This window comes from Lichenostomus cassidix, chromosome 3 (genome assembly GCF_008360975.1).
Source record: "Lichenostomus cassidix isolate B80296 chromosome 3, HeHo_3.0, whole genome shotgun sequence".
Classification (NCBI taxonomy): Eukaryota; Metazoa; Chordata; class Aves; order Passeriformes; family Meliphagidae; genus Lichenostomus; species Lichenostomus cassidix.
The window spans coordinates 17541966-17685110 of NC_139483.1; the positions used below are offsets into that span (position 1 = coordinate 17541966).

General features: G+C 45.1%; 1 protein-coding gene across 2 annotated transcripts; it reads left to right on the plus strand.

The window, feature by feature from the left end:
• The first annotated feature begins 13434 nt into the window (after positions 1-13434).
• Positions 13435-104447, plus strand: DUSP10 (dual specificity phosphatase 10). Of its 2 annotated transcripts, none has more exons than XM_085054744.1 (4): positions 13435-13575; positions 81099-81944; positions 99094-99471; positions 102190-104447. In XM_085054744.1, the coding sequence occupies exons 2-4, from the start codon at positions 81143-81145 to the stop codon at positions 102453-102455; spliced, it is 1446 nt and encodes a 481-aa protein (XP_084910870.1). In that variant the 5' UTR covers positions 13435-13575; positions 81099-81142; the 3' UTR covers positions 102456-104447. The 2 variants fall into 2 exon arrangements, with proteins under 2 accessions (XP_084910870.1, XP_084910869.1); XM_085054743.1 differs by lacking the exon at positions 13435-13575 and adding an exon at positions 79359-79518.
• The last annotated feature ends 38698 nt before the right edge of the window (positions 104448-143145 follow it).

Here is a 143145-nt window from a genome sequence, read left to right on the forward strand (position 1 = left end):
TGGTGAGGGAGCCAGCAGATGAAGTCCTGAGGGATCAGTTACTGTGTGTGTAACCCTTCTGCCAAGGCATGACTGGCAGCAACAGCAGCCACAGTCAAGTTTCACCCCATTTGAAGACCCTAAGCTCAGTGGTCTGTTTTTCCTGGCAGAAACAATTGCCTGAAGAAGCAGAATTTTGTCAGGGCGAGGGAAACAGGAGAGTGTCCAAATAAATCACACCTTTCTCCTTTCCCCTAAAGAATGTCTAAAGTGAAAAACTTAAAGTTTCCTTAAAAGTCTAAATAAAGATTTTTCCTAAAAATCTTAAAAATCTGAAACAAGGCCCCCCTCATTCTCCTTCCCCTGCCTCCTGCAGGCTGTCTGTCACTCCTTACCCTTGATCCGGAGGTGGTTGGGACACCTATTCCCCACCATGTGGCACCTGGGGCCATGGTTTAATGGTGGGCCTGACAGTGTTTGGTTAACAGTAATTCAGTCGTCTTAAGGATCCTTTCCAATCTAAACTATTCTATGATTCCATGGTGAGGCTGTCTTTGCTCTGCAGTGAAAGTAGTTGCAAACTTTCTGTAGCAGGAGGCAGATGCAGAGGCCCATGAGCAGAAAGACGCCCAGAACGATGCCAGAAACAAACCCAATAACATTGCCTTTCAGGAAGAAGGCTTTGTTGGTCTGGGGTGTGCTGGAAGAAGTGAGAGAAGTAAGAGTAAGAACAGAAACATGAGGAAAAGAAGGAGAAAGAGCTATGAAATACTGATGCCAAAAAACAAAGAAAACCCCTGAAAGCTTTTGGCAGCAGATTCCTTCTGGTGCATAGGGAAACAAGGCACTGCATGTTGTCCCCAAGTCCTTCAAAGGTTTTACTCCTTTCAGTTTCTCTTCATATGTGGGATGACTTGAGTGTTCTTCTGGTGTTCAAAACAGTCCCAAAGGGACTGGAGTAAGAAGGGAGTGAGATGTTGGGAGTCAGAGGGAGGCTGTTGCACCTCAGCTGAGCTTAGTCTGAAGGGCAAGGATAGTAAGGTATGGAGGGAAGAAAGGCACAGGGGCTGGGGAAAAGCCAGGAAGATGGAAGACTGTGAGTAGGTGTGGGGCTGGCTTCTGGGGGCTTGTCCCATCCCGGGGACAAGCACAACTGGTTCTGCCAGCTCCACTGGTGGGGCAAGGCAGGCGCAGCATCCGCAGCAGGCATGGAGTCAGGCCCTGGTTTCTGATCTATTTGGAGCACTGCTCCTTTGGGGCTTTTAGAGGCAAGCAGTTCTTGAATCCACGCATTCTATTGCTGTCCCTTTTCATCCTTCAGAATTTAGGAGAAACATAGTTTGGGAAGAAAGCACCCCTAAAATCAGCCCTGTGCGTGACTGTGCTGCATGAGCTGCCCACATCAGGTGCTCACTCGGTGATACCTCCTGCTTGCATGAGATAAAGTTTGGTGGCAGTGCTGTGGCTGGGTCAGGGATGTAACCCTGCAGGCATTTAACATCCTGGAAGCTTGATTAATGCTGAAGGGAACACTGAGGTGCTTTAGCTCACTGCCATTTTCACTTCTCATGCATCAAATGTGTGGAAGCATGCCGTGAATGCACAAAGAGGAATATTTAATAGCGATGATGTAATACCATGGCTCTCTGGCATTATTCAACACATCTTTCTCAGTAGAATGATGGTAGTGAAATGAGATTTTATTAAAAGAGAGCAGCTCAGTGTATCGTTAAACATTCAGAGCAACGTCTCCATTTCCTTTCTAATGCTGTGGTGATGAAAACACTTCCCATCTCAAAAGCGAATGTTTAACTACAAATGTAATTTGTGAGAAAATAATTCTCCTTTCTTTTTTTTTTTTTTTTTGTCTTTGAAATCTGCTGAAAGCATGCATATTAGCAGAGCAGCCTTTCTTTCAGGGTTTTAATTTTCTTTTTCTTTCAAGGGAGCTGCATAAGAAAGTTGTTCAAGTGATTTCTCCCCAGCTATTCTGCTGAGCGATTCTTAATTACCCTCAGCGTTTGAAAGGTGAATGGTACTCTTATATAATCAACATTAATAATTCAGCTTAGTCTAAGAAAGCTTATTGCAGCTAGTTCTTTGATGCCAGAAAACCTCTACTAAAACATTCATTCTCAATTTAATTCATAAGCTCCTAATAAAGTCAGTCCAGCTAAAGTATTTAAACTTGACTCCTACAGTTAAAAATGTAGCTGGAATTATTTCAGGTGGGCTGTGGTAAATAGGTATTGTACATTTCACTAGAAATGTACTTTTTCACTCTGTTTCTGATTCTCAGGATTGTCTTCCTTGGGAGAACAGAAATTACATGTATGCAAACACACTTTTCCTTCCACTCATTCTGTACGCCTTTCTTTTTTCCTATCTGTCCTCTCTGGTGGAAATGCTGCCATATGACATGATCAGCATAAACAGAGGTGAATAGGGAGGGTGTTCTTTATACCAGGAGCGTGAAAGGTCATGCAAGATTTCCAGAGTAACTTCCCATCACACTGAGCCATCACAGCCCACTAATACAGAGTCAGCACAGTTACTGGGAGATAATGATCTCGTGTTCTTTTATTAAGGTAGTAACAGAAAGAATGCGTTGACTGGCTGGTCCTATCAAAATTGCAATATAGAGAAACTCCAGGGAAACAGAAATATTTTTCTAGCCTCCACTATTCTGTGATAGAGAAGACTCTCCATAGGAATGAGTTTTATCAGGTCTGATGGTGCCATGCCATCAGAAATGCTGTTTACCCCAGCAGAACCCATGCAACCTAGTATGAAAAGAGAACCTCAAAATCAGTTATTTCTTTGACACCACTGAGCTTCCTAAGAGCAGCTCCTGGAGGGGGATGAATGGATTACTGCCAATCAGATGCCAAAATTTCATGTGTTAATTTACTTCTTTCCACACTAGCTAATTTCAGAGGGATGAAGGAGGGTATTTCTCTTCTGGTGATGTGGCAGGAAGAAGCTGGAGGTACAAAAGGAGGTTGGCAAGCTGGAGTCTTTAAAGGTCCAACTGCCCATTTCCTGCAGGGACCATATGCTGTGGATACCTGTCAAGATTCTCACTGGCTAGAGAAAGAAAAATAGTTTCCTTTTCCCATTCAATCCTATATAATTATTATTGAGATTTTCAAAAGTTGGGAGAATCAAGGGAGATATTTGCTGTTTGCGCACCTGCAAAAATAGTCACTCCAACATATACAACAAAACAAAAAAAAACCACAACAACAAAAAAATTTGGAACCTTTCTGAAAGGAAAATAAGAGTTGCTTCTGCCTGTAATGCCTAATCCTGCAAATGTGTTCTGTGGGAGTACCTTCATTTCTTAGAGGTATCGTAAAGCTCAGCTGTTGGAAGCATTTTTACCTTATCTGTGGAAAATTATAGTTGTGGTGAACATTTCTTCACCCTTTCCATTTCAAGACTCTAAATAACATATTCACTCATGGTGGTTGAGAGGAGTAATTTCTATAGGCAGAAGCACCCTCTTTGCATTTCTCAGCTTTTCCATCTCTCAGACTGACACAGTATTTGCAAACCCAGTAGATGCATCAGAAAGATCACTGAGTTGTAAAGTTCTGTGATACATCAGGATGTGAGATGCTGCAGGAGAAGAAAATACTTTGATTTTTCTTTTTCACTCCTGTAATATGCCTATGGGTGTTCTTGCTTCAGTGTTATCGTGATTCTGGGAGTCTGTCACTACTTAAAAAAGGGTAGTATTTTTTCAGGCTTGATCATTTGCCTGCCTTCAAAAATTTGTGATTGCAAGTCTTGGGTTTGATAAACATTTGACTGGCATTGAGGAAATGGTAGTTTTGTCCCAAATGGGAGAATAATCCATGAAAATTTTCATTGTAGGTAACACAGAGGCAGAAGTATCAATTCAGTATCCTAGTGAGAACAGTAGACAGTTGGCACTTGGGTTTCCAGCTAAAGTAAACCCACATGGCTTGGCACAGACCAGGTGCTCCTAGAATCCGTGGTGGCCCAACTTCCACAGCCCAGTTAACACCATGTGTTCAGAGTTCTGGTCTCCTCCATGTGCTGTGTTCTCTACTGCTGTGTTTAACTCTTTGCAGTGGATCATTTGCCAGCTGAGCCATTTACTTCAGCCACTTGGAAGAGGCTGTTTGTGTTGTTCTCAGGGAGGTGGAAACCACCTGAGAGAAGGCTGGAGCTCACTGGTGGCTGGCACTGCCCTCCCTGCCCCAGGAGGGAATTTCTGACATAGCCAGGGTAGGATGGTTTTGTACAGCTTTTCATAGTGGATGACCAAACTACATTTTTTTTCTTTTCACTGCAACATTTGTTATGAAGTTTTTGAGAGTTCATTAGCTGTGTTGTAGCAGTCTAGGTATTAAATATTACTGTGATTTTTTTGGCTTTTAAAAGAGTCTAGAAAAATGTTTATTATAGGCTATTTAATGGTGTTCATGTTCATCTATTCAGCATTATGCTTCATTAGCTGCGGGCTTGTCGTATGACGACATGTAATCAATCAGTCATGTACCATTTGTGGTTATTCTGCTCATAAAGTCAGATTTATTTGTTTTGGTATCCAGACTGGAATGCATTTTTCTTGTGCTTTTCCAGTGCTGAACCATAGATAAGACCAGTTGTTAGTCTCTGAGAGATCTGTCTGCTCAGGAAACTGTGCAAAGAAAACAAACTGCCTCCTTAATTAGAAGGCTGTGGCTGCTCCTGATTTGAATGACTACATGTCCTCTTTCTCTCAAATTAATACATTATTACTCACATGAGAACTCTGATTATTTTTGGTGGGAATTCCTAGTTAGTGCTGTGTGGGAGGACCCAGCAGAAAGCCCTGTGGTTGTTACTGGTTATCTTTGCAAAGTAGTCTTGGCTGAAGCTCTGTGGCCTTCAGGAAAGGATGAAGTGCCATTTGGAGCTCTGGCAATGGTACTGGGGAAGCCTTGGGAGCCCCACATCCAGTGTGCATTTGGAAGGATGGCATTGTAAGCCCTTTTTTAATGATAAAACATTAGTCTTTCCTTATGGCTACGTCTTGTGAATGATTTATAAATGTTATGGCTGTTGGGAAAAAAAAGTGTGGCCTAGAGTTCAGGAGAAAAGGAGGAATGGAAAGGTCACATATAGAAAAGATGCAAGTTAGGGAAATTGCCATTATTCCGAGAAATCCCTCTGACCCATGAAATATGTGAGTTTTTTACCTACTCCTTCCCACTGTGAATTTATTTCTCTGGGCACATGACGTTTTTGAGGGTTGGAAAATCTGAGCATGGATCAGGAAGGAAGCTCTTGGAGTTCCCTGCAACAGGCAAAACCAAAGGTAATTGTTAGCTCTGCATGAGCATGAGCTAATCCAGAGCCCGTGCTTCATTCCAGTTCTTACAGGCCAAGAGCAGCTGTGAATAGACAGAAAATGATACAGTGCTGCAGCCAGGGCTCAGGCTATGTGGGCACTTCATCATCAGCTCACAGAGAGCTGCTCTTCTTCCATGGAGCTGCATTCTTAGCTCTGCTCTTTGCAATCTTATGACTTTCTCTTTGTGCTGAATAACAGTTAATTATTTTGTTAAATCCACGTGGAGATGCATAGAGTCCTCACTGCTCGAGAGTCATATGATGTTGAGCAAAAAGCCAGCAATTTTGCTGCTAGAAAATGGGGCTGTGAAATAAAGCATTATCATCTGAAGCAAATAGCCCCACTGGTTTTCTATTTGTGTACATGTACACATGACCTCTTTTGACTTTGAAGTGTAGTTGAAAAGAGAAATCCATTTGCTATTATTTGAATTTCAATCATGCCTACAGAGAGAGAGAGAGAAGAGTCCCTTTGGGATGAACCTGGTAGCAGTCACTGCCTAAAAAGTAAAATTAAAGTAATGGCCAAGTTGAGTGGGGACAAGTGGGGAGATAGAGTTGCTCAAGGTCATAGGAAAGAGGTAAGATAAGCAAGGTCTCCTGAGTTATGCCTGGTTGGAGAGCAGCTCGGCCATCCTGCCCCCTTAAGATGGGGTTCACCTTTTCTGCAGCCAGTTCATGGGATCTCTTAGACTGTGAAGGTCAGCTTCTGCTCCAAAGCAGGTGGCAAGGACTCGAGCCGGGGTCTCACACATCAGGGCAGCATTCCGTGCAGCAGTCTTGGGACACGCTGGGTATTATCCAGTTCAGCTGTGCTTCAGCCATGTGGTGCGTTCGTACCACACTGGTCAGCATGACACAGGAATATCTCCAATATGTGGGGGAGAAAGGGGAACAACACATGGGGATGTGACACAGGATGTTGCTTTCCACTTTGATTCAGCATTCCTGATTTGTTTAATTTTAACTCCGATATGGTATTTAGACCTCTGGGTGGGTGGAAATGGCAGCTTCATATCTTAATCAGCAGCTTAAACCTGCCAGTTTTGAAAAGTCATTGGTGCCCACAGTGGCAGACAAGTGTAGAGTCATCCTAGCAGTTATCCATTGTCTGTCTGTCTGGAGAAGAGAAATGCTCCATTTTATCCTTATTTATGTTAGCTTACAGAGAAACTCTGTGGTTCAAAGAGCAACCATTGCTCTATCTGAACAAAAACCTGGCAAATGTCTCCAGCAGCAGCATGGGCATTGTCAAGAGACTAGAAGATGAGAGGTTTAGGATGAAAGGGTACCTGTGTGTCACATAGATACACACTGACCCACCATTTCCCCCAATATTTGACCAACACTTGTGATGGGAGCTGACCACAAGTGAATGGGGCAAAATTTTTGGCTCTCCCTGTGTGTGTTTTGCTCAGCTCCACTGGAAAAGCTTCTAAGAGCTATTTGCTGCTAATCATTCTCAAGCAACGAATGAATGGAAAAGAACCTTACTAGAATGATTTAGTGTTCGTCACGCATAATAAATGAATAGAGTTATTCATTGGCAGTCACACATTTCTGGCTAATCCTCTTGAAGGTCACTCGTACCAGTCACCAGCCTTTCGTCACAGCTACTGCAGTAGAGAGCAATGTGTTGAGAACTGGGAGCTGTTTAAAAAAGTGGGATCAGGTCCGTCCACCAGTTTGGGTTTGTTCTTCAACCTGATTCCTACACCTCACATCATCAAGGACTAGCAAAGGGAAGACCAGAAACAGATGAAAATGCAGTAACACTCTGAATTATTAAATCCTCTCAGGCCAAAAGGAAAGAGCTGTCAGTGTTAATCGTTCTCTAGGGAAGTCAAAGCAGAACAGTTTGTTCTGGGATGTCCTCTCATGCCCAGATATTACACCAACCAGGTTGCAGGGCATCTGCCATAGCTTCCTCTTGATGCAAAACTAACTGACTGGAGGAGAACTGGATTGCAACATATTATTAGCATTTTTATTATGTGCTGCTTCAAGTTCTTCAAAAAATCCCCTGATTTGAATTTTGTGTTGTAATTTCCTTCTTCAGTTCCCGAGTCAGACAGCACCAGAGGATAACAGCAATGTGACCTCACCAACAAGAAACACCCAAGGAAATGAGGTTATTGTAACAATCTGGAAGGTGTATTTGGGCACTGCTGACTCCCTGGGACTAAAAGAGACTTAAACTATGTTACCACCCACCTCTCAGAGCTACGGCAAAGTCTGCTGGTGACTGTTCCCTGCCTGAGTGGGTTGGAGCACCACAGGAAGTGGTAAACTTATGTGGATCATTTGCAACATACTAAAATTATACCTTGTGTTTCAGCCTAAGGGAACCCAGACTGTATCACCCACCCAAGGGCATATTGCCTGCCAAGGAGTGGCTGAGATCTTCAGGCACAGGGATGAGAGCTGTGGATAGTGACACGAGTAACACATTGTCCCAGCTTGACAAGAATTTTCCCTGCCAAAGGGTCTGTGAGTCATCTGATGTAGAAAGGTACAGAGCTGCCAGAAAAAGCTACATTTCTTTCCCATTTCCCATAGGTGTGAGGTGACCAGACCACCTGAAAGGCAGAAAGTGATTAGAGACAAACTGAGAAATTGCTGTTCCCTTCCCTTCCCTTCCCTTCCCTTCCCTTCCCTTCCCTTCCCTTCCCTTCCCTTCCCTTCCCTTCCCTTCCCTTCCCTTCCCTTCCCTTCCCTTCCCTTCCCTTCCCTTCCCTTCCCTTCCCTTCCCTTCCCTTCCCTTCCCTTCCCTTCCCTTCCCTTCCCTTCCCTTCCCTCTCTCTGCCTCCCTGAAGTGAATAACTTCGGATAATCATTAATTTTTGGTTCACTGCTCCTGGGTGGTGTCTTTGGTGTCCCTGCAAAGCCAGTCTCGAGTGAGTGGCTTGCTGCCATGGTTAGGGTTTGGTCTTTTGCCTTCTCCCAACAGCTGGGCCAAGTATCGATCCTGTTACTCTAAAAAGATGCAGACTTTAATTAAAGATACAGAATATTCCCGTTTGACAGCAGGCCACTGTTTAGATATATGGACAAGGAGAACTGAGTAAATGGTGCCTATTCACATCACACAGGGGGCCTTAGTTTTCACTGACAGCACTCCTGTTGTCTGTGGGGCCAAAGCCTGTTCACAGGGGTGGCTCTAAGACCCTGGGACTCCATCAGTCACTGTGGTTATGCACTTCTTTTCACTCTGGATTCACTCTGGAGCAAATCCAGATGAGTGCAAACTGCTGTTACCTATTCCACGAACCTTGATATACTTCCATTCTATGCTTTAAAAGTAAATATGGGGGTATTGGCTCATGTATCTTTTTAAGGACTGAGTGAGTCCTTATTCCTTGAGAGGAATAAAAAAATGTGCAGGCAAGAAATGCCATTCTTGCAGAGGCTGTGCTTAATCCACTAAATGACTCTCTCCTGTGGGTTAAAGTCAGCCCCCACGTATCTCCTCTCCTGGAAAACTTTCCCAGATATCCTGTAGAGATTTCAAGCATGGGCCTCACCATGGGGGTTACTGATTTGGCTTCTTCCTGTCCTGTCTCTGGGAGTGTGTTTGTGTCATGAGTGCTGTACTGGTGAGTCCAAAATGCCGGCAAATTTCAAAGGGCCCATGTTGCTGCTCTGCAAGATTTATTTTTGGCAGGCTGTTAATAAATAAAAGGACAGTGAAAATACAGGTCACAGAATACAGCAGCATCCACTCCTGTTCTCCGTTGGGCTCAGTGGAGTGATGCTAATCTGGCCTCCTTCTCCTTCCTCTGCAGCCTTCCATCTCAAAACCAGTTTTGCTTACATTCAGGTTGTAGGGATGTGGGAGTTCAGTTTGCTCACTTGGCACCTCTGAAACCTGACAGCCCCTTCAGAACCAGAACCGAAACCTTCTCTGTTTCCTCCCACAGATTCCTGTTTTCAGCTGTGGGGAACAAACCTCTGTGCATTTGAAATTTTTTTTTCTCACCAAAAAGACACCTTCCCTGCTGTGAAAGTCCTAATGATATTAAAAGCGGGCAAGGAGCTCAATGCCATGAGTCCCACTGTACACACAGACCTTGACTGTGATGTCAGCCAAGCTGATCCCTGCAGCTGTGCTTTGGAGGCTTAGCTTGGTTATCAGGGTCCAGCAGGAAAACGGCACTCTGAACTTGGCAGCTGCTCAGCTCCATCTCTAAAATCCTCTTTCTCACCTACCTCCAAGTTAAAACAATCCCACCTCCATGCTATTAGGAGTGCAGGTGGAGGAGATGAGAAGTTTGGAAGTAGGCTAGACTCTTTCTTCTTACAGTGTTTAACTGCCCTCTGGAAGTGCCCTCATTGTGTTAAGTCACATCACTGTTGTTCAGCTTTCCCATGGCACCTGGCTGATCCTTCTGCTTCAGTGGCACTGTCCTTCCTTCCTCCCTCCTTGCCTCACCATGCCATTGCTACTTCATTTGCCATCAGATATTCTGGCTGTTGCCTCTCCCTCTTGAAATCCCTCATCACGTGGTGTTTTATTACATGGTACATTAAGAGAGGAGATAAGGTGAAGGAAGAAGTGAATTTTGCCAGCATTTTGCCAGCCTTTGGTAGGAAGGGGTGGTGGCAGAAGCCCAGGTGGAAGGAAAACTTAGGGCAAGGGGAGAGAGAGAAGGAAAAGGGGAAGTAATTGTAACCTGCCACAGAAGTGACAGATAGCAAAATCAAGTAGAGTCAGGCTTACAGTGCAGCCAATTATTCTGCCGGTAAAGATATGAGAGCAACTAATAGAATCTTTTGCCCCAGGGTTTATTTCTCCTTATTTATATCACCATTACCAAAAGAGACACGACATTGCAGAACAGTTGCTTCCTTCATTTCAGGAGCATGGAATGGTGAGTTGCTCTGAGGAGGAGGAAGCATCCTGAAGTGGGTTATGAAAAATTGGTTTTTTTCAGCCTGAGTGAAGGAAAAATGTGATTGAAAGAGTCTTAAGTGGACACAATAACTAATTCAAGATAATGATGTTGAAAGAAGCACTGTTTTTCCGAGTGATTTTCGTAATGAAGGAGACGAATCCATGCCCAGCCCTGGCATCTCTTACTTAGAAACCTTCTAAATCATCTCTTACTGACAATAATCTTGGTTTTGCTTATTTTAATGAGGCATCTTCTGGTGAATGGCTGGGTTTTTTTTTTTATTTCCTTCTTTGTTTTCATGGCAGAGTGGTCTAGATTTTCCATACATTGAATTCTCCATCAGAAAATTATTATTTACTTACACTTATTAAAGAAATTCCTCTGCAGATTTCAGGGTGGTAATTGAGAGCCTCTGATTTCTATTTTGAACAGGGAGGAGTCAAGAATATTTCAGCTATTCTTTAGCCTCCAGGCAGGATAAAACATCAGATTAACAATGTACTGGGGATGTTAATGGAGAAGCTGCAGAGTGCAGACAAGCCCTGCACTCATTTCTAACACTGTTTGGGTATTTATAAAACACTTTGTGCAGAATTGGATTCCTCTAGGATGTTGTAGCTGGTGTTGTTCTTCCTAAAGACTGGATCTGTTGACCACATGAGGCCATGGGACAGCTGGACCACCCAGGACTCTGTGTCCTTTTCAATCATTTTTTTATTTACCAGAGAGTAAATTTTACCATACTAGCGTGTGGGAAGTTCATTCTTCTCCAGACAATTTTACAACTGTCCCCTTATAGAAATGATACCAGCTTTAAAGTAATTTGTTCAGATTTGAAGTAATGTGATAAAAAAAGGAAGTTTTATCAGCTCAACTGCAGTGGCTGATAAACCACTCTAAGTCAGGACAGAACCAGTTGTAAGTTAGTATGGGTTGTGTAAGAAAAGTAAGAGCAATACTGAATTGCCAGAAAGCAAATTCAATCAGATGTCTCCTGTGCTTTGGAAAGGATTTACAAGTGCATGTCCACTTTGGGGCTTTGCTTAGGAATCCAGGCTGAAACTTGATTTTTGTAAATGCTGAGTCTCATGGACTCCTGGTGCATTTACAGTTCAGGCAGAACATGTTGAGAAATGAGGTTCTCTTTTTCTCACACTTTCCAAAGTTATGTCATCTGGTTTTAACACTCAAGCATTTAAGTACTTTTCACTGAAGAGTGCAAGAGACCACCCAGAATATCCACCAGCCCAGTGGTTAGGAAACTTGTCTGGCTCTTCTGGTGTGACTCTTTTTCTCTATTTCTGGTTTGGAGGAGAAATTCATCTTGAAGCTGGAAGCTGGAAGAATATAATCAGTCAATGTGACACAACAGCATCCAAACATTGACATGAAGAAAGGACATCTCAAGTTCTGATGATGGCAACTAAATCAAAAGTTGCTTTTCTGCAGGGATTGCTCAAGTCTTACCATCAGTAGTTGAAATATGGTAACTCTGCTGCAAGAGACAGTATGTAAATGTTCTTGCAGCAATATTATGAATCAATAAATTTGCTGCCCACTGTTAGTGGTCTGGCTTCTGGAAACAGTTAATTCTGGAAATCAAGACACCTGAAGGTGACCAGATTGGTATGAGGAATCAGTGCAAAGCGGGAAAATTAGTCTCTGTGGTCTGTGATGTGGCAATTGGGCCAAGATTCACAGAATCACAGGATTAACTAGGTTAGAAAAGACCTTTGGGATCATCATGTCCAACCTATAACCTAACACCACCTTGTCAATAATCCATGGCACTGTGTGCCACATCAAGTCTTTTCTTAAACACCTCCAAGGATGGTGACTCCACCACCTCCCTGGGCAGCCCATTCCAATGCCCAGTCACTGCTTCTGTGAATAACTTCTTCCTAATGTCCAGCATAAACCTCCCCTGGCTCAGCTTGAGACTGTGTCCTCCTGTCCTGTCTTGGGTTGCCTGGGAGAAGAGACCAACCCCTCTGTGCACATGAGGCTCCTTGATGGAAGAACAGGAAGATGAATTAATGTTGTTGTGATGAAGTGCAGCTTTGCCATCTGCAGTCCTCTACAAGTGGGAGAAACCAACTGGCATGGACCATTACCAGGATCTGTAAGGAGCAGTCATGTGTTGTGTTGCAGATGAGCTGGGCTGGTCCCTGCACTGTTCTTCCCTTTCTCCAGCTCTCCTTCCTGTAAATTCCTCCCGCGCACATTTCACACCTACCCAACATATATGGAAATAATTAAAGCTTTGGAGAGGAAGTGTTTCCTGCGATAAATTGGTACTTGAGCGCTGTGGAAAATTGACAACAAATTGACTCTGACAGGATTAGGGATCCCCAGTGAGGGATTGTGTGGAATCTTGAGAGACACCTGCTGCCCCTGCTGTGCTCCCCCGTGCCCCTGCTTCTCGCAGCACTGCGGCTCAGCTGGGCTGCCCCACCGCCTGCTTCCTCCTGTGGAGCAGCATGAAAGCAGCTTAGCAAAACAGAATAAATGCTGTGTGAGGCTGGAGGGACTTGCTGAGCACCAGCCAGTGTCAGAGCAGGGTCATTACTGGCTGTGCCAGTGCAGGTCGAGGTGCTGGCCAGGGCTGTTGGACAGGAATATTGCGTTTGCAGTCTAAGTAAAAAAATGCCATTGAGTTATGCTTTCTACACCAATAGCAGTAGCAAGCCTTCCTTTTTTTTTTTACTTTCTATGTCAGAGTGTTGTGAACCTGAAGGAAACTGTACATGAAATCCAGTATGACTATATGTGGGGAGAACAGCTAATTTCATCACAGTACCAGCCTCCAGGACCTGCTTTATGTACTTGTGCTCAGCCTTCTCTAACCAGCAGTGCTGGATTTTGATTTTTAAGCCCTTTTTCCCCTTCTCTCCTCAAACACTGAGCTCTTCTAGAACAGAATCCCACTGTTTGTGTTGGATGCATCTCCTTTGTGAAGTGAGACAGGCTGTAGCAAAATTTATTAGACCACAACAGAGAGGGGGTTATTCGCTTGCTAGATTTGAGTTCATATAACTAAGCAAGAGCTGGAAGGCAGTGGCACTATCTGCAGCTTAATAGCAGCCACCTGAACCCAGGAATCTTAACAGTAGCCACCTGAACCCAGGAATCACTAGCCACATGGGGCTGGCAGGGAAATAAAGGCTCGTTGCCCATCCCTGTTACAGCTGTGACAAGCCAAGGTGTTTTAGGCCAGCAGAGCAGGAAAACACTGAGTTGCTCAGTCCTGACTATTTGCAGCATCTCAGTGTTGCAGCTTGTGACCAAGGGCAGTGAGGAGTCTGATCTGACTGAAACTTACTGCTGACACCAAGTAAGATTTTTTTTTTTGGTTTTTTTTTTCATTATGGGCTTGTTATGATCCTGATGTTTTCAAACCTGCTGATGCATCCATGCCCTTTTATCCCAGGAGAAAAAACCTGGTGAAATGTCTCTGTCTTCTGCAGTGGTTATCTCAAACCAAACTCTGGGTCAGGTTTTACCCCTGCAGCTGGAGAGGTCCTTGAATGCTGGCCTAGCTTAGGAGGGCAGTAAATGTTTTTGAGGGGATTGCAGGGGATTGATTCCTGCAGTCCATTTGGGCCTGGAGAGAGAAGCTGGGACTGGCAGTGTGATGTGGAAACAGTTACTGTGTGTGATGGCTTTGTGATACCAGGCCCTATTACAAGCCATTTTCTCCTTGCACTATGGTTTTAAAAGGCTTAAAGCTTTAAAGGCTTAAGGTTTGCTGCTATTATGTTTAACTGGATACATGGCTAATATCTTAGAAAGCTGGTGGACAAAATTACATCTGCAGAGGCTTCACCTGCTGAGCCTCTGTTTTAGATGTTTAGTGTAAACTCCTGAGGCATATGCAGATAAATCTGGAGCTTTGTTTTCTTTCAACAGTGCTAAACTAATCCATTTGAGTGGGTTATGTGTGAATTGTGGTCATTTACTTCTGCTGAACAGATTTTGCTTCACTTTCCTTGCTCTGTAATGTTTCTGTCTTGTTTTATTAGCAGACCAAAGTCACCTTGGGTGTAGTGTAGGCTACCCTACATTGCTGTGTAGTATTGGAGTTGACAAATCTGTCAAGTTTTCCTGGGATTAGCAATTGCTTGGTTTTAAAGTTTGTTAGAGAGAGATACTACTAATAATTTTAAAAAAGCTGTCTTAAAAAAGCAACCCGAGTTTTTGCTGCCGCTTGTGAGAACTCCCTGTGGCAATGGAGGCTGCTCTGTGGCAATGGAGGCTGCTCTGAGGGTCCCAAGTTTGTGTTTCTTCTGTGATCCAACCCTTATCTAACTAATAATTAATATTAATTAAAAAAAAAATCTCCTGAAAGCTATCAGTGTGGTGGACTAAATCTGCTGTCTGGGCCTTGTGGCTTTCTTCTCTGGTATCTGTCTGGACATGGATGCCAAATGTAGTGTTTCCTGGACTGGGACTGTATCCTGTCACTGGTGGATTTTTATGGTATCTGATGAAAGCTGAGCTTGCTCTTGCCTTTGGTTCAATGAAGGCTAAGTATTCCTTTTGCCCTTCCCTCCCCCCCTCCAATACAGTTTTGTTTTTGTTTTTTTTGTTTGTTTTTTTTTAAATGGAAGTTGCTGGGGCTTAGTATTTCTGGTAGCATTTCGCTTGTTTATAAATATTTGATGGGTTAAGGCTGACTGTTGGCAACATGAAATGGGTTCAAAACTGACTCAGTGGAGATACGCAGGAGTTGAAAATGTGGGAAGTAACAAAAATCAAAAATTATATTGAGATGCTGTTGAGTACCAGTGAGAGGTGATACCTGAGGGTCTTTTGTATCTTTGCGTTGCAGAATTCCTGGCAGAAATACATCAGCCTCTGTAGTGAGGAGCTGGGCCTGCTGGTGTCAGCCCCTGTGATGTGTGTGTGACAAGGAGGAAGATGCTGCAGATAAATCTGCTCTAAGTTAATTTTTGTTAGGGTCCCCCGGAGCTATTGTCAGGTCTCAGATCCTGTTAGTCCTTGTTGAGCAGTGGCCATGGACAGACAATGGATATGTGTGCAGTTTAACCACAACACAGGAAATAAGCTTGTAACATTTCAGAAGAGGGCCACAAACCCAAGGCTTCAGTTAGAGAGGATGCCTTCTTGTGGTGAAATCCAGGAACCCAGCCCTGACAAAGGGATCAGAAGTGGAGAGGATTTCTGAGGACAGTGATGGATGATAACTGGGGGGCAGGAGGGAGTAAAAGAAAAGGTAGAATAGGGGTCAGTACCTGGCAGCCAAATTCAGCAGGCAGAGTGGACATTGGGCACAAAGAGATAGGAAAGCAGTTGGCCACTGGGATAAGCTGCCATGGAAATTGTGGGTGTTTTATCTTGCTCTCAAATCATGAATACCTGCCTAACCGGAGGATGAATTTTAGCTTAATCTGTCTTTGGAGATCGAAATCAGCGTATCTGTCGGTAAAGTCTAGAATTTGTTATAGGCTTGAGGTGAATGCCACGAGCTGATAGCACAGCTGGGTTATGACAGGCAGTTATTCCATAACAACATGCCTCCTCCATTCTTCTGTTTGCATAGGATGGCTGCAGTTACTGCAGAGTCTGGTTCATGGCAGCAGAATGTTCATGGCCCATGGAGTGGGATGTCTTCCACAGGAGAAAATGCTGCTGTGTTTTTAAGTCTGACTGTTTTTGCAGGATAATACCTTTTGTACTGACACCAAATGAAGATTAAGCTAGTCAATAGAGTCTGCCAAAAATCTGTATTTATGAATTACAAGCTTGTAGCCTTACGATCAAATTTTCAATTAGAACAACACAGATTTTTGAGTGTTTTGCATCTGAAAGCCCTATGTCTGGAGGAGGAAGATGTGGACCAGAAAAGCACAAGCACTCGGGTCAATTCATCATGTAGTTCTTGTTTCTCTTCCCAAAAGAGAAATGGGAAAATTGAAAACATGTTAACATTTGCAAAGGGTTTCTGGTTTTGTTTTTCTTGCTTTGAAATTACATGTTCACTGCAATTTAAAAGAATTAACTTGTCTTCAGTAAAACTTTCCTTTTGGTGTTTTTGTAAACCTTTCATTTCATCTGGAGATTAGGATTTCTGTTTTAATAGCTTTATCTGAGAAAAGGTTTAAACTATTGTTTGGGGGGAGTGTATCTGGATCTTGAAAATGGAGAAATCAGATTTTTGAACTGCTTTATGTCCAGTTGTCATTTTAATTGCTGGCAATTTCTTAGAACAATTTCTTAAGGCTTTTTTTTCTTTTCCAAAAATAAAACTATTACTGGGGAAAGGATCTGATAAGAAGGATATTTGTCTTGGCATAGACTACTTTTGATCCCAAAGCGCAAAAAAGTTATTTTGCAGGGCTTTGTTGCATTTTCATAAAACTGAGATGAAATATGGTCCAAGTGTGGGTATGTTGTGCTCTCAGATGGCTTTACTTTAATTGTAACATCTTTTTTCCCCTGGTTTAACCAGAAAAGAGGTGATAAAGAACAACCTGAGGTAGATCAAAGTCTGTCACACTGCACAGTCTGGAAGAAACATGAAGAAGGCAATTAAGGTCTGTTAGCCCTTTTCAAGAGTTGTTTGGCAGAAAAGCTGTTTTACGTGGAGAATAGGGTTTGTGGTGTTGGACGCAAATGGCTTTGGTGCCACCTCTGATGATTCAGTCTCAGTAGGCTGCTCTTTTTAAGAGTCATAGAGGTTGGTGTCCCTTGGTCATGGCAGTGGCAGAGCTGATCAAGACTGTATGAAACCCTGGGTGCATTTGAGCAGGGAGCATCCTGTGGGCCTCTAGGAATGCTGGCTGCCCTTCACATAGGACTGAGAAAAGGCAGGGCCTGTAGGTGAACAGTGGCCATGGGGAAAAGTTCCTATGTGCATCAAGCTCTGGCTCCACACAAAATATTCTCCTCCTGTTGTTGAAGTTCCTTGCTCAGTGTGGGCTTCATCAGCAAGGAAAATGTCCACAATAAACCTCATTCAATCCCAATTTCAGATGGTGGCAGCTGGCGAAATAAAAGATGGTGCCAGTGGAGACTGTGGTTATAAACAGCCGTGCTGGCAAGCTGTGGCTGGCAGGAGGGACTTAGCCCTTGGTCAAGAGGAATCAAACTGGGTTGTAAAATATTGAAGCAAATAAACTGAGTGTACAGAGACTTTCCCCAAAATGATCTGTCCTTTGCTGTTCAGTGTTGTTGCCCTCTGGACCTCACTCTCATCTGCCTGCTGAGGTGCTGCTCTCTGTTGGGACCTGGCATCAGGGCTGTTGAGTGATTAACCTGGGAGTCTGTCAGTTGTCCATTGCTCCTCCACAGGCCATTAGCTGCCCAGAAATTCCTGGCCTCAGGTTGTCCTTCCTGGTATGGTGAAGAACAGCTGTAAGCACAACCTGACCTTAAATCAAAATGACAAGCTTCACAATTTAAGGGCAAAGGGCTGGGTGATGGATCCATTCTATGTTATCAAGTTAGTGCCAGGGCTCTGTCCTTTGTGTTTCAGTCAGTGCCTTGGTGTGTTGTGCAACGAGGCACTAATGCACTGCCAGAAATTACGAGAGGGTGGTAGTTCTGCTGGGTGGAAAAACATGTCATTAAAAGGTGACAGCAGCCAGGGACAAACCACATCAGGCAGTGTATTAAGCAACCTAGGCTCTCTGCTGTGTGAAGGGGTTAGGAGGAAGGAGAGATCATTCATAAAAGAGCAAGAAGGTCTTGCTTGCTGGTAAGTCATTTCTGTCACACTGGTTTCACACAGAGCATGCTAGAGAGCAAAGCCAAACCACAGTGGAAACAATAGATGAGTGTGGGGAGACTGTGCAGGTAGTTATTATTCTCTCTTCCTCTCCCCACTTAGCTGTGTCTCTGAGGAATGTGCTCATCTACTAAAACAGTGAAATTGATAACTTTTTAGTAGTTAACTGTAGTAAGTGCCAGTGATGTACACTGAGTGTTTTCTGTTGTTACATTTATTTGAGCAGGGTTTGAAGGTTTTTTTGCATCAAAGACATAGTTATCAACTATATTTAAAATCACAGCATAAAGCTGGAGGAAAACTTCTTCAGTATCATTGCTGTACCCATGTTTTCTCTTGCCTGACAGGTTTATCTCCTAAGTCAGGATCTTAATCTCCATTCTGAAAGCTATCCATTTGTGGTTACACTCATCCCTACCCTGTGCTTTTTGTAAAATGGGTGCTCTGGGTGACAAGTGGCTTGGAGGTGACAAACACCTGAAGCAGCTTTGTCAGTGGCTAAAGTATTTTGAGGTTCACATCCATAGCTGTAATGGCTAGAGCTCAGCTCTGGGATTTGCTGTGCAGTGGGAAGAGACAGAAGTGTCCCTTTCAGGATGTGCATTATGATTTTTGTCTTGAACCACCTGGTGAATGGTGCTCTGGGGATGAGTCAGAGTGAGTTCCCCATGTGGGTTCCCTGTGTGGGTCCCTGTGTGGCGTGGGGTGAATGAAGCAGGATATTATGGGGCAAAAAGCCCCTACAACACCCACTAAAAGGTTCTTGAAAATACTTCAAAGGGCCAGCTAGGAAGTGGCAAGTTGCATAGCAAAAAGCTGAAGGTGTAGTAGGATGTTTCTGTTCAGGGGAGTAAGAAGTGGAAGTTGTAAAGGAAGAGGCTTGTGTTGAACACTTGCAGTTCTGCCCTCTGCACGTGTGCAGGTTGGTTAAAGTCCCTCCACAAGGCTCATGGGAAACTTTGGAGAGGCAGCATCAAGCCCTGATAGTGGCGTCCCTCCACAGTATGGATGGATTTGTGGTTGAGGCTTCTTTTGTGTTATCCCATTTCTCAGTTTTCATGCCATCTTTTTTTCTGCTTCCAGTCCTTTGTGTTTTCGTTTTTTTCTCTACTCACACTCCCTTTGGTCCTGCTCTGAGTTCACCTCCCTTGAAGTGGAGATTTGTCCTTGGCTATTGCTTGACCTGCTTTGCCAAGGTGTTTATCTTCTGCAATGCAGATAGCAAACTTCAGTTTAATGCTTCCCCAGGCAGTTTGTTGGCTGAGGCAATGCATGGGGAGGTTCCTTGGGTTAGAGCATTTGCCTTCCCTGACCCCTCCAGAAATTCAGAGAGAAAGCTGAGGGGTGAAGCAAGTCAGACCAGGAGGTGTGTGGAAAGGGGAGAAACAAGGAACTTTGCACTAGCAACAGGCACTGTGACTGCCTGCTGCTTTGTGAAGCTTGGTATGAATTCAAGTGGATATCTATTACTGATGAACAGAATGCCAAAAATTGCTCTTTACAAAAAAAAAAAAAATTTTTTTTTTTGCTCTCAGGCTGCGAAATTTCATGATGACTTAGAAGAAATTGAAACACTTGCATCCAGTGGTGGCTTTGAACTGGAAGAGGAACCTCGTATTTCATGGGGTGTGGTTGTAAAAACATCCTGTAGCCAAGCAGTCAAATCCCTGCAGGAGCTTTTAGCTGTACGGCAAAGATAGAGCCCCCTGCTCCATGATGCTGTTTCTCCTCATGGAGAAAGGTTACAGGGAAATGACAGTAAATGATATGGCATGTCTGCAAATCATTGGTTTGAGGGGGAGTTTTTCCCATTCCAGTCACTATTCCATCACTCAGCCCTTCACGTTGCATAATTCCTGTTTCATTTACTGCTGCTTATGATAGGGAAGCTCAGCCCAGCAGTCAAGGACAGTGCCAAGAGTACCTAATCAAATCTGGTCATGCAGATCCCTGTCCGCAGGCTGGGCAGAGCGCAGAGCATTCCAGGGCTGCAGCAAAACTGGACTCGCTGTCCTCTTCCTGGCTTCAACAGCAGCTGGAAGAAATGGATGCCCAGATGCACTGCCTCTGCTGGTACACCACACCTCCACTCCCACCCCCTTCTGACAGGCCATCAGTAGAGGTGGCCCAAGTACTGCATGTCTGCTGTGGGGCTGTTTTTCCCAAGTGTTCCCCCACAATAGTGTGTGCAGTTAGCAAGGTGCTGCTAGGACCTGATGTCTGGGCAGCCTGCTGCAGGCGAGACTTCCATGGAGAATCCGAGTGGCCAGAGAAAGAAAGAAAGAAACTGAGTGCTCTTTGCTTCTGGAGTTTGGCATGGCTTTGTGACTGTCCCTTCCCAGTGAACAGGATGCCAGCAGGAGCTAAAGCCTGGGTGACCTGTATCTCATTGTTCAAACTCCTGGAGAAGGAGCTGAGCCACTGCCATGCCATGAGTATCTGAATTATTCTTTTATTGGCCTTCTATACTATGTCAGAGGGAGTGAACACATTTTTTAGCTGGTCATTCTGCATTTCTCTTGGGAATGTGCCAGGAAGAGGGTCTGTGTGTGTCTGAACCACGGAAGTGCAGCAGTGTACAAGCTAAAGAGAGCAGAAGCCAAACAAAGCCCTGATCTCCCATTATATGCTTGCTCACCAGGAGAAAGCCAGGCCCTTGGAGCTTTATAGCATCCCTGAGTTCTCTTCATGGCTCTAGACTGCAGCCTTGGAGGTTGGGTGCTTCTCCAAATTTGACCTTGTTTCAGTCTCCCACAAGGAAGCTGCTCTGTAGGAAGTGCTGGGTGCTGTGAGCAGAGCAGTGCATGCAGCAGGCAGGAGATGAAAAGGAATGCACCCAGCTCTGGGCTGTGCTTGTGACGCACACTTTGCCTAACCGCAGCTGCTTTGTTCTCAAGGCCACTGCTGCAAATTTAACCCAGTCTGTTCACAGCTTCTTCTGCTGTTGTGTCCTTCCAAATGCTGTTGTCTGTGCTCTGCCCCAGCCTCAGCTGCTCTGCATCCTCCTGCCTCTCTCCAAGAGCTGGCAAGAGAATGTGGTGCTCAGAAGGGCACCAAGGGTAGAGTTAGGAGCTGCAGAGTTGTGTGTGACAAGACCGTGTGTGTTGGCTGTCCTAAGTGTTTTCCTGAGGCAAGTGCCAAACAGAGGATAAATCCTTGTTGGCTGGTGCCACTCCCTGGGAATATCAGGGCTTTGGCCTGTCTTGGTAAGCTGGCAGTGAATTGGAAATGGGTGTCTATACTGCAAAAGTATGATACCCCAGCCGTGAGCCATCATGTGCACCAGCCTCTTCTGCTCCAGACTGTTTCTCTGGCTGCAGAAATACAGAAATATTGCCCCTCTGCCATCATCTTCCCAGATCTTGTGAAGCCTCTGCAATGAGGGAATGAGGGCTTCTTGAGCAAACTTTTCTCTTTTTTTTTTTTTTTGTGGCCTGTCACACCCTTCCAGCAGTGCAGCTCCACAGCACTGGGAGCACCTGGGAGTGATAATCTAGTGCTGTGTGAGGCTGGCCAGGAAGAGAATGATGCCTTTTGGGGAGGAGAAATAATAAAGGTTTCGAAAGAAAAGGCTGAGGTGGGAGAGTTTTTCAGGGCTTAAGAACGGAAATCAAATCCACCTTTTGCACAGGGAATCTCTTATCCTCAAAGTTATTCTGGCTTGCAGTGGTTTTTTGTTTTTTTTAACATGAATGAAGGATGCTTTGACTTCACAAATTAATTTTTACTTCTGTAGAAGCAGCAGAACCTCTGAGACCTTGGGTCGTGTGCTTACAACTGAACGTACAGCAGTGGTTTTGCTTGTGTTTGAGGATCACAGCTCCAGGGTGCCAGGCACTGCAGGATAAACACCACCAGCAAAACACTGCAGGAAAAACCAACTGGCTTAGCTGGCAGCTGCTGGGGAGCTACCTACAGGCTACGTGTGAAGGAGAAGCAGCCAAGCCATCAGGCTCATTTTGTATCACAGCTTACACCAGATGTTGGAGCTGTGATGTGCAATATGGTATCTCACCTCCAACACAAACCACACCTGCTGCCTGGAGCAAGGTGGAGAAGGTGTAGTTGCCAGACTTGCTATTCATAGAAAGTATGGTAATCCCTTATATGATGATGCTCAAAAATACTTCTACACAAAAAAAAAAGCTTCTTGACCTTGTGCCTGCAGGTGCAGTTTTAGGCTTTAAGGCATATTTTAGTTTAAAGATATGCACTTGTAGAGAAGGAACTTGGCATGCATTTTAAAGGCATAAACATATGAGCTCTCAGACAAAGTACATGAACCTGTCTGCCTCAGCATTCATATCTCCTTCATCTGTTTCGTGTTGCCAAATTAATTTGCTGTCTTTTGCTGTCAGTAGAGATAAACCAGTGCTAATTTAGTCCACAATATTGTTTTTGTTCAGTCCTGTACTATGGAGCCAAATGCTTTGATGAGATAAATCAGCACCCACCTTGGTTGTTGGCCTGGGAAGAAATGGCAAAAGCCGCTACTGCCATGCTAGGAATTACGGTTGTCCTGCACCCATGCCATGTTTGGCCTGTGGAAGTAGAAAGGGAGGCAGGAAATGAGCAGCTGCTGGGCTTGTTGGTCATTCTGCTGACGAGAGTGTTGTATGAATTAGTATAGGTATTTCCTGCAGCCCAGTGTGAGAACCTGAAGGTCCTTTTCCAGTTTAACTGAGGGCTGGGATTACACAGAACTGAAGAAGCAGCACAGCAAAGTGTGACCTTTGCTTTTGTGAGTGGACTCCTGCACAGCCTCAAAGATAATTAAGGTGTTTTTAGAAAGAATCCAAGAAAAAATTAAAGAATAAACCCCAAATCAACAAAAACAATCCATGCTCCTGTGCACAGATACAAAGAAGGCATCTGCAAGGCACAGGTTGGCTTAATTGCCAAATCCAACTGGAAATAGTAACCTTTTAGTATGAAATTTCTTTGCTATAGAACAAGATTTCAGTCCAAACATTTTTTTCTTCAGCTGAGCATGTGTTATGAAGGAAGACCCCTAAGAGATGGAGAATAATTTCAATCCCACTAGGGAGATGGAGAGGCTGGAGCATGGAGGAGAGGGAGCTGGCATTCTCCTTGGTCACCCAGCAGCCAAGGCTACTGTTGGAAAGTAGACAAGACCTCTTGATTCTGTTTTCTTGCCCTTTCTGTTTTGATCTTTTCTGTCACTTCCTGATAATTACCATCCAGTCCTGCCATTTTAATAGAGCTAATGTTTTAAAAGCTGCAATAAAAAGTAGATGGAGAAGGAGTTAAAGATGCCAGGTGGAGTCATCCATGTTCTCCTTTCAGATGCAGTTCATAGAACTGTGGTGAGGTTCCTGACAGTAGAGTTTCCCCTGGTATGGAAATGTGTATAGTGACCATACACTTAGCCTGCTGCCATCCCAGGGATGGGGACCAAAATATGGCTGGGATGGCATTTTTGTATAACCACGTATGTATAAAAAAAAAAAAAAAACCAAACAAAAAACCCCAAACACTAAATTAAAACAAGGGGGGAAAATCCAACACAAGAACCCAAGGACAAGAAATAACCTAACCCAAACAAACTAAGGATAGTGGAAAGCGACTTCAGATCTGCCAGATGACTTTGTTTCTCAGTGGATTTTGTTCAGGAGTTCAGCTAGTTGCAGTTACAAATTTCAAGGAAATTTTATAAAAAAGGAAAAAGTAGAAATGCGTCATGGGGATGGAGATAAATGAAAGCAAATACTGAACTTGAGGACAAGTGAATGTGAGAGGTAGGGGGGATTGATGACAGCAATTATATTTTAGGTCAGGAGTCATGGAAGTTGGGGCCTTTCCTAAACTTGTTGTTGTTGGTTTTGTTTTCTGGATCCTCCACCAAACTGAAAAATGTCTTGTTTTGCATGACTGTAACACTCTTGGTTTGGAGGTGATTTGTACAAGTAAGTGTTTGACAGAGGAAAATGAGAATCTGTAACATTCCTGACTTAGGCTAGGGCTTCACCTGACTTCCAGCATGGAAGATGATGGATGTTTCTTCCTGTACTTTTTGGGGGATGAATTTTCCACCACCTGCTTCTGCTATCTGAAGACTCTGATGTGATATAAGCACACGACTTTTTCAGGCTCTTAGTTAAATGTTCAGGCTGGACAAGTATTGATGTTGATGATCAGCTAATTTTAGTGATGCGTGTGTATACATATATATGTATGTGTATATATGTGTGTGTGTGTGTATACACAAATCATTATATTGAAATACAACTATTATTAATTTATGGTTTATTTCATTAATTCAGTAATTAAGTCTGTATTTTTAAAACATAAAAAGTTACCCTCCCAGGCTTTAGAAACTACTGCTTTTGCCTTCGGTTAATTTTGAATGTATTGCAGAGAATTTCAAAAGTTACTGAGGTGGTTACTCCTCAGATCAATAAACAGATAAATTGATCTTGCCCTCTTTGCTCTTGAATTTTTGGAATTGATTTGCAAAATTCCACTTTCTAATCTGCCCCCTTAATCCAAGCTCATCACTCTGTTTCAGACTGGTTCCTGATTCTTTGAATGATCAAGTAGGCTTCCTCACTTTGTTCCCCAGCTAAGAATACAAACTGTTCAACAAAGCTGCAATTAAGTTTTTCCAGTCATCACGTCTTTTTCTTTATCAAGGCTTCAGGTGAAATGTGGTTATTCAGATGTGAAGAAGATATTTCATGATTTTACCCTTTTGGTTTGGTGGCAGTTGGCTAGAAAAAAAACGATATCCAAAAGGGGAAAACTCAATAGTGACATAATGTTAGCAAGTCTTTTAATTAGATGATGTGGTTTTTGGGCTTTTAAAAATCAGAAATATGAACTTCTGGAGGCTTTTATTTTTAAGGATGATGAAAATTAGCCCTCTGGGAAGCGATTCCTCCTCAGTGTAGCTTTCTAATTTGCCTGTCTGAACCCTTTAATAATGTTACTGCATCCTAATTGGAAGTCACTTGAAGGCAGACTAGGTTTTGATTGTGATTGATTTAATAGATCCTCATTGTAGCTGGTCTTGAGAAGCCATCTTGCCTTAGTATGAAGCTATTAATATGCTCTGCTGTACACTGCTGGTCCTTGGCAGGGTGTAGGTACAGTCCTCAAGATTTAATTTGGCCCTCTTGTATTCTGGTGGTTTATTCTCAAGCTGGGTGCTGTCCTGGAGTAGAGGGAAAAGGGTTGTTGTGAGGGAAATCCCTGTGGGGCCAAGATCCAGATCCTGGGATCCCAGCAGCTCCTGCTCCATGACCTGCCACTGCAGTGGGATCCCAGGATCTGGGGTGCCTCAGAGCTGCAGCTCTCATTGCCCCACCTGTCACTAGGGCAAGATTTGCTTATCTGGGGTGAACCTAATGGCTTTCATGCTGACATGTAGTGCAGCCAGGACCCTCTGGAGGCACCTTTCCAGAGGTGCTTAGCTGACATTTCCCCTGCTCCAGGCCTTTTTGTACTTCTTAGTGCATCTGTAGATTTCCCTTGGGCACTTTCCACCAACAGCAATGAAGTTGGCTTTAAAATGTAGAAAGGGTCAGAATTTGGCCTACTCTCTATGTATAGAAAGAAAGTAGGAGTTACTCATCTTCCCTTTCTTCACACCCTACTAGAGCACAGAACATTCCTGCTCACTGGCTCAGTTAAGCTGCAGCCTAACGCTGAACTGCGTTAATTTTAGTTTATAACAGGAATCTGAATATTGGTCAGAGCCACAATGTGATCTCTGATGGACTCACCTTTTCAAGCTTAAGACCAAGACATCTTTTCAGAAACTCTATTACTGATTCAACAGCAACGGATATTAAAATGCCAATCAGTTTCTTTTAATTATGCCTGTAGCAACCTGGGACAGCTACTGATTTAGTTTTGAGAATGCTGACACTTTGACAGGTTAGAAAGAAGCCTAGGCTGGCAGGATGCCTGACCTGTAGAAGCACCAAGGTGAGGGCAGGCTTGCTGGGATAAACTGGCCCTTGCCCACTTTACCCATTGCTTCTTGCCCAGACCTGGAGTGGATCTCACCTGAACCAGCACAGTCTAATGGTAAAGATGTGTTAGCTTTTGCACAGTGTGGGGACAGGGATGACCCAAGTCCCCCTCTGCTTGCAGTGACCAAATGTGGCTGACTTCAGGGGATGCCACTGTGGAGCAGCTCTGACCCTGGCTGTGCGACTCAGAGACCTGCACTTGCCCCCGTGTGACATGGGACATGCTGTTCCAGTGATGTAAAATTCTGCCTTACAGCTTGCTAAAGCTCATTCTGTCTTATTTTCCAAGCAAGGGAGTTTGGTTTCTCATGACGTCAGAGAGCAAACAAGCTGTGTGAGGATCCTGGTGCTTACCTATGGATTAAGGAGCACGTCCTGGTCCTCAGGAGCCTCACCACTTACTTCAGTGGACGCGAGATTCATCTCTGTGTCTGAGCTCTGACGCACTTTGTGCTGGCAGATGCAGAGAGATTTCCCTTGCACACAGGATGGATTTACGCTGCTTGGCTACACATCACTTGTAGTCGTTCCTCTTCCAGCTGTCACAGGGCTCTTGTGCTGTGCCAGCAGTACCAGCTCCTTGGCATACTTCTCCAACATCCCTTTGGAAAGACTTGCATCTGTCTGCCCTGTTTTTTGCGCTGGCTTTTTTGTAATGGCACTAAATGAGAAGTGCAGACTGCTGAGTCACGGGATAATGGTAACAAAAATGTTATTTGTGCTGGACAAATTGATCCTGTGTTGCCTGTAGCATGATGACTGACCTCCTGCTTGAAGGTCTGTCAAAGGCAGACTGTTCTGCATTCTGACATGGCCTCCTTGCCCCAAAGCAGGCCCTGTAGCATCACACTGCTGCCTGTGTGCCCGAGGTGTTTGTAACCAGCCTGACCAGCTGGCTCAGGAGCTGAGGCTGCTCCCTGGGGCTTGCTGCTGTGGCACTTGCTCAGCCCCTGTGGAAGGGTCCTGGCCACCTCTGCCACGTCTGTGCCTCCCCTCTCTGCCTCTGTCCTGGGAGTCATCTCTGCAGCCCTGGAGTTCAGTTTCAGGGTGAATCACAGGACTTTGTGCTCATCCTTCTGGCTGGATACAGAGTGGAGAGATGCTGCAAGTTCATCCGCAGCATTATGGTTTGTTTTCTGTGGAAACAGTGACTGGCTTCAGATGCTCACCAGCAGCTTGGTGCAGATGCAGTGTCTCAAAACACTGATCTCTGTGTCCTTGGGGGTGGTGTCACCTCTTGTCCAGCTCGTTCCCTGGTACTAGATAATCAGATGACTCATGATTGAGAGCTGATTTTTGCAGCTAGAAAGGGCTGGGATTCTCAGCCATGGACCATCCTGTCCTTGCATAGCATTGCTCCAGATGTTTTCTTGGAGCCGCAGTGACTCAGTTGAGTGTGTCTGATGATGCAGGAGAGCCAGCAGCCCCATCGCCACTGTGTGACCCCACAGATGTGGCTGTCTGTGGGGAACCTTGGGATGTGAGAGTGTGGGGATGTAGAGGGCAAGGGCAGGGGATCTAGGAAAGTTGAGATGCGAGCAGTCAGGGAGTGGTGGGGGTGGGAGGAGGTCAGGACAAGGATGATGCTGTGCACTCCTATTGAGAGAAACACAGCCTCAGATAAGGTGCAGGGGGCTGGAGCTGGCAGACCTTTTCCAGCCACAGGAAATGCAGGTCAGGCAAAATGATTAGACCTGGTGAAAGAGGGGGGTGTGGGAAAAACTAATGCCTCTAAGGACAGGAGTTGGCAAAAAGGTGCTGCTGTGATGTGTGACACAAGGGCCAGGTCCTGCCCCACCTTGCATGGCCCTGGTGCACCAGCCTGGGCACAGGTATCCTGAGCCTGCAGCAGGGTAGGGCAGGAAGCCAGGTGGGCTCTGTGGCTGCCCTAGCACTGTTGTGGCAGGTGGGATATGGAGAGCTCTTGGGGACACATTGCAGCAGGGCTGGGAGTGAAGCACAGCATGTGCTGCCGATCCTGATGGCTCCTTCGCCCTTTCTGTGCGTCTCTGTTGGGCTTGTTTAGCTGATGTATTCGGAAGGCTTCCTCCAGGACTGGTGAAGGAGACATTGCTGAGGTCAATCACCATAGCCAGGAGCAGGCAGTGACAACTTGGACACATCCTTTGGACCAAAGGTGCCAGGGAGCACTTGTTGGATTTGCTGTCTCCACCTGTGCTATTAGAACAGGCTGGCGTTCCAAGGTCAAGCAAAAAAAGTGAATGTGGAAGTGCCCCATGTAGGTATTCATGCATAGGAAATAGCATTAGAAAGAAGCTTCTGCAAATAATCTGAGTGACAGGATGGTCATGAGGACCAGCAGAGGTTTGAGATGGACTGAAATGAAGAGCTTGTGCCTCTCATGCTTGAAACAACTCTCTAAATGTGATGGGAGTGCCTGTATGCTGTATGTCTGTCAGCAACCAAACCAAAATCTCCACCTTCTAGTTAAACAAGGAGTCAAAATCTTTCTGCTTTTCAAACTTTAACCTCCTTTGCAAGAGACACATTTGGTCACTACCATCACATTCTGTGCAAGCATATGAGCTTCAGGAGCATCTTCTGTTCCTGGAGCCTTTGAGAATATAAAATCCCTGAAGGTCTTTAGTTTTTATTCTTTTCTTGTGTTTAGTTCTGTGGGGGTTTTTTTGTGTACAGGCTTACTTTGCAGTTATGGGCTGTGACTTTCAGCGTGGCTGTGCCCTGGATTGCCCAGTGCTGGGGGGAGGTTTTCTACATGAATTGCTCTGTATAAATAAACCCATGACAACAATGATGAAAAATGCAGGCTTTTGCTGTAAAAGTGCATCAGCTGCTACTTAATCTTAAAGAATCCTTCCACCAAATCATCCCAAATCACAGCAAAGAGGAAGCAATGATGTAGTCTGACAATAGTATTTTTTTTAGACAGACAAAAAGATGTTGTATAGAGTGAAGCAGTAGCTATACAGGATTCTAAAAGTCTGTTGAGCAATTGCCCCCTGGAAAGAATAGCTTTACAGCATATGCACAGAAGTTTTAACTCTTGGCTGCCCTTTAAACTAAGATGGGTATTTGATATCACTCTGCCTTCTTTTGCCTTTTCCTAGGATGCTGAAGATCTGTTTTTATCCTCCCATGATTTACATTGGCACAGGTTGCTTCATTGCACCAAGATGCCCTAAAGCCAGAGGGGAAAACTGAGGATAGGAGGGTGTTAGACTGAGGCTAGAAATGAAGGTTATGTTGGTAGCTTGGGGTGTTAGGTCTGGAGCAGGATCCTGGTGCAAAGTAAAGCACCCAGCATGCAAAAAGTGTCTCCATGACTGCAGGTTGGGCAAAGGGGAAAGGGCCTCAGCCACGGTCCCCTTGTCCAAAGGTCTGGAAACCTGGGAAGCAGCTGGGTAAGTGCTTGGTGTTATCTGTGGCTGGCTGTGCATGTAGCACACAGTTATCTTTCACTGCTGAGGGGCTGAGACTACTTTAAGGGCACTTGGCGAGAGGTGTTTTTGCGTTGCCTGGATCCAGCATCCTTCATCAGCCCTGTTTCCACACCTGAAAGATGCTGGCATGCTGCACGGCTCCCCTGTTCAAGTGCTGCAAGATTTACTGCCTCTCCAGCTGCTGCTAATAACAATGCATTTGTCATGTGCTGTTTAATTAGCACAGAGCATGAATCACAATGAAGAGAACCAAGGTACGTGTCAGTTGATTATACCAACAAGGTGGCTGTGAACATAAAATAGCTCCATGTTCCAGCCATGCAACACCACAGTCGCTGCTACTTCAGCCTATGGCTCAATAAACACAGAGAGAGCAAGGCTGTCTTTTCCCTGCAGGCACAAGGATCAATGAATTACCTGACCGTGCAGGGATGGCTTTCTTTTTTCTCCTCTAGACTTGACACCTGCCTGACATTTGATACCTGTTATCGCAGGAGGACAAACAAAAAACCCGTTGCCTGTCTTGCAGAAGCAAAGCCAAGGGCAAAACCTGCCGTCATCTTCTCTGATGTGTGTTGGCAGTGCTTGACGCTGGCTGGATTAGCTTGTTTAATTTGCTCCCTGCGTGGCTTTCAAAGCAATAACTGCATGAAAATGACTGGGGTTTGGTTAATTCCAAAGAGCTCCTTATTCTGACGTGTTGATTTGGCATACAGCTGCTCTGAGGTGTGCACATCAAGCTCCTATTAGCTGTTTGGCTTGCTGCTGGTCTCAGAGGTGGTCCCTGCCCAGTGCTCTTCAGGCAAAGATGAGCAAGCATTACATCCCTGTGCTTCAGAGATGATGGGATGAGCCAAGTCCCCTGATGTCACATGGCAGATCTGTGGCAGCTGTCTCCTGAATCCCAGATGGACCCATGGTTATTTTCTGTCCAGGCATCTGGCATGCCAAGTGATATGGATGTCTTGTGGCTTGACTTTGACTTGTCACTGTGCACAGAGCCTTGCAGCCTTCCTTCTCACTGCTTATAGCGCCCAGGTCAGGCCTCCTGCCTGTGCCTCGTCCCTTTCCGAAGTGCCAGGTCAGCCATGAGAGAAAAGCTCCTTGGCTCAACAGCTGAGCAGCCAAATGCCTGATGATCTTTGTGCTGGGATATGTCAATTCAATACTAAGAAAAAAGACATTTATCCCCAAAATATTCAGATGAGAGTTGTGTTGATGAGCTTTGCAGTGCTGATGACTGGTGTGTTAGCTGGTGCCTGCAGTTTTACCTGCACCTGAAAAACCTTGGGTTTTGCACAGAGGCTGAGTTTGCATAAGAAAAATAACAAGGCTGCTGCTAACCTTTGTGTTTCAAATGGGTTTAGGAAATTTAGCCTCTTAAAATGACAGACAAATACTGTGAGCAAGCTGGCAAAATTTCAGAAAGGCGTCTGTCTGAGGGACCTCAATGCTTTTCAAAGTTTTCAAAGTTGTGCTATCTTCTGTTATAATGAATCCACTGTAGTACTTAAGACACAGTGCTAAACTGGTGGACACTAAATATTGTCTTTTCAAGGAGTCAGTAGCTCTGGTGAGGCTGCATTTTAAATACTATACTCAGTTTTGGAGGAAAGACATTGAAGTGCTGGAGTGTGTCCAGAAAAGGGCAATGGAGTTGAGAAGGGGGCTGGAGCTGCTGAGGGAGCTCAGGGTGTTTATCCTGGAGAAGAGGAGGCTCGTGTGGACCTTACTGCTGTTTACAGCCACCTGAAAGGAGGCTGTAGCCAGGTGGGGTTTAGTTTCTTTTCCCACGTAACAAGCAATAGGACAAGAGGAAACAGACTCAAGCTGTGTCAGGGGAGGTTTAGATTGAAGAAAAAATTCTTCATGGAAAGGGTTGTCAAGCACTGGAACAGGCTTCCCTAGGAAGTGGTTGAGTCACCATCCCTGGAAGCATTCAAAAGACAGGTAGATGTGGCACCTGGGGACATGGTTTAGTGGTGGGCTTGGAAGTGCTGGGTTAATGGTTGGACTTGATCTTAGAAGTCTTTCCAAGCTAAATGATTCTATTATTCTCATTCAAATCCTGCCCTCTGTCATAGCCCTGATACTGTAGCCTCTTATCTCAGTACAATTAATCCCTGATTTAGCTTTGTGCTGCATGGTTGGAGACTTCTGTGATGTGTCACCTCCTTGGAGAGGAGTTAGGAGTGACTTCACTGGATGCCCACCATGGTGCTCTGTGTGCTACCTTCTTTGTTGGGCTGTCATGTATAAAGCAGATCAGTTCTCACTTTGTCTCTCAGGAAAAGGGTGGTGTGCAGGAGTTATTTTTCTCATCATCTAGCTTTACTGAAGACCTTTTAAGCTTATGCTGGTATAAATTTGGTTACACAAAAAATATCAGAAAGCCTTTGTTAACTGATTGCTCACTGCAGCTTTTCCCTCTGAGGGGATATCTCTTGGGTCTTGCTTGTCCCAGCCTTGGATCAGGTTTCAGCAGTGCTGCTGTGTCCTGGACACAGGTAGAGCCCTGGCCCAGGGTCCTGCAAATCAGAAACCTTCCTAGCCATGGGGCTTTGCTTGTGGGCCACCCAGGGAGGCTGAGCTGCCCATCCTCTGGTGGAGGTGCATGGACAAAGTCATAGGTTATCTCCTTATTTTGGGACTTGATGTCCTGCCAGCTGCAATTAGGGATCTCAGCAGGTAGTGCTGGGATGGGATGTTTGGCCTTTTTGCTGTGGTGCTGACAGCAGGGATGCCTGATGCTTTGAGACAATGTTCTCTGCACATTGCGGTGCTGGTAAACCCTGAACCCAGCCTGAATAGTCCAAACACCACAGCACACTGCAGAGCACTTGAAAAATGACATCACATGCATAACAGTGGCCAAACTGGGAAGTTAGACTTTGCTTTTGGCAGGCAAAGAGGGCAAGGAGACAAAGCATAGAAATGAGTTTTTAAGAATTTTCTAAGCAAGACTGGCTTGGGTAACCAGTTTTGCCAGGGAGGATCCTTTTATATGTTTCCACTTGGAATATTAAATAAACTGATTTTAGGATGAAATTGCTTGCTTCTCTGCATCATGTTCTGTTCTGGTTCTTCTAATGCCGTCAGGAGTGGGAGAAGGAAAAAGCTTCATCATAAGTTCTTTATTTAGACTGTCTGGTCTCCTCTGCAGGGGTGGGCTGGCACTACCCTGACTGCTGGTCTGTGCCCATGTAATGACTTGCTGAAGGATGTCACAGACAAGCCCTGTTCATAGCTCCCTTGGGGCTGCTAAATCCCACCCCTGAGGACTGCACAAATGGACAGAATTACCAGTGAGAGTAGGTGGCTTACAGCCTCCTCTTGCTTCTAATTCTCTAGTCAGTGCTCAACAGTGAGCCAGAGGAACATGCAACCTGTCCCTCTCTTCTGAGAGGAAGAGGGTTTTATTTATGTGGCACTTTTTGTGTTTTGTCTCTCATGTGGAAGAAGTTTGGATATATTCTTTCAAAAAGCTTTCTTTCTAGGCCTCAGTCAGGCACAAAGCAAAGTTTCTGGAGAGAAGTAGTGGATGGGAGGGTGGGAGGGGATGTGCACTTCGGATTGACAGAAATTCCTGGACCCTGATGCTGGCTGGCTGGATAATCATGTTTGGTGATGGCACATTTCTTTCTTGGCAGTTGTGATTTTTGTGTGCTTGCTTTTCCAGCATACTTCCAGTTAATTATCATTGTTCATAGGTAGCACATGCAAACTATGTAACAGATTTTGTTTAACAATACCAAGCATGTGGCTAAATGCTTGTGTTTTGTCATTGCCATAAGCCATTGCCCTCCAGTTTTTTCACAGCTATTTTTTTTTCTACTGTATGAGAGATTTGGAGCAGGGGCCTACTATTTTTCACTGGTTGTAGAGGAACTTAATGAATTTTCATATCTGATATAAATAAAACCGTGCTCATGCAAAGCATGGCTAAACCCAGTCATGCAGAAGAAGAGGGGGTGAAAATCCCCCCACTTCTCTAATAGAGAACTTGCAGTCCCCATAAGTAAACTCCAGTGAAAAGAAAACCGAGCTGTGTGAAAAGCCATGAGTGGGCTGGGGCATAAACCACTCAGTCTGTTATAATCCTAGTGCTTTACTAGAGCTGATTGCCAGATCAAACCTGCTCAAGAACAGGCCTGGTTAAAACAAACAAAATGAAAGCAAAAAAAAAGAGAAAAATGTCTATTGTACATGAAGGCTGTCAGCATCCACCTGCCACACAGCTCTTAGTTGCAGCTGTAAAACCTGCTAAAACATACCCAAAGAGACCATATAGCACCTTCCAGTACCTAGAGAAAGCTGGAGAGGGACTTTTTTCAAGGGCAGGTAGGGATAGGACAAGAGGGAATGGCTTTAAACTAAAAGACAGTGGGTTTAGATTAGATACTGGGAAGAAATTCTTGACTGTGAGGGTGGTAAGGCACTGGAACAGATTGCCCAGAGGAGCTGTGGATGCTCCACCCCTGGAAGTGTGCAAGGCCAGGCTGGATGGGGTTTTGAGTGATGTGGTCTAGTGCAAGGTGTCCCTAGACTTGGGCACCTTTCCTGGAACCCTCAGAACTAGACAGTCTTTAGGTCCTTTCCAACCCAAACCATTCTGTGATTCTGTGTTTATGCTGGGGATTCTACCTGGAATCTGTTGCTGTTAAAAATGAAACAACCCTATACAACACTGGAAAAATAACAAAACTAACCAAAAACTTTTTTTTGAAATCAGAATTGTGTTCCTTCCTTTCATTGCTGTCATTTGCATGGCCAGGCCAAGAACTGCTCCGTGACTCATGCCTGCCCCATCAGAAACAGCAAAAGGAACACGTGATGTCTGTCAAAGGCACTGTGGGAAGGCATGGAAGGGTGGTGTTGTGATAAGTGATGTGGTGACCTCTGATCCCTTACGTTGGTCCCAGTTTGTCATGCAGCATTAGAAGCTAGCTTCGAATTGTCATCCCTTCATGGGAATCCTGGCCTGGCTGTAAATCCTCCTGGGGCAGTTAAGTGTCTGTGGATGGATTAAAGGAAGAGTCTGACAGGGATATATGTTACTGTGGGGAAAAGTTATGAGCCAAAATTAGCGCTAGAGTTAGGCATCCTACGAGAGTTTCACAAATTCAAATGACCATCTTCCCACTCTGCAGGTTCTCTTTAGCTCGTGATCACAGGCGTGGTAGATGAGAGCTGCTGTATTTATAGCATGAAAGTCAATTACTTGGTGATGTGTCTCACAAATGGCACATCTGCTAAAAAATTCGTGTTCTAAAGCTGAAAATGTAAATACTTTAATAAAAGGGACATTAAAAAGTGCGTAGATGTTGACAGGGGTGTGCACCCACCCTGTCTGAGTGTAACTTATGTTTTCACTCATTTGCTGGGGCTTTGCATCAAGCAAGCAGTCTTGAGCTTGAAGACTGCTGAAGTCACTGATGTGTTACCCATACTGCCTCTCTGCCAGACTTGCTCTTCAAGCCTGCTCTTTCATCTCAAAGGAAAAATAAAGTAGATACTCAGAGGCAGAAGAAGGTGATTAAAAACTTCAACAATCAACAGGGTTATAGCTGCAGCAGGCAGCTTCAAAGGGAGGCTTTGCGCCACTCATCCAGGATGTGACGCCAACCCTGCGCAGCCAGGCAGGAGAGGGATCATGGAGCCACCTCTCTGCTTCTGGGCTCAGGACAGCAGTTGGTGTCCTTGTAAAATGCAGTAAAATGTCTGAGATCTCTGTGTGGGTAGCATTGTTGGGACTGGTGGTGAATTTGCTGCCAAGACCTTGAGTCTCTTTTTGGCACAGTGTTTTCTTCACCCTGCCGTAGCCAGCCCTCTGGTCTCCATGGCCATCACTGCCATGCTCCCAGCAGGGCTGCCAGGATGGCTCACCCAGGGGCATGGCTGGCAGGGCATGGTGGTGAGGAAAACCCATGGCCTTCCTCCTCCTACAGAGCTCTTCTTTTATGTGTCACTCTGTCACTTTCCCAGCAGCATTGCCTTTTCTAAAAACAGTATAAATCAGTTTATAGTCTGTATTAAAAAAAAAGGAAAATACAGTGAATTCAGGGTCTGTAATCTTACACATTTCTTTGGGTTTGTGAGCATATCTGTGAAAGCACCCATCCTACAGTGAGTCAAACACTGCCCTCTCCTCCTGGGCAGTTCCTTACTGGGTAACAGGTTTCACTGGGAGGTGTTTCCTGGGGGCAGATGTGCCTCCTGCCTGAAGTAGATGTGCCTCCTGAAGTAGGTTCCTCTCATAAGGTCTTCGCAGGCAACTCTCCTCCCGAAACAAATGAACAAATTAAAAAAACCTCCATCCTTTCTGTTCATATTACAGGCAAGAAAGGGGAAAGGATACCTCCCCAGCAGATATTGAGGATTCTGGAACCTCATATGATAGGGCACCACTCATGCTTCCTTGGCTGTTGCTCCTGTGGTAGCCTTATGCAAGTGTGACTGCTCTTGAAGACAGAAGATCACATATTTATGGCAGTGCCATCATATTTAAGAATAATGGTCTAAAATTGTGTACTGAACTTGAGAGCTCAGGCTTACTCTCTTTTTAGATAGCTTTTTGCTTTTTATGATTTCATGGATCATATAGCAAATTTAGTTTGACTCCCTAGTAAATATAAGTAGGCCTGTAGGAATTGCACTATTTGTGTTGAGTATATTTCAGAGAGATTTTGGAAAATAATGGGCCTTGGCCTAATGTGGTTTTTGCTGACGTCAACAGCAGAAGCCCTCTCTAGATTTCAGCAGTGGAGGGGAAGGGATGCTTTTACTTTTGCAAATTGATAGAGAGTAAATATCCATAAATATTCTTAAACTAATGCTTTCCCCATGTTTGTGCCATGGCCAGTGTTGCCCATTTTTAAGAACTTGCAGCAAAGTGCATCTTTTCTCCAGACTTTTGTTGTGGATCTCTCTTTTCCTTTCTTTTTCCCCCTACCTTAACTCGTATCTCATTCTTTAAGTCACACACAGGTTTTTTCTCACAACACAGCTGCCATACTGGTCAAGTGACTTTTTGTTTTTCATATTTGCTCCGATGATTTCACTGAGGGGTTGAGTAGCTGACACCTCATATGTGGCACTCCTTTGCCAGGTATTGCACAATAAATGCAAATATGGCTCAGAGGTCAAAGTGAAGTGAGGTTCTCATACTTTAAATCAACAGAACCTAGAAGGTATGTGGCATGTGTCATAACTCTTCAGGGTCCTTTATTTCTACTTCATGAATTTCTGAGCAATAATGCTAGCAATACATTTAGGGATTTCCTCTCTCTTCCCAAGTTAAGCTGATACCACTTAAGACACAACATTGTAGATCTGGGCCTCAGGTTTTTAAAGGGAGTGGGTGTAGATCTGGATATTTCTGAGTTAATACTAAGGTGTTTTTTTTATTTTATCCTGCAGACACGTCTGTGCTGGCCATCTAGCACAACATTTGGTTTCTGGAAACAGCACTAGGAGATGCTGTTTAGGGAGAGCAAGAGTTTGGCTGCTGCTCATGTTCCCAGCCCTTGTTCCCTCCCAGGGGTCACAACTACTGGGCTAGAGCTGTTGCACCTATGAATCCCTTTAGGACCTAATACTTGGTTCTGTGAAACAAGCCTTGGGTACCTGGGCACTACAGACATCATTTTGCACAGTCATGCATTGAGGGGCTGGTTTTAAGCTCTCTGATGTAGAAGCCAGAGCCACGTATTTACATTCAAAGCTCACATGTGAAGCGTAGCTGTGCAGCAAGTGCTTGTGGTGTTAACAATCTACTTCTTTCTCACACGATGAGTTGCTGACAAGTCCTCCTGCTGGTCTTTCAAGGGAAATGGAAGAGATTAAAGTTTAAGTATTTAAAAAGCCCCACAGACTTGGAATATAAGAGAGGTGGCAGAGTTATTGCAGAGCATGGATTCAGCTGATGTGAAGGAGGGATGAGCTAATGCTCTTACTTTCTGGTCTGGGAGGTGACAAGGAGTGAGACAAGTGCTACTTGAAAACACTTGTGAAGAGGGACCTAGCATAGCTCCTGTTTCATTGCTCCTGCTGTTTCATATCTCCTGGGTGATAAATGAAACTGCTTACAAATATTTGTCTCCCTTCTGCCACGTTCCCTCCTTCTGCACATTTTTCTGGGGCTCTTCCCTGCTCTACTAAAAAGGTCCATAAACCATCCCAGTGGGCAGCTCTGGGAGCAACACTGCTTAAAATACTGGTTTAGGTACTTAGGGGTGCAGAGGGCTGCAGTTTGGCATCCAGAACAAAGTTTTTTGTGAACAAACAACATGGATGAAGAAGCATTTGCTCAAGACTTGAGTCCTGGCTGCTTCTCATAGTCCCTGGGCTTGAGCACTGGCTCACTATTCCCAGGTGAGCAGTTGAGGTGTGTGACTAAAGTTTAAAGCAGAGTAGAGACTTACATACATCTTAGGCTGTGTTAAAAAACTCTTGGAATTCAAAGAGGAGGTTAAGATAGGTGCACAAATACAGCCACTATATGTATTTTTCTTGACAGATCAAAAGGGATTAGAAATGGTAATGTGTCCTTTTTGTCATTCTTAGATATTTATTTCTTAATCTTCTTGATCCAGGCCTGGTTAGAAGGACCCTTTTAGGGTCTTTTTTACTTCACCTGGTTTTGGATTCTCTTTGTAATGCTCTTTCAGTGCAATGGGAACTGGAGTGTCCATGAGATCCATGAATGTGGTGATGGCCCCACTGTGCACTTGTACATGAACTGTAGTAAAAGGCCACCAGAAGCTCCAAAAGCCACTATTTGAAACAGGTTACCCTGGAAATTCTGCTACCCTTTGCTGTCTGAGAGCAAGCAGTTATACCTGCATACATGGGTCTGTGACAAAGCTGTGGCTTAGCCATAGTTATCCTGAGCCTCATTTTCATTTGGAGAAGGATTATTTTGCAAATTGGCAGCCTTACTGCTTGTGCCAACCAACTCCATGGGGTCTGTTTGGGTTCTCACGTCATGCAGAACCCCCATCCAGTGAGTCCTGCTCATGTTAGTCTGTCTAAGTGGAGTAGAGGAGGGTTTCTCATCACTACTCATTAGCAAATTAAGTTTGCTACTCCAGATTGATCAGGTGATAAAAGAAATATGCTAATAGGGAATAGAGAAAGGGAGAGGAAAAAGAGTTCCAAAGCACCTCTTAAAAACATACTCCAAAATCAGTTTTTCTGCCCCACAGAATACACTTTTGCTGGAAGCAATGATGAGGGATTAGTGATTTATGGCTTGGTCTGATCCTTATGTCATCCCCTAGGTGATACAGTTATGTGTGTCAAAACACATGCCCGATTAGCATCTTGCTTCAAACTAGGAGAATTTGGAATGACTCTGAATAGGATTTTATTTGAAAAGAAACAGTTAGCTGCTGTTTTCTTCCCTGAATTTTGAGATACTGGTAAGGCTGACACTGAGCATCATTTAACAATAGACTGATTTACAATCCTAAGTATTATCATACTGGCTCCACTGAAACACAAGACTGACACCACTTTTAGGAATCTTAATGAGTAGGCACCACCAGAAGGGTAAACAGAAACAAATAGTGTAGGAAACTCTGGAAACAAGCATCATCACTTGCTGATGGTCCACAGAGTTGGCTGAGCTTCTTGAGCTGGCTCAGCTCCTTGTCACCAGCTGCTAAACTACATTCAAAACAGATTAAAAAGATGTTGGAGATACTCCTTATGTTAGTTTCCATATAAATAATGGCTTTTCCAGTTTGCTGGGAGGAAGCTGCAGATGACACAAAGATTGGTAGAGGGGCAAGTGATGGAGCTCTGGAGAAAAGTGATCCTCTTTTGCAGAGGACCAGGATTTCAAAATTCATTGTAAATTCTTACAGCAAGAACACTCTGAATTGAAATGAAATTCAAAACTTTTTATATTTCCCATGCAGGAAAGCAGGGGTGAAGACCCCTCAAAGACCTGTGGTTCCCATTTCCACAATATTGTACCTGGTTTCTGTTACAACTTCGTTGAAATCAAATTGTCTGAAAACATTTCAGTTTCGGAAACTCCACGGGAAATTCCAGTTCAACACTCTTTTCCTGAGTAACTTACGCTAAAGATTTTTCAGCTACATGGGGCAGTGTGAATTACCTTCTTAGTGTGCCCCAATGAAACAAAGGATGTTTTTGCAGCCATTTGCAAAGTAATGAACACAGAGAAATGCAGACAAACCTTGCAGAATGACTAATAATGTTGTGGAAAGTAGCAACCCTTAAAAGGATTTAAGGGGTAAGTGAACACAAGCTCCAATCTGATAATGTGGCAGAAAGTCAAATGAGGCTCTTAAGCATATAGACAGGGAAATTAAAGAGTGGACAGCCATGATTTATGATCATAGAATGGTTCGAGATGGAAAGGACCTTAAAGATCATCTAGTTCCTACCCTCTGTCATTGGCAAGAATATCTCCCACTAGAAGAGGTTTCACAAAGCCCCATCCAACCTGGTCTTGAATACTTACAGGGATGGGGCATCCACAACCTCTCTGGACAACCTGTGCCAGTGCTTCACACTTTCACAGTCAAAAGTTTCTTCCTAATATCTCCCCTGAATCTGCCCTCTTTCAATTTGAAGCTGTTTCCCCTTGTCCTATCACTACCTGCCCTTGTAAAAAGTCCCTCTCCAGCTTTCTTGTAGGTACTTTCCAGCTTCCTTTAGGTACTGGAAGGTGCTGTAAGGTCTCCCTGAAGCCTTTTCTCCTCCAGGCTGGGTAGCCCCAACTCTCAGCCTGTCTTCACAGAAGAGGTGCTCCAGACCTCTGAGCCTCTTTGTCACCCTTCTCTGGACTCATTCCAACAGCTCTACATCTTTCTTATGCTGATGGCCTCAGAGGTGGATGCAGCATTCCAGGTGGGTCTCACAAGAGCAGATTAGAGGGGAAGAATCCCATCCCTTGACCTGCTGGTCACACCTCCTTTGCTGCAGCCCAGGACATGTTTGGCCTTCTGGGCTGTGAACACACAGTGCCAGGTCATGCTGAGCTTCTCATCAAGCAACACACCTGAGCTGTCCTCCTCAGGGCTGCTCTCCATCCATTCCACCCTGCCTGTATTTGTGCTTGGGATCACCCCAACCCAGGTGCAGGACCTTACCACATAGCCTGGTGTCATTAACCCACTGAGGTGCCCCCGATCCCACTGTCCATGTCACCAGAGAGGTTAAACAATGCCGGTTCCAATTCCGACCCTCAAGGAACACAGCTTGTCACTGGTCTCCACTTGGATATCAAGCTGTTGATCACAACTCTGAGTCTGATCATCCAGACAATTCCTTTTCCACTGAATGGTTCATCCATCACATCCATGTCTCACAAGTCAAGGTAGATGACATCAGTTTCTCTTCCCTTATCCACCAGTGCTGTAGCCCCATAATACAAAGCCACCAAACTTCTCAGGCCCAATTTGCCCTTAGTGAAGCAACGTTGGCTGTCACTAATCACCTCCTTATTTTCAATGTGCCTTAGCAGTTTCCAGGATGATCTGCTCCATGATCTTGCTGGCACTGAGGTGAGACTGACTGTCTACAATTCCCTGGGCTTTCCTTTTTTCCCCATTTAAAAAATCAGAGTTATGTTTCCTCTTTTCTAGTCAGTGGGAGCTTCAGTGGACTATCGTGACTTCTCAACTATGATTGACAGTGGCTTAGCCATTTCATTTGCCAGCTCCTGCAGGATCCACAGATGCATCTCCTCAGACCCCATGGACTTGTGCTCCTTCAGGTCTCTGAAATGTTCTTGAACCTGATCTTCTCCTCCAGTGGCTTTTTGTTCTTGCAGTCCCCACATTTGCCTTCTGTAACTTGGCTGGTGTGGCTGGAGCACTTGCTGGTGAATACTGAGACAAAAAAGTTGTGATCTCAGCCTTCTCTGTGTCCTGGATAACCTTGTCTCCTGTTTTCTTCTGGAGATGGCTTTCATTTTCCTTAGGCTTCCTTTTATCACAGACATACCTACAGAAGTTTTTCTTGTTGCCTTTAACATCCCTGGCCAGACTGGATTCTATTAGGGCTTTAGCTTTCCAAACCTAATTGCTCGGACAATTTCTCTGTATTCCTCCCAAGCTGCCTGTTTTTACTTTCACCCTCTGTAGGCTTCCTTTTTGCATTTGTGTTTGTCCAGGAGCTCCTTGTTCATCCACCCAGGCCTCCTGCTGGTTTTCTCTGATTTTCTTTTTTTTGGGATCCTCCTGAGCTTGGAGGAAGTGGTCCTTTTATCAACCTACTTTCCATGCAACCCTTATTCCATTCTAGGGTTTACCCCATGGTAGTCTGCCAAGAGGATCCCTAGTGAGGCCAAAGTCTTCTCTCCTGAAGTTCAGGGTCCAGCTTGCTGTGCACCCTTCTTGGTGCCCCAAGGTTCTTGAACTCCACCATTTCATGGACACTGCAGCCAAATCTGCCTTTAAGCCTCACATTCCCCACCAGTCCCTCTGGTTGGTGAGAACAAGGTCCAGCATAACACCTCTCCTTGTTGACTCCTCTATCTCTTGGAGAAGGAAGATGTCATTATTGCATTGTGGGAACCTTCTGGTTGCTTAGGCTCTGCTGTGTTGTCCCTCCAACAGATGTGAGGATCGTTCAAGTCTCCCATGAGGATCAGAACCTGTGAACATGAGACTGTTCCTATCTGTCTATAGAGGGCTTCATCCATGTGGTCTTCCTGGTTGGGTGGCTGTAGCAGACCCTCACCTGTCCCTGCCCTTCCTCTAATCCTGACCCACAGGCTCTCAGTAGGCTGCTCATTTATCCCCACATGGAACACAGCAGTGAAACAGTTAGTCTGGTTCTGTTGATCTTCTTTAAAGGAAAAGTGGGAGAAGATTCCTGTGTTTGGAGAAAAATTTGTCCAGAGTTTGAGGAACTCATCATGCTTCACTTGTCAAAAAATAAGATCAGGAGGTGCCTTGGTTATGACGTATAAGCCAAATAAAAATGGAGTAGAGCAGGTATTGAATCTAAACAGATGCTGAATTTAGTAGGGAAGAAACCCTATAATACAAACCAATGGATGAGAGCTGAGCTCAACCAAAAGTTGAGAAAATGTTTTTACTGGTCTGTGTTGATCAGTCACTGGGAATGATGTTGATCATCACTGATGGCAGCAATGGATCCTCATCTCTGGGTGTCCTCATGACAAGACAGGTTGTCTTTAGGAAACAAATATATACCAATTGTTCACATGGATTAGTGGATTCAGCAGAAGAATAAATATCTGAAGGAGCTGCAATAGTTTACAAACTGGTTTAAATGATCAATGGTTTCAATTATCTTCAGATCTGACAATGAGGAGATGAGACCATGAAGAGTAGAGGAAGTGTCCAAGGCACCACTGCAGCTTGTCATGAGATTACTTGTCATTACAATATCCAGTGGCCAGAACACTGGAAAATAGAGCAGTAGAAAAATATACTAAATCTTTGCCTAAGACCAAAGATCAGGGAACAGCCCCCTGACTTTGGAGTCTTTTTTCCTTTGGAGGCTGATAGAAGATGGAACCCAAGCTCTCAGGTGGGAATGGGATGCCAGCACCCGAGGGGTTGCAGTGCTGTCCCTGTGATGCAGAGCCTGATGTTGCCTGGTGCTGAGCAGCCTCATGTCAGTGTCACAGCAGGAAGGGCCACTTCCAAAGCACTGGGATCATACCTTGTGTTTGTGTGGCCTCAGTACTAGCTGGACATGCTTTTGCTGGTGAGCCTCCACAGTGTGATCACCTGCTTCCCTGACTGCTGTTTAAACAGCAGGCAGAGAGACAGTCAAGGATAGAGAGCAATGGGTGATGGAGATTTACCCACCGTGACCTTGAGATTTGCAAATGAGCTGTTGTAAAGAGTCAGGGAAAGTGCTTCTGCCTCTTGGGGAAAGGACAGAGATAGCATTGTTTTATGCCTCTTGATAACTTGCCAGTGAGTTTTATTAACACCAGTCTCACAACGAGGTCAATCAATCAATCAGTTTCCATATTTGCAGCATATTTGCCAGAAATGCCTTGAAGCACTTTCCAAAAATACAGATGTCCCTGTGAAATCTTTACATAAACAAGAGGGCTGGATCAATGCAATTTTTATATGTGTATTGATATTTCATACTATACATTATCTGTAAATTGGTAGACAGATTTTATATAATACATATGACCTTACAAAAAGCATGCAGCTGTGATGCAGCCTTCTGCTTGCCCTTTCTTTTTCACCTGCTGGAAGGTCATTGTGTAAATGCTGAACTGCACAAATCACACTTCCTCCTGGCTGGAGAAAACAGTGGAGTTCTTACCTCTCAAATGTCCTAATAATGATGCACTAAAACAACTATTAAGTCTTTAAAAATGCTAGTCAAATGGGCAGACTGAGGCCTCAGATAATATGCCAAAGAAAGCCTTATATGCAAATTATCTTTAGAGTGGTACCTTCATGGGTCTTTAACTGAGGAAACAGTATTTAGGGAAATAAGCCACCTGGGACTTGAAATAATTCAGATTTGTAAAAAAATTGTGGACTCTCATACAGGAGTGAAACAAGAAACTAAAGGAAGAGCATTGGATTCAGGCACAGGATGATTCTGTTTCTTGTGAGGTTTCAATATCAATCATTGTGCATATCCAGATGTCTGAAAGAGGCAGGAGATGATAATTGAGCCATATATAATCGTAACAGGGAGTTGAATAATAAATTCTATGCTCAGTCAAGCATGGCTTAGTTTCTGTCTGAGTTTCATTTTCAGCAATTGCTAGACAGTCAAGATTGAACTCCAGACAAGCAGAGGTAGGACCTGGATTGCATCAAGAATTATGTGTTAGTCATGAGAATTACAGTGTGATCTATTATTAGAGCAACAGAAAATAGCCCTGTGAAGTAAAGGAGCGGCTGAGAAGCAGAGAAACATGACCTGAGAGAGATCTCACTGTGTCAAAATTAAAGGAAAATAGCAACCTTCCCTTGTGGCAAAAATATTTTTAGGGACATGGCTTAGTGGTGAACTTGGCAGTGCTAGGTTTATGGTTGGACTTGGTGATCTTAGAGGTCTTTTCCAGCCTAAATGATTCCATGAATTTATTCTGTGACATGCTGCCTCTCAAATAGGAAGGCTCTGCTATATCCACATGTCTGGATTTCCTGCCACCTCCTGGGGGTGGATGGTCCTGACCTTCCCCCTCTCCAGGTGGGTGAGCATGGGTTTGTTCTTCATCCTTAGAGGCATCAACTCCCTTTGCTTGGGGGTGCCTCTGTAGCCTGCTGTTGCACCTTGCTGGGTGCCCTGTTGATTTGGGGTCAAATCCTCACCCCTGGACTCGATTTTCCAGCTTGACCTCAGAACTGCCTTGTCACTCTGGACTGACTTGGTGGGCTGGACTCTCTGCAGACCCTGTTTACAACTCATGAGTAGTTGCTCTCAGGGCAGAAGTCCCAGGCATGCTGTCCTGTTGGCCTCAGAGGATGCATGGCTCACTGCGTGTGCGGAATCCTCCGGCTCTGTGCAGCGTACAAGAGGAACAGTGCATCAGGATATGCTGGACTCAGTGTGAAATCACCAGCCCTGCCAACATTTGTGCTTGCACAGCTCAGCACAGGCTGCTCCCAGAGCTCCTTCCCGATGTATCTGTACCTCTCCAAAGCTCCTCCCACTTCTAAAGTGAAATGTTTTGGTGGGATGTAGTTCAGGCCTGCAGCATCACTGTTAAGTTTGTTTTCATCAGAGGCCAGATGGAAAACCTTGAGTTATGCAGTCTTTGAGGGTGTAGTCACATATTTGAGTGTTGCCAGGCATGACATTACAAAACTGAAGGCTGATCTGTCACAATGAACTTCTCCAGTGTACCTTTGTAATGGGAAAAAGTGCACTCAGTTGTGGAGTTGCGCTTTTTTGGTTTTTGGGGCATTGAGTTCTTTTTTAAAGTAGAAATTACTACAAAAATACTGTTATTTCTTACTTATAGGGACTTGTAAATAGATTTTTGACAATTTTTGCCTTGGAACGGGCCAGGAGTTGGCAGTCTGATATGGGTGCTGTTGTAATGGGTATCTGCTATGGGCCTCCTAGTTAGGAAGAAGTAATAGATGAAGCCTTCAAACAAATTAAAGAAGCCTCATGTTCATAGGCCCTCATCCTCATGGGGGACCCACCCAATAGCTGGTGGAAGGATAATACAGCAGGGCACAAGCAATCCAGGAAACTTCTGGAGTGCCCTGATGACCACTTTTCTAACACCAGTAGTCAAAGGGCCAAGAGGGAAAGGTGATTTCCTGGACCTGATACAGACAAGGAAGAACTGGACTGTGGCATAAGTCAAAGACAGCCTTGGCTGCAGAACTATGAGAACTATCCAGGACTCTGAGAGGACAGAGCAGAGCAACAACTAGCCCTGGATTTCTGGACAGCAGACTTTAGCCTAAGAGACATGCTTGGAAGAATCCCATAGGACATGGCCCTGGAGAGACAAGGGGTCCAGGAGAGCTGGGTCATGTTCAAGGATCACCTCCTCCAAGCTCAAGAAACAACCATCCTGAAAAGTAGGAAAATGAGCAAAGGGAAGCAGGTGTTGTCTTTGCTTCAGACTTGACCAGTAAAATTAGCCTTTGGGAATCTAAGGCCCCTGAGGCTAGAGGAAAAGTTTGGGACAAGGAGGACTTACCCTCAGTGAAGATGGTTCAGACTAGGGAGCACTTAACCACACTGCATATACACCCCTGAGAGCTGAGGGACCCAGCTGATATCATTGCAAAGCCATTGATTATTTTTGATGATGTCAAATGGTTATTATGACTGGGAGAGGTTCCTGAAGATCCTCTGGAGCTTCTGTGTCAAGAAAGGCAGGAAGGACATCTGAGGAACTGCAGGCAGATCATCCTCATCTTAATGCCTGGGAAGGTGAAGGAGAAAAACTTCCTGGAAGGTATTTCCTAACACATGAAGGACAGGAAGACCATTTGGAGTTGTCAGCATGGATTGATTTATAAAGATGAAATCACCCTTGAGCAATCATGTTGCCTTCTACAAGGTTATCACTACTTTGGGGGTCAAGGGGAAAGCAGTAAATGCTTGGTTTGTTTGGTTTTTTTTTTCAACTGTGAGGGTACTTAAACACTGGAACAGGTTGCCCAGAAGGATTATGGAGTCTCCATCCTTCAAGATATTCCAAACCCAACTGGAAATGGTCTCAGGCAACCTGCTTTAGCTGGCCCTTGTTGAGCTGGGGACTACATAATCTCATGAGGTCTCTTTCAACTTAACTAATTCTGTGTGAATTAATTCACCCTGTGTAGGTTTTGCAACTGAAAAATGCCTCAATCTATATTGTGGCAGTCAGCAGCAACAATGAATTAAATAAAACAGGTTATTTTCTATAAGTATGATACAAATTGCATTGAAGTCATTAAAAAATCCCATTGATTTCAAAGGGTTTTGGCTTAGTTCCAATACTCTTTATTTAAATATCTAAATGGCCTGATTTTCACAAATATAGGGAATGCAGCTGCTCCAGAGGGCTTCACTTGGCTTTGATCAGACTCTAATTAGTTGTACTTGTTTAAAATATTTTTAAAAAGTTTGAATATTTGGGGTTTGTTTCTCCTCACAGTCAACAAACTCAGTAATTCCTGGAGGGGTATAGCTTAAACTTTCCCCAGAGCTCAACCTTTTATATAAAATAACCTTATACAAAATATTGCTACAAAATACAACTGTGAGTGTGAAAAGTCAGCAGCATGGTAGAGAGAGACTGTTCTGTAATCACAGAAAACAGGCCAAGGATTTTGGTGTGTCAGGCTTGTAAGGGCAAAACTCTGGGGCAGAGAGTGTTGGAGGTGGTCATCTTATGTGTTCCATGTCAGGTATCAAGAGATAGGAATGACTGGAGATTGGGAAAGAAGCATTGGATCCCTGTTTCTTTCAAGTGACAGCTGTGTGGGAGACTAATTCCAGTGACGGATGGTTTTGCCTTCTACTTAGTCAGTAGGTGCAGGATGTGTGAATGATGGTGTTTTTGGAAAAGATTGGTAATATAATATTCTAGACTGAATAGAGATCTGAGATTTGTTATTGAAAAACTCAGATGGGAATGCTGAAACTGTTTTCTGAACACTGGGAAGCTGAGGTGCCAGAGGGAAAGTGATAGCAGTGACATTCTGGTGCAATGTTCATCACCTATTGTCATGCTTTATTAAAACCAATGAGTTAAATACCCTTAACAATTATACCAGTTATTAACAGCTTAGAAATGTGAAAATCTCATCCTTAAAGAAGGTCACCTGGGCAGTGTTTCCTGTTCTGCTACTAAAATGGGTGTAATTTCGGTATAAATTATTTAGTCTTTCCTACATCTGAAATTATTCATTGGTTAAGTGATTATAATTAAAAAAAGGCCTTTAGCTCATAGGGATATATTATTATTAGCCAGACTGTAATTCCTACTAAGAGGTCAACATTTTTCTTTCATAAGTACAAGATGTTATTACTTGGGGTTTTTTTAAAATACTTTATACACCTATATTCTATTTCAAATTATTACTACATCTTAAGTTTAATACAACCAGAACCTCTTGTGTGGTGTTGATTTCTTCTTTGGAAGCATTGGTAAGCATGGCCCCATCTATATTTCTTCCCTATCTGCTGCAAAAAGAATAAAAAAGGCCCTGATTGATGCATATGACTATGGGGAAAGACAAAGGGGGAATATCCAGCCTGGTTAAGTGCAAACTAGAAATATCAAACCAGACAGCTAGCTAAGCGGACAGGCAGATAAAAAAGTTATGGATGACCACAGAAATACACTGAGAATTACACTTAGCTCAGCTGAGGAAAGACACTAAAGAAGTAATGTCCCTCTTGAGATACCTGAGTGTCTAGGCATGAGATAAAGGACAGAAAATACATCTGCCCACTGCCAGCCTTTTTTATTCTCCTAGTGAAAATTCAGGGTATAAAGATAGCCTTAAAATAAATACTTGTGGGTTTCTGCTGTAATAACAAGAAGTGGAAGTAATTAAAAATGCCAGGAGAGGAAAAGGTTTGTTCTTTAAATGGTTAAACCAGCCTGTGGTGTGACTGGAAGGTTTGTTCTTTAAGTGGTTAAACCAGACTGGTGTGACTGGAAGGGACAAGCCAGAAGGGTTGTGAGCAACAGTGAGGGTTTCCTTTTCCCCAGCCGCCCCTGTCAATGCAGAGCCATGCTGTTATCCCACCCTGAATCCATGTGCAGCAGCACATTGAAAGTCCACGTGGTTTGTTGGTGTAGCTTGAGAAATAACTTCTGAGCCATCTCAAGAGAAAGCATATTATTCTGTGAAACAATTTGTTCTCCTTGAATGAAAAAACCCCCAAAATTCCAGCATTCATAATTTTTACCATTGTAAACTCCAATGAAGCTATACATGTTTCAAATTTACATGAATGTCAAAGAGGGAAAGATACATTTTTGGCTCACAGACTTTAAACTTGTTAAGAAGGCGCAGATGCAATGACTGATAAAACTGAAGCCTACACTTTTCTTGCTTTGCTGTGGAAGAGAGGAAGTGGTTTTTCATCTAAAATGCGATACCACAAAGAACTAACTTTTTCCATGCCTGAGTTGTACAGTGTTCTTTGCAGTTAGATTCTTGGCACCTATGAAAATATGACTAATAAGAAGACTGCAGTTGAAGATATGTACAGGATCCAGGTACTAAAATAAAGTGACCTTCATCTCTGTCTGGGCATTCCTCATCAGAGTGCTTCTAGGTTTCTAAAGATGAAGTGCTGTTCCTCCTCTGTACCTGGTTTAGCTGCTGATGAGGTGCAGCTGCAGGATATGACTACATGAGGTAGTTCTCAGCACCTTTAGCTGCAATGAAGACCTGAATCCATGGGCTACCTGTCTGCTGCTGTAAATTTCCATACTTCTGTTTCACCTGCTCACCCCAATGGAAGAGTTGATTGTAACTGCTTCCCTCTCTTCTCGGGAGCAGCTGGGATGTTTTGGAGGGTGAAGTTCTTGGATTTAAGAGAAAGAGGATGCTGTGCCAGATGTTTTTGCTATGTTCCTGTACCTGAAGACTGTAGCTTACAGAGGAAAAATTTCCAGGAAGGATGGACTCTCAGATATGGCCTTCTTCCTGCCCTTTGGCATTGGGAAAGGGTGGTGATGTGTGTTATTTAGGGAGGGAACCACAGAGCAGGGATTGCCTGGGGGGGGTCTCTCTTAGCTCCCACAACCAACAGGATTCACCTTGATTGTTTATAGCAATCCCCACCTGCTGTGTGTTCTTCCAATCCTCCTTGAGTGATGCCTTCCTGCCACATATTGTGATGGACTGGAAAAGCTGAGCTTTTCTCTGGCACAACCATTCTGAGGGCCTTGGCTGAAGAGGGGGCAGAAATGCTCTGCAGGTGCCCTGTGAGCCTGTCTGGAGCATGCTGAAGTTGCCTTTGGCCTCTGGGATTGGTCTTCTTTCACATAAAAACTGCACTGTTGAGAGGGGGAATGAGAGAAAATCCTGCATACCTGGGCCACTTCTAGCGTGGGAGTGGATCATATAGCAAAGCTCTGTAGTTAAATGAGACCAAAGGGTAGGTAATATTGAAGTATTTCATTTAGTTATTGAAAACGTATTAGGTCTAATTTTAATTGTAGTAAGGCTTAATTGCACTAACCTGAAGGGGTAAAAAGATACCTCTTAGTGACATAAATTAGTCAGTTTCAATTTAAAAGCACTACTTTGATTCATTCTTCAGTGTTGAACAGTGAAGAATAATTGCACTGGCTTCTTGTTATCACTGCTTGATATATTCAGCCCATCTATGTGCATGTTATCATAACTGGGCAATGGCTGGGGAGCATTAGTGCCTGTAGCAGAGCTGTGGAGCTGACTTAAGGTTTGCAGAAGGTACCAGGATTAGGATTTTGTCTCTCAACATCATTTAAATTGTCTTTTCGTTGATGTTTTTGAAAGAGAAAGTTTTGAAAGATGCAAATGGAAACTTTCTAGAAGCAAAAATCCCCTGAAGCCCTGTACACCATTTCTCAGGTTACCTGTGTGGTTTCTTGTTCTTACAGCAGCCTGCTGAAATAAGGCTTTGTAAGAGCTCTGTCCCAGTTTCCCTTCACTACCCCAGCCCTTACAGGGGTCTGGTGATGTTTGGTATTTCAAAGTGCTTTAAGATGCCCAATGAAAGGTGCTGCTAGAACTCTGTGTATATTTATATAGAGATCTTATTCCCATGCCCCAGCTGCCCATCTAGAATGTCACAAAAAATTATTTTCACTCTGTGCCACTGGGTAGGGCTGGGAGAGCAGGTAGAGTAACATTGCCACAACTTTCTGTATGATTCAAGGAGCAATAAACCTCTTTACAAACAGCATAAAAGTTTGTAAACTGCAGGGTTTGTGTGTGTAGGTGACTTGCTGTGCTAGACCCAGGGGGGAATGAAGGGCTGCTGGTGGCTTGATTGCAGCAGCCAGGTTCCTGATCTGTTCCTTAGGGACATGCTACAGTCTGCTTCAGCTTTGTCTCAATGCTGAGGTGACCCCCACCTCGTGGGGTTGCATCTCTGGGTATCACTAGCTGGCTCTGTAGCTGGCCTGCTGAATCATCAGGGGGTTCTTCCAGATGGCCAAAAAAACCATCTGGAAATGGCACATATCCAAGATGTACCGAGCTAGCTGAAAATAACCACTGTGGCCGCAGCCTGAGTGTGTGTGTCAGACCTTCATGTGCCAGAGAATGATCCTGAGGTGATGGGGAAAGGAAAAGCAGTGGGGGACAGCTTAATTGTCTGGGTGCCTTTATCCACCCTTTGTCTCCATAATCAGGAGACCCAAGGGTTCCTAGGTATCAGCTGGTGTTTGGCTTCGAGTAAGTTGGGGTAGTGGGATGCATAAACTGAGGACTAGGCTTCTTTCTATCAAGCAGCCATGGAAAATGCATGCTCTAAGAGCATCAAGGGTATAAAATACAGTGATTTGCATGGAAGAGTTTTCTCATCAGACTCCTGTCTGTCTCCCAGATTTCAGCTGACTGTGTAATAGATAAGAGTGTAGGAAAGAAGTCATCAGGCCTGGATTATCTTCTTGCAGGGAAAGCATGAGCACAGATTCAGGAGATGGACTACACCCTGCACTATGGTTAACCACATCAATGAGCAAAAATTCCCCTTGCTTATATTAACAGCAAGATCATGCTTAGCATCCTACTTGATAAAAGCGTGTTTTGCTAAGCCTGTTTTCTGCTTCAGTTTCTACAAAGGATGTGGAACCTTGCATATGTTGCCGGAGAAGTCCTGTACTGCTGCTCCTTCTGCAGTCCTTGGCCCTTCAATCTAGGGTGAAAAGCACAGTGTGAATCCAAATGTGCTGGGGGTGGGCCAGCTGCTGGATCCTGGTTTCTGCAAAGTGGGTGGCTTTGGGTGCTCTGATCATTTTGCTGTTTGCTGATTTTTGTGTCCTTGATCCCAAACCTAATGGTCATTATAACATCTGGCATGTGTAATGTGCTGTACATGGAATGCAGGAATCATTTGCTTTTCTGCACTGGCAAGCAGCCTTCCCTTAGGATGGACGGGCTGTTATTTAACAACCCATAGAAATACATATGGAAGCTGGAAAAGAAGTAAATATGAAACAGGAAGCAACGCTTTTTCAAGAACTGGAGAAGGAGAACTATTATTCAACACTTAGGGATGCTCTCTATCCCTCATGATGTTCCCGTGGGGTCTTCTGAATCTGGGCTAGCCTTTCTCTTTGCTTTAACAAAGGCTGGACGGGTTCTGGTGCAGTGAGTCCCCAGGAGAGTTGACAAAGGCTGCACAGGAGTGTCCAGGGGAAGATCACAAAGCAGCACCTTCAGTCTTGGTGCCTGATTTCATTCAAGCTGGCACCACACCTGTACAAGGGAAAGAAAATCAGCCAGGCAGCTAAACTTGTACTTCCTTCTGATATAGCAATACATTTTGTTAGAAACAATCAGTCGCTTATAATCCTTATACAACAGCTGCAGTTTCTCCTCTCAGCCTCACACGCTGTGCCATTATAAATAGATTGTCATATTCCTTGCAGCACTAAATTGCTTTCTACATTCCCAGTCCCTGGGAGAACTGATTGACTTGGGAAACCTGCCATTTTGGTAGCCCTCCAGAAAAAGTGATTACTTATTTTTGCATCTGTTGCCAAACCCCTATAAGTATGTTACCATTAAAAAGTCGGTATTTAACCACAATTACCATAAGGGGGTATTTGATATGACAGTTGTTTCCTGCTGTATTATGTTTCTCTGTACACAAAAAGCAAATGGGTGGTTTTAATTAGAGGAGGGGGCCTTCCTCGCTATATCTACACTGCTTTGAGCACACAATACATTCTTGCTTCTTTAGTCAATGAAGTGATTAAGGATTTAGATGCTTAGCCCACAAAAAAAAGCCAAACAAAAACCCAAACAGAAATAGACTTGTTGTAGGGAGCACACAAGCAAATAAATATTAAGTGCCTAAGGGTGGTGCTGGAAGTGGAGTGGTCGTGTGGCTGTGGGATACCAGAAGAATAAGAATCCCAGCATTTGCCTGTCCTGTGGCCCAGTGCAGAAATGTATGTATGGCAGTGTGCTGGGCACTCCAGAATCAGGGATGTGTCTCTGTGTTTAGCAAGATCTATTGCCATAACGACCTGATCCTGCTTTGGTGAGTCAGTGAAAACCTTCCCACTGAGGTGAATATGATACCATAACCCTTTAAAAACCTTCCAAGGCAAGACAGCGTCTCATGCTTAGCTTTGCAAAATAGGACATTTTGTGCTGCGTGGTTCTTAATGAGGCAATGTCTGTTGCATTTTAATAGCATTCTCTTAGGCATTGGCCCAGATTGGAGCTCCTTCAGTGGCTGTTTATACACTTAGCGTTGAGTGCTTATTGATTAAAACCCAAACACAGTCTCAGAAGCAGGGACTAGTCCAGCCTGACCAGGCTCCAGACTGATGCCCCCTCCATGCTTGTTCTCTCCCTCTTTCTGTCTAGTCCCATGAATGGTGGATTTTTTACTGTGTGGTGACAGAGCTCCAAGGGGAAAGGTGCACAGCTGTTCTTGTCTCGGTTTTGTTCTTCATCAATTCTCTTTCTAATCTGACTGCATCTGACAATTAAATGCCCCATGAAGAAGGCATGAGGTGGGCTGAAAAGAAAGATTCAGCTCCTTTCTAGGCCAGCTGCTATAAAAATATAGTTAATACTCAAAGGCTAGGGGAGGAGGTGACATCCCTAAAGTGTCATTTTTGAGAGCTGATGACCATAGGAGAGAGCCTGCTGGACTCATCTCTCAAGAGAAGCGGAAGATGGAGGAGACATCTAGTTTATAGCTGAGGCTTAGGGTGGATATTAGCAGGTTCCTCTAGGGTAGCTGTCATCATGCAGAGACTTTCTGGTGAACCTGATGAGCTCATGATCTGACAGGGATCTCATGAACTTGTGCTCCTCCAGGGATTGGTGGCAGGTACAGCCTCTGGTTTGGGTCACGGCTTTACACTTAGATGCTTCTCCTCTTCTGAAACGCTTTATTAAAGTGAAACCTAAACCCAGAGACCTCATAGTGCTTTTTGGAATAGGTAAATATAGCAATTTCATAGTTTTGGGTGAGGGCAGGATTTCTAAAGATAGCCATATGTCTGCCATCATCTGCTGTCTGTTCTGTGAAGGGTCCTGTTTGACACGTATTTTATTATTGGATTATAGACAACACTATTTTATGAGTGAAGGTAGAGAAATACGGGGCAGAAATACTTTGTAATAGACACTGACAAAAAGGTACAGATATACAAAAGTCTATTGCTTTGAATTGAGTAAGAATTTAAAGTTACTTACTAGGCTGTCTGAATACCATTTTACATCTGGTCTGTGGAGTGTTTTAGCAGGCTCAGCCTATTTAGACTGAGCACATACTTACTGCATACTAATCAGAATACCTACTGATTTAGCACATCTAATGTTTTTCATCCGATAGTTGTTTTTTTCCTCTATAAATCCTTCTAATGTCCAGTGCTCTTTTTTAGTATGCAAGTCCTTTCTCCTGAATGTGAAGAGCAAGATTAAATAGGATGCTTACAATATCACTTATAAATAAGTAGCTCTATTACTATTGAAAGCAGCTGGTTAGTAAGTACTGTAAGATCAGCATCCTTTTGTACTTTCAACCAGAGCATTAGTGAGCTCCATGCCTTGGTGCACCATCAAACCCGGGTCTGGGATAATAGAAATGCAATGATTCTAGAGTTTTTTCCCAAAGCCAGGAAAGGAAGAGATCACAAACCATAACATATCTACTGTGTTTTCCCTCTACTACGTTTTTGCTGAGCTGCAGTGCCTTATCAACACTTCCTTCTGTCATTCCCTGTTGCCAGACTTCTACAAAATGCCTGCAAAGCCTTCAACGTGAAGTAGGAAAGATGATGCCTGTCTCCAAGTTATGAAGATTGTTTACAATCCAAATATTTGAAGATGTTGCTAGTTATATGGTAACCAGAACCCGTGTAACTCAATGCTTTAATTAAAGGTTTCTGTTGACTGAAGCACAGATGATAACTGATTTAAAAGCTGTTGCTGCATCTAGGTTTTATCTACCTCTAAAGCTGACACCAGAAAACATGTAATTCAGAGCAAATATGAGTTAAAAAAAAAAAAGTTGCTGGCTGGTTGCTGTGTAAATGAGTAGTCAATCATAAACAATCAGCTATGAGTAGTCTGGTATTACAGGAAAAATATCTCTGATGGGGAAAACTGCACCCTCTGAGAAAGAAGAAAATACAAGCTGGAGGCTATTTTGTGACTCTCTATGGTTTTAATCTCTCCCAGGACTCTCTGCCCACAGGAAAATACCATATTCACAGCTCTTCACAGCTTCTTACTTCTTCTGTGGTTTGGTCAACACTGATGCTGTTGGTGTTAGAATTGGAGACTCAGTTATTTGTGTAGTAGCAGGTTGTGAAGGACTCTGTTTGGCAGTGCAAAGGCATGAGCTCAAATCTTACCACAGTCCTTGTTCCTAATAAATGTGAGGAGAAATCTTCCCTGAGGGGGATTTTAGGAAGGCATCAGCTGCTCTGGAGATGTATCCAAACCTCTGGACCTTTTTAGGTTCGCCCATCACTTCTTACAATTGGGAAAGAAATGCATGACTCTTTGAGGAAGGTATTTTAAACTTATTTTCTTTAATCTTCTGGGTTCTGTGGTTGTGACTCCCCTGAGGTCATACAGATATTTTTAAATGAATTCTCACTGCTTGAATAACAAGAAAATAGCATCTTGGTTTTCAACTTCTGTATTCTCCAACTTCATAACTCTGGGCACTCCTCAAGTGAAGCTGAAGTCGTTGGTCCATTTCAAGAGACCTTTCATATTTACACTAATAACAAACCTTCTCCCTCAAAGAACATTTGCCATACTTCAAATGTTTATTGTTCAGCTGGGCCAGCGAACAGCTGTATTGAGCAAAGCCCCATGTGACACCCCTTGCATTCCTGGGTGATTATAGAGTACTGCCAGGGACTGTTTAATGTGTATGTTGCGGTAGAATCTGCACGGCCCGGAGCACAGCTAAGGGGGGAAAACAAGCCCTTGCAATCTGAGTATGAAATCGTTACACAGGGATATGAAAAGCAAGGAACAGGTCGTTGCACCCCTGGTAAAATGTCTTTTGTCCATCCTTGTGCTGAATTTGTTTTTTGACAGGAGAGCACTCATCCTTTGTGTTTCTGTGCCTCAGCATGGAGCCGTTGGAGCCGTTTTCCCCAGAGATGGCTCAGGGCTTTTCTCCAAACCACATTTGCATTGGAAAATGGAGTCTGTCAAAATGGAAACGTGTTGTGGGCTCACACCAGCATTCAGGGGGTTGCAGGAGGGGACACATGATTGTTTTGGGCATCTTCAGTGTATTCTGACTGGTGCCAGACTGGATTGATGTGACAAGAGGAAGGCATTTTGCTTCAACCAGCAATGCTCCTATTGCTTTTGGTCAATTTAAGTTGAAGGGAATGTTAACATTAAACCCTAACAAAGGCAACAGTACTTCATATTGTGGTATTGTAGAAGTAAGGTGTTTCTGCACATTTGAATTGATTAATTTTAAAATAATTTCTTGCCAACAGAAAAACTTAAAAATTGGACTTTTTAGGTTTATCATGACATAGAGTTGGAAATGCTGGAGTTCAGTGTGTCCTGGAGACTACATTGCTTCTTGCTCTGATCTGTGTCAGATACCAGTGTCTGAAAAATTAAATTTCCAGACTAAAAAGCTTAGGAGAATTTTAGTCACTGATTCACTTATAAGTCTTTTTAAAATTTTTGCTGTAAGTAGCACACTTACTCAGCTTTCCTAATAGGAGAGAATTTTTAAATCATCCATGGTGCTTAGATGACTGCCCTGCCATGAGCTACTGCCTTGTTAATGTCATCCAACAGGCACAAAGGAAGAATGAACTTGTTAACTTGTTAATAAAAATAGTTTTAGAGCTTGGAATAGTTTCCAACATGTTCTGCTTGGATGGATTTTTGTGCTAAGAGCAATGTTTTTCCTTGCCCTCAAATCTTCTAAAATAAAAGAATGGGCCATGTAGCTATTGATTGTCTTTCAGCAGGTCCCAAGTAAAGAAGGAAATTATATTCAGGCAGGCCTTTCAAATTAATTTGGAAGTCTCATCTGGACTTGTCTTGCACAAGAGCCCTCCACTTCACTAGGCCTCTGCTTGTGTGCAAGCTGGCTCTGCTCCTCAGCTTGGCAATTAATAATCTCAAACGTGGGTTAAACTGACAAGCGTCTCCTTAAAAAAAGCCTTTTTTAAATGGCTCCATGAGAATTTCCAGCAAGTCCGCAAAATGTTTCAGGAACGTTGAATCCGAAATTAGCTCCCTCTGATTAACTTCCATGCAGCAGGCTATTGCGGGGCCACCTCGATCCTTCCTGTTAATAAGGCTTATTTAGGGGGCAGAATAATGATAGTCTTGCAAAACGCCTGCTTTTGCAGGATTTTCGCTACAGTTTTGATGACTCAGAATTATCAGATGTGATTCTTTTGAATTACACGTGGCCAGTAACTGTTAACACTTTTGCAGGGTATTAAAATTTTGAAATGTTTCATGGTAGCATTTTTCTTAGGAAATAGGAAATGAGGCTTTGAAGGCTGGGTAGAAATTTGGTGAAGGTTTGGTTTCCTTTTTTTCTGATGCTATTTTCTACAAAATTAGATGCTCCTTAAAATAATGTTTCAGTTCATTTAACATTAAAAAAAGTTTTCATTTGGAGGGAATAATTTCTCCAAACCCTTGTTTAGGCTGTACCTAATGAGCTTATAGAATTCATTTTGCTTGGAAGCCAGTACCTCAAATCAGATTCTGTGGGTCTTGCTTTCATGAGACAAAGAAAGGGGGAATAGAACTGCTAACTGTGGTGCAGCCCACCTCCCTGAACCCAAGTGGAATAAAAAGATCACTTTTTGTGTACAGCTTGGTCTCTGTCTGCTACTACCTTGCTAAGAAGTTCTCTCAACGTTTACTTGCTATCCTGATTTAAGTGGAGGTCTGTTCAATGCCTCTCCCCCTTTTTTTTTTTTTTTTTAAACAAGAAATGCTGACTTTGGAAGACTTTTTTTCTGGAATAGTGGGGAAGGAGATACAATTTTCCCCTGAATTGCTTTCTTTTCGTGTTCCTATCTAGCCTTAATTAGCCCAGCAGGATCAAAGGGATGGCCATTTGTGTTTCCCAGTTGGGCAGGACACAGCCCGGAACAGCAGGGAGGTTGTTGCCTGTGTAACTGGTGTTTCTGATGCAGAGCAGGGACACAAAAGATGGAAAGGGCTGTGAGCTGAAAATTAAACTATGAGCCCATTGAAAGTTTGCAAGAAAGATTTCAAGCCTCTTGCTGACTCTGAGATGGTTTAGATATAAAGGAATCCATCAGACCTTTGTCTCAGTGAGGAAAATGCTGTTTTTTGGAGAAAATGCTCCATTGCCATGGAGCCAAAGGAGCAGGGATGTTTCTGCAAATCCACTGGTATGCCCTGGCACATCCTCCCCAAGGCTGTTGCAGTGGAGTCTCCACTCTGCACTGGACCTTGCCCCATGGATATTACAGCCTGCACTTATTTTCTGTCTGTAACACTTAGGGGGAAGTGTGGTGCACTGATGGGAAGCAGCTAAAAATGAGCAGGCTAAATCTGTTTGGACCTGCAATGTATTTCAACTTTGACCTTTGATATCTCTTCCTGCCACAGTCTCGCGTCTGCTTTTATCAGAGACTTCCAGTCTCGTCAGTTTTAAGATGTGGGCTGAGGGCCTTGGGCAAATATTCACTGGAGATTAGAAGGAGACTTTAATGAACGCAGCGCAGCAGAAGCACAACAGTGGCTTTTGAAAAACCTTTCTCAGGGCAGTTGCAGCAAATCTGGAACACGCCCTGATTTTGTTCACTTGAGATGCCAGCTGCAAGGCATGTTGTTCCATGTGAATTTTCCTTTGCGTTTCACCCGCTAAAAATGTCCGCTCTGCGGCTGCTGGGGGCTTGGAATGAATTTGGGAACGCATCCAAAAAATGGTGGGTGGGCGTGTTGTGTGGGTGAAGGGTGGTGGATGGAAATCCTCGTCAGATGAGGGGATACAAAGAAGAGATGATGCCAGCACACACCCTGGCCAGAGCCAGGACAGAGGGAGAGAGGGAGGGAGGGAACATTTGTTTCCACGGGGTGCCTCAAGATGCTGACCCAGATTTGCAGTGCCGCGGTGGTGGGGTTTTCGCAGCGCTGACTGCGCTGGCAGCAACTCAGCAGGAAATGGCTGGTGCAGCATGACTGTTCCATCACACCCCTTCCAGGGTGCTGAGCTGACTACCTGGAAGTCTCTGAAGCTTGGTGGCTGGATTGGGAATTGCTTCCCGCTTCTTCCCCTCTTCCCTTCTGTAATTGCTGAAACTCTGTAGAAAAGCTGACCAGTGGGATCTAGCTGCAAAGTCAGCTGCATCTTTGAGGCAAGCCCTGCTGTGAGCAGGTGATTGCACCAGGTAACCCCCACCTGGATCACCAAAATCAGTGTTTTTTTAGTGGTATGGGTGTGGTGTCAGGTCCCTCGGGATATACGCACCAGTGCAGAGCTGGCTGCAGGTACATCCACCTGCATGCAAACTGCTTCAGTAAGAGTTATCCCTTTCACCTGCATCCTAATTAGTTGCTCTGTGACCAACAATCACTGCTTACTCTTAGTGTTTCCCCACCATCAGTCAGGTAAAACTATCAGTATTATTTATATCTAGTACAGTTCTGTTGAAGGAAATGGTGTTATTCAAAGACATACAAGATGTTGAATTTGGTCTGATCTAGAGCTTATTTAATAAAACTTTGTTGACTTTATTGACTTCTTCTTTCTTTTGGAGTTATAGAACCACATCCTCATTTCATTTTCACCTACCTTCAGAGTTCCAAGTTCAGACCTGTAAAAAGTACCAGGGAAAAGAGGAAGGCTGGACTTGCTGGTAAGGCAAGTCTAAGGTCTAACTCAGTCCTTCCGATTTGTGTCCCCTTTACTCCCTCTAGAAAGTGGCAATGATTCCACTGGCCTGTCATCGAAGTATTAAACAGCTAAAGAAGCTGAGGCTTAGAAAGAACTTAGAAAGTGGCAGACACAGCACAAACTGTGGCGGCATCATCCAGTCCTCAAGGAGATTGTATTTGCTTTGTCACACAGCAAGGCCACTGGGAAGGTCACAGCAGTTTGGCTTCTTGCTCAACCTCCCTCCGGAGGATTTGGAGGGCGACTCAGCCTGGCTTCAGCTGTGTGGGAGCCCTTGGGTCTCTGGATGTGACTGTAAGGCAGCAGTTATAGGGATATTTCAGGTTTTTTCAGTTTCCATTTCTGATGAGGTAGCAAGAGAAGGGCTGGTGGTCTGCTCCTTGTACTGAACCCCAGAAACATCACTGCTCCTCCAGTTTTGGCAAATGAGTCATGACTGATGTTGTCCTAAGTGAAAATTGCATGTCCTTATGTCCCATGAGGAGCTGTGATGGATATCTTCCTGTAGGCCCACTTCTGTAGCGACTTGGCCAGGCAGGATTTGGGCCGCTTTTGTGGGACAGCTTCAGGCTGGCAGCAGGGACCTGAGTTGTGGCACTGTGCACCTGAGTTGCGGCACCATGCTGGGCTCCCCTCCATGCATGAGCTGACATAATTTTAACCCTTTGTGAAGGGAGCTGGTAGATCCCCTTGCTGCTGAGGACCAATGCTTTAGTGCTGTATGATGCCAGCTCTGTGTCTGCCCTCAGACACTCTCCTCGTGCCTGCCAGCATTGATTTCATTGAAGGGAAGCTCTCATTTATTGTGTCAAGTTCTTTTTTATTTTTTTTGTGCCAAGACCTCCTTGGAACAGGAGAGATGGGTATTTGTCAGGAACTGCAGCTACCCCTGAGGTTTGCTGGTAGTTGTTAAAGCTGCTACAGGCCGTGAATGACCATGGCACTCACTTGGTGGCTGCAGCTTCCAGGTTACCAGAAGGGACTGAGTCACCCCAGACCATGGAATTCTGCTGGGCTGCTCCTTGCAGCCTGCCCATTGGAATGAGGGAACAATCCTGCCAGCACTGTCCTACTCTCTGTAGCAGAACACTTAGCGTGGTCCCTGTGGTCAGGATATGTCCCCTTTGCCTGGTTTGGGCTGCAGAAGGGCTGGGAGCATGGGGAAGAGCTGGGTCCAATCCGTGTGATTCCCCCATTTGCTGCCTCTTCAGCCTGAACTTCCCGCTGCCCCTGGTAAGACAATAAATGCCAATGGAGGAATGTCTAATTCTTCTCTCTCTTCCTCAGCCTGAACTTCTTTCCTTATCGGAGCGGCCAAAAATAACCTCCACCTCCTGTCCAAATGTTGTTCATGCAAGATTGGCCTTCCAGTACCCACACAGGAGAGTAAAGTGCACAGCTGGGGTTTTGTCCATAGGCAAAAAAGGACTGAAGTGCGGTGAGCAGGGGATTTCCAGAGGCGAGGCTTGTCTGCAGCTACTGGGGATTTTCCAAGAAGGAGGATCCAAAGCGGAAGCCTTGAGTAGTCCTCACTGCATCTGTTTGGGTAGGTTGCATTTTAGGGCCTATGAAAGGCAAGACATTGCGGGAAAATATTAGTGTTTTGGATTCAGAGGGTTTTTCTTTCTTCTCTTCTGCCATAGATTTCTTCCTTTAATTGCCCTCTCATTTTGATGTGCTTCCTCGTGGTTACTAGGTAAGAGTGACTGAAGCACTGGTGTAGAAATACCCTGTATGGAAACAGAGACTTTGATATGGGTGGATAGAAAGGAGGCAGATCTTCAGCAGAAGGTAGATGGGTGCAGGGACACCTGATAGGCTCAGAAGTTGTTCCCCTACACAAGTCAATCTTTATGGAGGCGACAGTTCAGGCCAGGGCAGCTCAGGCACAGGGTGTCCCATGACCATGAGCACATCAGGGAGATGTGTGGGAGTGGTAGAGATTTTACTGCAGCTGGGGCTCTGAGCAGAAGGGGGATGATGTGGTAAGAGCCTGCATGATGCAAGTGCCGCACGTCTCTTGCATGTCTGGTGCCTGAGGTATGAGGAAGCACGGGGAAAATCCTTGAGCTTTGTAGACAATTTTGTTCATATCATGAGATATTTTAGAAAGCTGTTCAGCCATCTCCAATCCTCCATCTCTCATTCATTCAGCAGGGCACTGCTTCTCCTGGCGTACCAGAATGGGGGAGAATGGTAGCACAGGCCACATCCTAGGGCTTTTGACATAGTGATATCCCAGCACTGACACTTAGTAAAATTTTCTTTTTGCCTTGCTCTTGCATGATGTTCAGCTCTTCCATTCAGCTGGAGACTGCTGCCAAATCATCAGTAGGGCCAGGATGTCAATTTCACCGCCAGACCTGGAATAGAGATTCCTGAATGCTGGGCACCACTAATGCACCACTGAAAACCCTTGCAATTCTTTCCCAGGGCTTTTCTTCTCTGAATTCATGCAACCTGAGCATCTGTTAACTTTTCATATAAGCTGGAGGCAATGGCTCTGTCATCAGCTTCAGCAGACAAGCCTGGACATACCAGTGCTAATGTTATGCCCATCACTGCTGGCTGCAGATCTGCTCCATCCATGGCAGTGGAAATAGCTGGGGTAGGGAAAACCCTTCCCTGGGCTCAGGGTCAACTAGCATGTATCAGGATGTTGGAGCAATATCAGAGTTCACCACTTGCTTCTCTGAGGCAACAAAATGTTAACCATGTGGTCCATCAGAATGGCTCAAGGGATGTGCTTATATGGAGTGAAGCCTTCAATCAGTAGGTTGTTATTAAGGCATCTGGTAGCAATGGCAAAATATCTGCTCTTCTTTGGGATTATTAAAGGGATTCCTTGGTAGCTTCCACTATCCCTTTGTAAATAAGGGCATGAGCCTCAAGTGGCATAGAAAGGAAAAACTGCCTTGGTGTCATTGCAGCCCTTCTGCTCACTGTGACAGGGGACATTGGCCTCGTTACTACTGTTGGCCTTCGTTACTAATTTTTTCTGATTTCTACTCAGAATTACTCACACCACTTTTTCAGATGGGATCTTTGTGGTGACTAAACAGGGCTGGATGAGTCTAGCATAGTTCATGATATCTTATGCTAACATGTTATTTTTAATGTACTGATTTATGAAAAGTATTGTATACTGGGGGAGGATGGGTATTATATATGAGTATACTATATATGGGATCTCTCCTTGTAGTATCAACTTTCAGGCAGTGGATGGTGCTTCCTATTTTGTATGCAACCATATAGAACTGGATTTAATGCTCTATGGAGCTATGTAAAATGATGCACGAAGGGAGCTGGGAGGTAAAAAGGCATTTAAATGCACTGTAATATTTAGCTCCTCATGTCTGTTCAGAAAGGAGCGGCCTGAGACATTTGCCAACACTTGCCCACAGCTGTCCCAAGAAATACTGTCCCTGGTCTTCCTGCTGTATCTGGGTGTGCAGTACTGGTGGGTTATTGTGCTCCTCTGACACTGGAATATCAGCTTTACACCCTTGGTGGAAACAGCTCTCTGGTATCCATTTGCCTCTGCAGGCCTGGGAGAAAGTCCATCAGCAAAGAAAAAGCCTGCGAATCCTTTGTTATTCTGCTAAAAAAAAGGTATCTTCAGAGGAAAACAAAACCAAACTGGCTGATTTTGTCAAGTAGATCTGAGCTGAAAAATTGAGAGTCCCATATCCTGCCTGTGAATTTATATTTATGCATTGCGTGTGCTCAGGGGGTTATAGAGCTGCAGTATTGTACAGCAGAAAAGTGTTCTGCAGCCCAAGGAGTCTTGTTTTTGAAATCTCTCAAATCTCAGGGGGGAATGCAGTGTCCATAGGGAATGATTATGTTTCATAGCACATCCACCCGACTGCCAATAAACTGTGGCACCACGAAACCCTTGGGTAGATGTTATACCCTCCATTGGAGGTGGCATTTCAGCAAAACCTCTCTTCTCACGCCCAGCAAGGATTACAGATAATTCTCTTGGAAAAGAAAATCTCTCTGCAAGGAGGTGGTGACCTGGCAGGGTGTGAGCTGCATGCAGGTTGGAGGGTGGTCACTGAAAGTATTCAGCACCTTCCTGATGTAATTGCTACCTCTGTGACAGTTTTGATTTCTAAATGGTTAAAGCTTGTGAGTCACCTTCTGTTTCCCTTTTCCATAGCTTGATAATGAATGTTTTTCCCTTAAAGTCTAGCAGTGACTGATCAACTCCAGTCATCACTGCTGTGAATGATTGCAAATTGTGCAATATTGTCCCCTGATGAAGATTTGTCCCTTGATGAAAAGGGGTGACTTCATTGTTCAAGCCCCAGTGTGATTCTTCTCCTAGGCATTTTCTTCATTAGCAGGGGTCAAAGTCACAGAGGAGAAGGAAGGCTCCTGTAATGGGAAAGATCAAACTTAAAGATTAGGGAATAGCTCACTGAAACAGCCTGAGATTGTCACAGCCCTTTTCACTCAGTAACTAGCATGTGAAGTTAGCGCACCAAATTTTTATGTGCTTCTCGCAGTGTGGGAGTATCCCAGAAAAATTAAGAGGCAGTGAATGTGTGGTGGAGTAATAACACTTTGTTTTACACAAGGCATAATTAACACGTGGAAATTCCTTTCAAAGAGAGTCTTGAGGTCAAGAGGCAGGAGAGAGGGATTAAGAGAGTGAACGAAACACTTAGAAGGCTAATGAGACTGCTGCTAACAGCTCTGTTAGAAGGAATCAGAAGCACTGAGGAGTCTCGCATTCAGGAGCATTTGCCAAGGCTTGGATATTGTAGCTGTTCCTTGGTTGTCCACTGAGGGGTTCATTCAACCTTTTGCTGGATCTCTTTGCTCTCAGAGGCTTATAACGGAGTAGTCGGTCACTGGGGTTGCCCATAATGCTAAATTGTTTGTGTAGCATGGAGGGAATCAGACAAAAGCATTTTTTGTGTGTGTAAATGTGCCTATGCACACAACGTAAATTGGAACTGTTTAATATTCAGAGTTCAGACCTTGCTAAGTTTCACGGCTGAAAAGTCTGAAGCTGTGACATTGTCAAGGAGAAATGTTGCATTTATCACCTTTTTGCTTGCAGGCTCCATTTTATATACTGACCTCAGCAAATGTAGCAATGAAGACAGCAATATCAAGGGAAAAAATCAAAACAAAGCCTCCTGGCTGCTTACACATGCATGTTCCCAAATCCTATGCTGTGCTAGGTTTGAGTTTTGCAAAATCTTTTTTTTATAATGGGCTGAACAAGCAATCATGCCAAAACAACCTCCTTCCACCCTCCGCTCCCCAATCCCATCCCAAACGTGCACTAAGATCCTCAAATCAAATTTTGCTGTTTAAACTAAAATTTCCAATTTCTTCCTTATATCTTTGTTTATTTGGAATATCTTGGTGAAATGTGCATGTCCTAATCCTCTGAGCAGTGGCTCAAGGTCCCTGCTGTTCCCCAGCAGGCCAGGCTGCAGGATGCTGAGCCAGCCAGGATGACAGAATGCTTGGAAGCCCCCATCACTCTCCAGAGCCCAAGATGAAGTTTTATTTACACAGTTTGCCAGAAAAATGTTAGTCATTAATGAAATATCCATAAGATCACTGTCCTCCTAAGCTTTTATTTCATCTATTTTGAAAGGATGTATAATCCTATAATACAATGCAGTCTTTTAAGAAATGCTGTGGATGAGAGATGACTTGTATTTGCAGTGACAAATGGAACAGATGAAGAGACATGTTGTTTATGGCCCGTGGTGGCAGTTACATACATCCTTTGCCCAATGAAGCAATTCCTTATTTGTGTATTGAGCACTAATTGTTTGTGTTTGCTCCATGTTTAACGCAGAGGACATTGCTCACTCCCCTGGCATCTACAATGAGTGCTACTCATGAGCAGTGAGGTCAGACTACCACAGTGAGTAGTACACAAAGGGGCACTGATTTTGTTAAACCTATAGATGGGAATATCACTGCTACTTTCCTCAGGAGCAGACTTTATCCCTGCCGGGCGCCCTCTGGTATCCGAGGCCCTCCTGGGATGTAAGTGTGATTCAAGAGTTGGAAGAAGGCCAGCCAAAGAACAGTACAAAAACTGGGATTCCTGGGAACTGCAGGACCCCTCTTCTCTTCTGGTCTTGATGCCTTGATGAGAGAGCGGTGAGAGGATGAGGGTAAAGGAGAAGCACTGCTCTGGCTGTGCTTGGGATTAGAAATGTGTTCGCTGGCAGGGAAAGCTTTGGTGATTCATTATCAGAGCCTCCATGGGTCTGAAACAATTTTGCTGCACATTTCTCAATCCCTGTTCTGCTCACCCTGCAGATAACTAGGCGACAGGCAAAGACTTTTGAGAAAAAAAAGCCAGAAGTCAGAAGCAGCATCAGAGCAGCAGCTGGCAGAGCTGCTGCAGATAAGGGCTTGGGATGATTTCCATTACCCTATTGCTTGAGTGCTTACAGTTCGACCATTAAAATTAGTTCAGAACTAAAAACTGGCATTGAGCTGCTCATCTCTAAAACTAGAGCAAACACAAGGACTGGTTTTTATAGGGAAGAGCTCTCAGTCTTGGCAAATTTTATAGTAAATAGATTTGTCCCCCTCTGTTAGAAGCAGGCACAGACTTGTATATAGTTTGCAGGTATGGGGCACCTTCATGGAAAAATTATCCTGGTGTGGACTCAGGGCTTTGTCCTCAAAATGTGCAGACAGCTATATGGCTGAGTGTGTAATACACCCCAGAGCTTCTCTATGTATGCCAGTGAGAGCAGCACACAAGCACACAGTGGTGGGCCCAGCTGGGCTGGGTTGTGACATTTGCTGGCCCCTGTTTGGTCATGAAAGAATATTTTTGATTTGAAGATAATGCAAACCCTGTTTTATTCCTTTACATTTTCATTTTTGGAACCCGTTTAGGTGATGAGCTGTGCCCTTAAAAGGGTAGTGAAAGTCCAGTTCCCATCCCTTTCTGTTCTCCCAATAGCCCCTGAGCAGTGCTGCTACTGCTAATAGCTGTGTTGTGAGGTTTACCATGTGGCCAGGGAAGGATGGTATGCAAGGGGAAAAGTCCCTTTGGAGTGATTACTTCTGAAGAGGTCATTCTGCACTGTAGGAAGTAAAGAAATAGAAAAGATAAATCTTGAGCATGCGTCGTGCCTGTACAGACACACAGGGAACTGGTAGCTGCTGTTGTCCATGCTTGTGTCTACTGCAATGCCTCTGGAAATACCTCTTGGAACAATTGTTTTTCCTTAGTGATTTTCAGTGGTGTTTCTGAAACACCAGGTGTGCCTGATCACTGCCTATGGGATGGATTTTCTCTGGCCAAGAAGTGAAGAAGAATGGGAATGGGATGTGGAGGGCCACCAGGATATTCAGGCTGAGAAAGTTGGGGCTGTTCAGCCTGGAGAAGAGAAGCTTGCATGGAGATCTCATAGCAACCTTCCAGTATCTGAAGAAGGGACTACAGGGAAACTGGAGAGGGACTCTTTGTCAGGAACTGTAGTGATTGGACAAGTGAGAATGGCTTCAAACTGACAGAGGGCAGGTTTAGATGAGATATTGGGAAGAAATTCTTTACCCTGAGGGTGGTGAGGCCCTGGCACATGTTGCCCAGGGAGGTTATGGATGCTCCATCCCTGGAAGTGTCCAAGACCAGGTTGGATGGTGCTCTGGTCTGGTGGAAGATGACCCTGCCCATGGCAGGGGTGTTGGAACCAGATGATCTTTAATGTCCCTTCCAATCCAGACCATTCTATGATACCTTACACCAGATGAAGGGTGTAATCCCCTTGGTGAGGGTGGCTGTGCTAACTGCCCATCAGGGAACATTAATCTCATAATGGCCACAGGCTCAGCAGACCAGGGTAGGTCTGTTGTCCCACCTTAAGACCATAATCTACTCACAGCTCCCACAAGGCCTGTGTGACTATGACTTAATTAACACTCATCAAGAAAGAATCACTTCATTATATCATCACTTTTTATTTTTACACTCCTTCGATTAAACCTTGAGTAATTACACACACTGTTGACTTTGGCATCTCCTCTTAGATCTCCAGGGATAAGCAGTGGACAGGGGGATGACTCAGAGCACTGGAGTGATGCGGGGGTGGTGTCTAATTTAGGCAGGGACAGTTGGGTGCCTCATCTGGGTGGATTGGCTGCCTCATCTGGATGGCATGGCAGCCTAGAAAGGAAGAGGACTAGAATCCTGAATGAAAATCCCGTGACAGGATTAGGAGCAGGCCCGTATGATATCTGGAATGAGTGTTCACCATGGTATTGCTGCATCTGACAGGGGAAAAAAAAAATCTGTTCTTTACTTTCTTGCTGGCCAGATAGGATTAGTCTGGAAATTAGGAAAACTACTTTAATCAGACTGTTCATAAAAGTTCTCCCTCAGCTAGAGAAAATCCTTTTCATTTTTGAGGAAATCTGCTTGATTTTCCTGATACAGTACAAATGACTGGCACAGCTCAGAAATACTTGCACACTGCTCTCTCCTAGTGTACAGGTGATTGTTTTACATGCTTTTGCTATCAGAACCTTTCTCTTCTGCTAGGTTACAGCTAGGTTACAGCTACTTACACTGGCATCCACAGCAATCTAAGACTGAGTCACCATCTCATAAATAAGATACAAAGTCCTGCAAGTTTTCTGCACCTTTATTATTATATCTCTGTAACTAATGGCCTTATTTTGGAGGAGAAGGAGGGGAAGCAGTGTTCTTTGAGCATGTTTACAAAAGCAAAGTTGATCAGTGCTTTTGGAGGAAGAGCAGAATTGAAACACAATGGTGAAAAGCACCAGGCATCGTTTAAGCCATCACCCCATCTTAGTGTGTTGTTGTTGATTCCCATAGAACCGAAATTCTGATGGGTGTCTTGCCATGCTCTTAATGCTTTGGTTTTGGGGCTGAGAGACATCTGCCCTGGATTCTTCTTTCTGGGACTACTTCTCACCCTTTTATGTCCTAAACAGTCTGGTTTAAAGTCACCTGGAATCTCTGAGCTACCAATAACCACCCCCTCTTTGGACAGGGTCTTACCTCTCAGATGGTCACTTTGGAGGCTGCAGGGTAACTTCTGGAGTATGGCACCCTTTGACTGGATTGCAGAGTGCCAGATCCTCTTTCCCTTGTCTCAGACAGATGGCACAGAGGACTGGTCAATGTGCTGACAATGCTCTCAGGATGGAGAAGATCTATTGCTACGACTTCACAAAAAACTGCCCTTCAGTAAAGAGGAAGGAGGCAGTCCTGGGGGTTGGTGTGGTTGTTGTTGTGTGGGTGGAATGGGCATCACTGCCTCAGCCATGGAAGGCTGGCACCACCGCTGTTTTCATCTGTAGTGACTCATTCCAACCAGATACCAAAGCATGAGCCATGAGTTAGAGATTACCTGCAAAAGGCCTCTGTGGTGAAGTGATGGAGCAATAGGGTATTGCAGGGCGATGATCCTTAGAGCAATGACAGCCTTTCCCACAGCTGCCTGAATACTGCACACGCTGCTGGAGGTGCTGCTTTGAGGTAGGGAAGGGGCTGTGCTTAAAGCTTGCTCATCCAACTCCTAATAGCTGCAATGTGCTGCTGAACACAGGAACAAGGGCTGATCTGACCAACCCCACCAGCAGACACTGGAGCTGAGAGACTCCCCATAGGCAGAGCAGAGCTGTGTAACCCAAAGCTGGGGCATGAACATCTCACAGGGAGATGTCCTTCCAACACATTGCACCTGCTGCAGGGCAAAGTGATTCTGGGATCTGGAGCCAGGGCCACTGGTGCTGGCAAGGATTTTACAGCCAACTCAGGAGCAGCCATGTGGCTGCCTAGTGAGAACAAGATACTTCCAAAGACCGAAGGAGCTCCTCAGAGGTCAGGAGAACTATGAGAATTGGCCTGGACTAAGAAAAAGGACTGGTCAAGTGGTGGTTGCATGCCAGATTGCTTTCAGCAAGTAACAGGGGGAAAAATGATTATTGGTCCAACCAACACATTAATCTCTCAAGGAGGTATCTAAGTACATGGTAGGTGTGGTGCTAATCCTCAGTGGGCTGGAGAAGCAAGCCTGTAGTGTGTAATATCCACTGCTGACATCTCATGTGTGAGTCTCTGCACCGTGGTTTCACAATCCATCAGCTGCAAGATCGTCAGCGTGGGAAAACAGAAGTCATGAGAAATGCCTGGGACATTAATATTAAACCTAAAGAAACTTGGGTTTATATTTAGTACCTTGCTATATAAGAAAAGGGCACTGTGATTTCCTTTTAGGAAGAGTCAGCCTAACCCGAGCTGGGTAATCTCCCTGCTAAGTGAGAAGAAGCATTTTGCACAAGATCTGGATTTATGGCCAAATACTTCTTGCTGTGCTCTCAGAAGGGGGTACAAGGAAGCCAGCTTCCTCTTCTGCTTCAATTACATCATATTGTTTTCCTTCTACTGAGAGGGGTAGAAGTCCCTTAGGAAGTCCCTCAATCTCATGAGTCACACAAGCAGGATTTGCCATAAAATGTTTAACAATTGCAAGCATTGATTATACTGTCCCACTGCTGCCACTAATTTTTGTGGTAGGAGTGTAGTCTGCCAGCTTAAGGTTTGGTTGCAAGCATGAATCATGGAGAGGAACTCTTCTGGCAAGAGCCAAACTGATCTGTAATCTTCTCCTACCCTCTTTAACCATCGGTGTCCTTCTCTCATCTCCTGGTGCCTTTGGTAAATATTCACCTCTCAGAGGAATAGGGGACACCTAAACCATGGTGAAGAGAGCATGCTGTTCCCCTTGGAACAACAACATTTTTAGAGGCTCAGCAAGGCCAGAGCATCGTGCTAAGATAAAAGTGGTGGTGACTTACCAGGGAAAGAACTTGGCAGCAGCAACGTGTGAGCTGGTGTCCTGCATTGCATCACCTCACCTGCAGGGATTAGCAGGGGCTTGGCAGCCCCCAGCACCACAATGGATGGGCCAAAATTAAGGGGGATCCCAGGCATGCTGTGGGACTCAGCTGGCAGCTGTAAGAGTAGAAGGAAGTGACAAGTGGTTTTCTGGTGGGAGGGACGCTCTTTGGAAGCAGGACATGGTTTTAATTAAAATCTCATCCCTTTCAAAGGGAAAATTTCTTTAATGAAAGCTGTGTAAACTCAAGTGGGGCTCACTAGCCTTTAGTACAATTGACTGGCAAGGCAAGAACCCTCTGCAGTTAAACTGGTTTGTTGTATCAGCATGAGGAAAATGGTGAGTGTAATTATTGCTCACTGCCTCAGGGAAGTGGAGGAGGAGGAGGGAGTAAAGCTCATCCTGTGACCAAGAGCACTTTGCTCATTCACTAATGAGTTGAAATTCTGGAGCCCGTTAACACGAACTCCACTTTCTCTGCTGCCTGGCTTTGGCTGCACGGCAGTGACTGCTGGTCACTTGACCGGACTGGGAGGGATGGGATTTGTGAGACAGGCAGAGGGTGCCCAGGACTCTCCGCTGTACCTGCTCGCCCCATGCTGGTGATAAAGCAAGCTGTGGCTTGCACTGAGGTACTCATAAGTAGAACAAGGTCAACTGCCTAGTTCAGTCAACATGACAGAAATAGAGTTGATCTCAATAAGATCCCAGCTCTTTCTTCCTGTTAGCTTCTCAGTTCCAATTTTAGGATCGCTGTAATCAAGCTGAGGAAGAGGCTGTTTTTCCCATGGAGGGGAAGTTGCTTGAGGCTCAGGCCAGAGGAGAAGAGATACTTGAAAATATACTTTAAGAAATGTTTCTCTAGCCTGTGAGGAGATTCTGTGTGGTTCAGGAGTTGTTATCACTGTTGCCATGCAGAAGGTATGCTGGTCAGAAGAGGACCTGTTCTCCTTCCCTGCGGGCAGCAGCTGCACTGAAGGAGGGAGGTGGTTGGGCTAAGCCATCTATCTTAGTTGGCCAAGAACAAGCTTGCAGGTTTGCAAGTCTACACATCTGTTAAACAGTTAAAACTCTGGCTTTGCATAGAGCCTCCCCTGCCTGCTGCCAAGGAATATTGATATTCTTTCACTGAAGGTGAGATGCTGACAGCCCTGTCTGATACAGACAGAAATGGGGTGGGGTGGAAAGTGGCACTGAATGCTAATCTAAATGCAGCAACTCACAGTACAAAGCGTCCACCACAAACAAATGAGCGAGGATGGTCTCTTAGGACAAACGTTGGAGTGGTTTCATGAGAGTTTAATTAGTTTCCTCTGAAACACCTGCAAATGCCAAAGTGCAGCGCTGCTGACGGCTGACTAAAGTGCTTTTCCTTTGAAGCCTGCCCGGGTGGTCCTTCATCCCCTCATGTCCCCCAGGCTGGTGGGAGGGCTGGGTGCCTGGTGTCCTTCCATCTGCTTAATTAGGGAACTGAGCTGTGTCATTCATGTGCTGAGAGAGGCTGCAGAGGCCCAGGTGGTCTTTGAGCAAAAGAGTGGAGCTGATGATTTGGTGTTTGCCCATGGAGCTCTTCTGCTCTGTGCCCCTTTGCTGTTTTGGCACAGAGCCTGGTGCAAATTCAAGAACAGACCTGGTGCAAGAAGAGGTAGAGGTAGAAGTAGAGGAATCTGTGCCTCGTCTGCTGGCTCCTGTCTCAGTGGGCCAGTGCAGAGCAGGCAGCGAGGCAGGAGCAGCAGGCACAAAATGCTGGGTTTTAAAGTTGCCTGTAAATCAGTACAGCTAATGCCAGTTATCTGGGCTGTGATATGACCCCCGAAAGTCAGGTCACTTATGTCAGTGAGTGAGGCTGGTAAGAGCTCAGCTCTGCTATTGACACAAATCAGCTGTCTAGAAGGGCTTCATTTGCATTGCACTTTTTCACACCCCTGACCTTCAGAGCCTGGCTAGTGTTTGCAGGCAAGCAGGACCAAAACTGTGGTTCAGGTGGAAGGTCTGATGTGCAAGCTTGTTCTGGAGGATGAGAACTTTCTCTTGTATGACAGGAGCTGCCCATCCCAAAGGAGGGCTGTACAGGGCTACTGTTCAAGCAGCTACAGCAGCAGTTGAAACCAGCATCTCTGATGATCTGTTCTCATTCACTTCTAAGTGCAGATAAACCATAAAGATTATATTCCTGTCCTGCTTCCCCTTTTGTTTATGAGGGTAGAGGCAGAAATATGCAAGACAGAGTGTTCTCACTGTTGTGGCTCAGGAGAGAGGAGCCACATTGGTCCACGAAAGAAGAAGCAGGAAGGAGGGCTCCCAAAAGATAAGAACTGTCTCTCTTAGCAGGCAGGGAACCATCCTCCCTGGCACGAGAAGCAAGTGCTTTGGCCCTACCTGGCTTTGCAGAGGGGCAGGAAGGCTTAGGTCTGCCCAGGATGACACCGACACCATCTCTCATCTGGGGTCCTTTCAGGACCCCAAAAGTGCCCTGTCCCAGTGTGTCAGCTGCAGTGTGCCCTCCTCTGCCCCATGCACGTCTGCCTGCAGCTGCCAGGCTGCCGGGACAGGACAATCGGATATTTGCCTCTGGGAAGGAGACCTTGTGCGCGGCAGGCAGTGTTTGCTCTCACGGCATCGATCGGGTGGGTTGGGTGTGACAGGGAGTGGAATTTGGCCCAGCTGGCCATCAATAGCTCTGCAGCACTCCCAGCTCACAGCGATTATCAGGGCAGTGACTGTCCATGCACTTATTTTCCAACAGAGCCAATCTGAATAATTCACCTTCCCTGATCTCTTTTTGAAGCCAGGAGGGACCAGCCTTTATGACCCCAAACTGCTGAACAGAGTTGTAGGAGGGACTCCAACTGGACTTTTTCCAGCCCTCTTGCTCTGCTTCTCATCACCAGTCTTCCCCTTTGGCTCTCCTAAGGAGAGACAGAGTGAGGGATCTCACCCAAGCTCTAAGAAAAGGAAATAAGACCATGTCTGGCCTGGAGACAATTTATAAATAAAGACCTTCAGAAAGCAGTTCTTTTTTTCTTTTCATGCCCTTTTACTCCTTTCCTCCCAGGCCCTTGTCCCCTCCTTGTCAGCACAGATGTGCCTGTCCTGTCCTGCTGACATGCGCCTGGCTTTGTGTCATGCTGGTGATGTGGTGGGTGCAGGAACACACCTGAAGACTTGTGACCAGAGAGAGTCTCTTCTGCTCTCTGTGGTACAAGTACCCTGGGGAGACCAGAAACTGCCTGTTCACCCAAACAGCCGCAGCTTAAATGGGAAAATCATAATGATGAAAGGACTGTTAAAAAAATAATAATCTCTGTCTGCCCTGCTGAGATTCCTGGCCAGGCTGCAGCCAGAGATGATTAGAGAAGCTTAAATAAAAATGAGCAAGTTGGACACAGGCAGGTTTGAAAAACTATCTGACTTTGCTGAAGCAAACTCCTATTTAATCATTCCTCTGTTGCTTTAAAGGTGGCATATACAGCCAGGTAAGTGGAAATATGTTTGTTTTGAAGCCCTGGGTAAATGTCATATAGAAGAATTAAAATGTCAATTTGTAGCTGCATTTATTTAATGAAATTGTCTAAATAAGGCTGCGAGCACAGATCATCTCACTCCAGCATCTTAAATGTGTTGAACCACTTCCCACTCCTTCCAATGTGCAGCCATCTCCACACACCACTGGCAGAAGGATCATGGAGCTGCTGATGGGGCTGCTGGAGGCAAATTCCCCCAGGTTAGTTTGTCCCCTACTTCATCCAAATAACCCATCTCATCTGCAGCAGATCAAGGTGCGTACAGGGTGGTCTTGAGTGTCATCTGCCACCAGAACATGAGGAAGGCAGGGATGTCTGCAAGGGCTGTGGGGTGAGGATCTGACCACAGTCCCACGGCAGTGACCCAAAGTTAAACTGGAGCAGGCATGGTCAGGAGATGTGGGTTAATTCACCTGTCTGACCGCCTGCCTTGCTGCTTTGTTTAAAGGATGCTGCTCACCACCATGACCTCCTTGCCCTAATTGTCCTGTGGTGTGCCCCAGGGAAGGGACACCTGGCGTCACCTGTGCCTTACCAAACCCACACAGGCTGCTAACTGTGCAGCAAAAGCATCCACGTGGAGTTACAGTGCCAGAGCTGTTGCATTTCAGTTTCTCACTTAGGTCATTTTATAGCAGCTTTCCCACTGGGGATAAGCCATAAAAAGCAAGCAGGAGTACAAGGATGCATCTTTATGTTTACTACTGGTTCTCATTTTGCTTATAAATTCATTTTGTGCACAGTTTTAAACTCACACCCTTGCTTAGCGAAGAACTGTTTGTCTAAAACAGGTTGTTTCCTCTCGTACCAGATGATCATTTAAGAGAGAAGCTTGTATTTTACTGAGGAAGGTGCCTTTAAAACAGGCTTCCAAAAAAAAAAAAAAAGGAAAAAGGGGACATCCTTTTCTTGCAAAAGGCTAACTGAAACTAAATCCAGTGGTTTCTCAGCTTCACCTGTATAGTGAACTGACATTCCTAATGAGGACAGACAGAGGCACCATGCGATGTAGTAAAACTTAACAAGAATCAGAGTGCTTAAAAAAAACAAATGGGCAAACCTAAGTAGTGAACCCATAGAAGTTCAGTCTGTTCACCAAGGATGTTTTCTTTTAGCCAGTTCATGTGATACCTGATGGAGTGCAAGCTATATGTTTGCTGTTGAAATACTGTGCTGGTTAGCACCTTTGTTTTCCCCATGTTTCCCAATTTTCTGCTCCACAGTGTAAGCTGTTGTGTCACTTTAGAGAAGTCACTCAGCCTCTTGCTTCCCATTTCTGCCGGTAAAATTGGGAACTTGCATTTTTCTGTTCAAATGACAGTCTCAGGAGGCACTCAGGTGTCTGTCCTTAGTTGTCTTTACATGCAGCCTGTTACCACGAACTCCTGGCTTTGGTTGGTACTGTGTTCTTAAAATCAGAATAAAGCCACCACAGAGAGCAGCAAGCACTGGAGTGCCCTGTTCTGCAGTCACAGGTACAACAGGTGAAATCCTTTCTTCATGCATGACTTCAGAGCCTTGAATGCTCAGGAGACAGGACAGCAGACCTTCTCTGCTTAGGTGCAGAGCAGGGGTTGTACATGGCTGTGTTGATGAAAGTAATTATGTTTTGTTTTTTTATCTAATCCTAAACAAGATAAAAGGTTCCTGATTGCACAGTGGAAGAATGGTTGATGTGGAAGAAATCTTTCAGTAAGAAGGGACTGTTTCGTTTGACAGCACTTAAGGGGTGTCTGTGTTGTTGGCAAGAATTTTGATCGCTTCTTTTTCACATCTGTTAAATATTCAGTGTGTGTTTTTAGCAATCTTTACCCTTTTTGTGAGGTTGAACATGTTTGATTGGATTTTATGCAATTAGTATATTGTGAAAGTTTGTGAGGATTTGCTTCAACCCTGAGATGATTTCTCTTTGTCTGCTTGTGGTTTTCTTCAAATGTCTGAGCAAGTGCACCATGGTGGTGAAAGCATTTGAGGAAAATAAATGTCAGAATCCCATGTGCTGCTACTGCTGGAAGTGGGAATTTAACTAAGATCTGCCAGCTTTCATAGCAAGAATTCTTGTGTGCTTTTCAGAAAATAAAAGTTTAGTTTTTTAGGGAATAGATAAGTCTTGTCTGTTTTGGGTGTTGAATTACAGAGAGCAAAAACATTTAGAAAGCTGTTCATTGAATATACTCAGAAAAAAAAATCACAGTGGGCTGTGGTTTCTGAGAGCAGGAAAAAGGCCAATCTTATGTCATAGGCTAATAAAATGTATTAAGCATGAGGACAGTAAAAGTTGTGTAGGAAATCCTCTGAAATTGGGAAGGAATAGCAACTTAAAGTCAACGTTCTTAGAAAAATAAAAAGTTTAGTAAAATATGAGACAAAATTACATTTGGCCTCTGTATTGTAAGAAAACTTGGCAAAGGCTGAGTATCCTTCAGAAGGGAGCATTGTTGCTATGAGTAAGCTTTGCACTGCTCTCCTGTGAGGAGAACTCCTCCATAAGCAAGTCACAAAACTTTTGTGACATTGTTAGTGCTGTACTGAGAAGTTACATCAGAAAGTAAAAGATTGCTAAATCAACGATTCCAAGTGTGATCTAGCAAATAGTTGCCTCAGGAGCTGTCTAGCTTTGGGAGATGCACAAACAGGAACACGATTTCCAGCTTGCCTGGTTGGAAGGACCACTTCAGGTGGTGAATTGAACACAAACCCATGGAGAGCTCCTTTCCCAAGTCCAAGCGTGGCCTGGAAAGGAGGTTTTGAGGGAAGCACGAGCTACCCCTCCTCTGCAGTGAGCCCAGTGCCAACCTCAGCAAGCCATGGACAAAGAGGAATAGAGAGCATGGAAATGCTGCAGTGGTGTCTCACAGTGGTACCTCTGGGGAACTGACCAATGTTTGTGGAGTCTGAGACCAGGGCATTTCTCCATCGATCTGTTTGCTCTCTCGCTGGGGAGGGCAGCTGTTCATGCAGCAGTTGCTCACCACTGTGTTAAAGCCTGGTTTGCATTTGTGCTAGGCAGCATGGGGACTTATATTTTGTAAGGCTTCAGAAGGTAATACCTCCAGACTGTGGTCTTTGCTGGGTGAAGTCACTCTGTGGCTTAATTGCTCAAAGTCTTTCCCCACATTTGCTCTCAGTGGGAGTGATTGCTGGAGGTGAAGCTGTTGCAAGTCAGAGCCTTCCCCCACTTCCCTTTCCTTCCCAGTGTGCAGGGGAACTGGTGCCCTGGTGTGGTATCCCAGCACTGGAAACCAAAAGCCTGAGTTTGTGCTGGATGAGTTGCTGTCCTACAAGGAACATGTAGGGGAAACCAGCTGATTGTTTAAGGACTGGATGTGGGGAAAGGATTCGACTTGCTGTTTACCTCAGAACTGTTAATCAGAAAAATCAATCAGATTTCAGTGCTCCTGAAATCTTACTCTCTGTTTTCATAAGATCTTTTTTACTCTGAGTTGCTGAATGATGATGTTACTGTGTTTTAAACTTTTTTTTCTTTTTTTTGCAATAGACCCAGTTGGATTGCTAGTTACAGCTTGAAAATCCCAGTTGAAAAATTAATTATCCGCATACATCCCAGAACCAAAATCTTTGGGGGCTAATTTAGATTCAGTGTTATTATGCTGACAACCTTTTACCAGCTCTAACTTCATCTTTCCTCCTCTAGCTCAAAGGGTTTTCATTCCCAGTTGTAGGTGAAACACTCTGGCCCTCCCATGGTCAGGAAGGACATGGGAGGATGCATAATTCTGGAGATACCAATCCACCAGGTCAGATACAGGGAAAATGGTATGTGTTGGACTGGTACATGATGAGATGTGGTTGCTGAACCAGGAAATGTGAAAATAGATTGCACAGCGAGGAAGGAAGGGGTGCAGAAATCCCTTGCTGCTGCCAGGTACCCTCCTAGTGTGTGATGAGCTGATCCATACAGCTTGAAAATCAATTCTCACCTTGTAGTGCTCATGTAGCAAGGGTGAGAGCTCATTATTTCACCCTTGTCAGCCTCTGACAGACAGGATCAAAGGGATTTGTGCTTGTCCTTATAACAGATCCCTAAAATCTTCTCCTCCAGCCTGTGCTGCTCTCCTTTTTGCACTGGGAGAGTCCAGTCTAATCTGAACATTCAGGATCTTTACTGGACAATGTGCCAGAAGCTGGATTTGATCTGAGTTTCCATAACGTGGAACAACTGGATCCGTCTTTAACCTGGGGTCAGGCAGGGGGAGACCTCCAGGGCAGGCTATCTCTGAGCAGTGTGGGGCACATCGTCTGCCCTCCCCACGATTTGCTGCTTCTCTGTGGGGAATTTACTGTTTTTCTACTCGCAGATACTTAGTGTGGGCTTGTTCTTATCTGCTCCAACTTCACTCTTCCTCTTCTAGCTCAAAGGGTTCACATTCTGGGTTGTAGGTGAAACTCTCGAGTGCTCCCATGGTCAGGGAGGATGCATCGTTCTGGAGATGCGCCTTTCCCTGTCCCTGCCTCGGTGGATTGATACGTGATGGACTGACCCGGGATGAGATGCGATCGCTGGGTTTTTCTCCTGCCAAGTACCTCGTGCGGACTTTTTTGTGCCCGGGGAGGACTGCATGTAAAAGCACCTAGCCAGCATCCTCTCGGTTTGGCCGCGCTCGCTCACGGCGGGGCCGGGACGGACAGGCAGCACTGCCCGCTGCCCCGCGCTCCGGGAGCGGCGGCGATGCTCTCCTGTCCCCGTAGCTGGTGTCGCTGCCCCAGGCGCGCTCGGTGGCTTTTCCCGGCTTTTCCCGCTGGCGGGACGCTGCCGGGCGCGGCTGCCGGGCCGGGCCTGCGGGGGGCGCTGTCGCGGGGCGCGCGCGGGCCGCCCCCGCCCGTCCGCGGGGAGCAGCCGCTGCCCCGGGGCGCGAGGATGCGCGGCGCGCTCCCCATTGGCCGCCGGTGACGTCATCTCCCCGCCCCCGGGCCGGCCCCCCGCGCTCCGATTGGCCGCCGCGGCCGCCCGTCGGCGCTGGCCCCGCCCCCTCCGGGCCGTACATTTACGCGGTAGCAAAAGAGAAAGTAACGAGGATGGTGCGGGCGGCGCGCGGGGCGCGGGGCGGGCGGCGCGCGGGGCAGCGGGCGCGACACGCACCGGCACCAGCGGCATCTCCCGCGGCGGCCGCCGCCACCTCCGCCGCCACCTCCGCGCACCGGGCCGGAGCGCGACGCGCCGGTGAGTGCGGGCGAGCGGAGCGGAGCTGTGCGGGGCGCGGAGCGGAGCGGGGGCCCGGGGCTGCGGGAGCCCGCGCAGGGGCTGCCGCGGCGGGGAGCGCCGGCCCGGCCCGCCGCGCGATTGGCGGCGGCCTCGGCTCGCTGCGATCGGGGGCAAAACTTGAGCTTCCCGCTTCTCGTGGGCTCTTTCGTTGTCTCCGCTCGCTGGGGGAATGGGGCTGTCTCCCTCGTTTATTTAAAAATTTTAACTGCGTCAGGCGAATGCGCTCAGGGCGCACTTATCCTAGTTCTTATCCTAAAATAGGGCGAGGGGAGGGTTGGGAAAAGAACGGGCTGGGAAAGCTTCCCGAGCGAGCCGCCGCTGGCCCCGCTCCGCCCCGCCGCGCACCCTCGCCGTGCCCCGGGCGGGCGGGTCGCCGCACCTCTCCGCGCCCCGGAGGTGCCCGCGGCTCCGCTCCGTGCAGCGGTGCCTGCCGAGGGTGGCAGTGCCCCCCGGCCACCCGCTATTCGGGATGGGCATCTCCTGCCGCTTCCCAGCGGGCCCCGTGCAGAACCTGCTGGGGCGGCAAACGGGAGCTGCGAGCGCTCGCCCCGCTCCGGGGGCTTGGTGGAGTTGGTGAAGTTGGTGCTGGGATGGGTTTTTCAGAGAGAGCTGCGGCTGCTCCCAGAGTTGCTGGTGAAGGAGAGGCACTGCGAGGGCTGGCTTCGGGTGTTTTTGCTCTTGTCGTCTTCCTTGTCTGCCGAGTAGAAATGGGGGGGATTCTAATTCTGCGTGCTGCATCTTGGCAGATGGGAAGGCAGAGGTTGGGCAGGCAATGACCTTGGCTGAGGCGGAGGGGACCCCTCGTTGTAGAAGCTGTGAAATGTGGTGGGGAGCAGGGAACTTGCCTCACGAGCTGCTGGAGAACAGCAGCCTTCCAGAGTCTGGAGCTGGGGGCTTAACTGGGGCTAGGCTCACCTCTAACGGGGGGAGGGAAGTGCAAGGTGCACACTTACAAGGATCTCCAGAATGTAATTTTTGTGTTTTCTTCTGGGTTTTTTTTGTTTAGCCTTACATGCTCAAGTTTGTAAGCGTCTCAGAAAATTTATTCACTGGCTAATTTTATTCCAGCATGCTGGAAAAGTTGCATATCACCCCTGACACATTCAGCTATTCAGCTCTTACGCGTTCCTCCCAGTAGTAGAGTCAGCCCAGTAGTTGCTTCCCTTTCAGTGAGCAACGGGATGAGGGAACGTGCCTCTGTCATTATCAGTGGTGAGCCTTGCAGCCTGGGGTTTCGGAATAGCTCAGCACCATCTGCATAGAGCTAAATGCCTCCTCCTGAGTGTCACTGCACAGTCCAGGCTGGCCGTGTGTATTCTGCCTGCCATGGGCGCACAGGCAGATAACTCAAGTATTTTCTGCAGGACTGAAAAGGCTTTTTAGCAACTACTGTGAGTTGGTGACTGTCAGAAGGGGTTGTTAGGTTGTGGGTAATGGGTGCTGGCAAAAGAAGTTGTTGGGTCTGTAGGTTTATGTGATTTCATGATCTGTTTTGATCGCCTTTTTATCTTCTTTCCCTTCTGCTTTTTCTTTTTCAGGGTGATCTTGAGTTCTTCTTAACTTGCTAGTGCTCAGCCTCCTCATGCCTCCATCTCCTTTAGACGACAGGGTAGTAGTGGCACTTTCGAGGCCAGTGAGACCTCAGGATCTCAACCTGTGTTTAGACTCTAGCTTCCTTGAACCTGCCTCTTCTGCTGGTGAGAGCCACTCCAGTCTGCTCGGCGCAGCTGTCGTGTCCCTAAAGACTGCTAATCTCACGTATATGCCCTCATCCAACGGCTCTGCACGCTCCCTGAGTTGTGGATGCAGCAGTGCCAGTTGCTGCACTGTGGCAACGTACGACAAGGACACTCAGGCCCAAACTCAAGCGAGCACCAGCAGCACCCACGCCGGAGCCTCCCCCGCCTGCCCCGCCAACCAAATGGTCAACAGCAATGAGAACGCCGGCAGCCTGAGCCCGCTGGGCGGAGTGGGGAGCCCCGTCTCGGGCAGCGCCAAGCAACTCGCCAGCATCAAAATCATCTACCCCAATGACCTGGCCAAGAAGATGACCAAATGCAGCAAGAGCCACCAACAGAACCAAGGGCCTGTCATCATTGACTGCAGGCCCTTCATGGAGTATAATAAGAGCCACATTCAAGGGGCTGTCCACATTAACTGTTCTGACAAGATCAGCCGGAGAAGGCTCCAGCAGGGCAAGATCACCGTCTTGGACTTGATCTCCTGCCGGGAAGGCAAGGACTCCTTCAAGAGAATCTTTTCCAAAGAAATCGTAGTTTATGATGAGAATACCAATGAGCCAAGCAGAGTAATGCCTTCCCAGCCACTCCACATAGTGCTGGAGTCACTGAAGCGAGAAGGCAAGGAGCCCCTAGTCCTAAAAGGTAATCCCACACGTAGTCTCATGGTTTGCTTTGCAGCGTGTGCTCTGCTGTCAGCCTTGCTGATGGCTGAACCTTGAAAGCATCTGTTTGTCTTTAGGAAGGCCTGTGTGCCTCGAGTCACCAGTGGTAAAGCAAATGCCTTCTGTGGACAAATCATGGAGCTTGTAGCAGGGAGATGCTTGCTTTTCTCTGAATGTTGTCCTTGAGTAGCAGGAGGGGTGGGAAGTGGAAGGAGAAGGAAATGTGCTTCCTGGTGTCTGTCTGTGCAGACAAAGAATTTCCCCCAGTGCTTATTCTGAGTATTTATAGCCCAAGGAGCAGAGGTCCAGGAGGGGATACTTCTCTTTTAGCTTGTCAGACTGACCTTTACGTAGCAGCCTTATTTTGGTCCATGTAAAACTGGGCTCATAGGTGCTGGAGATGGGCAGCGGGAGAGTAGAAGGAGGGGGGAGGAAGCATATGAGGGAGGTCACTTGGTCTGAGGCATTGTGTCATGGACCAGTCAGCAAAACTTGAGGAGTAATCAAGCCTTGTTTTGGTGATACAGGGTCATAATAATGGACAGAGGGAGATTATTTGTTTAAAAAGTGATCTGAAATTGTTGTGTTTATGTGTATGTATGCTTATGTGTGTATATGGCTTTCCTGTAAAGGGTCCTGTTTTAATATGGAATTTGGTTTATCCCTTAAGGCTTTGGTGGAGGTGAGCCCCACCAATTAAGGCATCATCCAAGGACACTTCCCTTTCTTCACTTTATTCTTGAGATCCTATTTATAACAATGCTGCCCTCTAGATTAAATTTCCTTTCCCCTGGGTGTTTATGCCATTCGGAGGCATGGTTGGCAGAGACTGGCTGTGGCACTGGGAAACTATGGAAGGATTTGCTTAGCTCATTACTGTATGTACTTAATTTGTGTGATTTTTCTGTGCAGCTTACTACTTCTAACCTGCACAGTGTGGCAGGAGAATGGAGGGGGCTGGTTCTTTATCCCTTTTCCTCAGCTGAGTTTCATAGTTTTGTAGGAGCTGAGGGTCCTGTGATATACTTCTCTGTGGGTGTATCTTGTGGAAGCTTAAAATTGCTGAACTGTCTCCTTGTTCCCAGCAAGAGTATGGTCATGCTGGGCTTGTTTTGATACTTGCTACAGGTTCCCAGTATGCCTTCATTGACTCTCTGGGGTCATGATGGTGCCCTTCACCTGTAGAAGAGGGAGATGAGGTGCTTGGCAGAGCAAGGGTACCGCTGGACTCTTGCATTTCTGGTGGTAATCCTTCTTCCTGGTAATCCAGCCTTTGCAGCTGGATGCATGGTTGTAGTCTGCAAGCCTTCATATCCTTGGAAAAGTGGTGTGCTGAAGGTGTTCTCCTCTATGTTTCTGTGAAAATACTGTAGCTTCTCTGAACCTCATACTGGTAATTTTTCGGTACCAGTGAAGTACTATCGTGGCTGAGATGAAGCTGCAGAGCAGAAACTGGGAATGCTGAGCTGTTGGGCCCCAAGGGCAGATTGTGGCAGCCCCTTCTCCCACCTTCCAGCTCTGTGTGCTGCACTGGGCTTAACCAGTGCTTGTGGGAGTCCTTGGGCCATTTTGGTTTTCAGCCACTGAGTGATGTTACCTCAAAGCTCTGCTTAGCAGAAATCCCCTCCCCAAACTGTCCTGTCAACCGATCTGGAATTGTGCCAGAAGACAAAAAGCCCAAATCCTTTGCTTTTTGGATATAGTGATCAGCCGGGCTGGAGCAGATCTCACCTGGGGGAGCCTGCAGTGAGGAGCTCTTCTCCCCTTCTTTGAAGTGAGGCTCCAGCTGGGGTCAGATGGAGCTGAGCATGGGATAAAGCAGCATTTAGCAAGGCTCTGGCTAAGTTTCCGAGCTGAGGGAATGGCGCTGGAAGCACTCGTTATTTAGTTTCACTTAACAGATCGCGTTTTTTCAGTCGTGCTCCAGCAGCCCTGCAGCTGGCACATCCCCATCCCTGGGTTCAGGCACTAAAACGAAACTGGGGGTGGCCGGGGAACCCTCTTTGTCTGCCTTTGTCACTTGGAGTGATTTCTCCTGCTCTCTGCCACCCGGCCCTAATTTACTGCCGGCCCATCTGATCCCCCGTGTTGTGTTTGCAAACACTGGTTGCTAGCCTGGCTGGCCAAGTTCACGTCCCCCTGCTCCGGTGCCACCTTCTCCATGTTTGGTGCTGCCTGTCAGCCCTCGGCCGTGTCCGTGGCACTTCGGGGGCTCAGTCCGACCGGCGGAGCTGGGGTTTGGGTTACAGCTCTGGCTGACAGTGCCTGGCCCCCTGTGCAGTCGGGTTTGAGGTGCCCCAGGCTTTTGAAGCAGCACAGAAAGTCTGTGCCGTTTCCCGAGGCCGGGCTGTGATCTGTAGATAAATGTATGTATGGTGCACCGTATTAGGCACGAGTTAAAAAGAGGTGGTCTGGTTTATTTTTAATGTAGCGCTGTGACAGGAGAGGGTTTCATGTATGCTGTGGCATGGAGGATTTTAAGACCTCTGTTCCTCCCTTTCTATCCATCCCTCTCCTTGCTCTTTCCTTTAACATTTTTTGGTCACAAACATATGCATTATTTTGATTTAAGCTCTTAAGAAGAAAGATTTGCTTACTTCTTTTGCCGCAAGGCTCAGCTACACTTGAGACAGGCATAAATCCTCTATTTTGACAAAAAATAAACCCGTAAGAATCCTGTATTTCACAGTGCCGCTACACGGGCTGTAGCATCCTGAGCTGTCAGGGCTGAAGCTGCTGCTCAGTCTGTTTATAAACAAAATAGGGAGAAGTCATGTTTCCCCCAACGCCCCTAGACCATGGTATTGCATGTTTGCTGAAACCTAAAGGATGCTTTTTATCACTTTTTGTGGATGCTTTTTTTTTTTTAAATTTATATTTTTTTCTTAGCATCGGAAGGGAGAGGAGTGATATGACCCCCAAAAACAGTGATATGAGCCCAATGTCCCTTCTGCTTGAGGCCAATGTCAAAGCTGAATTTGGGGAGGGGGAGAGTGTGATGCTGTGACCCTGGGCTGGGTCAGCAGCCCTAGCCCTTCTTGGTGGAGTTGTACCCCTTTCCCTCCTGCAAACCCAGCAATGAGGCATTTCTGCATGCCCTGAGCACCTCAGCTCATAGCAGAGTAGCCTGGAGTCCTGGGGGCTTGTGTGCTTGACTTTGCTACTGGGACCTAAAAATGGAAAGTGGGAAATTAATTTGTATTCAGATGAAACATATTCTTTTTTCCTGACTGAAACATTTAGGCTTGGAGTTCAGCATTTTTTTCACAAGTTAAATTAAATCTACAAAGGAAATAAAAATGAAAAATTGAAGCATCTGTGCCAGCACATCTTGACAGCTTTTAACACAGGAGGAGTTACCCTTGTCTTCCTGACCAGGGTCTAGTGGTATTGTCTCCATCTTGCCATTCTTCTTCTTCCTTCAAGACCCAGCAGCAGGAGCTTTGTGAACCTGCTGAAGTCTTGTGCTTAGTTTGTAAAGGCTTCTGTGTTTGACTTCAAGGAAGCAATGGAATTCAAAAGCAGAGGTGCAAAATATGATTTGGCTTTTTTTTTTAAATTCCCACTATATGCTGTAAGCTTGTGGCTGGACTTCTGCAAAGCACATGGGCAGGAACCAGCTGGTTCCTCCACAAAAACTGGTTCCTTCTCTGTTCTTGCTCACAGTCTGAGGAGCTTATTTATGCTCTGGCTTTCAGTCTTCCCTCTGCTCATCTTAACAGGGAAGTAAATGAAGTGGCTTGCTCTCATTATAGTGGGGAGTGTAAGAGCTGCCAACAAACCACTTCGTGCTTTCTGCCATGGTCTAAGAATAGTTTCAGATCTCTTACCACACTAGAGTCACATATCAGCAAAGTTGAAACAACTACAGAGAGACTGAGATGGCTACAAAAGGAATAATTACTTTGTTTATGTTCTCCTATATTCATGTAAATACTGTGATCAGCTGCCTTTGAAATACCTGACCTGGTCATAATCTGTACAAATACATTGTTAATTATTACTGTCATTAATTATATAATTTAACAGTGTCGGTGTGGCTTTAAACCCTAATTGGATTACACTGCGCAAGTGTATTTGAAAGCAAAACTTGATGTAATGGTCAACAAATCCAGCTGACCAACAAAACACGTGCCTGGCACTTATTTCCACCAGAGATCTCCACTGAATAAGTATTAGGTCATGGTTGTAATAGGGAAATGTGTAGTTTTAAGCACACTGGACGTTTCACATGTGTTACTTAACATTTAAAAATAAAGTGTGTTCCCTCTGTGCTGCAGAGGAGTGCTGGCCCCATCAGTCACTGGGGGGAAAAACTTCTGCTGGCTCTGTTAGGGCTGAGATTTCACCTTCAGTTTTCAGACTCTGATTGCTGGAGCTTTCAGTATCTTTCTGCTGGAATGAATAATCTTCTCAGCCACAGCACTTGAAGACTGTTTGTATGCATCTGTACCTTTTGCATCTAGGTAAATTGGGACAACAGGGTAACTGGAGACCACGGTCTTTACTGTATTTTGAGGGCATAGTTCTGCAGAGGAGAATACCTCTAAACTTTGCCTATTCAACAGTAATGGTAAATGTGGCTTTTTCTTCCAGGTTACGGCATCTGAAAGTTTGCTGTGCTGGCTTGCGTGGTGCATTTCACATTTTAGCTGCCCTTGGGGAGAAGGGAGCAATGACACTGCCTTGGAAAGAGAGGAACAGGAGGGAGACTTTTTTTTTTTCCCCTGTCTTCGGCTCCCCAGCTTCTCATACCCTTGGAGTTAAGAATTAAGATTCAAGAAGCAAACTGTTACGTTAGGCAAACGTCTCTGATGCTTGTAAAGAAATTTGGCTCCAGTTCCTTGTAAACTGGGGTAACATTCCCTGTGAAGTTTCTTGTAGGTAGATGGTGGGTTATAATTAGCTGAATGCCTCATGTGCTGCCCTTACCCTTGCCCTGCCAGAGGTGAGAAATTCTGCTAGTGAAATCTTTCTAGGACAGTGTGCTGGTCTGTCTTCTGGCTTTTTATTCTTGAGGTGAGCACAACGTTTTGGAGAGGCTCAGGGTAGAAGGGTAGCTGTGTTTGGGATTTGAGTGGTGTCTGCATCTTAACTAATATAGGTGGGCTTTTTTTTTTTTTAACCTATGCATGGGTGGTTTGCCTTCCAAAGTTTTTACTACACTTATGAGCACAGAAGTTTTTAGTGAGATTTCCTTGGCTTTATGATGTGTTTGAAGTCGGTGCTCATCCCTTGTCTTTAGGCTATGACCCTTTACTCTGTGAAAAGCCCCATTGAAGTTAGGGGTTGTTATTTATCCAAGCAGCTCAAGAGTGAAGATATGCCATAAATATGAGCAGCATACACTTATCTCAATATTTCCCTGTTTTGCAATTTCACCAGCCAGCCAGGAGGGAAGCACCTCTCAAATATTCAGCATCAGCTTGCAGGGCTATGGGAGTCATGCTCTTTAAAGAAATAGATTATGGTAGTCTGAAGATAACCTAATGCATTGTCCCATTGTGTAAAGTAAGATTGAGTGATGCTTTGGCCTTGTTGGGAAGTCCCTGGTGGGCCTGGGAGGGTGCTGGCTACAGAAATCACAAGGCTGACCTGGATTACTGTGAGCAGTTGTTTTTCTGAAGCTTCGATTCTAGGTTCTCACCTGAATTTGTCTTTAGCATTTTTTTTAAACACCTGTGTACTGTAAAAGTTAATTTGTGGTTATTACAAAGGTGTTTGGTAAACTGGGGTTTAAGATGAGCAGTGTATATCATGGAGGTCACTTTTCCCTGCCTCACCTAATAGTTAAAGCTGGCAAAGAGTTCTGTTGAGAAGAGACTGGATCAAGGTGCTGTCTTGAACATTGCACTTGCTCCAGCTTCCTCTGGCAGGCCTTTCAGCTGCTCTTGATCCGTGGAATGTTGAGGGCTGTGGGAAAGCTGAAATGTGCACTAATGCCCTCGGGTTCAGCCACCAGTCCTGGCTGTGCCTCCCAGCACACCCTGTGTGGAGGCAGCATGGGCACTGCTGTGGGCAGGAGGCACAGAGGGATTCAGGGGAGCTGTTCCTGCAGCTGGAAAGTCCAGGGATGCTCGTGGTCTCTGCATGTGGTCTCATGTGTTGATCAGTGCTCTGTGGTTCAGTAGCGAAGCTTGGGGGTTTTGTTGTTTTGTTTTAACACCTTGTGACTTTTTAGTACAGGAAACTCTTTGCTTCAATTCATATCTGTGCTGAAAGCAGCCTCACATCTAGGAGCACTCTGAAGGTTTTTTGTGGTGTGTCCTCTGCTGCTTTGAAAGATGTTGATTCCCCAGGTGCCTGTGTCCTACCAGGAGGTGATCTCTGACCTAGTTCTGGAACTGTACAGAAGCATTTTGGAGCTGGAAGGAAAGGGGGAGAGATGGGAGAAGCAATCCACCATGTGGTACAAAAAGGGAGTAACTGGGCTGCAGGGATAACTCTGTGCCTAGACAGAAGGGCCAGGGGAGCTCTGACTAAGCACACATGACAGACTTGCCATGAGGCCTTGAGGAAATTATTTTCATCTGATTGGGCTTTTTTTTTTTTTTCCTGTCCTTTGCACCATTTGTAACACTGAACTCCTCTCTCTTGCTGCCATTGGTGTGAAGCGTGATTGATCCAGGTTCACCCACAGTCACACTGGTGCCCTGGAACAGCACAGCTGCTTGCTGCAGAAAGTGGGAGATGGACTAAAGTATTAAATTGTAGGCTCTGATTTGCATGCAGGTGTTTTTTGTGCTTTAAGAAAGTCGAGGTTAATTTTCTTATGTTTTACTGGGTGAGGGGATTACCTCGTTTTCAAAGGAATTCTCTGCTCCCAGTAAAGAGAGAGAGAGATCCAGAAGGGGCACAAGCTTCTGACCTCCTGGCACTTGCTTTCAGTGAACCTGTCCCAGGAGAGTGTGTGCAGAGGGACCCAAAATCACAAGTCTCCAGGGAGCAACTGGGACCTTGTAGGTCTAGGTGCCACCTAGTCCCTCTTGACTGAAGGAATGAGCTTCTGATTGCTGCAGCCTGGGGCAGTGCTGCCCATGTCTAGCTCAACTACACCCCCAACTCCTGCACTGGGAGCTCCTGCACTGGGCTGTCCCCTCTGGAGGCAGGTCTGGGGGTAGTGGGGTCAGGAGGGAACTGTAAGTCTGTCCTCACCTGCTGCTGGAGGGACAGGAATGCTCATACTGGGTGGGAGCCACTGTTCCTGCCAGGATTAAGTGCTGCTTTGTGTGTATGTAATGCCCTGCTTCCAAGATCAGGGCTTTGAAGGAGTGAGTTGGAAAAAATAAATTAGGGATATAATAAAAGAGATGTGAACACTATAATAAAAGAGATGTGAACACATTGGCTCCAGCTCTTTTACTATGCACTAGCTTTAAAAAGTCTACAGCATGCCTGGATTAATTCCCACTTGATTCACTGCAACAGAGAAGAGCTGCTTCTCATTAAAGGTAATAAAAAGAAGAACAAATGTTACTCTTTGTCCACACATGAATTATCTTTTTTTTCCTTTTTTTTTTTTTTATACAATGGCTTAAAGAGACTTAGAAAATACAGGATAACTTGCAAGCTTCTATTGTATCAGTCAAATTGGTTGTCTCCAATTCATTATGCCAAAGTGTGATATTAAGCCTTATGTAAGCAGTTGAACACTAATGTTTTAAAGCAAAAGCTATTGTTGGAGTAGTCGATCTCCACTATGTTGGTGCTGGGCTCTGAATTCTTCTTGGTCTCTGTTAAGGTAACAGGAGTCTGCCCAGTTGATGAGAGCTAAGAATAAGACTTTTGCTGCAGCTTAGAATTTTCGGGCATGTTTTAGGTACAAAGCCACTCTGTTTAAAATGAGGTTAATCTTAAATTCGTAGGTGTTTGTGTTAGTCCAGCAAGGCAGAGTGACATCTTTGTTGAGGGATAACACAGTTCTTATGCTTCCTGGGAAACATTAGTGTTAACTCACCTGTGGATGCAAGGAGTTATTTTATGTGGATTCAAGGGTTGATTTTCATCAGGCTGGAGATATTCCTTGTTTTATTGTTATTTAACTCTGGATTCTGTAAATACACCTTTTTCTTCTCCCCCTCTCCCCCACCTCCTTCCTTAACCCTGGAGAATATGGATGCAATCTGGGTAAACTTTCTCTTTCCCTGTGGGGTTTTTGGGGGCTAGCCTTGGTTCCTTGACAATTAGGATTGGGATTTAAGTGCTGGCAGGCCTTGCCCTGAAGCTTGTGTCAGAGTGGAGGCTGGCATGCACTATGCTAATTCCAGTAGTTTGCTGCTTTTATTTTGGACTGTGTGGCACTGGAATATGTCAAGACAGCACCCTTTATTTTCTCTGTTTTTCCTTTATGTGCTTTGGAATACCTTGCTGGAAAAATGTCAAATCAGAGCCAGATAGTATTTCTAGCTTAGAAGGTAGAAGCTTTTCAGTCTAAAAAGAGTTTAAATCCAGCAGGAATGGATCGTACTCCCAAATTGTGATGTGGTATATCAGCACCCTGTTTTCCTTTCATATTAATGTGTATGATGCTCGTGTTTCTGATGTAGAGGAGCAGTGGTTTGGAGTGGAAAAGAGCCTGTATTATCCTCCGGATAACAAAGCAGCCTGCTCTGTCTTTAAAAAGAAGCTGTCCTGGAGAGGTTGCCCTTAAAAGGGGAAAGAGAATAAATGGATGGCTGAAGCATGAAAATGTCAGTGTTCTCTAAAACACACAGATTAAACAGAAAGGTCCACTCCCACACATCCAGGATTACAGATGTTTGACAGAGTGCTGGGACCCTTCTCCCTCTTCAGACATGCTGAGCCACAGCTGCCTGCATCCTGCTCGTGTGCTGGCTCTTTCTAGGCCACTTACTTGAGAGATGCATATGTTGATGGTCAGGGAGGGAACTGGTAATAGATTAAAAAACAAATGAAACTTGGTGTTCTGTGCAAATCTGCTCAGCTCTACCTCTGTCTGGGAAAACAGACCCATAGCTCTTTGTCAATATAAAACCATTTGTGGTATTTTATTGCATTAAAATAGTTTGTGTTCCTTCCCCCCCTCACTTCCCCTGCCTCTTTTGTACATAGCTTTAGCATTTCTTGATGACCTTTTTGTTAATATGATTTCCAGTGGGAGCATTTCACAGTAGAAGTATGTATTCCTTCAGGGTTTATGCTGACATTTCCAGTGATTATTTAATTGGACTTCATGTTAGCCTGCATCCCCACGGGAACACATACTTTTGCCATGAGAAGTTGTAATGTGACTAATTTTGAGTTTCTGCTATAAACGCTTGCCCTCTGGGGAGGGTAAGTCCAATCCTCCTCGGTGGCTGCAGAGTCGTCACCATAGTGTGTTTGGGAATTGGGTTTTCTTGTCTCGTTCCTATTTACATTCTTGTATAGTTTAATCCTTGTACCAAAATTCAGAGCAAGCCTTCTCCTCTTTCACCTTCCTGACCGCTCCCCAAGGATAGCACAGTGCTTTGAAGGATGTGGGCTTATTTTCTCGTGAATAATTCCGTTTTTATTTTGAAATAAGCAGACTCAGCACTTCCATAACATAGGGCAGATTCCCAGTTACAAGCTGGAGCCACTGTCTTGAATGCAGAGAGGATTGTGAGTAGTCCAAAGGTTAGTAGCATCTCTTGGAAAAGCTGGCAAGTAAAGGTGAGGTAGAGACAGGATGTGTGCGGTTTGCATGGGTGTCCAGGGTCTGAGAAAAAAGCCTAAATTTAAGACTGAAAAGTATAAAGGAAAAAAAAAAATTAACTGAAATCTGAGAAAGGTTTTCTAGTAACAGGTCAAGAAAAAAAGTTGTTTCTTTCTAATTTGAATGAATCTGGATGATCTAGTAGTCATGAGAAGAGGAAAAGCGAAGGGGTGAGAGCTGATGGTGGAAAAAAGCAAGTCATGTGTTGAGGTGTGGGAGGCTCCTGGGGGTGATGGTGTGGTTGAGAATGGGTGGTGGTGGGGTGGGAGGAGCTGAGAGTGGAGCTGGGCAGAACCAGCAACACTGGCAGAGACCTTGAAGCCATTGTGTCAAGGATGTGCTTGTGACTCCTCTAGGCCAGAATTTGTGCACAAACTGACCTCTCGGGATAGTTCCCACGTGGAAAAAACCTGACCTTGCAAGTTCTTTGGAATGCAAAGTTTTGCCTTTTTTTTGAAGTGCCGTTGGCAGCTCAGTTTGAGGGAAAGAATAGATTAGATTGAGTGTATTGAGGTGGAAGCTGTTCTTAGTGTGTACTGTTTACTTTTGCTTTTTTATGTTTGTTCAAAGCTTAATCTTTCGAAGCATGGCTGGTGCTGAATGCAGTGTGGGTGACAAGGAACACCCCATGGCAGGGATTCCTTGGAACATCCCACAGACAGATGAGAAGTACACTGATGTCACCTGGCTGAGTGTGATCCAATAGATCCCCACACATTTGGAGAGAAGGGAGTTGCCAAATACAATACTTTCGACCACGTTAAGCTTTCTGCAGCAGTGAGGGCAAGCCTTGAGCACTGCTCAGCTGTAGCTGTGGTGAGGAGAAAAACATCTGCTTGGAGAGTAGGAACACTCCTGCAGGGATCTGCTTGGATTGGGCCCATTGCTTTAGAAGAAGTGCGGGAAGCACTGTTCTTCACAGCAAGCAGAGCCCTGCTTGGGCAAGGAAAGTGTGTGTCTTGTGTTGTTCAGGAAATCTGAGCATCCCATCTTTCAGAGCATAATCCCCAGGATGCACCAGGAACCATCTTTGCTGTGGCTAAAATCATGCCAGCAACATCTGTGAGCAAGTTTGATGGCTGGATCTTCTACTGCCAGGTGGCCTTAGCTCCTGTGCCCTCTGGGTGCAACCCCAGTGCCTCTATGCCTTCTCTGACAGCGCCCTTGGTGCTCAGCAGACCTAAACCTCCAGCCATAGCTGTGTAGGTGGTATGAAGAGATGGTCTAGGTGGTTGTCTATATCCTAGGAGTGGATTTGGCCTGTAATGGCAGAATTCTGCTTCAACCTGTACAGCAGCATCTTCCTTGTTGGAAGGCCCTTGGTACAGGAGCAGCCTGAATGGTGGCATTGCAGTGTGGTGGCTCAGCACCAGTGTGACACCCTGCAGCAGGACCTCCAGACACTGGTGGCAGCATGGTGGGGTGGCCATGGAACCTGGGCCCTCCTGGCCAGGAGGCTGAGGAAGGGGGAGAGCACTGGGTAGGTGAAGCATCTGGACAATACCTAACTTCTATTTTTACATGCTGTAGCCACGTTTGCTTAACCTTGAGGCATCCTGTGCTTTGAATCAACTTGACACAAAGTCATCTGTTCATTAATAACACAGGAGCAGTTTAATTGTTGTCTTAGTGGAAAAATACATGAGACTGTCATCAGCTGTTGCTTCTGGCAGTGCTTTTCTGCAGTAATGTAAATAAATGAGGTCACAGGTTTAAAGGAACAGGCTGTACTTGCACAAATTCAAAGCGTCGTCTTAAACAGATACGCACCAATTGTCTGAGATCTCCATCCTGTGCCCCAAATGCTCCCTGTGACATTTCAGCCCTAAACTCACTCAAACACAGCCGCAGGGTTTGCTGTGGCGGTACTGACAGGGCACATGCTGAGTGGGTGTTTTAAAACTTGGCTTCATTCCTGAGCGAGTAAAGCTCGTGGTGGCCAGAGCTGTGGTATTGCCAGATTGTCTGCTGTGCACCCCACAAGAGCCCAGCAACACTAGAGGAGGGGAAGTTACAGATCGAACATCTCTTCTGCTGATACTTCCCAGTGTCCTGGGATTTCTGCTCTTGTTGTGCGTATGTGTGCTGCTGTTCTTTTTTTTTTCTTTCTTTTTTCTTTCCGAGATGGCTTTGTGGTATTGTAATCGAGGATGAGCAGATCCAGAAATCCGCCTGGACAGCTTTGAAAGCTGTATAAAAGGTCTGGTTGTCTCCCGAGACCACGTGCTCTGTCTAAATGTGGCTCCCACATCTGCAGTCTGTCATGTATAAAAGTATGTTCCTGTTTGCAGTGGGAGCAGGAACACCCAGTACCTGCCACGCTCAGAACAAAGTATATCCACACCGATGAGGTAATGCAAAGGTGTTGTTTGTGGTGAGGGGATTTCACTGTAGCTGCCTCTCTCTCTAAGCTCTCTCACTGGAGAGGGAACAAGGTCATTTACTCCCTTAACTGAGGGGTAAGAGGCAGTTTCCAGATAGGAAACATACTGCAAATGTGGTGAAGCATATTGTGAACCCACATCCTAGTTTGCATATAGTCACACAGGCAGAGAGCAGCAGTGGTGGCTGAAGGAGATGCAAAAGGAGAGACAGAGGAGGCGGGCAGGTGTTACTGTACTCCTTGTACTTAAATTCTCGACATTCTTGAACAACAAACAACAAAACCCCCAAACTAAAAAGCTACAATGGACCAAAGAAACAAAACAAAAAAAATCTCTGAAACAAAACAAACAAATCCCTGAAAGCCAATCCTCTTCTATAAATTTGTGCAGGTGAGGTTTGTTTTACTTGACTTCTTTAAAGATGATGCTATTGCAAGGCCGTAGTCCCTCATGAAAAAGCTGGTTGCCTCATTCCTGCAGTACCTTTTGTGCCTATTTTGCATTGTCTTTGCCCTCTTCCAGTGGCAAATGACCAACACTGTGTTAAGCATGATTTTTGTGCCAGCACCATGCTGCTTGTCTTTTTTTATTTGTTCAGAGCTGCTTTGGCTGCTGTCCAGATGCTCACCTGGGCTTGCAGTGCTGGTGTGAGCCCTGGCTCCTGGGTGGCTTTGGAGCTGGGAAATCTGTGTTCAGCTGCTGCCCAGGTGCTGCCTGGTGGGGGAGTGTGAGGAGCATTAAGTGAGATGTTTATGGGCAGATGGCTGAAGAGAACTTGAATAAATGAGTGTGATTAGCTGGAGCATGTTTGGTGCTGACTTGAAACTTCCCAAAAGTTTTGAGGTCTCGGACACTCCAAAGGCTGTTGTCACTCACTCGCTGTTCTGGCAGGGCAGGATGTTGGAAAATGTCGTGCAGTTTTGTCATGGTTCTGCAACATGGTTCTTGCATCAGTGCTGAGTAAGAGCCCTTGATCTTCTGTTGTATTCTGCTAGATATCAGGCAAGGCCATCTGCCAGCAAAGGTTCTGCTTCACTGATTGATTTCTTCATGGAAGAAATACCTCAGGTTCCCCAGAGTGCTGAGTGTCCTTGTATGTCCATCTCTGGATTTGGGTAGGTTCAGCCCTCTGAACGCCTGCCCAGCAGCCGTTCTGGAACAGAGCAGATGGGACTGTGATGGCTTGGGATGTTCTCTGTGCCCATGCTGCATCACACTGGCTGGGCATACTTCCCCATACTTTCCCCATGCTGTGGTTACTACAGCTCTGTGGTGTGTTTAAAGCCAGGAGGGCTGCAAGCAGGACAGTCTGTTGAGGTAGACATCGGTGTTTGGTGTCTGGCTGGCATTTTGGTTTGTCACTGAAGGTGGCTACACACCTGAGTCCATGCTCCATGGCTGTGGTTACACCAGCACTGCCATGTGTTCCACTAGGCTTTCTTAGTGGATATATTATATTGCCTCTCTACTTAGGTTGCCTCTGTATGCTGAAGGCTTTACACATATTGCAAATAGCATTTGAAAAGCTGCTTTTAAAATGCAGTGTACTTCTGTGCTAGTGAGAGACTTCTACTAGGTTGTGCTTCTTGGCCACAGGCACTGTTACTACTCTTCATGCCCTAGGTCTTGGAAGGCTTGGGCAGTGTCAACCACAAAACAGCTTTTGGAATCTCTGAGTGTAATCTCTGCATCCGTGCTTTGAGCTTCCTTGTGATCTGGAGCTGGGGTCAATAGCATTGCTATGTCTTGCACCTTACTGAATTTAATGAATCATCTCTTAGACCAGGCTTGCAGGAGATTTGTGTTGGCCTCCCCTCTGGGTACAGCCTCTTGTCTCCCACCTCCTCTGCCAGTCTTACATGAAGACTTTAAATGCTGAAATGGCAGCTGCTTGACAAGGGAATACAGATATATTTGAATACTTTGTACATTGTATTTACCTTCATGTGGAAAGTCCATCTCTCTGACTATTTCTGACTGATCATGATTAACTTTGCTTGGACCCGTTTTGGGAAGTAGTCTCAAACTTAAGAAAAGCCTGAGCATTATTCGTGCATGAACTCCACTTAAATTACCCTAGTGCCTCATAAATCAGCTAGGTGCAAGGATTGCTTGTGTTGAGAATGGAAGAGCACTCAAGAGGTGTTTGGGTCCTGTTTTGGGACCTGCATGTTTTTGGGACCTGCATGACTCATATGGCAGTACAGATCCAAGCTAAGCTCCTGCTGTGGGCTTAGGATTCAGCTTCCCTCCATGACTGTATCTTGCTGCATCCTTCTGTGGGTACCAGTGTTCTCATCCAGTCCTCCCTTGTGCACGTGTCTGAGCCAGTTCAGGTTAGTAATCCTCTCCCCAGCAATGTGTTCTTTCAGGGACATTTGCTCTGAGAGATGCCTTAAATATTGCTTGAACTGACTTTTTAACTCCTCTCCCACATGAGGTGGTGAGTATGGAGAGGGGGGGATGTGAACTGACATTGGGAATGGTGACTGCTGGAAAATGTCTGGAAAAAATTGTGAGGGAAGCTGTTGTGTATTTGGGTACTCCACTTGTTTGGGCATCTTCTACGTGTGTATTTTGGGGTCTTTTCCCCCTCTTTTCTGGTGATATTCCTGGTGGGGTGATGGGGATTGCTCTATACCATATACCCATTGATCTTTTCTGAGTACAGTGATAACAGAGGAGCCCTGCACAACACAATTGTCTCTCGTCCTCTCGTCCCTGTTATCATCTGGACAAAGCTCAAAGTGAGTTGGTAACAGGAGTAACAGTGTCTTCTGGCCAACAGGCAGGCAGGGGAGCTGAGAGCAGGACACAGGTAGTGAGGTAAGAACAGCTTTGCTGTATCTTGCAAAGCAGCTGGTGAAGCAGGACAGTGTCTGCCACACCATGAGTGTGTCTGCACTTGAGTGATGAACCAATGGAATCCTACCTTCACCTGTGACTGCTTATTCCCAGAAGTCTGCAGGAGAGGTGGAAAATGAGTGTTAACTCCAGGGTCACTAAGGCAACTTTTTCAGGGGTTTTCTTGGGAATCGCAGCATACTCTGGTTATTGTTTAAACATCAGTATTCAAGCTGGGTGCATTGCTTGCCTATGCAGAAAGATGGGAATGTGGGTTAGGGCTTAGCCTTTAGCTTAGTCTATAGGCTGGGGCTGTTGGTTTGGATGACACTTCAAACATCTTCAGCTTGGGGTCATCATCATGTTTGTTTTCTTGAGTGGACTGAGAACACTTTTCAGGCCCCTATGGAGGCCAGGTGGTGCAGTTCGTGTTTGAACTCAGATTTTTGTCTTTGCTCTTCTTTCCATTATGATCCCCTGTTGTAATAACCTTGAGAATAGGGATCTTTGAGGCAAATCTGTTTGCTCTGTGTCCTGTAAACAGCACAAATAGCTGAAGACAAGCACACTTTTGAGGCAGGCAAAATACTCTGTATTTTGTAGGCATTTCAAAGATTTCTGAGAAAATGTGTTACTAGCAGTGTGTGAAGGACAAGAGCTTGGAGGTTAAAAAGGGCACTTGCATTAGAGGGGCTCAGATGGTTGTAACCTAGTCTGGGTGCCTCGTGCCTGTGGAGTACAGCACAGGGAACCGAAATGGCCCTGGTGGGTCCCACCCCATGGGCAGGCATTTCACTGACATTTGAATTGGACCTTTGAATCACAGCACTCAACAGTAGGCGTTGAAACCCTTTGCTGTGTCTGATCCAGAGCCTGAGTGACAGCATGTTTTGCTTCACTTGAAAACCTTCACTAGAGCACTGTGAAAGAGCATGGAAAGGACAAATAGCCTCTCTTTTATTTTTTTATTTATTTTTCTTTTTAAATAACATTGTTGGGATGGTGACATTCCGCATTTATTTTGGCTGGCGTAGCTCTTTCTAGTAACTTCAGAGTAGCTCTCCCCTCTCCTGGGTTTTTTTTGGCTTGCAGTTAACAAAGTGCAATTGAGCCTGAGCACTTGGCTGGTCTCGATGCCGAGCATGACTTCAAGTATTCTGGTAAAACAGCAACGTGTGCTTCTATGGGCGAGGTGGGGTGATGCATCCCTGCATTTCTCCTCTTTCTGCCTTTTTCTTTCGGAGAAGCCACCTGTTAGCATCACGCCAGCGGCTCCCAGGAACGCCGCCGCCTCCTGCCCAAGGCCTCGAACAAAGTAGTAGTTCTTGCATTGTTTGCACTCAAAGAGCTGATGTCACGGCAGCTGATGTCATTGTGTGCTTTGTGTGATCGCCATGGAAACCGGGCAGGTGGGGAGCCTGCCGCTGATGTCAGCACAGGATGAGGTGTGGAGAGAAGGTCCACTTTGCTCGCTCTGGCTCCATGAAGCTGCCCCCTCAAAAAAAAAAAAAAAAAATTGAGAGGGAGGGAAATGGTGCTTGAAAAAGCCAGCAATAGAGCAGGGAAGGCATGAGCTTCCTTCACTGAAAAAGTGACTTTTCCCTCCCCCCTCTGATCCATTTCCCAATCCATATTAATGTCCTAAAAATAACTCTTGCTAGATATTTTCAGGTGGCCGGAGCAGCAAAAGGAGAGCTGTTTGCCACATGTTAAGCAAGCCCCTCAGTGGCTGTTAGGTTACAAGGAGTGGTTTTCTTTCGTTCGGGTGCCTGCTGTTCCCTGGAGCCACCCCGGGGTGAGCTGCTCCCATCCCAGGGCAGGTAAAGCCCAGACTGTTCCAGCTGGCTTGCTGCTCTGCTTTAGTGTGCTGATAGCCCCTTAGCCCCTTTGCCCCTACTTTTGGTGATGTTTTCCGTCTTGGAAAATCACCTTCCTTGCCGCACAGTAGGTGCAGCAGCCCCGGCAGGCTGGTGTGGCACAGAGGCGTGTTTGTGTGAGAGCCCTTCCTTGGCACCATCCGCCGTGCCCAGGGGAGGACAATGCCTGCTGCTGATTCATGCCACCCTGGCTGTTGACAGCCCAGTGACACTGCTGCAGTGCTGGTGGGGACAGCAGAGCCAGCTCCAGCCCTGGTGGCCCCACTACATGCTCTGAGGAAACTTCTGAGTATCTAACCAAAATACCTGCTTGGTCTCTCTTCCCAGGAGGACTCAGCGGTTTCAAGCAGAACCACGAAAACCTCTGCGACAACTCCCTCCAGCTGCAAGAGTGCCCCGAGGGAGGAGGAGGGGGCGGTGCCTCTGCTGTGCCCCCTGTGCTACCTCAGTCCATCCCCACCACGCCAGACATCGAGAACGCTGAGCTCACCCCCATCCTGCCCTTCCTCTTCCTCGGAAACGAGCACGATGCTCAGGACTTGGAGAAAATGCAGAGGATGAACATCGGCTACGTCATAAATGTGACCACCCACCTGCCCCTGTACCATTACGAGAAAGGCATGTTCAACTACAAGCGGCTCCCGGCCACTGACAGCAACAAGCAGAATCTCAGGCAGTATTTTGAAGAGGCTTTTGAGTTCATTGGTAATTATCCTTGTCTGGAAATACTCCTGTTTGTTTTTTTTATTGTTATTGTTTTTACCCGTTTTAACAATTTAGAATGAATTTTATGCTTTGCCAACAACTCTGAAGGCTGGCTAAGACCATACTTGCTTTTGTTTGGGTTGTCAGAAATGCTGAGCACCTCATATTTCTGTCCTTTCTCATCTCTGGCATATCTGGTTAAGTAACCCGAGGTTACAATTTTTATCCATTGATAGTAACGCCTACCTCCAGGCTTCTAAATTCAGGAAACCCCAGAAAATTGAGACTTTCGTCATCCCCTCTTCTTGATTTCTTTGCATTCCTAGTCTCCACACAGTGGCTTCCAGCCAGTTTTTCATAGTAACTATTCTTAATGGTGTCTCAGTTTTTGCTAACTTAATGAGAAAACTGACAAACTTTCACACTTGGCTTGTTCCACCATTAGATTTATAGCTTCAGAGTGGATGTGTGGTTGAGTGGATAGTGATGAAAACTTGAATTAATAAGCCTCTAAACCCTGTAGGCTGTGTGAGAGAGTTCACCACAGACATGCATCTTGTTGTGGAGATTGCTGAAGAAGTGACCCAGCAACGTTGTTCTGGACCTTATTACGATCAGCACAGCTCAGCCCTCGGCCAAGTTTAGGGTCACACTCAGCTAGGCTAAAGCCAGATGGCCACTTTAGGCAGGGCTAGTCAGAGAGGACTTCAGCATGTGGTACTGAAAGCTTTTGAGGACCTTTCCTGCCCCTCTAGATGTCTTCGTGGACACTGTTTTTGTGGCATAGTGAAGGTGCTTCCCCAGTACATGTCCTGGGAGGTTTTTTGAAATGTGCTGGGGGTGCTGCTGATGTAATATTGTATTTTTCTGTGCTGCGGTGGAGCTAATCCCTTCACCAATACTTCAGACTCGATGGAGGAGTACTAGACAAAGGAAGAAGTGTGCTTCTGTGCTGCACCGCAGCGTAGGTCCTTGCCTGACCCCACACTGGAGTGGGTGCACTCCTTTGTGCTGGCTCTGCACTCAGGTGCGCTCGTGCTCGGCAAGGATTTGGCCCCAGCTGTGGGACTGGGTGCCAGGGCAGGAGGGCCAGGCTCAGCATGTTGTTGTGAGCCCATCTGCCCCTGCCATGTGCCGGGCAGGGCTGGCAGCTCTGAGGCAGACGGCTCGTCAGCCTCGCCGGGCTGTGTTTGGCAGGGGGGCACGGTGTGCTCTGTAACCACCCTGCTTTAGTGCAGTGAATAGAGGAATCACTGCTTATGCTGCAGTTCAGGTGGAGTTTTACCACCACTCTGGTGTGAAGGACCAAAGGATCTCTACTTAAACTGAAATTTTCCCTCGTGTTGCTAACCCAGCCCCTGCTCTGCGAGTAGTGCTGTCAGCTTCCCAAGCTGCTGATTGCTGTGTGCATGGGAAGGTGAGCACACCTCTTTGGGTGAGGAGCAGGTGAGAGGGAACCTTGCTTTTATCCTCTGGGAAAAAAGCTGTGTCAAGAAATCCAGTAAAACCTTAAATTTGAGTTCAACAAGTTGGGGAGATGCAATAGGCTAAGCTTAGGTAAAGAGACCCTGAAGCTCCACTGAGGTCCTTCTGAGGGTTTCTCATCCCCTTGTCCCTGTGGACTGTAGGATTAGAGTTCTCAAAATCACTGAAAGATAGTGTTTGGCTTGTGACCTTACCAAGGGCAGAGAAAACAGCTTTGCTCTGGAAAGGTTTACAGAGTGTTTCAAAACCCATTTTACTTTCCTTTTTAATAATTACAGCTTGAGGGCTCTGTCTTTGTTTTTAATAAACAAATATTTCTCCATTGAGAGGTTTTCTCCGTATCAAATTTAGCCAGCTGGGGAAGTAACTAGTCAAAGCTTTCCCTTCCTCAGGGTAAACTTTAAATTGCATTTGAGAAGATTTGGAAATGTTTAAATAGCAGATTGTTGGCCCTGTGTTTCTTTAAATATGTCTTCAAAAACCACAACCAACCCTAGGTTTAGCTAAGACTAAAGCCATAGGAAGTGAAATCATCAGAAACTCCCTGGGAAAGTGTGTCAAAATGCGTTAGAGAGTTTCAGCTTTCTGAAATACTAACTGGCAAAAATGTCTAGAGGGAAGTTGGCTTCATTTATGCTTTCACAGTGCAGGTTGAACATGTGGGGTGGGATGAACTGTACTCTTGGTGGGGTTGGATTTGTGCCAAAACCTGCAAACCAAATTCATGCTTCTCCTGTGGATTGAAACAAAAGAAGTAGATTGAAGTGTCACTTCCTGAAAGTTCCATCTCCTGTTTTAAAAGCAAGCTATGGCAAATGAGGTTGGTATGGTAGTGACTCTCCTCTCTCATGTCCTATTACCATGTGGTTACAAGAACTACTAAGGTTGCAACAGAGGTGGAAATGGAGCCCGAGATTCCTCATCATAGGCCTTGCACTCCTAATGAAATGCTCCCTGGCAGTGCAGAGGTGTCTTTCAAGGCACAGTTCCTCTAATAAAGAGAAAAGAGTGGATATGAGGATGTTCAGTGTCAGACTGGACTGGAGGTTTCACATTCAGTAGCTCTGAAACCTCGGAGAAAGATGGGCTGGAGGGAAAGGGAAGAGACACCGCTGTGCTTGTAATCAAATCAAGAGACTTTTCACATTAAGTTACTCTTAATCACACTGAGCTCGTTCAAATTTACAAACTGGCAAAAAAAATCTTACTTTCTTGTGTCTTTCTCGTTTGCAGAGGAAGCTCATCAGTGTGGGAAAGGTCTCCTCATCCACTGCCAGGCTGGTGTCTCCCGATCTGCCACCATCGTTATCGCGTACTTGATGAAGCACACACGCATGACCATGACGGATGCCTACAAATTTGTCAAAGGCAAACGACCAATCATTTCCCCCAACCTTAACTTTATGGGGCAGTTACTGGAGTTTGAAGAAGACCTGAACAATGGCGTCACCCCGCGAATCCTCACACCAAAGCTGATCGGCGTCGAGACTGTCGTGTGACGGCTGAGCTGCGAGGGGGTGGAATCTGTTCCTCACCTGATTTGGGGCAGTGATGGGTGGGTTGTGGGGTTTTCTTTTTAGCTTTCAAAGGGGAGTTTTGTGGCAAACTTTTGTGAATAAAAACCTTTTTTTTGTAAGGAAAGGTTTTTAAAAGATCCAAGAACTTTGCTGGGTTTGGGATGCTGTTGTGATTTCCTTCTCAGACGCTGGCAGAGCAGGGAGGCTTCAGAGGAAAAGGAATACTTTTAAAAATAAAAACAAGAAGAAGAAGAAATGTTGGGCTTTTTTTCTTTTAATTTTTATTTTTCCCTCCTCTCTGGCTACTTGTAGAGTTTATGGCTAAGTAGTCTGTGCAGGTTCATAGACTGAAGAAACCTAAGTTGAAGATGAAACACAAATAGCCAAAACAAAGCAGAAAAAACCCTCCCTGAAACAGAAGGGCCTTCGTTCTGCAAAGGCTTTGCTAAAGATAACCTAGCAAAATGCTCACCAATGCAAAGGAAATCAGAGCAGCTTAAAAGTATGTAAGGCACTTTTCACACTCCTGACTCAAACTAAAGAAGAAAACAAAGTTTATTTGGCGTGTTTCATGTTCCAGTTCTATTTTTCTATTTTGGGGTGTAAGGTTTTAACAGTAAGGGACTTTGATCATTCTATGCCATATGCCTTCACTGGCTTCTTGTGCAATAATAATTTGGGGTTTGTTTTGAGTGTTCAAACCAATTAAGAGTTGGCTGCCCACTAATAATAAGATAATAATTTTTAAAGTCTAATAGTGCAACAGCAGCCAGCTTGGTTCAGAAAGGATAAATGAGAGCAATTATTTCGTTCCTTTATATGATTTTGATCCTGGTTACAGTGCCATAAACCTTGTTACATATGTATATCAGAATGTACAAAAATCTAGAGCGAGCAAAGTTTATTTAAAAATATTTTTCGCACAAAATATTGGTGTGTTTCAGTTGTGTATGTAAAAGAAATTTGATTATAAAACAAAAAAATCTTTTGGAAAGTGTGTGTCCTTTTATTTCTTTAGCCATTTTCCATTTTCTTTCTGTGGGAGGGGATTTTTGTTTTGTTCCCTTTGTTTTTTTTTTTTTTTTTTTTTATGGCATTGTACCTCTCCCATTGACAAAATTGATATCTCGTTTGGCATCTCCCCTTCAGTGTTGCGTTCCTGTCCTCTGCTGGTGGAACATGTTTTCTTTCTGCTATACTCTCGCATCTCTCAATTTCTGTAACCAGATTTTTCTCTCATGTTTGACTGAATTAGCACTATTGACGAGGGCTCTTTGGAACAGACCTGTTATTTCTACAGCTTAGTAGCCATTTGGAAAAATAAGAAATAAACAATCTCCACTGATTCCTTTCCATATTCCTGTAATTAACTTATCTGCTATGTTACAAAATTGTCTGGTTTTTAGAAATACATTGGTCACGTGTGCTTTTTCTTGGCCTCTCTAAAGCCCCTTTGTTTAGCAGTTCCACAATTCCTGGGAATCCTCCTCCTGGGATTTTCCCCTCCCTCTTGCCTGTCTTCCCTTCATGCCCCTCCTTTTCCAGCTGTGTCAGTGTTGTGTGGTGTGTATTGTAGGGCTGATGTTTCTGCCTGACAGTGTCCCTTGGGCGGCTGACTTTTGCTTTCCTTGTTTGTATTCACTTTTTTTTAAATGATACGGTATAACCTGATCTGTTCTGGACTGTTACCACCTCTAAAGTTTATTTGTATGAGCCTAAAATGAGTTAGGAAACATTTCTTGTATGATTCTGTTGTGCAGACTGATCTGTCCCAGGAAGTCTGGTAGCAATGAAGGCTTTTCCTAGATGAAAACCTACATGGACTGAACCAAGTGTAAAACAGGACCTGTTGGAAAACTTAATGTATAATCACATTAGACATGTATATTTTTGTGGACATTTTACTTAAAATGTTGTTACTATACAGATATTTTCTTGAAACTTATCCCTTTATTAAATTATTTTTCTACTGGAGTTGATTTTTTAATTTTTTTTTTTCTTTTCTATGATTATTATTGGTCCTTTCGTTGGAAACATCCTTGGCAGTGAGTGTTGCCCAGGCAGCAAAATCTCTTGCTCTGTGACTGCTCCTGGAGCTAAGGAGAGAGTGGCAGGACAGGGAAGGTGCCATTTGCTGGCTGGGAGACTTCCAATTGCTGGTTGGAAGGAAGGAGGTCCCTTAGCAAAGCTGCTCTGCTTCCCTCCCTCCCTCCTTGTGTTTGGGCCCAACCTCTTCCAGCTGTTCTCCATGAACTGCAGGTGCCCCTTGTTTGGTAGGAGGGAGGAGGTTAGAAAACCTTTCTTGCCAGAGAGCCAAAAGCAGCAGCAGGGCTGAGGGCTGGCTGGGCAGCCAAAAGCAGAGCAGGGCTGAAAAGTTGGTCCTTGCAGCCTGTTTGTGGCCCTAAACTGTGTAATAGCACTGATGCTCTGCCAGGGAAACAGGTTATTCACCAAAGGGAGTGTGCAAGCTGCATGCCTGGGACCCAGCATGAAGGGAAGGAGGACTTGATTCAAAACTGATCTTCCATGTTATTGCTTTGCTTGTTCCTGTTTGAACATCTTGAGGGAGGGGAAAGTTGTGCTGCACCGACTCACAGCATCCTCGCTCTGCTTCAGCCTCGGCCACCACACTGCTTTAGGATGAAGTTTGCAGCCATGTGAGTACTGGTGTTTAATTCTTACTTAAGCCCATGAGTAGTTCTTGCAGCCTTGAGTGAGTCGCTGGCAGCAGAGGATCTGATGTGTTTGCCTCAGGAAGGCTGAGCATTGTGGCTGCTGCTGCTCCATGCATAGATGTGGAGCTGGAGTTTGTGCTGCAGGAACCCTGTCAGCCTGTGTTTGTCACTGTGAGGAGCAGTGCCTGGTTTTGTTCTCCAGTGTGATGAGCTTGGAAATGATGGGGCAGGGCAGTGCAAGGCTGTGAGTGAGATGAGTTTGCTGTGGGTTTGTTGGTGGTGGAGATGGGCTGATCAAACCCTTCCTTCATGCTGACCATTTCCTTGGAGGGATCTCTGGGGGGTTATGTCCCATTGAAGGCAACTCTGGGAAATGGCAGCCTGAGAATTGCTTCGCCAGGGAACAGATTGGAGGGAAATGCTGATTTTTTTTAAAGGCAGAATTTATTGAAGCTAGTAAACGATCACTTAGCATCTTCATGCTAAGGGTAGGAAAAATTCAATGAGTTTGTCTGAGGAGCCCTGCCTGTGTGCACCTTTTGCATCCTTTTCTGCTGCCCAGTATGATGCACTGTGAATATGTGCCTGCATGTCAGTAGAAAGCCTCTGCCTGAGGACTATGTGCTCCTACCCAGGAAAAAAAATAATTATGTGCCCTCATTTCTGGGAGGGAGCACGGCTGAATGGATGGGGGCCAGAGTTGTGTTGGGATTTAAACAGATACTGTTGCTTTGGCACAGGAACACCCAGAAAGGTTATTTATGACTTTAAGGACAGAATTGAGGCTTGATCACCCCTCCCTGCTCTTACTGCTGGCTGCAACACCCCCCTCGGCCACTCCAAGATGAGGCATGGTTAAAAAGAATGGGAAAATCATTCAGTAGCCTTTGATTCATGCTTGGGTGTCAGTGAGACCAGGACCTGCTTTTCCCTGCTCGGCGTCAGCACTGTGCTCTTGTGCGAGGTGTGCAAAAATAGGCACAGTCCTGGAAGACTGATTCCCTCATAACTCATTTTCCATTTCTCCCGAGTGCTTGTTTCTGAGAACATTGCCCACGTCCTGTGAGAGAGTCCCTGAGATCCAACTTACAAAGTAAGGCAGGGAGGGTGTTGGGAGCAAGTGCAGCTTCTGGTTGTGAATTTACTTTCTCTTGACAAATGGTGACCTATCAGTGTGTGAGACTGTTAAGATCTGCTGTAAAGCTCTATTAAAGCTAAAACTGTTCAATTCATTCATCTTGCAAGCTATCCTGACTTTAGGGTTGGACTTCCAGAGCCGAGAGATTGTTTAACTTTCCATGCTAAGCAGCTCATACGCTTCATTCTTCTTGGTCACACTGGGGCTAATTGAATCCCCCTTTTTGTCTTGGCAGATAATTTTCTGAGGCTTTTTGGGCTTTACCTTTCACAGATGTGCCCAGCATCCTTTGGGAAAAGACAGATGAAAGATCCCTCCCCTACTCTCCTGACAGACACAGACTAGGGGTGTTTTAAGCCAAAGCAATTGTGTGGGAAGTCCATTGGTGCCTTTTAAGCACAAGATCTGCCAGGCCTCCTTGCAGGAAGGTGTGTTTGAAAGCACAGGCAGGAGCTGAGGAGCCACAGGGGGTGTGGGAAAAGGCAGATGACATAGTGTTTTGGCCTCCAGTCCTGCTTAGCCATGGTGAAGCTGGCTCCCAGCATGTATACTAGCAGCAGCAGGAAGGCCTCTGGGAACTGAAGATGCTGATTCAGTAGGGAGAACAAAAAAGCCTCTGGGAACTGAGGATGCTGATTCAGTAGGGAGGACAAAAATAAAGCCTGCTATCTCTTGACTGAGCTAAGGAGGGAATCAAAGAGAGATCAGTAGCTGAGGGTTGTCTCATTAGCAGGTATCTGCTTTCCTGTGGCCTCTTTGTCTGCTGTTCTGTAGGTACCACAGAGCAGATACTGATGAGCAGGTTCCAAATGGTTTGAGCCAGCCTGAGATCACTAGCCAATGATCAGAGCCATTTGTTTTCCCAGTGAGTGAGCAGCTGCTGGAAACAAAGTTCAGGTTCTGCTGTGTTCCCTGGAGTGATCCTGGGTGCTGCCAGCCCCTGTCATGCTCCCGCTGCTGGGTGCAGTATTAATCTCTCTGCTCAGTCCAGTGCTCCTTTTCCTCTGCTGTCTCACTCTGTCTGTTAGGCCCTTCCGTGGATCATAAGCTGGACAAGCAGGCTCCTTTCTTGTCTTGCTTTAGCTGCCTTCTGTATCTTTTCCAGTCTTGTCGTTCCTCAGACTGGAGGAAAGCAACTTAAAGTCAGTAATTTTTAAGGCATATTGCAGCAGGATTAATGGCCTGATGGGCTCCTGGTCTGATTTAATTGCTGGCAGCATCTCTTCTCAGGAGCCCAGAACCCAAGATGTCCTGCAATTCCAGCTTTCAACTACCTCTTACTAGAAACAAGGGGCACTGCTGGGATGGCAAAATTGCATATTTCAATCACCTGCAGAGCATCAGGCCAGTTTCTAGGTGGTGCTGCCCAGGTGAGCTGTGAGCCAGAGTGAGGAACATGAGCAGAACTTACCCAAGGTGCACCCAGAAATCCTGCTGCTGACTCAGTGACTGACCTGCCCTGCTCTTTGCATCTTTATGGCATCAGTATCCTGCAGCATGTAGAGATGCAGTCCCTGGCCTTGGAAGCTGTCTGAGGTCCTGTTGAATTTGGCTGGATCCAGTCTGGCTTAAATCCTGCCCTGTGAGATGCCCATCTGTTCAGTGTCTTCCTGGGCTGTGACGGGAGTTTGTGAGACTGAGCACAGAGCCTGTGAGCTCCTGCCTCAGGGCTGGGTTCATTTCAGTGGCAAGGAAAAATAACCTACAGGTTTATTCCTGAGGATAAGAATGGCTGTATCTTGGAGGGGAAGAGTTCAGCACAGTACAGAAACACTTGAAAAAACCTTCATGTGAACCAAAGAGTAAAATTAAAAATGTAGCAAATTATTTCTGTTAGATAAATTACTAAACCAGAGGTTAAATGTAATTTGACTCATATGCCTTGTCTTCACACTTCTGTACCTTAGTTTCTTTGATTGTCTATATATAAGAAGTGACATTGGAGAGCATGGATTAATCCTGAAGATTTATTTGTCATGGAGAGATGAAGGAGCTGTCTGGCACTTGTGAGTTTCATATCAAGTTGCGCTTCTGGCAGACAGCAGTGGAGCATTTAAAGAAGATCACATTGTAGAGCAGCATAGTAAGTTGCTATAAGGATGGGCAAAGGTTTGTCTGTGATGCAGGACTCTGGATAGAGAGCTGCTGGATTGTAGGATCTCTCTCTGGTCCAGGACACATGCAGGTACAAAATAGCTAGCCAGAGGATTGGCAGCAGCATCAATGAGAGTATATTCAGGTTGGTTGTTAAAATCCACTGGGGTGGTGGAAGGAGATGCTGGTGTGAAAAACAGATATTGACAGCTGGCTGAGAAGCTGTTCATGTTTTCAGAGGTCTGAACAAGGTCTGGCAGTCCTGAACTGAGCTTTGCCCTGCTAGGATCTGTTTGGAAGCTCTTTTCAAGGCATCCAGCTTTGATGCCTTGTGCATCTGCCTCAGTGCTTTGCTCTGTCTTGTAACACTTCAACACCTGGGACTGAACTTCTGCAGTTATTGATGCCAGCTTGTAGGGTTTCCTTTCCAGTGTGAGGCAAACAGGTGCTGAGGGGCACACTGATGGTTTATGCCCCTTCTCAGCTTTCAGCTGTGCTCCTTGAGTGCTGAGGGCTGTGGTCACCATCAGGACATGGCATGGAGTCCAGCTGTTGACCTGCTGGAGTGCAACCTGTGGAGAAACTCCTCTGGGCTTAGCTCTTCTGGGCTGGGGTGTGACAGCACCTGGAAAGGAAACTCCAGTGCTCTGGGTGAGCTGTTGCTTCCAGCTCACTTGTCTGAACTCTTGTGTGTAGCAACAGTAACAATCTCAGAAAGTTTGAAGAGTCCAGTTACTACTCTGAATTTTGAAGCATATTGAGGATTTGATGCATGGTCACAAATATGTAACCTTTGTCAGGGAATCTAGGCAGATAAAAGGTTTACAGCTCCATAGGGTGTGTATAAAATATAGTATGTTGTATTCAAGAGAGGATTTGGTTTGCTTGGAAGTCCTCTCTGCCTCAGAGTATAATAACAATAACGATTTGTAAATAACCTTTGTAAAGGCCTTTGTAAATAACAATATGGATGCAGGAATCAAAACCTCATCCTTTAGATAGGTGTTGTCTCTCCCATTTTGCAGCTGGGGCAAATGAGAGGGATGTCCATGGCCACAGGTCAGTGAGGAACAAGCCCAGGGGCTAGAATCCCTTTTCCTTTACTAATGCCACAGAACCATTTATTAAACCTTCAGCTGGTTGCTGATTAGCTACAACTTCAGACACTGAGGTCCTTCTCCTTGCAGCTAGAGCAAATTAGGTGGTCATTTTGTCCAGCTGTCCCATGGGCACTGGAAATGCCAGAGCAATTCCAGCTGCCACAAAGTGACACAGAAGGCTTGCCAGTGCCATTCACTAACCCCCTTTCTCTGCTGGGTGAGCATTAGCAAGTGGTCCTGCACACCTTAGCTCCAAAGGCAGAGCACCATGTAGGCAAGGCTGTTACCCTCCTGTATTTAACAAAGCCATGATTACACTCAGATACAGAAGGGGCTGATAAGCTGTTTGAGCGCTCAGCACAGAAATGGCACCAAAATAGTTGTAGTGTTGTTTCTAATTGCAACGGATGAGCAGCCTGGCTCATTAATCCTCCCTATCAGCAGCACATAGCCTGTCTGCACCAGAATAGCCCTGATCTCAGCAAACCTGCATCCAGCCCTGGCCTTCTGTTTTCGACGTATTTGGAAAAGACCAGCTTCCAGCACAGCCCCGAAGGGACTTCCACTTGGCTGGGCTGACCATCCACGGCAGAGCTGACCCAGGGTGTGAGGGGTTCTGCAGCATTTTGGGAGACTGGCAGGGTGCACACACAGGTCTGTGCAGCCCTGACCTTAGGCTGAGTGAGAGCACTGCTTTGGCAGGTGCTGCAGTGCAGGCAGTCAGGGAATCATGGAGCTGTTAAGGTTGGAAAAGACTTCTAAAATCGAGTCTGACCATTAACCACTGCTGGTGAGGGGTGAACCATTGCACCAGCATCTCCCAGCTGAGAGTGTGGTGGGGCTGCTGCCTGTGCCAGAGACCATCGCCTGTGCAGCAAAAGCACTGTGTGGTGGGAGCTGCTCTCCCTGGCCCCACTGAACAGAGCTGGCATGGCTTTACAGTGCCACAGCCTCTGCTTTAGAGCCAGGGGATGCAATTCAGAGAGTACTCTTGGGCAAAGGACCCATGCTCTTGTGCTTCTCCCTACTCTTTTTCCCCTTTCCTCTTGGATATCTGCACAAAGCTCTGCCAGGGGCTTTCATGAGTGCTGTTGACAGGCCAGGTTTGTGTTTTCTTGCTGTCCTCAGTGACTTGAGTCTAAGCTGTGCTTTCAGAAATTTCCTCCAAAAAGACATAGGAAATTGCACCTGAGTCTTTAGAAGTGCCGTTGCAATCATCCTGAAATCCTCGTGCTAGGAGCTTGGAGTCAGGGGCTACCCAGACTAGAAGGGCAAAGCTGGGGTCAGACACAGGCTCAGGAAATGTTCCTGCATCAGGATGCAGTGCTTGGCCATTTGGGCAGTGCCAGCCCATCTCAAGATGAGCACCTGCAGGGCTGAGCCCTTCTCCACTCCCCAGCTTGCAAAGACCTCTTGCAAGCCATCCAGCCCAGGGTATGCTCAGCCTGATAGCTCTCCCAGCTGAATTCCCAAGGTGGCTGGGCTGGAAGTGGCTGGATAAACCACTGGGGAATTAAGTAAATAAATTCTTGCTACCTTTGCCCTGCTTTCTCTGGGATGACCACACGATGTACATGAGGAAGCAAAGGAAGCATGGCTTAGTGCAATCTGTCAGAGTAAGGGTCATGTATGGGGAAACTGGGCAAAAGGATTTCTGGATCATCCTAACATCCCAAGGAAGTTTGCTATAGTATTTTTTGCTTCTCAAACCTCTCCTATTCTATGTTTCTCTCTGCCAGGTGGCCCCAGTAGCATTACAGGCACAATGTGTACACCCACAGAATAATGATGGTTTGCCTATTAAAATTCTCCTTTCTGTTTCAGCTGGAAATGGTGTTTCTCTTTGCTTCCTTTTTCACCTTTAAGGTGAAAAAAAAAGAGAGGCTTTTAATGATTGAAGGGTGGAAAACACATAACCACCTTGCTGAAAAGTGAGGGAGATGTGAAGAAGCAGAGGATGGAACTCAGAGGGAAAATCAGGCACAGAAGTGAGAGGCCCCCTCACCAGGATTTAAGGGACAATGACAGGTCTCTGCCAAGTAGTGGGGATTTGGAAACACGACCTCTGGTCATCTTGTATTCCCTGCAGTCCTTTTGCCATAAAAGTTAAATTCTGTTTTCTCACAGAGGGGACTTGGGTGCTTTGTCATCGCCCTGCTGGCTCTGTCTGTCTCACTGTGGCTTCCTTGCACTTATCATGAGAAGGCTCAGGTTTCAGTTCCTCATAATTTGACTGAACCTGAGCTATTTAGGGCTAAAATTTTCCATGCTGGGTCAGTGCCAAGGCTGAGCACCCATTTATGAATATCTGAAGCTGATTTAATCTATTTCCATTGTATTCTTAGGTAATAATTTTTTAACTTGAACTGATGAGAGTGCTTGGAGTAAGATGTTTTGATTTTATTAATGAGGAAGATTAAAATAATTTAAATTTCATTAGGAAAATGATTAATTTCATTAACAGCAAGACATTGCATAGAATGCATAATTCTCCTAAGGGTTTTGTTTAGAAAATAATTGGAAAGAAACCTTTTGATAAGGTCAGAGCATGTCACTTTGACCTTTTTACTGATGAAGCTATTCAATTGCTCACCCCAAAAAAGGACTTCACCTTCTGAATGCATATCTAAAACAAAATAAAGTTGCTGGTCAAAAGAAATGCTTTGACTTTCCCCAAAACTTTTTTGGTCATCTGTGAAGGAACCATCTTTTAAATGGCTCAGTGTAGGTAGTTTTTGAAACAATGCCAGTTTTTGGCAGCCTGAAATGTGGCTGCTGCCCTTCCAGGTGAGTCCAAGATTTCACCTGTGGTTGGAACCAGGTAGGGGAAGTGTCCAGCCTGGCCATGGTAGGAGGGAAAGCACATAAAGAGGCTCCTCTGTCAGGTTTGTATTGTCTCCAGGCAATTTGTCCCACAGCATGGGCTCTGCAGTTGTGCTGCTGCTAAACCAGACTTTATGGGCTATGCTTGGGAAAGGAAACTGGGAAAATGTCCATGTCAGTGGCTGACAGCACTTGCAAGGCTGCTGTGCCTTGCCTGGATGGTGTTGGCAATGTATTAGTTCTACCAAGACTATCTGGTGGCAAAAGGGCTACAAATAGACACATATCCCTCAGCTGGGTCCTAATGTGAAGGTGAAGTTCTGTTTATAGAAAATAACAATGTATTCTCATGCTCTTGAGAGATCTTAGAAAAATATTGACTTACAGAGGCTCCTCAGAGTTTCAGGCTTTCCCAAACTACCACTTCAGTCTCTTCAGCCTGCCAGGCTTCGAGGGAAGTGAAGCTTCCCTTCTGGATGATGGTTTCTAACAACAAACTCTATGCAGGTATTACTTTTCTCCCTTGCTAATGCTTGTCTGATCCCCTCTGGGGGAGCACTCAGACTAGAAGCACTCAGCTATGTTTACTGGGAAAATCCTTCACTTGATATCCTGCAAGAGCAAGAGAAGGACTTGTGGGAGTTTTATGTTTGCAGTCTTGACAAGTGCAACTCCTCATTTGCTGTTGAGCTGAAATGTGTTTGAGCTGGACATTCCCTGCTGGATATCCCTGGGAGGATCCAGCCCAGCTGGGAGCTCTGGAAACTGTAGATTCCAAGCCTTGCCACCAGCCAGGGCAGTGGTCACAGCTGGGGCTGATCTGCCCGACCTGGGATCTCACCTTGCACCTCTGTCAGGGGGTGTTTCTTGTTTCTGATCCTCTTTCTGGGCAGGCAGGCATTGATGTGCTAAAGTGTGGTCTTAATTCTCACTCTCAGCATTCCATCTGAAGAATGAGAGGAGGGAATTGCCTACAGCTCAGGGCTCAGTTCTCCTTGCAGAAAATGTGGATGGAAGAAGATAGGTTGGAAGTCCTTCAAGAGAAGCTGTGGCCTAAGGAGCAAATCATGGAACCACAGAATGTTTTGGGCTGGAAGTGATGAAAGATCACTGATTTCCACTCCTGCCTTGGTGCACTTCTCTGGATTCACTCTGAAAACACTTGATGTGCTGCATGTGGTAACAGGATGGGAATGCTTTTGTTAGTCCAGGAATATTCACAGAGGCAGAAAACGGGTTTAAATATTCACTAGAGATGATTAGTGCTGAATTAAAGGAGGCTTGATATTTAACATAGTCAAAAAGGGAAGAAAGCAACATGTGGAAGTTGGTTTCTCTGTTTCTCTGTGATAAAGGAGAACAAGCAGTGAAAGCTGGTAGAAAACCCCACAATACACTGTAAGAAAATCAGCCCAAAATGTGCTGGAAAGAAAAAAATGGTTCATAATTATGATGAGGTCATTATCCTGTGGAGAACCTGCCATCTAAGGTCGAGTTAGAAGCAAGCAAATTATGCCTCAAGGGGATTTTGATATTTTGGTACTTCAGATATATGTTATTTAGTTGGTAATTAACCTCTTATTTCTTTTTAAATCATCTGCACCTTTTTTGCAGGACAGGTTTTAGGGATATTTGTAACATTTCATATAGATAATTCCATGGATGAGGTAAAAGGTATTATTTAAAATAACTTTTCAGCAACTTTTCTTTATGAAAAGAAAATTTTGGAATTTTGTGTCTTGCTTGCACTGTCTTAGTCTTGCATGGGTGATACTAGGGTTGAGTCCTCTAAATTATTTTGTAGAGGTTTGTAGCATTTTTTGAAAGTTGCTAGCAAAACTTTTACAGACCTGTGATCACAGCATTTCAGCAATCTAATTTACTCAAAAGCATCTTTGCAATTAGCAGTTGGAGTAAATTTTTAAGAATAAACCTTCCTTTAAAATGTTTTATTGTCCTTTTTATTGCCTTGGGGCTGAAGTCCCCAAAGCTTCTAAGCTCCTGCAAAGTGAAACACTCTCAAATGTCTGATCTCAAAAGCCCTGTGGATGCTGTCTGAAGCTGAAGCTCCCAAGGAGCTCGAAGCTTTGATGATTTTTCCACATACCTGGTTCCTCTTGCTCTTCTTCCCAGGTTCTGGCTGTGTTCTGTGAATGGAAATTTTGAGATAAATTATTTTCCTTTATTTTCTTTTCTCTTTTCTAGATTCCTCCTCCCTGCCTCCTTATGTTTTGACTACTTGGTTATCCTGTTCCAGGCAGAATGCAACATTTCTCAGAAAAGGTGGTCCTTTTTTCTTCCTTATCAACTCCACTATAACCCAGAAAATAAATCAGTGAAAGTTCAAATTCCAATCTACTTATCAAAATCACAGTGTTGGGGTTATTACAAAATATATCTGCCTCTCTGTACCCATGCTTTCAAAATTACTCACTGATGTTGGCAGTTTGACCCAAAATCTGTGTATCTGTTTGAAAAGGGCTACCTATAAATCCAGATTTTTAAGCCTTTTCATGTTAACACCAACTTTTTATCACTTGCCTGTAGCCCCTGACTCCATGGACAGTGGTGACCATCAGTCATATTCACAATTTGACCTCAATCCACTGACAGAGTATTTTTCCCACTATTGGTAGTCCATCCTCTTTATTTTGCCCTTGCTCAGCTCTCTTTCTTCATCATCTTCTCCTTGCCTGACCCTGCAGTTGAATGCCACAGAAATAATCCTCCACAAACACTTAGCCAGCCTGTTCTCTGTCCTCCTAATCACAGACTAGCTGGCTGATTGACTAATTTTATTTCAAGCTTATTCAGTAAGCCTTTAAAGGATTTCTTTTTGAATGCAAATAAGGGGATAATTATTTAATGTAATTATTTTATTAATGTATTTTACAGTGTTTTTTACCTTAATTGTGTTGAGGTTTTTATATACTTACAGCATTACAATCCTGAATGTAACGCTGGGTTTTGGCATTCCAATGAATAACTTAAATTAACTTCTAATCAGAAAGAAGTAAACCTTATGCCTGACTTCTAAGCTACTCTGACCTGACAAATTCAATTTCTGAAGCACTGTGTTCCTGTGATCTCCTTCCTCCCTAATGGACAGCATGGTCTTTAAGTTTCTCCTGGAGAAAGACTAATTTGGTGTGGAGTTTGAGCATTAACTCTGTAGCTCCTGCTGACCACATGGCCCAGCAGAAGGGTGACAGGGTCAGTCCATCTGTCCTGTCGGGTCACTTCCCAGATCCAGTGCAGCCAGGGAGTTTCCCAAAGCTGAGAGATACCTGTGGCATATGAGGAATGTGTCAGCAGTGAATGGATTTCAGCAGCACTAAAACCCAGCTGGAGGGAGGCTGGAACTTGCAGTCCTCCATTAATATATGCTTTCTTCCTTTTTTTAATGTGTAAGAACTTTAATGAGTGGCAGCTCAGCCTTCACAGTTTCAATTTCAAGGCATTGCTGTTCTTGGTCTGTGTGCATGGGCAGGGAAACTGAACTGCTGCCAATCTGAAAGAAGTTCTTTACCAGTGATCACTTGCAGTCTATGACAATTCCATAAAAATAACAAACAATTCTGCTGCCAGGGTCCATAGAATCCTTTTCCTAAGTCCTGAAACAAACTGGGGCCATAGGAATTGCTGCTAGGCAGGACTGAGTAGTGTTTCTTAAAATTTGGGGTGAGACAAAATTGAATTAAATATCTCAACAGAAGCAAATTTAAGACATTTCAAGAATAAGTAGCTTTCTGGATAATAAGCAGAGCCATGATCCTCTCTCAACATCTGTCCCCTGTTGATAAGGAAGGGGGGACTTGGTTATCAGGACATAGGTTATGGCTGAGGTTGCTCAAGTAATGACATTTTCTGACTGATTGGAGAGAGTGGAAGTGGGCAGTTGTGAATGACAATTCCCATCAGAGGAAATGATGGGTTGATGGAATCAACTCCTGCCTTGAACCTTGGTGACAAAGGATGGTGAGATGTGGCTCCTGTGCTGCCTCTGCTCTCGGGGGGATGTGTTCCCCAGGCCTCCAGACTGGGAGCCCCAAAGGCAGACAGGAATCCAGCCTCTCATTAGAAAGGTGGCATGAACTTGGAATAGAGCTGGAATTATAAGGGAACTAAAATTCTCAAAATGCTGGATGTCACATAAAACTAAACTGCCATCGACTGGTGCGAGGTACAGTCTCATCATAAGCCCATGTCTTATCTAATTAGATGTAATAGGATCAAATATAACAATATCATTAAATTATAATAACTGCAGGAAAGTGTGAATCATAGCACAGCTAAAGCCCATGAAACCTGGTCTCAGTTTTCATTGCTGGAAGTGCCTAAAGCAGCAGCAGTGGTGAAACACTCCTGACAGAGAGGGGTGGGTGACTTACATGGGGCTGGGTTTGGGGTTTTGGTTATGCACCAGTGCCCTGTTTCCAGAAAAACAAGGAGCTGGATTCCTTGGAAGATTCTCCAAACTGACCTCTTCTGCTTGTTCTTTTCCTGACTGTGGCTAAGCAGAGTGGGGAGCTTTTTCAGTTCAGTTCAGTTGTTCAGTTCCTTCTTGCTGTCTGTGGTTCCAAAGTGTTGCAGGGCCTGATTAAGGAGGAATAAGACAGATTTGTGGATGCTGGAATGTTTTCATAACATGGTGGTGTGCTTGTGGAGCAGTAACTCTGGACCAAGTGGATGTCAGCATTTGGCCCTGACAATTATGTGCCTGTGTGGGAAAAATGCAGCATTCCTAGGGAAAGGGGAGCGAGAGAACCAGGAGTTGTTAAGGAGAACCACAAAGCCAGCAAGCAGCATGATGAGATCATTATGTCTGAGGGCAATGTGGTTCCTGGGAAAGGTTTTAGCAACTGGTTAAAATTCTGCTTATGCAGAGATGGGCTTTTGGGTCCTGCCTGGGGCTGATTAAAACACATCCATCGCTCATGGAGCAGAAGCTCACTGAGTCCCTGAGTGTGACTCTGTTGGTCTGACACATGTTGGGGTTTGTCCATGTGTGTTCCTGCTGATCAGGAGACCCCACACTGTGCACTCAGGCTGTCTTACTTCCTCAAAGCCACCCTGAAGCTGTTTGCTCTTCTTGAGAAGGGCTCTCTCATAGCAGGTAAGGAGGCAGCTCTGAGAATCAGTGACTGAATTACTCAATGCCTCTGAAGTGTTTGTGGGTAGAGGGAAGGATGGAAAAGCGGAGGAGATAATGACTGTGCTGTCTTGGCAAGAGCAGGGAAGGCACAACGATGCAGAGGAAGATTGACTTGTCTCTAGGATACATTAAGGCACTACATCCTGATCTGCAAAATATTTGAGCTTCAACAACACAGAAATTAGAGGGATGATGTCCCTAATAGCAGCCACTGGCATACTTTCATTTCATTACGACCATTAAAAGGTAGCATGTCAAAAGCTGTGCATCTCCATCTGCTTGTGCACAGACGTCCAGCTAGACACAGCAGTTATTGATGAGCAAAGGCAATAAATGCCTGCAGGGGGATGTGTGTGGCTTCCTGTGTATTAATAAATACTCTGCTGTTGTCTTGCAGAAAATTAATGAGATCCAAGCAGTGAGGAATCAGTGTTGTGTTTTGGCTGGCAAGCAGCAGTGTGTCGATTTTCCTCTCCTCCCCCCTCCCTCTGCAAATTATGAGGTGCCTGGATTAGTGACATAAGAATGAGTAAGGTTTTTCTGAATTTACTTACATAAAATCTAGTCCAAGCACATTTTCTGAGAGGATACAGTTTTTCCTAGCATTAAATCACAGCCTTCTCTGGCAGTGATGCCCAAGCCTTTCCAGTAGGCAAAGCTCCCTTTCTCACCTATCACCAAGAAGGACTCAGCCCCATCAACCCCCAGCCCTCTTGACGAGTCCCAGGGGAGGAACATATGTATTTTATGGATGATTAGTAAATTCCGTGGAGACACAGTCCTAATATTACTCCAGGCAGCTCTGATGAAAGTGCTGCTGCAAATAAATACAGATGCTTTTTATATTTTTTGTCTTAATGGAAAAACTGTTCATCTCTGAGGTGTGAACAGGTCCCATCACGACCACCCAGCAGGAGAGAGACACAGCCCTGCTCCCCAGACTTTGTAATTCACTAGCTGCATCTGAATGGCCTCTTTTAAAATAGTTTATGATTTTGACCTCCTTAGGTCCAACCAGACAGTGTTATCTCAGATGCCATCTGCATAAAGGATCCTCATGTGTTTCATGCCAGTGAAGCTGTCAGCCAGGTCTCTGAGCCATCTGAGACCCCCTCTGGGGCAAGGCAAAATCTAAAGGAAGGATTTCCTCTGACACAGAGGAAAGCTATTGCTTGTGGTCGTCTAGATGAATAGGAAATAGCTAAGGAAAGGGACTGGATTTTAGGATTAGACATAGCAGCACCCTGGAGAAACAGATTGCTGGGGATGGGGGGACTGTAGCAGTAGCTTGGCCATATTCTGCATGTCCTATGACATGGAAAAATGCATGGACATTTCAGGATCTGTGTGTCAAATGCTAAGAAATGCCATGGTGAGCACTGAACAGCATGGCAGTGCCCGAGTCCCCTGGCAGAACCTGGGCTCTGGCAGAGCAGCAGGAGGAAATGACAGGAGGGCTTGGGGTGCTGCCTCCTTCCCCCAGCAAGGGAGATTGTAAAAGGGGCACAACACTGCCCACCAAGCGAGGAAACAGAGCTATTAACTAGCCCAGGAGGTGATTAAAGCTATAATCAGCTCGCTGTGGTGTGCAGCCGCTGTGCTCCCAGGCCTGGCAGAGGGGAAGGACGGGAGCTGTGCTGCTGCAGGGGGAGGACATAGGTAATACCAAGCTCTTGAGCCTAACTGGACCTGCCAGGGGATGTCACAGCGATGAGCAGGGACACATCCGAGGGAACATTGATCTGGCAGCTTGGGATCCGACTTGTGGAGGCGCCGCTGAGTGCCAGGTCCAGGTAGTTCAGCATGGCATTTCCCACTCGTCTGCGAGAGGGGCTGGAGGATGTGCAGTGTGTGTCCCTGGCACCACAGCATTCCCTGCCTGTTTACAAACTGTGTGCTCTGTGATTTTGGGTACATTAATGCTTGGCAGCTTACATAAACAGGCTGGCTGCTGATGCACGAGTAGCAGTGGGCTCCAGAGCTCTCCTGACTGCTGCTGCTCTGCTCACAGAAATAGAAGGTGGTTTTTAAGTCCTTCTGACTTTGAACACTGCATTGTGAGCCAATCTTTTATATTAAAAATAACACTTCCTTACAGAGTCTCTTTTGGAGTGCCTGTGTATCTCCGCTTTCCTTTCCTCTTCTGTGCTTAAGTAAAGACTGATTAATTAATCAGGCTTTTCTCTGCATAGATGATGAGGATCTCTGGCAAGCAATCTGATATTGCTGTCTTCATGCTGTCTATTGAAATTTGGGGAAAGCAAACTACTTGCAAATCACTGTCAGTGGTGCAAGACAGTGCTGTAGGTTTTGAGCAGGGGAAATAATGCATAAAATATTAGATAAGGGCTTGATTTGAACAAATCTGATTTTTTTTAAGAACTAAATAACTATGTGTTTTCTTCACCTAACACAACTAGATCAGGCTTTACTCCTTTTTACACCTGTGTAGGGCCAGCACACAGTGTTAAACCTGCCCCAAGCTATATGGAAATTTTCAACTGTGAAACTGAATTTTTCACTTTTATTTTACCAGGACAGTGCACCATTCCATTTTTGTTTATGTCTTGGGAAGGGTCCTTTTTGCTTGGTTAATTTTGCTTGGCTGTGGGGTTTTTATCCTCTGTATCGACTGGAATTTGTGTCGGAAGGTTTTGGAACTCATTCTTTCTGAAAGCTCTGCCTAGGAAGACAAAGAGGAAGGATTGTTTTATATATCAGTAATAAACTAGATCCATTTATTAGTGTGGCTTATCTAATAAGAGCCCAGTTTGGTGTCAGGAAGCATGTGCTACGTTCTCGTTTCTGTACTGACGTAGTAGCCAGCCTTGCTAATCATCTTGTCTCCTCCTGCCTCTTCTTTCTCCCTTGTAAATTGAGGCTGATGATGCTTTCCTCCCTTCATAACGTGCTTTAAACCCACAGAAGGAGATTGCTGTGGATGATCAAAGGGGAGCCTGATTGCACTGTTCAGTACATCAAAAATGGGGTTTATTACATGAGTTCTGCCACTGGAAAGCTTGAATTTACATTTACAGTGGCATGAGTCTGACTGAAAGCTCGCTGACGTCAATGCAGGGCTTTACACTGGTTTCAAAGGACATTAAATGAAGCTTTATATAAAAATGCAAGCTTCATCCTTTTTGCTGACTGCCGTATTTTCCATTTGTAAAATGGGACTTAATTTGCTTGAACTATCAGAGGATATACAATGCATATTTTGCAGCAAGACCAGGGAGAAGAACTCCACAAAAATTTGGAGCAGAGCTCTGTTTGTGGTGATCTTAGAAAATAATGTAGCTCTTTCTCATCTCTGAAAATAGCAGAAGCACCACTATAAAATGGGGATTGGAATCCTTATCTTCTCCCTCTTCAGACTACAGAAATGTCTGCTGGGTCTATCCTGGCAAATCCCTCCCAGTGATTGAATGGCAGGCATTCAACCTGCTAAAAGAAGAAACAACATATGTGGGCACAGAAAATAGATATAGGCACCTCATTAAGAAAAACCAACATAATGTGTGCTCCTGAATTAGTAGTGCAAGAAGAGATCAGTGATTACTGATCCACTGCCCCTTCCCCTTTGTTTGCAGTGCCCAGGGAGTCTTTTGTGCAGTAGGCTGAGTGTGTGCATGAAATCCCTGCCCTTGACATTCCCACTGTCCACACAGGACCCACTGTGGCTGTGAGTCATGTTCATATCAGTGAGCAAATCCCTCTTCAACAGGCAGCCTTTAAAGACACTGCTCCCTTCTACATGTGGAAATAAAGCAGCTAGAGTCTTCTCTTCTAGATTATTCCTATCGCCAGCCAAGCCTTGATTTTTAAGATCTCCAATTATCCCTTTAGAGGCAAGTAATAATTTGTATTCTCTTTACTGATTGCAATTATATGGTAGCTTAAGTCTCTTGTTTTCTGCAGCAACCTGAAGACAAATGCTTAGCTGAGTTATTTCAGCAGAGAATCAGACCCCAAGAGGGATAAACTCTAGCTAGGACTTGGTCTGCCATGTACAGAGGTATGGCCAAATTTGCCATGGACAGATCCATACTGTGAAACAACACTGTCTTGTCAATGCCCTTGTGGCACTTCTGGAGACAGATGCTCACCTACTTGGTTTCTTTTGGTGTGTTTTCTGGTTCTTGATTTTAACCTGAATCCGGGCTCTGCCTGGCTGGAATTGCTGGAAATGATCCTCATTTCACTGTGCTTTTCTCAGAGTCAGTCCACATGCAGTAGACTGGTGGTGAGCCTTTTTCATCCTGAAAGGTATGAAAATTCCACCCATTCCTTAGAATGACCACACCTATGGACAGTGGTGATTATGGATAAGGTTTGATAAACGTCTACAGCATTTTCTCAAGCTCTAAAATAAAATTTTTCTTTTCATCCCCACACTGAGGAATATCATAGATTAGAGACAGTTTAATATATAGCCTGGATTTCAGGTGTATGTCTTCTACTTCCAAACAACTATTTTTTCAGCAATCACCATCACCAATAAATAAACATACATCCATATGGAGCTACTGTGAGGTCATGGGAGAACACAGAAGCCTTAAAACGAGTGAAACGTGTATATTTGGGGCAACAGTACTGATTTCCATTTAAAGAGTTTGGGGTTACAAACAGAATTGTTTGGAGAATACATAGGGATACAAGAAGTGATCAGCTCTGGTGTTGCAAAGGTCAGAAAAACACCCCAGATTTAACTATAACACAAAGTCCACTTCAGAGTTGATCTAGAGAATAGCTTTCAGATGATGAGGGTTTTTTCCTTGACTGAAGATCTATCACTAGGTATGGGATATGTAATCCTAACCATCAGTTATGTTGTATCTTGTTATGTGTTTTATTTCTAGTATCAGTTGGCCTACCTTCAACTTCCATCAGTTGATTCCCACTACATTTTTGTTTGCTGAATCTAAAAGCCATTACTTACGGCAGTTGTGGAAATTGGTGATTAAACTGTGAAGGAAATATTTGTAATGTTTTTTCCTCATAAATGCACCAGACTGAGTTGTGTACATCCTTCCATCCTTAACTGTTTTTCATTGCCCACTGAACCTGTTACAGTTTTCTGGCTGCTTTCTAGGCATGTGGATACCAGAATGCAGCACAGCAGGAGCTGCAACAGAGCCAAATGAGAGATTATTTGGCTTCTTGATATTCCCCTGTTTGCATGCTTTGATTATTCTGATCACAGTAAGTCCCAGTGGATTGATAATTGCCATCAACATAACCCTTTTGAATAGCTGCTGGTTCCCTGTGAGCATGACCTGGGTCTCTCCCTCAGGGCTTCAGAGCCACTCAGTCACCTCTCCTAGAGCAGGAGATTGTTCCTGGCTCACCAGCAATTCAGGCCAACAACCATTTCTGGCAGTCCTGCTTGCTTCCTGATCCTCAGATCCCCCTTTCACTTGCAGCCCTGGATCGAGAGGGATTTTATTTGTGCTGCAGCTGACAAAAAGTAGTAAATAACACAGGGTGAGGACCATTTGTTCAGAACCCTACAAAAACCCACCTGTGTTTGGAAGTGATCCTCTCTTGCCTGCTGGAGATCTGATGTCTGCCCAGGTTCAGAGCCACTTGGTGAGTGCCACCTGGATCAGTGTTGTTGTCATGCTTTGGTCCAGGAGGAAAGTTATTGCAGAAGGGTAAAAAAAAGTGACCTCCCTTATCACACCAGCCATCCTCATTTCTTGGTCAAAATTGTGCCTTTCTGGTTCAATATACATGTTCTTGCCCTCTCCTGGAGCTTCAAAGGTTTAAAGATTCAGCTTCAGTGATCTAAACATCTCTTTGGACAACTATTTTTAAAATTTGAATCCACATTAGCTTTCGTTAGCCTTCGCCTGTTATCTTTATAACACAGGGTATTTCATCACCATGTGATACCATATTTCATCACCGTTTGATATGAGCTGGTGCTCTTTTACCTATTTCTGTAGCAGAGAAATATCTATCAACTACTACTGTATTTTCTTTGTTATTACTGATAGCTCCACTGTTTCTGTATTGTTTTCCTTTCTTAGCATCCTCAGAAAGCCCCAATCCCATTTATTTAGTGTTAAATTTAATTTATTTTTTTACGATTGTCTGTTATTTCAGATTTAAATTTGTATTATTAGCTAACAAATTCTGCACTTGGCTGTGTGTTACAGCTTGGGCTTTTGATGTTGTTTCAAGTGCACAGTTGCTCACTTCTCCTCTTGAAGCCAAGGGCTTTTAGATTTTTTTTTTCAATGTGGAATCTTCATTACTAGGTTACTTAGTAAAATGCTGTTAAATAGTGATGGCTTGTAATTTTATGTGTCTTTTTTTCATGTCACTGTCAGATATTTTTAGCTGTGTGAAATGGCAGGAAGTAGTTTTAGATCAGCACTTTGGGCTGTCCATTCCTGGTGTTCGAAATGAAGAGCCAAAGCACTTGCATGTACCAAAGTGTCACCGCTTGGTTTCTGGTTTGATTTTCTTTCTCCTTGTTATCTGCTAGATTGAGCCAGGAAACAGCCTCCCTGAGTCAGGAAATGGTTGAAAGTGTTGCTGATAATGTAAAAAAATATGGGCATATTTTAGTTGTGGCAGTTTGACACCTCTGAGGGAAGATCCTGGTACTGATGGTCGTGAAGCTGAAGGAGAAAGCGAGAGAGGGAGGCTTCAAGAGCTCATTTTCTCTGATCACTTGCATGATTTTGGAGGTCTGTAGGAGATAATGACACATTAATCTGCCCTGTGTTTTTTTTCAGAGCATTGACTCATGATTTGTATTTGTTGGTGGGATGTCAATGACAACACAGTGCTGTATTTGACAGAAAAAGCTACTTCTTCCAATTAAAACCTCTCTGTATACACAGTTGTAACCAAGAACAGATTTTACTGGTTTCCCCCTGCTGTCTCAGATTTTTTTCCATCTTTCTTTATTCCTTGCTTTCTCTCTAATAACCTGTTTCTGTCTTGTGGTATTTACATTCTGCTCCCAATAACATCTATAATTTATAAGCCTTATTTTCAGTGCACTGAAAGATCAAAACAATGTCCAAAGAGCATGACGCAGTAGTCTCAGCTTTGATATTACTTTATTTTTAGTTGTTCTCCCTACACAGAGCAGCATGACATTTTCTGTCAGCTCCTGCTACACATTTTCTAGACTGCATTGCCTGAGGCCCAAATGATTATAAATTTGTATTTTTGAGGTGAACTGTTTTAGATTTCACTGCGATGTTAGCAGCAATCACTCCTGAAACAGCTGGGGGTTTTTCCCACTAAATATTTTAGCTGCAGATTAAGGCAACAATTTTGCTTCAGCCTTTTTGTATCTTTTTCAAGATGTGTGAGATGAGGTTGCCTTAAAAGCAACAGGGCTAAATAGTAATGAAAGAAATCCCTTCCCTTCCCTTCCCTTCCCTTCCCTTCCCTTCCCTTCCCTTCCCTTCCCTTCCCTTCCCTTCCCTTCCCTTCCCTTCCCTTCCCTTCCCTTCCCTTCCCTTCCCTTCCCTTCCCTTCCCTTCCCTTCCCTTCCCTTCTCCCTTCCTTCCCTTCCCTTCCCTTCCCTTCCCTTCCCTTCCCTTCCCTTCCCTTCCCCTTCCCTTCCCTTCCCTTCCCCTTCCCTTCCCTTCCCTTCCCTTCCCTTCCCTTCCTTCCCTTCCTTCCTTCCTTCCCTTCCTTCCCTTCCTTCCTTCCCTTCCTTCCCTTCCCTTCCCTTCCTTCCCTTCCCTTCCCCTTCCTTCCCTTCCTTCCCTTCCCTTCCCTTCCCTTTCCTTCCCTTCCCTTCCTTCCCTTCCCTTCCCTTTCCCTTCCTTCCTTCCCTTCCCTTCCCCTTTCCCTTCCCTTCCCTTCCCTTCCCTCTCCCTTCCCTTCCCTTCCCTTCCCTTCCCTTCCCTTCCCTTCCCTTCCCTTCCCTTCCCTTCCCTTCCCTCTCCCCATTATGCTCTCCGGTGAGTTACAGGGAGGGAAAGGTCCACTGGGGAATGTGCCTGGCTGCTGCCAGTGTTACCAGCTGTGGGGAAAGCTGGGATGCAAAACTCTACCTGCCCCATCCTAACCTTTCCAAAATTTGCTCAGTGTCCTATTTCCAGTCCCAGTTTGTGTTGTGTGTGCATGAACTGAATGAGAAGCTCAGGCAGCTGAAGGACAGCATTGATCACAGGACACTGCAGGTGCTGTTTCTGTGGGAAGGGCTGGAGCCTTGTTTGTGTATTTCTGTTCTTACATTCTGTATGAAACCTAATGTGAAGCACTTTAGTAACAGCTGGAACTGCCAGAAGATTTCTTTGAAAACTTCCATGAGATCAGGTGTTTTTTATAGATAAAGCACCTTATGACTCCACTGGAAATGAGAAGTCCTAATGATTATGCCGTGCACTCTGGATTCCCAGGGGGAAGTATTTTTAGGCCTGCCATTAATGCTATAAGCTCTAGCCTGTCAGCTCTCCAGCAGGCATTTAAGCTTTTCTGGAAGCCAGTTGTGTGTTGGCCTCACAAACCCAGTGATGTTCTTGGCTTGGTGTGCCCAGCTCCTGGTTGGCCAAGCATTCCCACTGCACAGCTCCTCCAGGCACCCTCGCTGCATCCAAAGCCAAGCTCTGCTCCATCTCCTCTAACACAGCCTGCTAAACACTGCCCAGGTTGGTTGGTGACTCAAAATGTTCAATAAAAATGTCATGGGCTTCAGTAAGCAAGGGAGATGGGTTGGAAAGGACAGGAGCAGAGAAAGCTCTGGGGAAACTTTATAGCACCTTCCAGTACCTAAAGGAGCCTGCAAGAGAGCTGGAGAGGGACCTTTTACATGGGAAAGTAGTGTTAGGGCAAGGGGAATGGCTTTGAACTGAAAGAGAGCAGGTTTGGATTGGATATTAGGAAGCAATTCTCTCCTGTGAGGGTGGTGAGGCGCTAGCACAGGTTGCCCAGAGAAACTGTGGCTGCCCCATCCCTGGAAGTGTTCAACATCAGACTGGGCTCTGAGCAGCCTGGTCTGGTGAAAGGTGTCCCTGCCCATGGCAGGGGGCTGGAACTAGATGATCTTTCTGGTCCCTTTCAATCCAGACCACTCTAATTCTATGATTCTGTGTGTAGCAGGGCCTTTGGGAGGTGATTGGGAAGCTGAAAGCAGTAGGTCCATTGAGAGGAAAAGCATTTCAGGGACTGCCAGGAGGGAGAAGGAAAGGAGAGAGAAATAGAGAGGATCATGTATTTGCTCCTGAATTTGAAGTAGAAAGAGAAATAGGATAGGGTAGTGCTGCAAGGATCCAGAGAATGTTAAAAGGATTAACTATGAGAAAGGAGGGCTATAGAGAGGAAGGGATTTTACACTGAAAGAGGGCTAAAAGGCAAAAGAAAAAAACCCAAGCCAACAAAAACCCAACAAACCAACCAAAACCCCCAGAAAAGCTGGGGTATAGGGGGAGAGCTATGAAAAGGAAAAGAAGAACAATGTCTCTGCTAGCTTGGGGATGCAAGATTGATTTATTTCTTATCCTATATTTGACTACATGTGAAACCAAGGATTTGTTTTATTTGTTTTTAAGACACTCTCCCTTGTAGGGCACTTCCTGCTAAAGGAGGGACTTTCAACTCAAGAATTTGGGGTTAGAAAGAAAAGGGTTGAGGCTGCATGTGCAGGATATAAGACCTATGATTCCATAAAATACAGTACAAATATTTAAGGGGCGTGAAGTTCTTGCAGTGGGTTGTTTGTGGGTCAGTGAGGTCCATAATCTTAGAGAAGATCAAGTACCCTTATCCTCCATTTCCAGTGCTGGTATCCATGGTTTATGGGAAATCTGTGCAACCCAGCTATCTATAGTTCCTACGTAATATGTAAAATTTAAATGCCTGAGGAAGACTTTCTTAGGAACCAGAGTATACTTGCCATGCTATTTAGACAACCAGAATTTCAGGGTAAGAATATAGAGATATGGACTACAGCCAGGAAGATAAATATATATGGCCACAGCACAATGTGACTGAATCCCATCTGAGAGTTCCCAGTGCTATGTCAGTATAAATGTCTACTTCCCTCAGTCAGAGTTGGCTTCAAGGGATGTATCCCATGAAGGGAAAATGCTACTGCAAACTCTTGGAGCTAGGAAGGTGTTAAAACCTCAGCCAAAATATGAAGCTGTATTACATAAGGTTTTGAAAAGTCCAGATTGCCTCTCCTCAGTTAATCTGTCATAGCCATCTGCTGGCTTGCTGTTGTCTCACAGCAAATACAAGCTGGTTTAAGTTAGTTCAGTGGAGTTTTGGGTTGTGGTTGGGTTTTTTGGACTAGTTCAGTCACTGTGTACTGTTTCAGGTGACAATGTGTCTAAGGAAAGTTAGTGTGCCACACTGCACTGTGTTGGAGCTGGGAGCAGCTCATCAGGCATAAAATAATCCTTATTTTGGCAGAGTATAAACTCTGAAATGTGACAATACCGGTTAAAAAAAATCCAGTGGATGTAATTGTTGCCCAATCTCTAATGACTCTTCATGTGAAAACAAAGCAATGGGTGAGAGTAGGTGGCTTCCTGCCCAGCACACCCCACCAGGCACAGAGGATGGGGTTTGCCCTCCCAGCCCAGCCATCACACAGTGGGTGACAAACGTGCTTCTCCCAGGAATGTCTGGAGTGGGGTACTGAGCTGGGGCTCAGAGCAGTGATTCAGGGAATGTGCGCCCTGAGCACGAGGCGTGGGTATTTATGGTGTAAACATGGTTAAAACTATGGGGAAATAATTTTCCCCCCCTTTTTTTAAATTAAATTCCTTATGAGGAGGCGTCAGAACCATTTGCACAGGCAGAAGAGATGAGGATTGGATTGAGCAAATAGATCAAACTCCTTCATTTTCTGTCCATGTTGCTCTTGGGTCTGCCTCATTGCACAGCTTTCTGTGCATGAGCAGTGCAGGCTTTGGCATTGCACACAGATGTGCTGTGAATGTCACATTCCCTGAAAGGGGACCATTTCACATAAAATAACTTTCCCTTATCTGCATGCCTTCGATTTGGTTTGCACGTGTCCCACCAAGCCTCCTCGACTGGCTGTGCCTGTTGCTGCCTCGCTTTCCCTGCCAGCACTTGGAGGGAAGCTGCTGCTGCCCACTCTGCAGAGCCAGTTATTTGCAGCCATCAAACCAGCTGCAGCCAGAAACTTCATAAATGTCATTAATTTGGAGTCCTGCTCTGCAGCTACAAGTCACTCCAGCTATGTAGGTCCTGCACCTATTTATAACCTAGCAATCTGTCTCTGGGGGCTTTGTGCAATTCTTTGCTCCGTGCCATGTGGGTGGTAATGTAATAGCTGGGGATATTATAAGATTTCCTCTACCACTTTTTAGAAGCAGCAGGTGCAGTGTCAGCAGACTGTTCTGGTAATAAAGAGCAGGTAAGGTGGGAGCTGCTTTGTGTAACACTCCCTCCTGTCTCTGCTGCACCATTGGATGTTTAGGCAGGGGTTTGTTTCCTTCTCCGCTGTGTTAGTGAGCTCCCAGCTGGAACAGGCTACAAAAGATGCAATATGTTGATGGAGATGCGTCACTTTTGCAGCAGGGAACAGTTACAATGTTCCCTTAGAGTTTTTCCATGCAAAACCGGGGGAGAAGATGTAATATCACTGTCTGCTTCCTACCCAGAGCGTGGCAGTGGTGGGTGCTGTGTGGATGAACCCCCACCTCCAAGAAACTCCACTGTCTGAAACAAAATGGTTCTAGATATGCAGGAGACCACAAAGAAATGGCAAAATGATAGTCAGCATCACAGACAGAGGATGCAGGGCAATCAGCAACCTAGAAGCCATCAGGTTGTCTGTGTGTAAATTGACAAGAGAGCACTGCAATGGAGACACTTTGTGGATGCTTATAGGAGTTTCTCTAAAAGAAAAAAAGTTTTTCTCAAGACACTCTAGACTACAGGGACTACACTTGGGGCTTTGGGGGTCTCCAAATAAAATCAGTCTTGGGAAAAACCAAACAAACATGGACTGTCTACTTATGGAGGTTCTTGCTTGTGTGTTCTGCCATACCCAGAAGCAGGTGAGATTGGAGCTTAGAGAAGTGAGTGTTTCTGACTGAACAAGGAAACTGAGTGGAGGGAGAGGAAAGGATGTGATCTGGCCACTTCAGGGAAATTCTCTGTTGTCTGCAGTGATATGCTCCTTCTAATCCTCAACTGCTTCTTTCATATTGTGTCTGTGGATCTGAAGCTGAACAAACACCTGATGTATAGGCTTGCTTAGTCCAGCAAGATGCCTTCACAGCTGCTTCATGGCACCTGAGGTGCTTAAAAGTGGTCAATTGGAAAGGCAATATTTCATATATTTCTTGGGTGAGATATGCCATGAGGACAGCGCTCAGGTTTTGTGTGGGGACAAGTTCCCCCAATGCTCAGCATTCCCCCAGCAGCACATGTGGGTTGGGATGTGGGGTGCAGAGCACATGCTCTGGGTGATGGTGGTTGTGCTCTGAGAGCCCCTGTGGTCTGGGAATGGCTGAACTCAGATCCAGCTCTCCTGTTGTGGGTACAGCCCTGGGAAAGGGAGTACATTACACCTATTATTGGTAGTGACTTGAAGGGAAGCCAGGCTATCCCACATGTGAACCTTTGAGGATAAAGGGAAGGCTATTTCATGCAGGGCTGGCTGAGGGACAGCTGCAGCTGCCTGTGCCTGCTCTATTACCTAAGAAAAGCTTCTCAAAAAAAAAAAAAAAAAAGCACCCCAAACCAGCACTTTTTGTTTTATCTTTTAATAAGCCAAAAGTATAGGCTAAGTGTCATTTGAAGGGAAGACAAAGAAGAATGGTTGAGTTTGGGGCAAGGACCTGGTGGGGAAAGCACTGAGACAGAGATGCTGTGGGGGAAGGAGGACAATGGCACAGGAATGGTGAACTTCAAGAAAATGGAGTAGCTTGGGAGGGAGCCAAGTGCCTTGGGGGAAAACTGAGGCTGGAAAAAGAGCCAAGACAAGCAAAGGGTGAGGGGCAGAGAGTAAAGAAACCTGCTCTAGAAAGGGTCTAAGAAAGAACAGGATAGGAGGAGCTGAGTGCTAAAGTGTGTCCTGTACAGGGTCTAAAATAAGGCTGAGCCTTTGTCCTGCGTTGCCAGAGAGCAGCTGCAGAGCCTGGTGTGAAGACCTGGGCCTCAGCATCCTCTACTTGCTGAATGGCACAGGACAGCCCACTGAGCCCCTCTGCAACTGGAGGGCAGAGATCCCTTTTTGGGTCCCTGCATCCTGCTAAATCTCACTGAAGGGACCTGGTACAGGACCCAACAGACACAACATTTGGTTCCTGAGACATGGAACATCCAGTGTGTGGGAGAAAAGGAAGGTCTGCCTCAAAAGCTCCTTTTTGAATAAAACAGAGGCTTCAGGGGAAAAAAGTAGTATGGCATCATGTAAATAAATAATTCTTATAGTAGACAAGATTACCTTAATTTCTTCCTCCAAACAAATTTTAGAGTGCTTAACTTTTTACCCTTGATGCCTTTTGGTGGTTATTTGGAGATGTAATATAGTTGTGGAATTCCATACAACCGAAGAGGACAATAACTTTTGCCCATCTTGTAAAGCATTCACAAAAGGATCTCTATTTGGGAACCCTATATCTTGGCCTTTGAATCCCCTGGTGGTTATTTTCTATTGTGATGCAGCTCCATTTCAGAAAGGGAAACCCAGGCTCTAAACTTTGCCCTTCTCTCCCATGATGTCTTTTCCAGGTGAATATTCTTATAGTTGAGCCTTTCAAATTAGACAAAGAAATCAGTGAAAATGCTTCTCAGGGGTGTGATGTCATTTGCATTGTGTCACAAAATGTCACAGAAGGGCAGTAATTCATGGGGCCCTGCCTGGTGCTACAATGACGTGAACTCCTCTTGCCTGCAAAACGTGTCTGGGGATGATGTAGCTTTTGCAGGCTGCATGCTATGGAAAAGGGGCACAGACAAAAATTTTGATGGGCTTTAACACAGTTCTTGTGCTCAGCTCTGGCATTCTCATTGTTTTTTCCTGGTCTGCTAGCACCTGGACATTTTGTCCTTCAGAAAATGGTGAAAAGCTGTCCCTGGGGCTGAGCACCGAGGAATGAGTGTGGCAGCACAACACGGATTGCTGTGTGCAGCATCCTGCCTGTGAAATTTGGGGGAGTGGATTTTGATGAAGACTGGCTGGAACAGAGGAGAGGTGGTTTGATCCAGCACATGTGCCTGCTGTATTTAATCAGCATTACAGAGAGATTGAACCAAGATCCCCATGGGATGCTGCTCAGCCAGGCTTTCACACACGGGGCAATATCCACGGTGAGATTATGTGGCAGGCAGGAACAGTGGAAACAATGCCCTGTTATCCCACCTCTGCCCACACTTCCACCCACAAGCCTGGCACAAGAAACCTTCCCAGCCATCCAAACAATTGCCACGGCTGAAATGGGCTGCATTGTTTCCAAAAACTGGCTGAAACACCCTTATTTTTACACAGGATGATTTACATGTAGATCATCATGTAATCCTGCAGCTGTTAAATTCCCTGCCAGGAGAGCAGCAATGCACATGAACTCTCAGGCTACAGGGTCCTACATGTGATAGTTTCCATAACCCATCGTCCAGAGGGAAGGTGAGGGTTCAACAACAACCAGGAAAAGGGCTGAGTGCTTAGGGGCAGATCTTGCTGCCTTCCTTCAGGCAGACCCACTTCTAGCCAGCCAGCAGCAGCATCAAGCTCAGGGTACAGTGATATGCTGTGGGCTAAAGTTATGCTGGCTAGTTGTTTCTGTACACAGGACAGAGCAAAATTACAGAGCTGCATAAAATGAACAGGCATCAAGTGTGCATGTTTTTACAGAACTTATTCTGAAATTCTGGGCAATGCAACAAAATTGGTCTTTCATCAGCAGTTCCTGGTGTCCTTTCTGTACTGATTCCTAAGCCTGCTAATTAGAATTGAAATTATCACCATGATTAAGTGTCCTGTGGGTAGGTTTATCACTGCCCTGTAATTCCCAAAACCAGAAATATAGGGGGTATCAAATAGAACCAGATGGGTGCTTTGTCTGATCCAGAGTGGCTGCTCTTACTGTCTTTCTTGGTCTGCTCCCCTGGGGAAATGGGAATAATGGCTGTGTCTTCTCTGCAGCTGAGCATGTGGCTTGAGCCACCCCACGTGTTGTGGGACTAGGTAAGCCATGCCTGTATGCCTTGTCCCACGTCCAGGCTTGTCCCAGGACCTCCTTGTTCTCTGTCTGTATATGGACCAGGTCAGAGTTCTGTTAGGAAATGCACTGGGTTTCACTAAAGCATGATTTAATCCTCCAAATTGGAAGTGACCTACAAGGGTCACAGAATCACAGGATAGCTCATGTTGGAAGGGACCCACAAGGATCATCATGTCCAACTCCTGGCCCTGCACAGAACACCCCAAGGGTCACACCATGTGCCTGACTCCAAATGCTTCTTGAACTCTGTCAGGCTGGAGCTGTGACCACTGCCCTGGGGAGCCTGTTCAGTGCCCAGCCACCCTCTGGGGGAAGAACATTTTCCTGATATCCAAGTAAGAACAAATACCCTTAACAAGCACAAGGTGAAGAGAGAGAATTCTTGATGGTCAGCCCTTCCCAAACAGATGGGTCAGCCTCACACAGGTAATTGTGTGCAAACCAGGATCTCCTCTTCACCCCAAAGGGTGTAAAGGGTTCCCATCAGAGCTGCAGCTTGCACACCTCTGCCTTCTGTGTATGGCTTTTGGGGCAGCAGTCACAGACCTCACTCTCCTTTATTTCCTGCCTCAGGACGGTGTAAGGCAGCAGTGTCACCACGGTGGCTGCAGCATCAGGGATGTGTCTCACTACAGGAGAAATTTGGGGCTGCTGCTCCTTTTCCTGGATAAGAAATTGGTGGCTGTGACAGACATGCCAGAGGCTGGATTCAGGGTAAAGATCTGCTCTCAGCATGCCATATTTTCCCTCACAAGGGAACAACTCATTCCTAGAGCCACCTCTTTGTCTCAAATCAGCACTCAGCTGCTTGCATACAGGGTTGAAGCAAATGAAGGACCCCTTCTTGGTTTTCTACATGACCTGTTGGCCTATTCCTAGCCTTATAGACCAATCTCAAGGCCAAGTATGAAGGGAGTAGATCCTCTCTGAGTTTTTCAAATAACAGTGGATAGCCACATTGCACCAATATTACCCGAAAAAAAGTCAGATTTGTGTCTTTCAGCTGTGATGAGTGACCCCCTCTTCCTCTTCTGAGACTTTTGTGAAGGACAGCACTTTCTGTAGAAGGGAAGATGTTCTACTTAAAACTGATAAATTTTGTGCAACCTTCCCTTAGGCTTGCTCTTTTGTTCTGGGCTTTTTAAAATATGCTTTTAATTGCAAATAAAAAGCTTTATGTCTGGTTGTTCCTCATTAGCTGTTCATCCAAGATGACCTCTAGTTCTCCTAACCATCCTGCTCTAGACTTCCCACTACATTTCACTCCTTCAAAGAGAGCTCTTGGTCTTTTTCTTCACCTATCCTGATGCTGGGAGGGTGGCAAAGTAGTAATGACTTCTTCCCTGGCCACTGCCCTTGGAGCTTGGTGTGCAGAGCCTGCATGAGAAGACTGCCTGTCCAAATGCTACCACAGACATGACCTCCAATGCAGCATCAAACTTCAGCTGAAATGCAGGTCTGACAATGTGTGAAAGTACAGTAACATAAATAAGATGTTGGCTGTAGATCTCCTGATGACAGACACAAGTGTAAGTATGATGTGTGCTTTCTAAAAATAGCATACATGGAGAAGGTGCTGGAAGTGCTGGCTATTGGAGAGGCTTAAAAATAGGTCATAGATGACCAGAAGAGTAAATAGCAACATCAGCAATGTTCATTGTGCAAGTCCAACATTTCAGGGCACCTGGAAACTTGGGATCAGCTGGGGGTGAAGTGGCACCTGTGTGTGATAGATCTCCCTGCAAAGGCAAAATATAGGATGGACAGTTAAACTGGGGTGACATCTGAAATGCACACCAGCTGTCCATTTAATGAAGAGGAGTCATGTTTTTTTTCCCCTTTAATTCCATACAAAAGAGGCAGAGTCTTCCCAAGAATTCCTTTTCTTTTTCTACTCTGCTCTTTTGAGACAGTCCTTCATTTGCTATCGGTCTGTTATTGCTTTGGGTAGTGCTGTAGATTTTTTTGCCCAGTGATTAGTCTGATGGAAGATATGACAAGCCATTTGTCTCAGTGGCATATGCCTCCTCTTTACAGCTAAATCCTGCTCTTTGCAGCCAAATCTAAGGCAGTCCTGTAGGTTTTGGTGGCAGTACTAGCAGAGTAGAGGGGATGAGACCCTGCACCAGTGAGTGCTGCATCTGTGCCAGCTCTGCCCTCACTGCAGAGCTGGCAGCCAGAGGTCCTGATGGGGCAAATGCACACAAGAAAGACAGCATGAGTGTGCCTGGCATAGCCTGAGTGTTTGATGAGTTGGGCTTGTGCAAACCTCTCAGTTAAGAGCTGCTCGAAGTGAAAATAAAAGCTGAAGCAGACTAAGAACTGAACAGAGCCTGTGAGCATTTGATATGTAATTGTACCTTACAGTAGAAGATATGAGAGGTGTGAGTTCAATCTTCAAAATGTTCCCCAATAACCCCTTCATGCTCCCTGGTGACTTTTGCATAATGAATACTTGAAAAATAGACATGGCCATGTTCTGTACCTTGCACTCCTCTGTGGTACTTACTGAGCTGAAGTGTAACACACAGACCTGCCACTGGAATGAGTGGATGTATTCCAGCAAGTAATTATTGTTGCTGTCTCCTGCTATTTCAACCATAAGAAATTAGATTTTTGCAGAATTTTTATTGCCCGTTTTACTTTGCACCTGTATCGAGACACTGTCTGTAGGTAGTGTAAAGATTCTTCCATTCCCTCTCACACCTCCAGTGAAACCTTCAATCCATGAGAAACTGCCAAACCATTTTCTAGCCACTCCTATAATTTGTTGAGCAAGAGCTGCAGCATCTCCCTCAGCAAGAAGAGGCTAAAGTATTTATTAAAATAGGAAACCCTGCATTCTTTAAAATCATTAAAGTTAGGAGAAAATAGGAGCTACCTTTTTGGACCTGAATGTGCATTCTTCTAATATCAATGTAGTATGCAAAGAAAGCATGAATGGATGTTTCTCTACAGAGGCCAAATGACTCTGGAGTCGCAGTGCTTGTGCTTACAGAGGTGATGAGCTTGAGAGCATTCATTCTTCAAATGATAAATCCTGCCTGCCTCTGAGGTTCTTTCTGTGTATGAGAGAATACAGCCACATTCAGTATATTTGTGTAGCTGTCTCTCTGCCTATCTGCATAAATTATTTATGTAAAATGTAAGCATTTTTATATTCCTCCATGGAACAGCCAAGCTGCTATAAAACAAGCTGTCTTCTCTACAACACCCTTTGCAGTCCTCTGCAGGCTTAAATTATGTTCCAGAACATTACTTGGCTGACTTGGCAGCAATGCACTGTTGGAGTTACCGGGAAAAAATAATACAAGAAAGTGTAAATAACAGCTGAACTGAGGAGAAAATTTTGTGATGTTTTTCTCTAATGTGCTTAGAACAGTGTTGTTAGGGAAGATCCTGCCAGTGGAAGATTTTTTCTTTTTGCAGTTGTGAGAAATCAAATTCATTCATAGTCACTTTAACCACCACTATAGTAAGTCTTTAAAAAATGAAGAAGTGTTGCTTAGTGATTCAGCTGTGGGTAATGGTGGTTTTCATATACAGCATGGCCAGCATTTCCCTAGGTGGGTCTTTAAATCCATCTCATAGTGCTGCTGGATTACACTGGAACTTCTGGAGAGGTATGAAAGGCTGCAGATAGAATTCTTTTTTCCAGGCAATACATGTTCAGCTGTGATTTTGCAGCAAAGATGTAAAACAAGAAATCTGAGTTTTCTTGAGCTCGCTCAGCTGTGTTTAGCTAACAAAACAGAAGATGGTATCTCTTTTATGACTTTTCTGCAGCCAGCATGAGAAATGAGGGCAGAAGAGGAGGCCCATGTGGGCTGGAAGGCAGCATCCTTCAGATGCTGGTAGTTTGAAGAGCACTGGCCAAATCCAGGGCTTCTTGTTTTCTCTTCAGCAGATGTTGGAACACCAGGCTGCATGGCTGCTCTGTGTGAGTGCAGAGCTGCTGAAAAACTTTCCTTTATGCAGAATTCAGATGCAATGAAGTAAGGGGAAGTACCTCTTCATGCAACAGTAGCATGAACCTACCAGATTCCTGCATCAGTAAATTATCTCAGCTGAGGCTTCCTGAGGCTCACCATCAGTAAATGCCCATCATCTCTTAGGATGAAGGAGAAGGAAGAGCAAACAAACAGCTTAGCACTGACCCCTGTTTCAGACTTTTCTTTATTTGTCTATTTTAAATTAAGGGGATGGAGGAGGGAGGACTGGGAGAGGCAGTTGAGATGAAGAATTCTCCTTCAGGCTCATGGAGAGCTGCAACATTTGCATCTCCTTTTTGGGGTCCAAACCTGGTCCGTGGTTGGTGTTAGACAGAGACCAAGCTGCAAACACAGCTGGGAGTGCCTCTGCTGCAGGGATTTGCAGTCTAAAGGAACAATCAACCCTACATTTCTCTAGTACTCAGCTTTCAGGAGATTGCTTCAAACAGTTTTGAAATATCAGATGGTATAGTAGTGCCGAAGCTGATAGTTTGATCTGCAGGGAAGTGATGCTGAGCCATCAGTGGGGTATTTTTACTGCGGGGAAAACTCCAGTTTAGGAAAATGTCATAGCAGGCTATCAGTTCTGGCATGAAACTGCTAGCAGGTGGATATCGTGATGGGAAGTGTTAAGTGGGTTTTGCTGGCTCACTGGTGCAGCTGGCTTGTTCTCTCGCTTACATAAAAGAGAAGTGGGACCTGCCCTCAGGCTACAGCGAGAATTTGGTTTTGGTGTGGGATGGAGAACATGTAACAGGGACAACAAAGCCTGAAGTGAAGCCTCAGGCTGAGGTTTCACACAGGAAAAGTCAGGGCAATGTTATTTCAGCTCTCCACGCCTGATCCTTAGCCTGAGCTACTGATTTCAGTGCAGCTGTTACAGCAATTGTAAAAAGGAGGTGGAAGGAACTCCCAAATGTCACATGCTGCCACAACCTGGAACTGGCTTTTTAAGACCCTCTTTGAGAAGCAATTGTCTTATCTGAGTTTGAATTCTGATGCAGCCTGCTGCTGCCACCCTTGTAATGCTGCATTGGGCTTGGCCTTAGAGGTCTTTTTCTTTTGCCCTGTAGTTTTAGACTGCCAGTTCTTGGCCTGACCTGGTCTGGGGAAATGACTGTCCTCTCCCCCTTTGCAGTGGTTCTTTACATTAAAATGGTTTTCATCCTGACTTATTCCATTTTGGGACAGGGGGAGGCTTAGGGTGGGTTGGTTTTTTGATTTTTTTTGCTCTCCCCAGCTGAACCAGTGCTTACTTATGTGGAATTTTAGCGACAGTTTTTGTGCAAACAGACTGTGGCCATCTTTTACCGAAGTGTCATGCAAAAGTGGCAAGATTTTTGATGGGGAAAGAATGAATAACAGCTTTGGCTTGGGAAGAAAACCAATACAGCTTTGAATTTATCCTGGAGACACTCTTGGCTATGCTGCAGTAGAAAGCCTACAGTAGGAAGACTCCAGTCTTTCTGCTCAGACTAAAGGAGATAAAGTGGTGTTCAGAGCCATAGATCTTATCTAAACCATGCCCCTACTACAAGCAAACAAAAAGGAAATGTTAGTATATTGTGTTTAATTGGGTATAAGTGCTTTACTATTTATCTATTTCTGTTTCCTCCATTCCTCTGGGCATCCTTGTAAATTAAAGCGCAGGGATTTCCCCAGAGCTATAATTTAATTTGACCTTCTTGTGAAGGAATTTTAAAGTGACATTGCACTTCAAACATGAACATATTCCCTTCAGCACTGCCCCTGTACTGACTGGAGTGGGAGTACTCTCAAATCCTGGCTGCCCAGCATCCTCCAGCCATGTGTGCCTGTCCTTTTCCTGACCCAGCTGCAGGGTCAGTTCCTCAGGGGTGACCAGTGCCCTGCCTTCATCCCTGCTGTTTCCATCCTCACTGCTTCCCACTGCAGCTTTAGGGAAGCACTGGCAGGGCTTTCCCTGTGGATGTGGGTAGGGGAGCACAAAAGCTGAGCCAGGCAATGATGGGGGCTTCTGACTCCCTGGCCTGCTTCTTCCACAGATTTTGGGTGCTTCTTTGGGCTGTTCTATAAACAATTGATCAGTTCAGACATAAGCACCAAGTGCTCTTGGCAATAAACTAAAATGATCATGCTTAATCTTGGACCTGACACGTACTAAGCTCCTCACACATTTGAAAGCAAGGCTATTAATTAGTCCTCACAGCCCTAGCTGTGAAAGATGATCACTTTGCTGTTGAAAAGAGCATACTGAATTAAATAAACCATCAGACCAAGCAAGGGCACTTTTCCTACAGCCTTTTGAGAACATAAATAAGTTCTGACATTTCTGTTTTATGAGGGAACTTGAGGTCCAGAGAGGTCAAAAAAGCCCGTAGGTACTGAAGTCCCATTCACCTTCTATTGCAGGTACCAAGTCCACACTGGAAGTCTCTGCAAAACTGTGCATTGCCAGACTCTAATCTTGCTTTCACACCAATTTATTTTTGAAAATATCTCTAGCAGATTAATCTGGTGTGTAACTGGATGACAAACCCACTTTATTATAAAAATTAGTCTTGAGTCTTTGTGCACTGTATACATAATTCTCTTTGGGATAATTTTTTTGATTCGCTTCCTTTTAAGTTTTTCCTCACAATCCAGTGAGGGACAAGTAAGAACACGTTGCTAGTCCTAAAACAAGGTTTTAGGCAAGGCTGAATACAGGAAGCAAAATATAGGGACAGAGTGTAGCTCAGCCTTTCTGAATGAATGAAAGGATAGATGAGGAAGGCACGACAGTTACCCTCTGCCTTGTTCCTCTGTGCAGGTTTTAGTCACTGTGCAGGGGATAAATGAGTCACTTTTTTACCCCAGTGAGTGCAATGTGGTTGGTTTGTTCAGCTTAACAGTTGTTTGTATCTCGCAGGGTGGATTTCAAAAGCAGGTTGTATTTTCTCTCCATTAAGGCAATACATAGTGTTTATTCTGCTTAAGCAAGTGGCAGGAGAACATAAGTTCGTTCCATTCACTCACCTTTAAAAATGTGTGAATGATGGGTGGCTGAAGGGATGGGTGATGTGTCTTGCCCAGTCTGCCTGCATTAACTCACTTGTTTGCGGTTTTTGGCTGGAGCTGGGCTGACCAAACTAGGTGAACCAGGAGAGATGACAGGGAGAGCCCTGTCAACGTGTTTGCCTTTCCTACAAAACTGTGACCTCACTGCAAAGCAGAGTTCAGTGTGAATACAGCTCTCTTCCCCCCAGCACTTCCATGAGTGTGGGTTGACAGGTTAATCCTTTTGTGTCCACACGCAGGTTATGCAGCTAAGGAGTGGGAGTAAGCAGAGGATTGCCTCTAGGTTAGAGCAGAAACATTTCCTGCCTATCTGGAGCCATGATTTTGCTAAAAAATGCACTGACTTCAGGAAATGGAGGCTAATATTTTGAAGATGGTGGCTTCCATCTCCTCTAGAAACAATATTTGCATGAATGGAGGGAAACATGGAGGGACATGTGCTCAAATTTATTTTACTGTTTACCCATTCAAAACAAATATTTTCTAATAGCCTATACTCTAAATTAAAGTCAGGTTCCCAGAGCAATAAAATTCCTTTAAAACTTATTTCTTTGGGCTTAATTAGAATTTTCTCCTTTAGAAAAACATGGCTGGAATAACACATTTCCCAACCAAGTAATTCCAATTGCTGTTTGAAAAAGTCAAGATGCCAAAATGCCCAGAGCATTCACTGTTTGGAACAAAATAGCAAAAATCTGTCTTTTTTTCTGTTGCCTGTTGCCGTTCCATGTATGAAGGTGACCCTCTACAGCCCTTTTCCCAAGTATTATAATGGAGCAGGAGAAGATGGAAGTGTTTTGTGCTGGGGGATGGGTTTTGAGCCATATTCAGCCCCTGGTGAGTTACCTGTTCCCAGAACTCCTGGCACTGCACCTCCCACCTGGCAGCCTGGCGTCCGGCGCGCCATCGTCGTCAGCTGTCAGCGAACCTCCAACGTGCCTGTGACCTAGAAAGATAAAAATACCTTGATACCAACAGCAGAGCTTCTGTGAGATGACAGGCTGTGCAACGAGCAAGAGACAGTTTTGGTGGGGCATTTTGGAGTGGTTCTGTATGCAGAATTGCTCCATGAAACCACCCAATCTCCTCTCCGTGCCTGTGCTCCTCTCCATTCCCCTCTCCCCAAAGTGATGTGGGTGTGAAGACAAAAAAACAGTGCTTGTACAAGACAAAAACAGTGCTTGTACAAGCTCTAGCCAAGACCAAATGCCTCTTTGTGGAGGTGCCTGTTCACTGCTAAGAAATGCCCTGTAAAACATCACGGTAATCCAAATAGCCTGTCTGGCAGATCTTCTCACCTGGCTCAAGCTAGTAGTTATCTAGAAAAAGTTGGAAGGAGGTAATGTTGAGCCCTGAAAAGCAAATCTCATTGATCAAGTACCTATCAGGAGGAGGATGGGCAATACCCACAGCCCAGCCCCCCAAGGCATTTTGATCTAAGGAGTTGTTTTAAGTGGGTAACATGTCATCCAAAACTTACTTTTAAAATTAAAATGGCATATCTGCTGTTGTCAGTGGAGAAGAAAATGGTGCCACCCACCACAGATACTTTGAAAAAGCTGGTAGGAATAAAATCTTCTTCATGGGTACAACATTGATGCACCCAAAGCATTTTCTTAGGGGTGGCATGGAGGTGAAACTACAGCAGAGAATCAGTTCTTTGTCAATGCACTCCTATAAGACACAAGCACAGGTGGAGGGGAGATGTCCCCTGAAGAGAGGGTCTTTGACCTTTATAATGAGTCTTCATAATTGTGTACAAAAAGCTAAGCAAAAAAAAAAAAATACTCTTAAGACCAGGAGCATCTTAACATCATAATATGCAACAGGAGCAGGAGATGATTGTCATATGCAAAGAACAAATAGGTTCTCTGTGTGAAAGGTGTGTTTCAGGAGAGGGTGAACAGCAAGTTGGGATAACCAAAGTAGGTTTTCATTTTCCCAAGGCTGAGGCCAGCTTGGATTTGGATCAGGTAGGGCAATTGCAAGTGTGTTTCATCTGTTGTACATGTCAGCCTCTGGAAAAGTCATCCTCTAGCCATCTTCCCTTGCAAAACCCAGAAAAGATATCTTCCTCTGTGTAAAGCCATCACCAATAAACTAACATTTCCTAGAGGAACTTTTCTCCCTGAGGAGAGGGAAACTCACAATCTTCATTCCATGTTCCTTACCACTCTTTTTTCCTCTGTTTTTCCTTCTCCTCCTTTCAGCCTCAAATTTACTTGTCATTACTCTTTCACAAGCTTTTAAAATAATATGTTGGTATAGGAAATGAGACTTGAAAGTGCTGCCTGCTAGTTCTTCTCCTTGCCTAATCACTGTCACTTCTGAATCTATGCTCATTATCAATTACATTTAATAGAGAAGATAGCTGTCACAAATATTATTCCCTAAATAAATTAAGTGCTATGAGAAATGGAATCTGGGGAAGTACTAATGAAGAAAAAGTAGCTCTTGGACATTTTGTCAGTTTGTTTGCAGAAGACAGCTCACTAGTCAATACCTAAAATGTATGGTCTTTGACACCATCGCCTCTATTTTCTCTGTTTACTAAGGAATAAGGAATACACACCATTTTTTTTCTTCCTGCAGAGAGGACTATATAACAAAGGACAAACAATAGGGAATTGGACTTTTGCACTAGCCCCTCTTCCTTTTCTTTTGTTCTCTGATTTCTCAGAATGTAGTTTTCATATGCTTTCAGATCTCTTTTGCCAGAAAGTTTGCCAGAAACTTTGGTAGTGATGGAGATGATGACTCTAGAAGAAGCAACTGGAACTTGACTGAGCTGTCCACTCTTCTTTCTTGGAATTTTGGATCTAAATTGTTTCTTGGTAGTGTTAGGAGGGTTAGGATTGGAGAATACTCATGTAATGCATTTTGAAAAGATCATATGTCCTTTACGTGCTCTTTTAAAATGTATTTTTCTCTTGTTTTAACTAAAAAGAAAGGGAACGTCTGGAAAAAAATATTTCAGATTAAAAATTCTGAATATTTCACTAAGGAAAGCTACATGTTCCAAAGCAAACATGTAAAGATCTTTTCCAGTAAATAATGCAGTAGAATGAATTCAGGTTGATGAAGAACTGCTATACTTGCTGCCAAATAAATACATGAGAGGAAAGATTTCCTCGAAGCTCTTGCTACAAAAGATGTCTTTGGTAGCATATGAACCTGTTGTTCATTTCCCTAATAGTGCCATGTTTTCTAGATGGTGAATGAATCCCAAGACTACAAGGCAAGAGTTCACAAGTCTGTTTCTGACCTTAATCTTTGTGGGGAGCAAGGTTGGCCACTTGCATGATGTCTCTCATAATCCCCCTGAGGGTCTGTCTAGATTTAATCATTAAGATGAAAATGCCCATTGGTTGGTGTGAGACTTATATTTGTGCTCTTAGACTGTGGTTTTAATTGATTTTGAATATCACCTGTGAGCTTTTGGAAATATTGCTCTTGCAGTCAGGAGATTTT

What these genes read in the sequence shown, in the direction of transcription:
- DUSP10 (XM_085054744.1), top strand. Translation starts at nt 81,143, where the DNA reads ATGCCTCCATCTCCTTTAGACGACAGGGTAGTAGTGGCACTTTCGAGG. An exon ending in GGAGCCCCTAGTCCTAAAAG is followed by an intron (nt 81,945 to 99,093) that starts GTAATCCCACAC and finishes CTCTCTTCCCAG; the next exon opens with GAGGACTCAGCGGTTTCAAG. An exon ending in AGAGGCTTTTGAGTTCATTG is followed by an intron (nt 99,472 to 102,189) that starts GTAATTATCCTT and finishes TCTCGTTTGCAG; the next exon opens with AGGAAGCTCATCAGTGTGGG.